At 33.4% G+C, this 144,179-nt stretch overlaps 3 protein-coding genes across 6 annotated transcripts; 2 read left to right on the plus strand and 1 right to left on the minus strand.

Annotated features, from left to right (window-relative positions):
* The first annotated feature begins 3,717 nt into the window (after positions 1-3,717).
* LOC145266579 (splicing factor 1-like) lies at positions 3,718-78,449 on the plus strand. Its single transcript, XM_080122419.1, has 13 exons — positions 3,718-4,034; positions 27,093-27,227; positions 35,273-35,348; positions 57,351-57,503; positions 60,359-60,479; positions 64,703-64,855; positions 66,115-66,233; positions 67,999-68,103; positions 70,445-70,508; positions 72,710-72,856; positions 74,064-74,289; positions 77,037-77,132; positions 77,964-78,449. Exons 1-13 carry the CDS (start codon positions 3,995-3,997, stop codon positions 78,224-78,226), a joined length of 1,698 nt encoding a protein of 565 aa, XP_079978545.1. The 5' UTR covers positions 3,718-3,994; the 3' UTR covers positions 78,227-78,449.
* Positions 78,450-83,835: 5,386 nt separating this feature from the next.
* Positions 83,836-110,220, minus strand: LOC145266580 (uncharacterized). Of its 4 annotated transcripts, none has more exons than XM_080122420.1 (7): positions 109,689-110,220; positions 107,075-107,122; positions 104,669-104,753; positions 101,039-101,064; positions 98,108-98,134; positions 89,950-90,174; positions 83,836-83,959 (listed from the first exon to the last, which is right to left on the minus strand). In XM_080122420.1, exons 1-6 carry the CDS (start codon positions 109,773-109,775, stop codon positions 89,965-89,967), a joined length of 483 nt encoding a protein of 160 aa, XP_079978546.1. In that variant the 5' UTR covers positions 109,776-110,220; the 3' UTR covers positions 83,836-83,959; positions 89,950-89,964. The 4 variants fall into 4 exon arrangements, with proteins under 4 accessions (XP_079978546.1, XP_079978548.1, XP_079978549.1 ...); XM_080122422.1 differs by having other exon boundaries at positions 90,040-90,174; positions 109,689-110,206; XM_080122423.1 differs by lacking the exon at positions 98,108-98,134 and having other exon boundaries at positions 90,040-90,174; positions 109,689-110,136.
* Positions 110,221-121,855: 11,635 nt separating this feature from the next.
* LOC145266582 (thymidylate kinase-like) lies at positions 121,856-144,054 on the plus strand. The gene is made up of 5 exons (XM_080122424.1): positions 121,856-122,196; positions 131,342-131,450; positions 136,635-136,725; positions 139,717-139,902; positions 143,867-144,054. The coding sequence occupies exons 1-5, from the start codon at positions 121,932-121,934 to the stop codon at positions 143,963-143,965; spliced, it is 750 nt and encodes a 249-aa protein (XP_079978550.1). The 5' UTR covers positions 121,856-121,931; the 3' UTR covers positions 143,966-144,054.
* Positions 144,055-144,179: the final 125 nt, after the last annotated feature.

The following is a 144,179-nucleotide window of genomic DNA, read 5'->3' on the forward strand; positions in this document are numbered from 1 at the left end:
ATTAGACTTGAAGACATCCAAGTTGTAGTCCGGAGGGAAGCAGGCAGACGGAACAGAGTTCCACAGGCGTGCAGTTCTAAGAAAGAAGCTTTGCTCATGAAATCCGCGTTTTGATTTAGGCACAGATAGAGAGAGAGGGAGGGAGGGAGAGAGAGAGAGAGAGAGAGAGAGGGAGGGAGGGAGGGAGAGAGAGAGCAGGATTCACTTACTGAAGGCAGTTCAAAGTTTGTATGAATCCTTTATAGAAGATGTATTATTTTCTTTGGATTTGTATTACTATACACATAGATTCGAAAAAGTTGTCAAAAAAACAAATATATAACAAATATATATTATCAAAGGCAAAATAAGTTACTTTTCTACCAAACTGGATAATTTCTTAGTGTTTTTATTTAATGTAAAATGTTTATTTGGCTCAAAAAACGCAGTGTTTACTGATGTATTTGAAAAATACAAATGGCGGCAGACTTTGTGTTGAACACGTTACGTTTGGGAAAATGAGTTAAAACTAAAAAAAAACATACAAAATACTGTTAGGAACTCACTCAATATATGTTACTGTGACATAGGCTCATTGTAAGCGGTGTCCGTTCTCCATTAGATTCTGTGAGCTTCATTAGTCATACTCCTTTACAGGTAGTATTTTCATGTGCGTGACCAGACGATTAAGAATCCTTTTGTAATTTTTCCTCATTCACAATTCAGAGTTGAAATCCAAAAACTGCAGGTTCAAGTAACTAGAAACTTCCGCAAAATGGGTATATTTGCTGATAACACCACTCTCTATAACAGACACGAGAGGAAAACAAATCAACACATATCTAAGGAAATGGCAGAAACACTAGAGGATGACCTCCAATCTGTAGTGGAATGGAGACAAAAATGGATGGTCACATTCAATGCTGCCAAGACTAAGCTTGTCTCCTTCAATAATTACAAGACACCTTCACTACCACCAATAGCAATGGCACATTACCCAAAAGTACTTCCTTTAAACTCCTCAGCCTAACCTTTACAGGGAACATGAACTGGAATAGATACATTGAGAGCATTGCCAAGGCTGCTGCAAAGAAGGTGGACTCTCTCTACTGTGCTAGAAAGCTACTTACACCTGAAAGTATCCTGTACCTGTATAAGGCCACCATTCGCCCATGCATGGAGTACTGTTGTCACTGCATCTGATACTTGTCTCTCACTCCTTGACAGGGTTCAAAAGAGAGTGACCAACTTGATAGATCCTGAACTGTCATCTAAGCTCCAGCCTCTGTCCCATCGACGAAATGTTGCATCCCTCTACCTGTTCCATAAGTACTTTAATGGTGAACGCTCTGACAAACTACAAGCACTTGTACCCCCCTCGATGTGAATACCCCCGACAAACTCGACAAGCAACTGTCCCATCCCTTCACAGTAGAGATCCCTAGGTGTAAGAAAACCTTCTACTCCAATAGTATCTTCCCCAGAACTGCTAGACTTTGGAACTCTCTTCCGGGATTCTGCTTTCCCAACTGTACCGACATGCAGAAGTTCAAGTGTAATGTGAACAGACATCTTGTTACTCATCTCCCTTCATAATACCCCTGCAACTTATGTCCCCAATAGTAGCCCCTTACTTCAAAGTGGCACTGTGCCTTGTTTGGGGTGAAAATTGAATAAAAAAAAAAACCCAAAATTTATCCTGCATATTCCTTTTTATCCAGGGATAATTAATTCCTTCGAATACGTCACATATTTCAACTGTTTTAATGTCCAGTTAAGACAGAAAAGCTGGTTGTCTCTCAAATTTCCTTCGTCTCGAATTCTCCTGAGACTTATTCGCACATGTCAGGTAACTTGACTTAAAGGTCCTTTCATCTTCTGAAGGAATCAACAATTATTTTCCTTTCAACTATTTTAATGTCTAATGAAGACAGAGAAACTGTTCACAAAGTCATTTGGTTACTTTTCTTTGCCCGAGACCTCGATTAAACACGTCGGTAAACCTTGACACATTTAACCCTTTCTTCTTGAAGTCTGAACAACATCTGAATTTTCCTTTTCAAAAATGCACCACGAGGAAGACTTGGTGCGCAAAGAGAGGCTCGTTACGTAGAGGAGGAGGAAGACGAACTAAATATAGAGAAGGGGAACGAAGAAGAAAAGAGAGAAAGAAAAGGATAAAATAGTGGAAATAATTTTCCACACAGGCAACAGAAATAGAATTCCAAAGTCTAGCTGTTCGAAGGAAAAAAACTATTAGATTAGAAAGCTTCCTGGCATTTGGGGAACTCAACAGTGAAGAGGTGTGATTTTGTTGTTAAGTAGGTTTGTTGGGGGTAGTTACGTCGAAAGGCAAAAACGCAATGAGTTCATCAGGGCACATGCCATTAAAATACTTGTAAAAAAGGCACAGAGATGCAACATTGCGGAGATTAATACATTTATTAATGCTTGTGCAAAATAGGGAAATAAATACAGAAACGTTTAAAATAGCTGGTGCATTTTCGGAATAAGAACAAAGTTCGAGTTGCAAACTTGAATTTCCATTAAAAACTAATGCTATCTATTTAATTTTTATCCCCAGTTCAACTACGACCAACGTTATCTACTTAATTGCCCAGTCGCAATTAGTAAAATTAAAATATTACTGCATTATTATACAAAGCATGCACTTTCACGATCCATTGATTTGCCATTACTATTTTTAAATATAACTTAAACAAGGGAAGTAACTCAGTTTGGAATCTGTTTATTATTCAAGTATAACTTGTATTTTTTTGTTTCGAATACTATTTTCATTAATAATTAATTTTCGTATTTACAAAAAGGAAAATGTTACAAATTTAGGCGTGACAATTAAGTATATAATGTTGCTTTTTAACTGAAATTCAAATTTTGGGTTTGTATTACTGTACACATAGATTCGAAAAAGTTGTCAAAAAACAAATATAGAACAAATAAATGTTTTCAAAGGCAAGATAAGTTACTTTTCTACCTAACTGGATATATTTTTTGTGTGTTTATTCAGTGTAACATGTTTATTCAGCTCGAAAAACATGCAGTGTTTACCGATGTATTGGAAAATTCAAAATGGCAGCCGACTCTCTCTCGGAGAGGGTACGTTTGGGAAAAGGTATTATAAATAATAAATTAGACAAAATACTGTTAGAAAACAACCGAATACATGTCAACTTATGTCACGGTAACATATATTGAGCGAATTTCTAACAGTATTTTGTCTAGTTTATTATTTATAATACCTTTTCCCAAACGTACCCTCTCCGAGAGAGAGTCGGCTGCCATTTTGAATTTTCCAATACATCGGTAAACACTGTTTTTCGAGCTGAATAAACATGTTACACTGAATAAAACCACAAAAAATATATCTAGTTAGGTAGAAAAGTAACTTATCTTGCCTTTGATAACATTTATTTGTTCTATATTTGTTTTTTGACAACTTTTTCGAATCTATGTGTACAGTAATACAAACCCCAAATTTTCGATCTCAGTTACGAGAAAAAGAAGCGGTCAAACAGTATTGTAAATATACTTTATATTAATTACTATTAGTTTTATTAATGTGCTTATTAATGCTTTATTTGTGTGAAATAGGACAAAATAAATCGGGAAATTATTAAAATACATCATAATATTAAAAGCAAAGCCCTCCCCCCGAAAAATTGATAGCAAATTTCGTCCGAAAATGTGTGGGCGACATTTTTGTTTTCCCCCTTTTTCAAAACGAGGCTCGTTTTAGGTGTACGCCATTTTCAAAGCGTCGTCCACGCGAAATCCATCGCTCTTTTATTTATCTTCTGTTATATGTCGATTGGATTTACTTTGATGCTAGTTAATATAAACAAAACAAACCACGGAGACATATTGGCGTTATTGATGCAAAAAAAGAAAATAATATTGGATTTTGAGAAAGAGAAAAAACAAATAAACAAACAATCTTATTAAACCCCTGAAAGTACACCATTTTTCTTTTTAACTGTTAAATGCTTGCTCAAAAATGCTCTCCGCGACTGGAAACAAGAGACAGTTGGAATTCGGTAAGTATTTCTTTTCCTTTGATAAACAAATGAAATAATAATAATAAAAAAGATGTAACCTTTTTTTAATTATTATTATCGAATTTCGGTTTATTTTTGCTTCCATGTTTTAAAACCACGAAGATGTCATTAAAAACGTGATATAGTCTCACGTACGGAAGTCCAATGGCGCAATAACAACACAGAAAATTATGTGGTCAACGTGCACTGTCCAACCTGCAAAGGGTGTTTATTTCGAAAGCTGTTCTTAACATGGGAAAATTTGTGTTGTTTAAGGCATTTGGTACTAGTGCACTTATTGATCCGTGCTGTAATGTTATTATTTAAAAGGACATTCTTAACATGGGGAGGGGAGGATGTTTTGTACCTGTTCTGTACTTTAACCTTACACTTGAATAAAAAAAATCTTTAATTAAACTTGGAAATACGATTAAAAAAAATAGCGCGGATCAGTAAGTGCATTAGCACCAAACATTTTCTTATTTTTAACCCTCCTATGTTAAGAACGGCTTTCGGATATAAACCGTTGGTTGAACAGTGAGTGCACATTTGCACATTGACCATTTTTTTTTTTTTAAATCAGAAAGTTAAGTTTGTAATCGATGAGATTAACGTGAAAAAAAGGAAAAGTGTAAATTTTGGAATTTAGATGGAGTGGAGGTGGGGGGGGGCAATTTCTGAAACGTCCACCAAACGCTTTCAAATAAGTTAAGGCACTAGCAGGTAGAAGAATAACTTATCTTGCCTTTGGTAACATTTATTTATTTATTTTTCAATTCACCCTTTTGTTTCGTTGACTATTGCAAAAAAAAAAAAAAATGCCTCAAAAGTAACATTACAACTGCTAAATTATAACCCGTTTGTACATGTAAAATGCTGAAACAAAAATTAAACAAGAAAATATAGTCGCTATCTTTATAAACAAGTCGAGAAAGACTGAGGGGGGGGGAGACAACGATAACTCGATTTCATAATTTTCTAGCTTATCTCTTGATTTGTGTATGCACTTATTGAACTGCGCTATTTTAAAATAGTAATTTCAAGTTAAAGTTTTACAATATCTTTTCAGTTATTTTAGTCGGGCGCCATTTGTAATTTTACTCATTTTCGGATACTCATGCAGTAGTGCACTTATTGATTCGTGCTGAAATAATTAGGTTATTTTGAAAGCCATTCTTAACATGGAAACGGGAGGGTGTTGTGTACTTATTCTGTACTTTCACCTAACAATTTAATCGTAAAACTATAATTAAACTTCAAAATACTATTTTAAAAATTAGCGCAGACGCGGATTAACCAGTGGCACCGTTTTTCAAGCTGAATAAACATGTTTACATTAAATAAAAACAATAAAAAAGTATCCAGTTAGGTAGAAAAGTAACTTATCTTGCCTTTGCAAAATACTGTTAGAAAGAAACTCGCTCAATATGTTACCGTGACATGATCTGACATATATCCGGTGGGTTTTTAACAGTATTTTGTATAGTTTTTTTTATTTTTAACTCCTTTCCCCAAACTTACTGTGTCAAAGACAGAGCCCGGCGCCATTTTTAATTTTCCAATACATTGGTAAACACTGTTTTTCGAGCTGAATAAACATGTTACATTAAATAAAAAAACAAACACTAAAAGCATATCCAGTTAGGTAGAAAAGTAACTTATCTTGTTTTTGATAACATTTTGTTATATTTGTTTTTTTTTTTGTTTTTTTTTTGACAACTTTTTCGGATCTGTGTACAGTAATACAAACCCAAATGGGGTTTAGGTAAAGTTGTTTGAAAATAGTACCGCAATCCATTATTCAATTTTTTGATTGGATTGCCAACCCAAACTTAGGGTCAGTCTAAAGGGTATGATTATTTATTTATTCAGGTACTTAAATTCAATTTTTACAGTGTGTTTCATGGGTTTCTAAACAATAACATTATTTCAGCACGGCCCGTATTGAATAAGAACCGTATTCTGCAATAAGTATCCATCTCTTCCTGTACCGCTGTATATTAATAAAGCTTATTAAGTTAAATATTACCCTTTTGGGTTTCCATAGAATACAAATAACGAGCGTTTTCTTTCTTGCATGTAATTTTTCCTTAATTTTTTTTTTTTTTTACGAGAAAACACGTGTTTACTTTATTCATTTATGTCGATTTTTTTTAAAAAACCGAATCTTCAATCTCATGCAAAATACGGACCGTGCTGAAATAATGTTATTAGGTTGGTGCAAAATAGTCATTATTTCAACATTTGAAAGGGGTGCTCATTTTTTCGTTACAACATTATAGTAAATCAATCCCCCTATTTGTAAACACGGAAAGGAATTATTGACTTTTGTATTTTCGGTACGGTAAATATCCAGATACGCTACAACAGAACACCGACCACTCTAATTTGTTTTTTTTTTTTATATAGTTAATTGAGGTCGCTGACAACGAATCTGATAGTCAAACTTGGGGCAAATTTACCGTTTGCATGGTATTAACCCCTGAACCCACGAACTACTTTCCACCATTTTGCAGCTTCCGTTTACGCTACGCGCGTGCGCTGCAACATAAACGGCGGCTTGCTTTGCTTCACCTTGCAAACTGCCTTCTCACATGGCGTACCAATCAAAAAATTACGGACTGACATTTTTTAATGACTTATAATTAAAAAGTACAACAAATTGGGAACTTTTTTTTTTTTGTCTCACGTAGTTTTTAATGCGGTTTACAAAAACATAAGCACCAAACATTTGTTTTTCGTTCCTTTTTTTTTTTTTTGCGGGAGGAGGATTCAATTATAGAACTTTTAATAGGTGCTTTTTGCTTCTGCTTCAGTGAAGCTGCTTCTGCAGTTTAGCTAACCGTTTTTCCGTAAATGCACCGACATTTACCAATTAGAACACCATTTAACAGTTTTAGAAGATTTTACTGTTTACATTGGAGGCGCGAGCGGGATGGTGTTCTAATTGGTAAATGTCAGTGCGTTTGCGTTACTTTTTGGAAATTTGAAAATCCTATATTCCAGGGGGGAAAAAAACAATTAAATTACCCCCCCCCCCTCTCCCCAACTTGGAGTGCTTTCTTTTTCTTGTTTTATTTCTTTTAAAGCTAATTTTAAATTTTCCACCCAAAAAGTGCTATAATGTATTTTTGAAAATTAGAAAATTCTATGTCCTGGAAAAAAAAAAAAAAAAAAAAAAAAAAATACCCCCTCCTCCCCACACACACAATTTGGTGTGCTTCTTTTCTTTTCTTGCTTTATTTTTTTTTTTATCTAATTTCAAATTTTCCGCGGAAGATTTGTGCGCCATGTGAGAATGCAGTTTGCTTGGTGAAGCCCGGTATCAGAATTTTTGACACCCCTAACACGAAACTGCGAATAAAATATAAAAAACTCGTAATTTCTCTTTTAAAAGTGGGTTGTTTATTTTATGGATTATACTTCCAAAATAAACTATTAAAGTTGTTTTAAAAGTAAAAGTGATGAAATTAATTGAATTTTACGAGCTCAGTATTTTTCAATTTTTAAATTTTAAAAATCTATCAATTTTTCTATTGATTCTATTTTTACGATATTTTCAGGGTCAATGTGAAATTTTATGCCCTTTCCAATAGACCGAATATAATATTTTAGACAAACGTTTTTTTTTTTTTTTAATTCACCCCCCCCCCAATTTCAAGTGTCTATTAAAAAGTAAATTAATTTACTCACCAAAATTTTATATATCACAAATTGAAGATAAAAGATCAATCTATCTATATATCTATAAAAGTGAACGTGTCTGTCTGTCTGTGTGTCTGTCTACATTTCCCTACGCAATAACTGTCAATTTTTAGTCTATAGACTCGAAATTTGAAATACCGGGTACTGAGATTTGGGAAAATCGATGTGACGGGTGTCAGCCAGAAATTTGGCTGTTAAGGGGTCAAAGTTCAACGATTTGACCTTTAAGAACTCTACCAAACTCCTCCGACAATTTTGAGTCTAGACACTTGAAATTTTAGATATAGGTTCCTTGAACCTGGATCTAACTTAATAAAGTTATTTGAGCCCGAAACTATAAATTTTAAGGGTCATAATAGGGGTCAAAGTTTTAAAAAATTAACCATTTTTTTGTTTTTTTGCTTTTTTTGCACAGCATACACCTCCAAACACCCGAGCAACGCCGGGCACCCCTGCTAGTAAATAATATATTCAAATTTAAAACAAAAAAGTGTTTTTTAGAAATTTACCTGTAAAGTCCGAAGTTTAAAAGATTTTTTTTAAAAAAACACTTTTTTTAAAATGAAACCTTGGTCCTTGTTCCTTTAATTGAAAAAAAAATTAGGGTTTGAATTACATTTTTTTCGAGTAGTTATAAGCTTGGAAAGACAAGGGGTCGAATTCACGCCTCCAATTTTGAAATGTCTATTAAAAAGTAAATAATTAATTTACTCACCAAAGTGTTATATCACAAATTGAAGATAAAAGATCAATAAATAATATATTCAAATTTAAAACAAAAAAAAAAGTAGTGTTTTTTTAGAAATTTACCTGTAAATCCGAAGTTTAAAACCTTTTTTTAAAAAAACATTTTTTTTTTTTTTTTTTAATGAAACCTTGGTCCTTGTTCCTTTAATTGAAAAAAAAATTAGGGCTTGAATTACATTTTTCGAGTAGTTATAAGCTTGAAAAGACGGGGTGGAATTATTCAATATTTTTCACGAAATTTCTGACACACCTTCAGGCTGAAGCCGTCGTTTATGCTACAGCGCGCACGCGCGTAAATGGAAGTTGCAACATGGTGGAAAGTAGTTCGTGGGTTCAGGGGTTAATACCATGCAAACGGTAAACTTGCCACAAGTTTGACTATCAGATTTGTTGTCAGCGACTTCAATTACCTATAAAAAAAAAAAAAAAAAAAAATTATAGTGGTCGGTGTTCTGTTGTAGCGTATCTGGATATTTACATTTGGTACTTGTGCAGTGTGCACTTTTGTTACCGTGCTGAAATAACGTTATTCCAAAAAGCATTCGGTGCTAATGCACTTACTGCCGCAATGCCGCGCTACTTTTTAAATTGTATTTCCAAGTTTAAGATTTTATAGTATGTCTTTTTTTTTTTTTATTATTTTTATTATTCAATTGTAAGGTTAAAGTACAGAATAGGTACAAAACACCCTCCCCATGTAAAGAATGGCTTTTTAAATAACGTTATTTCAGCACGGATCAATAAAGTGCACTAGTACCGAAAAAAAAAAAAATATCGTGGAACCTGGATTTAATCTAAAAAAAAAAAAAAAAAAACAAGTGCATAAGCACTTTTTTCTCTTTTCCTATTTGTAAACATGGAAGTAGACTTTGGGGGGGTGGTGCTGAAAACGAATGTCACATTTAAATTTTTCTTACGCAAATAGTTTAACGGATATCAAGCAATATAATCCTTTGTTATAAGTGGTGGCCATTGTTGTACGCGCAAGCGCGCATATTTAAGATTAAATTCAAGTTTCACAATATCTTTTTTATTGTTAGGTGGAAGGTAACCAAAGTGCCCAACTACAAAAAAAAAAAAAAAAAAAAATGTACAATAATTCATTTCCGGGTAACGGTCAATATTACCTTACGCTACTAGAACACCAACTACTCTCCTTGGCCTTGTTATTTATTTGCTTCCCCACTGAGCAAATTAGGCAGGAGGCCGTTTTTTAATGTGGGGATAGGGGGAGGGGGAGGGAAATGGGGATCCAGCTCCCGAGAGGAGGGAAGTGGGAGCTGGATTAGAAACTGTTGGTATGAAGGGTTGGCCCTTCAGTGACCAAGGTCAGATATGTGGGGTTACCCCCACATATGGTCTTTGTGCTAGTCATAGCTTTGCAGTATCTGCCGGAACAGATGGTATTTATTTGCTCCCCCACTGAGCAAATTAGGCACAAGGCCGTTTTTAATGTGAGGTAAAAACCAGCTCCCCTAAAACTAGGCAAAAAGGGGGCACTCTGGTTACCAAAAATAATAATTGTCCCAGTATAGAGGGTTTCCCCTCCATTGACTGGTACAAATTATCTTAAGTGCAGTATCTGTCGGAACAGATACTACACTTTGATCTTGACGCCCGGACCCCGTAGTAGTATAGTATCTGTTCTTCAGATGCTGCAGTGCTGCACTTCATTTTCTTGTTCTCTTTCGGTGGAGGAGAAATCCTTCACGACTGAGACAATTTTTATTTTTGTACCTTGTCTAACTCTGTCCCGTGGGGAGGCATAGTAAATAGGTACTCTAATTTGTTTTTTTTTTGGGGGGGGGGGGTATTCGAGGTCGCTGACAACGAATCTGATAAACCCGTCATAAATTTACTGCTGGCATGGTTAACCCCTGAGCCATGGGACTATTTTGCGCCAATTTACCGTTTTCGGCAGTGTTTTTCTTACATAATGCGTTCGCTTACGAACGATCTTAGTAAAGTAACCTATCACATCGCGTAGGAATTTTTAAGCGCCCATTTGAAATGTTTTTCAAAAAACAAAATATGTGATTTTTTACGGAGTTTTTTTTATGCATTTTAATTGATCTAAAAAATAGTTTTCACGGGCGGTTTACAAAAACATTAGCACCAATAAGGGACTGCCAAAATTCACCACAGAATTACCCCACCCTATATGTAACACGATGTAACTTTATTATAAATTAATATTATCAGTATAACTTTTGTACCATTTAAAAGAAGAACGGCGAAATAAACCAGTAATAATTAAAAAAATTTTTCATCGAACGAAAATAATGAAATTGCGAGACAAAACTCGTGTTTGCATAATCGGCGCTTTAAAATAACGTTCCCATGTAGTAGACATTCCGAACGTGAAAACATACCCGTGTTTAATAAATGTAGCAAAAATCAACTAATGGCCAGATTTTCGTGAAATTTTCGATACTTATCCATTTTAGAATGAAATTACATAAAATGCAGTTTTTGTAAAATATACGAGGGGAAATATTTTTTTAGTGTGTGCCCCCCCCATTTATTTTTCGAAATTCGAACAAAATATATTTAAATCTAAATTTCTATTTATTATGAAACATAAGAGTTCAAATAAGTAAAAAATATTTATTTTAAAAAATTTAAATACATATTGAACAAAAATTTACCTTGAAATTGCAATTACAAAATTGATATAAACTTACTATTATGTTTTTGTTTTTTTAAAATAGCGTTTTTTCGAATTAATATATACTATAGTCAGTTGAATTGCCAAGAAAAAGAAACTTCGTAAACATTAATTTTTTCTTGCTTTCCGAGCTGTTGGAAAACTGCTTCTGTGGTACCAGTATTCAAGAATTCTGGCGAAAGAACTGACCCATTAAATTATCGCCCTATTAGCCTCCTCCCACTTTTTGCCAAAATATTTGAGACCTTAATTAACCATGCTCTAGTCCAGCACCTTACAGATGCTAAACTTCTGACCGACCATCAATATGGATTTAGACAAGCCCGTTCCACGGCAGACATCCTAACTGTAATCTCTGAACGCATATACCATTCACTGGACAAAGCGGGAGTGGGCAGAGCGGTAGCTCTAGATATATCTAAGGCTTTTGACAGGGTATGGCATGAGGGTCTCCTCAGGAAGATTAGATCTTACGGTATCACTGGTAGAATACTTAACATAATTAAATCCTTCTTAGATAAGAGAAAAATCCAGGTTGTCCTCGACGGTCGTACGTCTAAACAATATAATATAAATGCGGGAGTGCCCCAGGGATCTATCCTTGAACCTCTGCTGTTCCTGATATTCATAAATGACCTCCCCGACAAAATTGCCTCTGAGATGGGTATATATGCTGATGACACCACACTCTATAGCAGGCACGACAGGAAAACAAATGAACATATATCTAAAGTAATGGCAGAAACACTAGAGGATGACCTCAAATCAGTAGTGGAATGGGGACAAAAATGGATGGTAACGTTCAATGCCACCAAGACAAAACTGGTTTCATTCAATAATTACAAGAAACCTTCTCTACCACCTATAGCAATGGCCAACAACTCTTTAGCTGAGAGTACGTCTTTCAAGCTCCTTGGCCTAACGTTCACAGGAAACATGAGCTGGAACAATTACATCGAGGGCATTGCCAGGGCCGCTGCAAGGAAGGTGGGCTCTCTCTACCGTGCTAGAAAACTTCTAACACCCGAAAGTATCCTGTACCTCTATAAGGCCACTATTCGCCCATGTATGGAGTATTGCTGTCACATTTGGGCCGGTGCATCGGCTACTAGTCTCTCGCTCCTTGACAGGGTTCAAAAGAAAGTCGCAAATCTGATAGGCCCTAAACTGGCATCAAAACTTCAGCCTCTGTCCCATCGTCGAAACGTTGCATCCCTCTGCCTGTTCTACAAGTATTATAATGGTGAATGCTCTGAAGAACTGCAAGCACTTGTGCCCCCACGACGTGAACACCCTCGACAGACCCGACAAGCTACAAAATCCCACCCCCACACTGTAGAGATCCCTAGATGTAAAAGATCTTTCTACTCCAGTAGTTTCTTCCCCAGAACTGCTAGACTTTGGAATTCCATTCCAGGTCACTGCTTCCCCAACTGTACTGACATGCATAAGTTCAAGTGCAACGTGAACCAACATCTCGCTGCCCTAATCCCTACATAGTACCCCAGTAGATGTTTCCCCTGATAGTAGCCCCCTACATTAAAGTGGCAATGTGCCTTGTTTGGGGTGAAAATGTAATAAAAAAAAAAAAAAAAAAAAAAAAAAGATTAAAACTTCATTATTTCAAAATGTTCCGTTACAGTATAGATTTTTAATTGTTTAAATTTTTTTTTAAATATTAAGTTTTAATATAAACATGGCTCTTGTCAGCTATTTTATCGCCAGATTAAAACCAATTTGAAAATATTATTGCACAAATATTAAGCATTTTGTAGCCCCTCTCTCATATTTTGTTTCTCTTTTTACCGAACAAAATATGGAACCCCGTAGGTAACCAAATGAACATTCAGTAAAACCGTAATTCATATTTAATATACAAATGTTTATAATATTATTAATCGTTGAACTGTGTAAATCTTAAAACCTAACAAAATTATAACAAAGATTAATTATTAATTGCAGTTTGAAGGAGATAAACAAAGGTTTTAAAAAACCATTAATTCGCTTCTGCTTTTCCATAGTTCGTATAGTACACACAAATCTGACGCCACAGAAACATGCGATCCAATCTTCACAATCGTTTGGCAGTCACTAAGCGCAAAACACATTGTTTATTGTTATTTATTTATTTATTTGTTTATTATTTATTATTTTTTTTTGAATTCAGTTAAAGAACTTGCGTAGTTTAACAGCTGATGTTTTTCGTTTTTTGGGAGGGGGAGTCAATTATAGAACTTGTGTAGCTTAGGAGGTGCTTCTGCAGTTTAATTAACCTTTTTTTCCGTAAGTAACGTGCTGACATTTACCGATTAGAATACTATTTAACATTTTTAGGTGATTTTACTATTTTCTGTTTACATTGGAGACGAGGTGGGGGGGGCTGGTGTTGTTTGGGCGTAATTTTTAACATGGCGAACATGGGGAGGGGGGCTTAATATGGTTTTCTTTAGCTATTCTGTATTTTTATCCAATTTAATAAAAAAGATCCCGAATTTAACTTGAAAATTCGGATTCGTTTTACAATACATATATATATATATAACAAGTCAATGTGCGATGTCCTAGCTGGAAAAGTTTTTTTTAGTGTTTTTACTCCTTTAAGCGTTTATTTGGTTCGAAAAACAAATGTAGTCGAGCGTTAGGCGAGAACAAGAAAAATGGCCGCGAATTAACACCTGAATATTTGAAGAATTTTAAAGCTATGACTTTTTATTCGATAGTTTAAAGGCTTTACCTATTCCATTTATTTATTATTAAAGTAATTTTAATCGTTTGTTAATAATTACTTCGTGACTCTCCAAAAGCCTTTGTTGAATAAAATGCCATGGGTTAAACATTCTTATCAAATTCTCATTTAATGAAAAGATTGAAAGTTTTGGGAGCTATTTTTTTTATTCCTTGGCCTTTAGTTCTTGTTTATTACTTATTTGTTTTGGTATTATTTGACCAAGAAAAAATCGGAGTTTAAAATTTATTTTTTTTTTAATTTCGTTATTTATTTCATTTTCAGTGAATTTTATTAAGTACGCATGGAAAAACAAAAAAAATTGTTTCATTTTAGTAACGAAATAATTCGTTCTTACTAAAATAAGTGGAAATACATCTTTTCTGGTAAAAATAAAAATAAAGTTCGTTTCATTTTGTTCTCGAGTTTCCGATTCGATGTTTAAGTTTGAACGCGGACGATTTTTTTTAACGGTGATTTTTGGCCAGGGTATTCCGATATCGACATTTACCGGTTAATAAATATAAGGTGGTAGTTAAGTAATCGCTAATGGTGTAAATTGGGTAGAATTAGATTGGTTATGGGGACAGCTCAACCAGAATTTGTTTACATGGGATTTGGAAGCTCCATGTTGTATTCAACCGGGACTTTCGTTTTAAAATAAATGCTTTAAAATAAGTTAAGACACTAAAAAAAAAAAAAACTTATTCCGGTAAGGAAAAGAGTAACTATAATCTTTCATTTGGTAACATTTTTTTCTCATCCACCAATGTTACTAAAAAGGCAACTGGGTTGTTGATTTTTCGAGATTGTTGATTTTTCATGACTAACGTTGAGCAAAACTTTTCTGGTTCATCGAAGCACAAAATGTATTTTTGTAAGTATAAAAACATTCTTGGTGCTTGTACAGATCAACCCACATCCCCTACCCATACCAGCTCAATAAAATTTGGAAGTGAAAAACGTAGTCATCATACAAAGGTGAAACTGGAGTTCCTGAAATGGAAAATGAAAACGAAAAAATTTCTAATTTTGTTGAATATCTACGTTAACCCATTTTTAACTCAACGCTAACAACAAAATGTTGGTGTTTTTATAAAATTTTTAGTCACATATTTATTTTTATATTTTTATTTTTATTCACATATAAAAAATAAATATGACTAAAAAAATAAAATATAAAAATAAATGTGAGTAAAAAATAAATATAAAAATATTTTTATTCACATTTTTATATTTTATTTTTAGTCACATATTTTTATTTTATTTATTTTTTTAGTCACATATTTTTATTTTTATTTTTTTAGTCACATATTTTTATTTTATTTATTTTTTTAGTCACATATTTTTATTTTATTTATTTTTTTAGTCACATATTTTTATTTTTTTTTTTTTTTAGTCACTTATTTTTATATATATATTTTTTTTTTAGTCATTTATTTTTATATTTTATTTTTTTTTACTAATCGTCATTTACACCGATTTTAGATTCTACATGGGGTGGGGGCAATTACATTATAAACAGTTTGTAAAAAACAAAAAAAAAAAAAAAAAAAAAGGCGCTTCTACAGAGTTGATGATATGAGAACAGGCAACCTAGAACTCGTACTCTACATGAATCCTTGATGTAGCTTTCACAGTACCAGGATACCAAGAATCCTAGTAAGCAACTATATATTCACCACTTGCTGGTAATTTTCGTAATTTCTATTTTGTTGTTTTACTGAAAATTCAAGTATATAAACAAAAATAAAACGGTAATTTTTTACCTTGTTTCCACCTTAACATTCAAAATGATTACTTTTATAGATTTTAGGGTATGCTGAAAACGAATATCGCATTTAAATTTTCTGCAAATAAGTTTTCCGAATATTAAGCAATGTCATTTGTTATCGCTGGTGGCCATCTTGGTACACGCAAACGCAACCCCGAGAAACTATGCGCAAATGTGTGTACCAAGATGACCACCAGCAATAACATAAGAAATGAGATTGCTTGATATCCGGAAAGCTACTTATTTGCAGAAAATTTAAATGCGATATTCGTTTTCGGCATACCTGAAAACCCCTAAGAGGTAGTCATTTTAAAGAAAAATGTTAAGGTGGAAACAAGGTAAAAATTTACAAAATGTGCCACAATGAAATTCTTTATCGAACCGCCTAATTATTATTATTATTTTAGAAACTCCCCCCCAATAAATGTCAGGACATTTATTGGTGGGGTTTCTAACGGTATTTTATATAATTTTAAGTCATTGTCGAAATTTCCAAGACATGAGATACCACATGGCTATTTTTCTTGTGCTTGTGTAACGCTCGACACTAATCTTCGAAATAAACATTTTACATTAAATAAATACACTAAACACTTATCCGACTAAGTAGAAGAGTAACTTATCTTGCCTTTGGTAATATTTATTTGCGTGCTTATGCATTTATATTACCGTCCTATTTTTCAAATAGTATTTTCAAGTTAAATTCCAGTTTCACAATATCTTTTTTTTTTTATTTTTATTTTTTTTTTATTTTTATTTTTTTTTATTTGTTAGGTGAAAGTACAGAATAGTTAACAAAACACCCTTCCCTCCCCATGTTGAGAATGGGTTTCTAAACGTTGTTTCAGCATAAGTGCATGAGTACCTTTATTTATATTATATTTTTATATACATGAGTACTTTATTTATATATATATATATATATATATAGTCATCCACATACAGTACTGTTTCGCTGTTTCACAGCTCATCAGTGCGGCTAGACAGGATTATTCCATTATAACACTATATATATATATATATATATATATATATATATAGTGTTATAATGGAATAATTCCAGGAGTATGAGAGCTCAATGTAGTAAACAGAGCAATAACATAAAAATATAACACGGAAATGACATAATTGTCGATGCAATAATTTATTTCAACCTTATGGTATTTTCAAGCATCTAAACTAGACAATTACATTTTTGATACTCAAAAATGTAATTGTCTAGTTTAGATGCTTGAAAATACCATATGGTTGAAATAAATTATTGCATCGACAATTATGTAATTTCCGTGTTATATTTTATTTTTATTTTATTTATTTTTTTTTTTTTTTGTTTTTTGGACCCCTAAAAAAACGTTAAGTACAAGTAAGAAGTTATGTCATGATAACAGAAACGCATGTACTTAGTACATTTTGTTGTTTTTAACGCTTTTAGTACTTTGTACTAAAAGCGTTAAAAACAATAGTTTTGGCTTGGTATTGTTTGGAAATAAAAGTTGAAAAACTTGAAAATAATTTTTTTACATTGACACTCAGAACAAAAAAAATAACTAGTCTACTAAAACGAAAGCAGAAAAACAGTTTTCTATTTTTAAGAGAATACTTTAGTCGGCTTAGCAGCACTGGTCAGCGATGGTCAGCGATGGGAGCTTGTAATGCTAATAAAAAGCAAATTGTAGATTTGAAGAACTATTTTTTTTTTTTTTTTCATGAATAATTTTGAGTTACTCTTGACACAGAGTTCAACGAGGTCATTGAGGAAGGTCATTATCTCTAGGCACTAACAGCCTGCATTGTTGTAGATGACTGGACACTCTTGCTTGTTGTAGATTGTTCAGATTCATTGACAAGAACGATTGGAAGACTTGGTGACATTCACCCAGGATATGTTGAGCTCGCTCTTCCCATAGAACAGTGTCCTGGCTGAATGCCGACCATGCAAAACAGTCTGCAATGATCAAGATAGTTATGAACAACCAGTCCCGGAACCAGTGGCGAACAGCATAGACCAGAAGTAGGTTCAATGTCAGTTTTAGTGTATAACTATATTTTCAGCTAGCCTCCTGGATGTCTTCACCAACCCTAGAGTGGTTCTGGAGCTATTAATGAATTTTTATATGCTGAGAAGATCAAAGGCAGCTGGATTCCAGCATAGACACCTTTGTATTTCATTTCATTAGAGCTCCTTTAGCTAAGTTGCAGCTCTAATACTGTTGAGGAGGCTATGGGTGCTGGTGGTGGGTTGTCTGGGAAAGGGTTAGGTTTTGAAATCCTCTCATTCACATCTGTTCTGCTATGCACTTAAATATTGGCATGTTATACAAAGAGTTTAGTTATATGGAATCCAAGTTTTTAGCAGAGGTGGGAAATCAATTGAAAAAAATCTGGCTACTGACTGTTAAATAAGAAAAACATAGAAATTGGTTCATGTGAAAATTGTTAGCCTCCCCTCCCACCACCCATACCAGTGGGCAGAAGGACTGGAAATTTTCACACAAATTGTTTTTTCTTTTTTTTTTTTTTCTTTTGAAAAAAAAAAAAAATGCCACAATTCTGAGAAAACTGTCTACATCTATTGATACCAAAGTTAAGTCATGAGTAGTTGACAGAAAAATTCAGACCCTGGTGTCAGTTAGAAAAAAAAAAATACTTCTGGCCTAGATTTAAAATCTGCCCTTAAATCTGTGACTCTGCACGCCTCTTCAAGATAGGAAGGTAATAGTCATTTTAAAATGAAAAACTTTGGTAAACGGCATTTCCTTGAAGCATATTGCAAAACTTAGAATTTAATTCCGTATTTCCTTTGGAGAAAGGAAATAAACACTTGTAAATGCTGCAACTGTTGATATATAATTACCCTTTTGGGAATGTTTGGGCTGTTTCAATAACTCTACCACATCATAGTTCTTGGCCTTTGGGCCAAGATTAGAGTGTAGTATCTGTTCTAATGCTGCATTTCACTTTTTTGTCCTTGGTTAGTCGAGAAGAAATCCGAGACAATTTTTATTTTTGTTTTTTCCCCCCACATTAAAAACTAACCTTGGTGTCTAACTCTGCCCTCGTGGGAAGGCAAGTAAAAAGGAACTCTACCACGTTATGAATTACTTCATTTCAACCCAGATTGTGTCTAGTAATAAAAATAATTGTAATGTCAGCATCAACTGGCACCATGTTAAATAGTCGAAGGATCAAGGAGGATAGAAAGACCAAAGAGAGGAAGCACCAACGAAACAATCCTCTGATTGCAAAACTACTCTGCAAAGTAAACTGTCAAAAAGAAATCATTTTCTGCTGGATACCAAGTCATACCGTTATCAAAGAAAATGGCTGACTCAGCAGCAACAATTGCCTTAAACATTCCAATTGATTTAAATTTTAAAATCCTACTCTGATGTCAAAAAATATATTGCATACATAATGGAAAAATAACAAACTTACTGGGATGAATTTCCCAACAACAAACTATGAAATAATGCCAAAAACAATCAAAACGTAGGAACAAAATGTGAAGCTAAACAGAAAAGAAGTCACGAGCAAAAATAAAAGTAGACCATACACGTTTAACCCAATCATATCTCTTGAGAAAAGAAAATCAATCCATTTGTATACCATGTTAAACATTTTCTAATTGATTGCACCAATTTTTTAACAATGAGGGATTTTTTTTTTTACATGGGGGTCACCACTTATCAAGGCCCGAAGGCCACTTAGGGATAAGGGTTATTGCGTGTGCAATAATCAATGAGATAGTATTGTAGTAATCATTAGTATTGGGGGTTTTGATAGTGTCTTTACTTAAGGGGGCGGTTTGTCAGGAGTTTGTTTATGTTGGACTTGAAGACGTCCAAGTTGTAGTCAGGTGGGAAACAGGCAAACGGAAGAGAGTTCCACTGGCGTGCAGTTCTAAGAAAGAAACTTTGCTCATGGAATCTACGTTTGGATTTAGGCACAGATAGAGAGTGGGGAAAATTATTGACAGTAGTTTCAGCCAGACGGGTGTTTCTCGTGAAAGATTGGCGAGGGGGGACGAGGGATTGGAGCTCAGGCGAGCACCTGCCATGGAAGTAACGATAAAACAAAGACGGGCTCACAACGTCTCTTCTGTGGGAGAGAGGTTGCAGGGAAGAGAAAAGGGCATCCCCCACTAAACCACAAAGTCTATTTTGTACTCTGTCAAGGCAGGATAGGCTGTTTTTAGCAGCTCCTGCCCAGATGTGGCAGCAGTACTCCATCCTTGGACGTACTTGGCTTTTATACAGATAGAGAATCAATCCAACATACTTTCATTCCTTAAAAAAAAATTGGCCTTTTCATAAAAAAAAAAATTAAAAAGAACATATCACTCATATGTCATCTAGAGCAGGGAGTCAAAGGCTTAAACCCATAGATAATCCGCAGCACACGACCCAAACGGTTGACCAGTAAAATCCCACAAAACAAACTTCTCTGCTGTGCATGATGTGTGGTCCAATGAAGCAATCATTTCAATTAGGATGAAAAGACAACCATCCTAGATTTCAAACCAAAAATTATTTTTTATTGCAAGCAAAACTTTATTTGTGATAGGTGTGCCATGAAGAGCCGTAAAGTGTGACGCCATGTGAGAAAGATTGGGAACAACTGCTGTGGAATATTCGTTCTTTTGCAGACTGTTATCCTCATCTTCATAGTTGTTGTTTCACCATGTTCCGTGGCACAGTGGATAGAAGCATTGAGTCTCTACAGTTACAAGTGAGCTTTGTCCGTAGAAGAAAGCAGTTTCAATCCTACACAAGCAGGCTAAAGGATTAGTTGGCCAAAATGTGGTTTGATGACAACTATGGAAGGCAGTAATTACTGAGGATACAGTTACAAGACTCGGCATTCCTATCCCGTCGTAGTTAATCACCTGAAGGAGGACAGTGAATGAGTTAGCCAAAACGTGATGAAACAACTACTGTGAAGTTGAGGATAAGTTAGCAACAGAACGAAGACACAAATTATGACGCCGCCTTCATCTCAAAAGCTTTCCAAATAATATCAAATTTAAAAAAAAAATTTTTTTTATTAAAAAAATATAAAGCTGTTGTAGAGGTTTGTTGAACATTTTAACTCTGGTTAGCCAGATTTTCATCTCTTCGCTGTGCCCTTTTTTTTCTTAAAAGGGTTATCATATCAGCACTGTCCTTTAGAGGAGCGATGTGATGTGCCCAAATCTTTAGAGACATCTGTCTCTTCAATAGGCCTTTTTAGGCATTTTGCAATATAGACAACACTAAAGTGGTGAAAAAACAAATATATAAAAAATAAAATGTTACCAAAAGCAAGATAAGTTACTCTTCTACCTGCCCGAATAAATACTGGGAGAAACCCACCTAATAAATGACATTTATATGGTGGGCTTCTATCAGTATCTGGTTAAATTTTTATTAAGTGATTATCAATACTTCCCTCGTTTCAGTCATTTTCGTCTCCTAATTTAAGCATTTGACAGTACTCATGTTTCAAATTAAAAAAAATAACTTTAAAATAAGTTAAACCACAAAACTTATCCAGGCAGGTAGAAGAGTAACTTGCCTTTGGTAACATTTATTTGTATTTTTACTACTTTTCTGTTTTGTCTATATTACAAAAAATGCTTATATCTTTCAATGTTAACAGAGCTCATAAAAATTTTCACATAATTAGATGGCTGGTGTGATAATTATAGTTTTGCTATGAAAAAAGAAAATACAGCTTCAAAGTCAAAAATGATGAATGTTAGATAGATTCCAACTCACAAAACGGTAATTCTTCCCCCTTTGTCAGAAACATTGCTCATGGAATGAGAGGACTAAATGACACAAAATCAGAGAAGCAAAAGTAAACCAAAGATCCACTTTCTGCTCTCCTTTAATCTTTTTTAATAATAGAATAGTTAAAATGTTATCAAGACCAAAGATGCATTAAACACGATGAAGAAAGCTGGAGCAAGTTGGAAAAAAAAATTGCATTAAAGCCATTTAAATCCTACCTACTGAAAACCAAATATTTTCTCATTAAAAAATGTAAAAGAAATTTAAGTCATTAATTCTTATGTAGGTTTTTTTAAAAATGTGTTTAATGCAGGTATTTAAGAATATAGTTCCTAAGAAAAATCATTTGTCAGACAGTATGCTTTGGTTTGCAATCAGCGAAGTTCTGCAATTGAAATTTTGTTTGAAAACCAAGGAATATCTGGCTCGAATTTTTTTGTTACATAATCCAAATTGTTCCAGTTTAGAGATATTTATAAACTAAGGTTTGACTATGCAAGGTGGAACAATAAAATGCCGTCCTAAAGAAAACACTACAGCTTTATATTAAAACTTTTGTTGAAAAAATCAATTCACATAACTTGATTATGTAGTTGGCTAGGAACAAAGTGTAGTATCTGTTCTGATACTACTGTCCTCGGTTAGTAAAGAACTCTTTCATGATTTTATTTTGTTCCTATCCAGAGTGCCCCTTTTTGGGAGCTGGATTTTCCCCACATTAAAGACCAACTTTGTGTATAACTCTGCCCTTGTAGAGAGGCAAGTAAATAGGAACTTGATTATGTAGTGCAGCTGACATCTATTCAATGTAGCCGCCTTCAGCCTCAATCACCACCTCTATACGGGCCCCAGAACTGGGAGCATGCCTTTTTCACAAGCGCCGGCTGAAACTTGGCAGATGGCGGTGATCAGGCTAGCTTTACTGTTGTGGGAGGTCATGTTGTCGACGTATGAACAAATAAAGTAGTTTAGCAGGTTCAGTTTGAGGGAGGAGGGGCGAGTGAGAGAAGAGTACAAAGTTGTAACACTCCTTTTGAAGCCGAGCCCGACGGTCTCTTTAGGCATGGACTGGCGCAGAGTCTTGTTGCCACACCCTAGGTTTGCCAGTGGCCACCTGATTGCACCAAAGGATCACCCCATTCTTCAGCACATCCAGGTACGCTTTGGTGTTGATTTTCAAGCCGACTTCAAAGATGTGAGGTGGCCTTCACTTGAAGCCACACCAAAGACCATAACCGTAGTCGGAAACTTTTTCATTGCCCTGGGCACGTCCCTGTTATTCGAGGCAATCTAGTGATGGTCCTGGCAGAAGTTCTTTTCGTCTAGGGAAAAAAAAAAAAAAAAAAAAAATATGAGCATGTTTGGCTTCTTGGCATGCTTCAGTTTGTTGAGCAACCTGACGGACAATTAGCCTGAGGTTCTTTGTTTTCTCAATCAAGATCTAGCTTGTCTGCCGCCTGTAGAACCTACACTTCAAGTCCTCCTTCACACATGCATACACATTTGTGTGTAGGGCACCTAAATCTCTGGCAATCTGCTGAATAGGTTGTAGGGAAGTTTAATCAATGATTGCCTGGACCTTTCCAATGAACTTCTTAGTCCGGGTATTTCTCGGCCTTGGATTTTTGCTCCACCACTTCCAAAGAGTCGTATGATGTGTTGAGCTGTGCCCTTAAGCATTGCATTTTGAGGGTGCTGGCAATGATCCTGTTGTCATAACTTGGATTGGTAGAGACCATGAGATTTTAAAATTAAAAAATTTTTTTTTATTGCATTTTCACCCCAAACACGGCACAGTGTCACTTTGATCTGGGGTGGGGGGCATTATCTGTGACCTAATTTGTAGGGGTACTATGTAGGGAGTTGAGCAGTAAGATGTCTGTTTACATTACACTTAAACTTCTGCATGTCAGTACAGTTAGGAACCTGAAAGGGAATTCCAAAGTCTAGCAGTCCTAGGGAAGAAACTATTAGCATAGGATTTCTGTGTAAGGGTGGAATTTTGCTGCTTGTTAGGTTTGTCAGGTGTGGTTCGTCAGAGCATTCACCATTAAAATATTTGTAAAACATGCAGAGAGATGCAACATTTCATTGATGGGATAGTGACTGAAGCCTAGCTGATAGTGCGGGACCTATTAGATTGGTAACTCTCTTTTGGACCCTGTCTAAGAGGGAGACTAGTAGCAGATGCACCAGCCCAAATGTGGCATCAATACTCCATACATGGGCGAATGGTGGCCTTGTTGAGGTACATTATACTCTCAGGCATAAGTAACTTTCTTGCATGTTAAAGAGAGCCCACCTTCTTTGCAGCAGCCTTAGCAATACCCTCAATATATCCATTCCAGTCATGTTCCCTTTATATACGATCCTCAAGAACTGTGGTCAGAAATATGTCCAGAAGTGAAACTTGTTGGTCCTGGCAATCTGAGAGACGGGTTGGGAACGTTACTGTCTTGTGTCAAGGAATGGAATTATGTGATGCTACCATCTGTGTTGATGTAGTCAGAAGCCAAGCCAATTACTGTGATGGACATTAAAGCCGCCAAATACATGTATTTGGGTGCTAGCGTCTAGGGAGAGTGCTACATCTATCCTGTCAGAGACATAACCATCAGCTGACTCCTCATCTTCATGAGTGTTGCCTTGGAGATGCCCACCAGAGATGAGTGCAGGGTTCTTTTCCATGTACAACATGGCACCAAAATCATCCTGATATTATACAACTGATGATAGAGCAGCTACTCTAAGCGCTACCAAAGAGTTAGGGCCCCTGTAATGTCAGTCGGAATACAGCAGCCAGACAAACTGGTACCCTCAAACCTGTCAGACAAGAGTGGCCCAGTCCAATCATGTTGGTATACATGATATACAAGCATCTCCAAGATGTCCAGTTAAGAGGAAGGGAATTAGGCAGGTGTGGGGGATGGCGTTCATTGGAAACAAAGGCAAGCATTGAGCATCTCTAACAAGTCCCTGCGATCACACCTTTGATTCTTACTAATAGGCAAAGGAGTATGGAAGCCAGGTGGTAGGCAGAGCCTACCTACTCCTTAAGCAGTTTAAGTTTGCAAACTAGTGATTTGCTTAAGTCACCAGCTCTAGGGAGGTTGTTGACTAGGACTGAGGAGGCCTCGCTCCTCCGTTTGAGATGTATGAGATCTGTGGCACATGTTTGACATCAGAGTTTTCCTTCTTCTAGATTGTACAGTGGCACATCTCTGATCTCATTCATTAAATATTGTGTCTCGTTCAGGCATGATAGAAGGCTCATATCTTTCTTGTGATTTGTACGCAACTGGCTAACTAGTAGATTGTCTACAACAAAAAAAAAGAAGAAAACTGGTTTTCGTCAAACAAAAATGGAGTTTTGTCTTTTCTAGGGCAACAATTTTATTGTTCCAACCTGTATTTCTTTTTTTAAGGAAGCCGTTAAGTGATTAGTTATTTCGTATCGGGTTAAATTGTACAATTATTTCAATAAGGATCGGAAAATCAAAAGATTGCCATGTTTCAGTATCTTAAATGAATACTGGTCACGTTTTGTCATAAACGCCTAACACAATCTGAGTCTCTCCCCCCCCACCTTGTCAAACTTGAAAAAAAAAAACACTTGCCTAGCTACAACCACTATCAACAATTTCCTAAATCTAAATGCAGATTTCATGAACAAAGCTTCTTTTCTTGAACTGTCCACTTGTGGAACTCTGTTCCACTGGTCTGCTTTCCAGCTGACTACAATATAGTTGTCTTCAAGTTCAATGTAAACAAGTTAATAATCAAATTCTACTGATTTCCATTAACAATTATTACACTGTTGTCCTGGTGATCGCTGTATACAATTAATTCCTATCCTGTTGTTTTTACTTATGGAATATATACGTCATGCTCACCTTGACGCACTGGTTCTCATTAGATCACTAAAGTTAAGCAATATTGAGCCTGATCATTACCAGATGGATGACCATTTAGGAATAACAGCTGCTGTATGTAGGACGTTAACACCTCCCTGCAAGAATTGCAAAAACCTAATGTCATCATCTCCCTTGATGAGTATATGCAAGCAACTGATGACCACTTGTGAATTTGATATTCCCACAAAATTTCCTCCTTCAGAGGAAGCTGGTTCAACCCACCTAGGGTAAATGCCACCTCGAATACAGATCAGAACTTTTGACTTGATCCTTTTTTATTTAAGGAGCTAACTGTTCAAATCAACATTACTGAGAGGTTTTGGCAGGAGTCTGTTGAATTTGTAAGAATTCTAGGAGTCCCAATTCAGATTTATACAGTCTGAATGTTGGATGACTTTAAACCAAGGAAATGGTCAGCATTTTGGACTCCTTGAATCCAGTGTTGGACCTTATGTTCCAACTCCCACAGCTCTTATTGAAATACGTTTTATGATTTTGTCACTAACAATTACTACGGTGTTGTTCGAGGGACCACCATCATAACAATACAATTTGCAATCCCATCTAGTCCATTCCGGTAAATAAAAAATAGGAAACATTACTTTTGGAACGTCTCTTGGATATACCCAACTGACTGAAGCATATTCACCCTAGACAGGTTAAACTAACTTCCTCCAAAGAAGGAAGTTTCATGGAAATATCAAATTCACAAGCAGTCCTGTCATTTGTATATTCCAGTTGGAAGAAATGACATTAGATTTTTGCAGTTCTGCATGGAGGTGTTGATGTCCTCCTACATACAGCATCTGGTATTCTCAAATGGTCATCCATCTCGTACTGACCAGGTTCAATTTTGCTTAACTTCAATGATTTGACAACAACTGGTGTGTCAACATGATTATGCTGTATATAAGTGATAGTAAAATAACCATCTCAGGGCAATAAATATAACATATCCAAAAAATGTCATATTCCAAAAAAAAAAGTGACAAATTGATCAAGTAGTTTTTTTGTTTTTTTTTTAACTAAGAAAGCCAAACTTTATGAGGAAAAGAAAACGCTGTGTTTTTATCTGCCATATTTAATAAAGAGACAACTCAATTCAAATTACCGATTTTTAAAATATCAGTGTTGTAATAGTTATTTATACATTATTAGTTGCTAAAAAACTACTTGCTCCATTTACATGATTTTTGGAATATGGTATTTTCATTCTGTGACTGGTATATACATCATAAAGATTTTTAATTTTTTAAATTTTTATTGGTCCCCCGACAAAGGAATTGGACCTAGTAAATCGCTCCTGTTCGTCTCTTTGTTTGTTTGTACTTTTCTCAATAACCACGCCTTGGATTTTAAAAAAAAATTGTGCACAAACATTAGTCATAGTGAAAGTAAAGTTTTGCCAGAATGGATTTTCCAGAATAACTCTGATTGCTCCTCTAGGGGAATCATTCGTTCGTTTGTACTTTTCTCAATAACTTTTCTTGCACTCCTTGAATTAAAAAAAAAAAAAAAAAAATTTGCACAAACATTAGTCATGGTGAAGGTAAATTTTTTACATGTGGAGGGGGACCCTGCATGCTCGGATTTTTTTTTTTTTTTTTTAAATTGGGTTGGGTTTTCTTTGTTTATATATATATATATATATATATATATATATATATATATATATATATTTTTTTTTTTTTTTTTTTTTTGTCTATTGTTCTGGTTTCATTTATGTTAATGACAAAATTTCTGTTTATTTTCAGATTGGATTGCTGACAAGAAGCAACAAAAGAAACGTAGTCGTTGGGGTAATGAAGAGACAGACAAAACCATCATTCCGGGCATGCCAACGGTGATTCCAGCTAATCTGTCAGGTGACCAGGAAAAACAATACTTAGGTAAGTTAATTTCAAACGTTTTTGGGGAGTAAACCATTTAACAAAACTTTTTCTTTTTTTTTTTTCCTTTTAAAATACATTTTTCTTTTCAACATGCTATAATTATTATTGCAAATATGTTTCTATTCAACAATAATCAATTTATAAACAAATTAGTAATATTTTTTCACTTGATGGTATTCCCATTATCAAATAATTGTTTATTTTTTTTGTTCCTCTGAATATTTTTTTTCTTCTTGCCCCTTCCCCTCTTTTCAGGTTTTTTGGTAAGTAAATCCATTTATTTATTTCTCCTACTTTGATGATTGTCATGTTATTAATGTCTTTATTTAATGTTTTACCTTGTATTTGATTACCATGTATAATAACTACATATTTTTAACAATTTTTTCAAACTGATATTATACATATATTGGTGATTGCTGTATTTTCAAATGTATTCTAAAATGTTTAATTGTTGCTTTTAATAATTTAGCGTTTTTTTAGTTCTACCAAAAAAAAAAAAAAAAATAACTGCTTCATTTATCCAAGTTATAACAAAACGTGTCATTATCACAAAAAGATTATAAAAGTGGAATTAATTTTCAGGTTGTCTTTTTATATATATATAATTTGGGTGCTTATTTAAAATAACCCTGTCATGAAAAAAAAAAAAATGCATAATATATTAGGTTCTTGTCCAGAATTCCCCCCTATATTAAAAAACAAAAGTAAAGAAAAATCTCTGATTATGTATGTACTTGACTAATTGAAAATAGCATATTCCAAAAATTACATAAATTGATCAAGTTGTTTGCTTTTTAATAAAGAAAATCGTTTTTAAGTGATTAATGGCTATTTGTAGTTAATACAACATAAATCTTGCAAGTTTGAATTATTGTTGAGTCCCCCCCCCTTTATCTTTGTAGACTGTTTTCAAAATGGTGGACAAGAGAGACACTCTTCAATTACTCATAAAATTTGATTTTTATTTAAAAATAAAACTACTTTATCAATTTACATGATTTTTGAAATGTATTTTTTTTTTTGTTGCGGGTACATACATCATACAGATTTTTCTTTTGTTTTTAATATAGGGGCAATTCTGAACAAGAACATCTTTTTAATAGTTCAATTTTTGGTGTGGGTATTTCGATAGATATGAACTCTAAGAATCCCTGTGCATTTTAATAACAAAGTAGCTTTTGTATTTAAAACTTTTATTATTTTACTATTTTTCACCCATGTCGCGTCTCATCTTCAGAGTTTGCTGGCAAGTAGTTCATCTTACATGCTGCGATCTGTACACTGTACTGAATATCCTCCCTTCATTACGCTCTTCTCATGAGTATTATATTTTAATAACAAAAATCTTGATCTATTATATAAAGGTAATTGTCTGTATATTTGTTTGTATGTCCAGCTAAAACTTGAATAATTCAAAATAAACACGTATAAAGTTTATATTTTCTGGATAGGTATTGCCCAGGATGCACAATATCTAAAATTTAGAAAAGTTTTTACCCTAAATTGGAGCTGAATGTACCCGGAGGAGTTGGATTTCGGGACATTTCATATACTAACTAAAGGGAAGTTGTTGAGTTTTTTTTTTAATCTAGGAGTTACATCAACTAATATAAAGGAGAATTGTGTATGTGTGTTCAGAGAAAGGCATGAACTGGGTGGAAGAGAAAAGGAGATGGAAAATTGGGGGGGAGGGTACATGAATAAAGAGATAGAAGGTATGTTACAGTTGTGCCCCTGCTAATACCAGGTAGATCTGCTAGTTATATATACGGGATATTTTTTATTTATTTTTTTTTTTATGCACTTTACATTTCTTTTGGTTCTTCAAGAACACAAGGAGACCTTCGCTGAAAATTTTCTTCAAGGTTTTATCTTGAAAAAAAAATTGACTCTTGAGAGAGAGAAATGTTCTCTTAGCTAATTTGATTATTTGGTTAACTTATCTGAAATGAGTGACGCATGGACAGAAACATTGGGATAATATTTCACGCTTAGATTGCAAAGATTTCTACATTATTTGTTAACTGGCGCACTCGACCCACAGCAGAGTCACATTAATTGATGCCTCCCAATCGGCTCCCACAAACTGATTTCTTTCTTTCATTTGTCATCTCTACTTGTAGCTCTGTTTTGTCTACCGTCTGAACTGTTGTTTCTTGCCTCAACTTTACATCACCCTAATCCCTTGTTGTTTCTTGCCTCAACTTTACATCACCCTAATCCCTGGAAATGATTCTGTTTTGCAGATTTGAGTTATGATGACATGTACTAAGTGTAACCCTCGTAAAAATCTATGCCAGCTGATTTAATCGCTATTGACATAGGATTCCTAATATGTAACCCGAGTTATGTTACTGTTTCTGTCATCTTCTATGACATTAATGTGTCAGAATCCTGTGTGAATCCATTAATCCAGCTTCACTTCACGACTATGAAAAGTGGTGTTAGTTGTGGCCAACTTAAAATGTAGCTCAGAATGCAACATCACTCCACGTGTGTGTGTGTGTTTGCTGATGGAATTGAAACTGTCACAATTTCCACGTTGGCAATGGATTGATATGCTTGTCCAGGATTCAGCAAATTCATTGTTACGAGCTAGTACAAAACCCAAGTCTGGTTTTATCCCCGGTACAGAATCTTCGACTCTGCTTATTAACAGTTTCTCCCTATGTTGCTTGCAACACATGAATAAAATGAGATGTCAGCCATGGGATTTATGACATTTTTGACACATCTGATTCGAGATAAACTTTTCATTATATCCCCAAACGATGTATAGAGATGGCAAGAACAACTAAGTGGCGTGGTTAAACACACACACACACACACACACACACACACACACACACACACACACACACACACACACACACACACACATTGTATATAAATTAATTTTATTATGCTAAGAGATTCAATCTTTATGGAATTTCCACAAAACAGCTCAATGGACCAAGGCAGGGATGAAAAAAAAGAAATACAATTAACGATATCATAAGAGATGAACAAATGGCTAAAAAAAAAAAAAAATGTGCATCAGTGTTATTACAAAGTCTGATTGGCTGTCAGCCAGATTGAGGAATTGGGATCGGATAAAAGGAAATGCTATGTGTTAGCTGTGTGAAGCAACCAACAAGAAAATATCAAACGAAAAAAATACATCCAGTCTTGGAAATCTCCGAATGATCAGAAGATGTTATGGTGTTCAATCCTTTCTCCATTTTATTTCTCTTTTCTTTTTGTTTTCGTTTCGTTTTATATTTACTGTTTCATTTAGCTTTCTTAGTTCTCTCCTTCAGGCAAATTAGTCTCGGGTTTTAGGCTGCATGTTAGCAATTGGTTATAGCCTTTTTGTGAATCCTTCAGTCGCTTGATCTAAGCTCAGTTGATTTAATCTTGTCCTTATAAGGTCAGGCAAATGTATCGCATTGTGACAATTTCATCATCTTTTGCCATGTACTGGACTGAAACAAAACGTTTCATATTGTCCATTTTGGTTCCTTTGCAGCACAGGAAAATTCTGGAATCATAGTCACCCCTTTTTGGTCATAAGGGGCCAATACATATGCCACTAGATACTCCTACACTCGACTATATCCTTTACTTAAGTTAGATAGACAAATGGAAAGGCCTGATTCAAGCAACTGACTAGTCAGCCCTATATCCAATGGGAAACTATTCCTTACAGCACTTTTTTTTTTTTCCAAATGTTACACTTTTACATGTCAAGTATGTATAAATCATTTTATACATCTGTATTGTGGTTGAGCCGAGATTGTTGGTTATCTGTAGACACAAAACTACTCTGATGTCAATGTTTAATTTTTAATAAAAGTTTATTTGAAACTGAGGTATAATCACAGACACAGATGAAGAAGACAGATGAACAGCCTCATCTTTTCCCCATTGGGGAAAGTAGACAGATGCATACATCCTTCCTCCTTGAAATCTCGCCAGTTAAAATACAAAAAAAGAGTGATTTCATCAGCTTCCACTGTGAATGATTTCTAACCATCAAACTTTTCTACTCAAACATGACCTTCATCATGTAGCACTAAAGAGATAGCTTATGAATATCAAACTTTATGCCTCAACATTCTAAATATGATGAATAGTGTGTACCCACGCCCATAATTGGATTATTTAAAAAAGCAAAAATTATATACCTCACCCCCATTTTTATTTTTTTTTATTTTTCATGACAGGGTGATTGTAAAAACGTGCCATAATTTGTTTTATTTTCTAAACACTAAATATGAAACGGATTTTTCAGCCTTATTCTTTATGGTAAGATGTAATAAGTGGTGTTTGCAGTCGACTGAAGCTGTTTACTAGGACTAGGTAACTCGTGTGTATAAAAATTGTTGTTATGGCCAGTTTGAGGAGAGGTAGATAATTGTTGGGGGTCAGTTGTGTGAATGGCTAAACCAGGGTCTTCGGGATGCTTAATCAGTCCTTATTGACTACATGAATTCAAACCCTGGTTAAATTTTACAATGGGGGTGCAGTCATGAAGCGCTTTAATTTATGAATAAAAACAAGCCATAATATTTGATGTAGTATGTGAAGCTTTAATTCTAGCCAGAAATTACTTTGGTTGATAGTTTAAAGGCTTCAAAATGGCTTTTGAATTTTATTGCCATAAAGAAATCATTGTTCTATGTACTTTATAATTTAAAAAATTTTTATTATTATTATTCCAAGCAAGGTGTATAGCCACTTAGTCTACTATTTGGGATCATAACTAACAAGGAGTAGTGGAGAGTTAAGTATTGAGATGTTTGTTCACATTACATTTAAATTTCTGAATGTCAGGGAAGCAGGAAACAAGAAATAAATCTCTAAATCTAGCAGTCTGATGGAAGAAACTATTAGAGAGCTTTCCAGCATCTAAGAGCCTCTACAGTGAAGGGGTGAGATTTTGCTGCTTGGCAAGTTAATCAGGGGTATGCTTAGAGGGTACAAGTGCTATGGGTTCATCAGAGCACATTCCATTAAAGTACTTGTAAAACAGGCACAAGCATGCAACATTGCAGGGATGGAACAGAGGTTGGTTGTTGGCCAATAGTACATAACCTTGGAGACTCTTTTTGGACCCTGTCTAAAAGAGAGACACTAGTGGTAGATGCACCAGTCCAGATGTGGCAACAATACTCCATGCATGGGTGAATGGTGGTTTTTGAAGCCTTTAACTTGACGGATAGAAAGTAATTTCTGACTAGAATTAAAATTCCATCTAATACTATTTTCCTAAATTGAAAAAATAATCAAACAAAACGGTATATATGTGTGTGACAGGCAAAATGGAAAAAGCAAATTAAGCACAGAAAAAAGCCAACAGATTGACTGATTTCATTTGGATCTATGAAGACGTTTATAGATCTGAATCAAATACGTCAATCTTTTTTTTTTTTTTTTTCTAAGAAAAAATCTTTAATTTTACTACATTTTATCTCCACAATATTGTTTGATGACGTAATATATCCATATATATTTCTCGCCCATGTTCCTATTGTAAAATTGCATGCAATCTCTCTGAATGAAAATCATTTTTGTGGCTTGTAAATTTTTTTACACTTTTCTAGAAGGTAATGTTTAAGATGAACTTTGAAAATTGTTTCACTCTGTATTATTCTTCAACGTTATGAATCTTATTTCACAATCATAATTATTTACATACTTTGGAATTATTTTCGTAATCTTCACGTTGCAGTCATTGTACTATCTCATCTATGAAATTCCAAACAAAAGGCATCCAAAGAAGGTCAGAGAGTACAATGATGGGAAAAAATCCCAGCAACTAAGATTAAAAATGTCCACCATGTGTAAATTAAATTAGGATCATTATCCTTAAACATCTTTTTACTTTGATTAGTAAAAATTAAAAAAAAAAAAAAAATAGAAATGTAGAAATCTTTTTCACAATGATAAAATTTTCAAAATGAAGAATAAAAAATACTGATAAATAATCCAGTGCTAAAAATTTTTTTTATATTTTTCACTCCAGACAAGACATGAAGCCACTTTATGTAAGGAACTTAAAATAAATAAATAAAATAATTTTTTTTAAATACCACTTAAGTAAGTCACTTAGCCAATGATCAGTGTTAGAGGGATAGGTTCCAACCCAGAAAACAACAATTCTTTCCCCTTTGTCAGTTAATATTAATCTAGAGAGTAATTGTATTTCTCTGCCCCAAGACTTTATAAAAATTTGAAGTCTATTTTATGATCACGTTAATAATAAAACAAAAATCAGTGAAAATGAAATGATCAAGCAATTAGAACAATTAGTTCTTTGATACGACAGAGGTGCAGTCAAAAAATGAGTATTCTCTTTTTGAATATACCTTTTGCCATTAACTTTTCTATTCATCACTTTCCGAAGGCTTTAAAATCACTTTCAAATTTTCAGAGATTAAAGCAGTATATATTGGAATTGGCCATTTTTAATCCATAAAAAATGGCCAATATGTGACATTTAAAAGGTAATTTTAAAATCTTTAAATTGAGAAAGAGAAAGAATTTATGGCTGCTACAAAGGTGGGTTCCATCTACCGTGCTAGAAAATTACTGGCACCTGAAAGTATCCTGCATCTTTACAAAGCTACTATTCACCTGCGCATGGAGTATTGTTGCGATACCCAGGCTGATGCGTCTCCCTCTTAGACCAGGTCCAAAAATAAAACCTAATAGGTCCCGCACTATTAACCAAGCTCAAACTCCTGTCCCATTCCCAAAATGTTGCATCCCTGTCGGTTTTGCAAGAACTGTAATGGAATGCGCTCTAATCTCCTTGGCATACATGCACAGAACAAACCTTTTTAGCAACAAAATCCTACCTTTTCACTGTAGAGGTCCCTGTTTCGGACTGCTAGACTTTAGAATACACTCCTTGTTTTCTGCTTTCCCAACTGTACTACTATGCAGAAGTTTAAATGTCATGCCAACAGACATGTGAATCTTGCTCATTTCCTTGCATAATGCCTCTGTAATAGGTTTAGTTTGAGGGGGGGGGGGGCTGAACAAGGGAAAAAAATTTTTTTTTTTTTTTTGTCTGTATCCTGCTCGTATCAAAGAACTTAACAATTTCATTTTCTGTGCAAAACCTGTAGTCTTCCTTTTATTTTCATTCTTTAATAAGTGAAAATTTCTATGTGATCAGGTTTTCTTTATGCTTTGTTTCATTTAGTTGGCAAAAAGAAATATCCATAAATGCATTTTCAATTTTGCTTAAATGCTAACATCATCCCTCTGATGAATGTTCATTTAACAAAGATTTTCTTTCTTTTGGTACTTATGCAGTATAAGGACCGTACCATTGTCAAAATTGTTTGGGCGGTTTATGGAAAACGCAGAAAAGTGCCAAAACATTGAACGCCTTTTACAAAAAAACTATAAATAAAACAAGATTTGAACAAAAAAAACAAAAACTGATGGCAAATAAATTAAAATTTATTTGCCATCAGTTTTCTTTTATTTATTCCAAAAATAAATATTTCTGAAACTTGTCTTACAATGAGGATTTGAATTTTCTAAAAAAAAAAAAAAAAAAAATGTCTAATTATCCAAGAATATTGCTTCCATATTCCAATTAATTTTTCATTGAATTAGCTTTGTACTGGCAGGAATAATATATTTTTAATTGAAAAGATTGGCAAGCATTTGTGACAAAAATATTAACACAAATTTTGTTTGGCATCTTTCAGTGTTTTCCGTAGAGTATTTTGACTATAACACGATCCTCATCTTATACAGCATAAGTAACTTTTCTTTTTAATAGACAATTTACTTAAATAGCTCTGCCTGCCTGCATAGTGTGATCTGATCGAGCTCCTAAGGAAGTTTTTAGGAAATATTAACTTCACAAGATATGACCAAGTTTTTCGATTAAAAAAATTTTTTTTTTTAAAATTAAATGTTTCATTTGTTCTGTTTGTGTGTGATGGGTGGCAGTTATGAACCTCAAACTGGCCTCTGTTGATTGCTTGTTTTTTCGATTGATAATATTTGCTGCTATTATAACCACTTCATTCCAGTTCACCTGCAGATCGAGGAGATAAGTCGTAGACTGCGAACAGGAGACCTGGGCATCCCACCTAATCCCGAAGACAGGTTTGCTTGCGGCCTGCTGCTTAGACAAGCAGTAGTAACCTTACAATTGTTTTAACTTCTTTTTCAACAGCCAGGCATGCAAAGAGTCAGTGCAAGTAAAAAAAAAAAAAAAATTTGATATATCTCTATATATGTGTATATATTTATTTATATATACAATTTCAAACCGAAAGTTGGATGCAACTTTTATATTGCTATAATCTTGACCAACTTTTATAAAACTCTAATTTATGTATCTCTTTATTATAATTTTTTTTATTTGCAGTTGTAGGCGTACAGTATTTGACTTGTGCCCCCTCCCATTCCTAATTACGGAATGATATAATAAAAAAAAAAAAAATTTCCTGCAATTCCCTTAGACAGAAAAAAAAAAATTGCCATCCAACTTTTTCCGAATTTAAATAATATTCATTCTCTTTTTTAAAAAAAAATATTCATTTTCAGCTTGATTTTAGATGTTCTAAGGTTTTTAAACATTTCTCTAACACAAAATAGTCGTTTCTAATCTGTTTTGCTCCTCTTTTATCATCGTTCGTTATCTGCATCCTTTTGAGATATGAAGATTGCCTCCCGTCGTCCTCGGAACGATGAGGCATATCTAACATAGCTGTGTAATGTTTTCAAGAATAAAAAGTTCTTTTTATCATACTTGTCTGACACCGCCGCTCATCTTCATTCGTCTAGTGGTTGCTATGCAAATAAAACTTCTTTTCATGCACGAAAGACACAAGGAAACATTCGCTAAGAGTTCTTAAAGGTTTTACTCTTGGCAAGAATTAATTCTGGAGAGAGATTAAGACTCTCTTATCTATTCTAATTATTTAGTTAAATGAGTGACACGTGGACAGATATCAAGGTAAAATTTCACACTAAGTGATTATCAATGTTTCTTTGCAGTGTCTTGTACGTGCTTCTCACTTAGACTTGCAATATTGGTGGTCTCTGTCATATGTTATCTTGATTCTTACCTCTGTTTTATCTATGCCGTTTACCTTTGACCTTAAATGTTGGCCATCCTTGATTTAACCCTGGGAATTACCCTGTTTTTCAGATTTATGCACTCAGTATGATCCTTGTCGAAATCCATACTAGTTAACTTAGTTGTTATTGTCATAGGGTTCCTAATATGTAACTGCTGGGATGTTCAATCCCCACGATGCATCTTCGTTGTCGGAAATAGTTTGTCGTATTTTTGTAGCCGCAGTGGTGGTTAGCTTCCATCTACTTTTCTGTCTGTTCTTGTAGATGTCTTTTGATTTTTTTTTTTTTTTTTTTTTTTTATATATAACATCTTGTAAAAATTATTTAAAAAAAAAAAAAAATGGCAAAAATTCCTTGAAATTTGAAAAATCTCTGGGATTTATTTTTTTCGTTAGAGCATAAATGTATACATATAATCCTCTCTTCGCCCAGGGGGGGGGGATTTCAGGGCAGATATCCAAATCTAATCACTCTCTGATAATTCAATGATAAATGATCTTTCGTGCCCATTCGCCACATAAGATTAGTGACTTCCTGTTTCTCTGACGTCACTGCCATGACACGTAGCTCTTACTCAAATTCTAATTGGAAAATTCCACGTTACTTAAGTTTCAATGCAAGGTTAAAACTTATCATACTACTATCTTTACACATCTGCATCTAAATATTATGAAACCCACTAGCAGGCAAATAGTTCTGGCCTTTAAGTACTACTACAACTGTCGGGTTAGCGTTAGCGTATGTACTTGATTTCCTGTTTCTCAAACTAGGGCTTGTTAGTTCAAGAGACGCTACCTTGCTGCAGACCTAACTGTTGGTTTGAAAAGGACCTTTGCTAACCTTTCATAGGCTTTAAAATTAGTTTGGCATCCTTCTCACAAAGTAAGCCTAATCAAGGGGGAGGGGTTTGAAATGGCTTGTATCGGTAGCAAGGCATTATTTGTTGAATCGAGCGTATTTGTGTTAGAGGTCATTGAAAAGATCACATTAAAATTCAAACTGGCGGCCAAATAACTTGACAAATAGTTTTGTGTGTGCATGACAATTCTTTTTATGAATAATGAAGTTATTAGAATTATTTCTAGTTCTAGGAGTATATTGAGTATTTATGGAAGGGACCACGTAAAGGTTGCCAACATCCTTAAGTGGAAGTTTTTCTCTGGAATGAACTAGATTCAAACTTGGTACACCCAGTTGCCAGTCTGTGTCATTAACCACTTAGCTACCATCACCTTCCTGTACATGTTGCTTCTGTGCTGGTGGTTGATGTACTTTAACAAGTGATTGCTTTGTGTGCAATATATGGGATCAAGGGTATCTATCTAGTTGGTTGTCATCTCCTTAGTCGCATCCAGATAAGTAGATATTCTTGTAAGTCTTCATTCTTTGGTTTCATGTTTTGGCTGCAATTATGTTGGCATAATCCTCCTAATCAACGCCCTTAATGACTAGGTGAGTAAGCTATCCAAAAGTCTCAGACTATTTTACAGCTTGAAACCTTCAGACTCGCAACCAAACAGAGGAAAGAGGAAACTTTGTTGCTGGTTCAGCCACACTGTGCTGCAACCCAGGAGAGTTCATCCACAAAACAATATCACCAGAACCACTCCAAGGTTTGAATTGCAAGCCTTGTTTTAGTTTCAGAAATGTTTCGAATGGGCAGTTATTCTGTACAAGTCTTGGAGATGACGAATTCTCAGTGGACAGCTGTTTTGTACAGGTTTCGGACTTTATAATTGTGCAGCTAAAGAGCAGAAGATCCTTCTTGTGTTGACACAAAAAAAACCTATGCAAGGTTGCTAAAAAAGAAGGTTTAATTTTTATAGAGCAATTCTGGTTTTTGATTGGTTCGAAGCAGAATGTGAATTTGATTCATCAGTTCCTATAAATAGAATCTCCCAACTCTAAGGGACCCTTTTTATGAGTCAAAAATATTGCATGCCTGGGAGGCTAACTAAAGCCAACATTAAGCCTAGCTCCAGTTCACAGATCTATGGTATTTGCTGCTGGTACCAGAACTGGCTGCTCGTTGTTATCTTTGCCATTGCAGACCATTGCGTGTGATCTAAGATATTCAAAAAAAGAAAAAAAAAAGAAAAATATTAATATTTTTAATACACTCCCTTAATGTTCAAGTTTTTGTCAATCCCAAAACAGTGCTGTGTATTCTATAAGAAGAGCCAACTCTACCCATCCTGAATGAACGCCGCATCAACTTGCGATGACACAAGCAAATATAGAATCATTAAGCTTCAAATCACAAGCATATATTTCACCAGAAGCTATATGTAACTTTTCAAATAACTTTTTTTTTTTAACTTGAAACAAAAAGTGTTAACATGCCGTAAAAATAACAAGTCACTTATAGGAGGTTTAAATATTCTATTCCCTATACGAAATGCTCGTTTTGGGATCAACAAAAGCTTGACCATTAAATGTATTAAGAATATTAACATTTTTCTTTTTAGAATATTTCGTATTATGTGGAATTCCATGAAAAAAAAATCTGCTAAAATACTAATTCAAACCTTTATGAACCTATAATTTCCTGCCAGTTTTTAATAAAATAACAATTTTACAACTTGTGTTTAATTAAATGTATGTCATCTTCCAATAGATTGTGATTCGGTGTTAAGTAAGATCAAAAAGATTGATGCTCTGTAGAACAAACCAAATTAATAGACTTTTTCCAATATGTATTGTCATTAAATAATCTTGAAATGGTTGGCGTGTTATAAAACAGATCTTCAAATGTATGATGGAATCATAGCAACAAATATGTTGGGTTGTTGTAGGAAGATATCTTTTTTTTCTCAAAGACATTGACATCTATAACCTTGAAAAATTACACAAGTATGGAAAACTTCTGTCTTTAATTTTTGTTTCTTAGAAAATTTTAACATTTTTTTTTTAATTTTGTTTTTATTCTATTTTAATTATCTTTTCTTCAGAATTTCATTCTCTTTTTGGCTTTGGTCTGTTATTTAATAAAAATTTAATTTTGGAATTCTCTGATTTTATGACGTGTCGATTTAATCGGTATTAGCAATGGAAATTCTATTTTGAGTTTAAGCATGGAAGGGCGACTTGCAGATGGAACTACTTCTAGAGGTGTTTGGGCGTATCTAACATAATTGTTTGTGTTAAAAAAAGACAAAATAAAAACCCATCTAGATGGTCTTGCGTAAAAGGAAAAATATTTCTTTGCTATTTGGAGTCAAATGACATGTAGTTTTTAATGTTATACATTTTTCGTAGTAATTTGAAAAGGAGGACTTGTTACTTGATGTGCCGGCAAACTGATTCCACATCTGTGATGCATTATGGGAAGGCAAAAAAAATGTTTTTTCAACATGTTTTTATTGCTTTTTTACCATAACTGAAGGTTTTTATTTTTGTTGTGGTAAGGTGGCCTAGTTTTCTTTTGATAATTTTTCAAAGTAGTTTTGCCTGTTGATTTTTGTATCTGATATCATGCAACCTCCTCACCCACTCCTTCTTCTGCACCCTGCTTCCTGACATAATAGTAAAAAGGCTAGACTTGTTGCTAGGCAACAATTTAAAAGGCATTCTCATGATGCGGTAAAACATATTGCCAAATCTAACATCCTCCTTGTAAACTTGATCGTCAGTTTTATGTTTGTTGCTATCTTTTCTATAGAATTATTATTTAAAATCATTTTTGGTTTCATAGTCGGCTTTTCTCAGAAACTAAAACCTATTTTGAGTTTTTTTTTTTTTCTTCAATTATTAGACGTTATCATTGGATGATCTTGTCCGTTAGTAAAACCAGAAAAAAAAAATCGGAAAATTTGTCATTACCTCTTTCTCGTGCTTACATTTATTGGCTGTGAGTCGGCTAATTTCTTGTCCAAACCCCATCCCCCCCTTTTCTGACCGTTGTTACATTGTCCTTAACGTCTTTAATCTCTATTTTTCTTTTTATAATCAGTCAAAATTCTTTTCAGCAGCACTTGAAGAATTTTATGAGAATTCTATTTGTTTTTGTCATTCTCTATTATAATAATTATAATAATAAAACATTTCTTTTTTTCTAACCAAAATCTTGCACTGGCTCTTCAGCACCTTGAAAATAATTAATAAGCATTATTAATAATAATCATAATAATAATGACATCATATTTTTTTTTTTTTTTTTATCTTTCACCTTTTTTTCTTTTTATTGGGCATTTTTTCTCTTCTTCCTTTTCCCATTTAAAAAAAATTCTTAAATCCAATCTTTTTTTTTTTCTTTTCCTTTCCTTTTTTCCCACATGCTAGTTTTTGTTTGGAGTAGGGGCTTGGGGGTGTCTGTGTTAGCTTCCTGTAGTTTTTTTTTTTTTTTTTTTTTTTTTTTTTTCATGGCTTTTTTTGATTTGTGAAACACCCAGTCCATAAAACTTGTATTTAAATGACACTTGCTCCTGGAATTTATAAGAGGATAAGCTTCTTTTGAAGTCATATATATATATATATATATATATATATATATGAACAAGCTGTACATGCCCGGCATTGTTTGGGATGCAGTGAAGTTATTATTTATTTTTGTATTTTTTTACGTGTCTTGGATCATTTTTTTAAAAATTTTTACAAAAAAAAGAAATAAAATTTTAGGTGTAAGGGAGACTATTTTTTTGTCCCCAGTTCAAAATAAGTAATTTCCCTTGTAGAATGTGATTATAGTCTAGACTGAACTCAGTAAGTTTTTATATTTTTTTTAAAATTACAGTGAAGTAAGTTATATTGCAAATAAACGTGGTATAGCAATAAAAAAAAAAATGGCTAGTCAAAAACAAATTTTGATTTGTTAGAACCAAATAGCATTTAATGCTATTTGAGTCTAACTTGGAAAATTCAACAAGATAACTTCGTACATGTAGAAGATAGTTCAAGAGCCATAAAAACAGGATTCAATTATGTTTATTTATAGGCGATAAGAATTCAGTGATGAACCATAGGATGTTATAAGTTTCAGATCAGGCAGTAAATTCAGCCGGTGGGAAGGGGGTAAGAAAAAGCACTGCATTCCTGCCAATCAAACCAGTTGACGTAGTACCCCCCCCCCCATCTGTTGCATTCTCTGTTTGATCTATAGTATCAGATGATAGTATCATCTGTATGTATCTTTATTATGTACATGTTGGTAGGTGGCTGAAGACCTGGGCAATGACAATTAAGGACAACCTGGTAATACTATCGGACTCACAAGTAGTTGATCTCTCTGGCAATGGAATCTGGGATAGGTAGCCATATCCTGTAATTCAGCCCAAGATTGATGAAACTGGACTGCGATGGTTTGAAATGCAATTTATGCTCAGGAAGAAGCCGGCTCAATCTGATCGGATGATGGCCACCACAAGAATTATAATATCTACTAGCATTTAACTAATTTGATGATAAACTGTTGTCTTGCTCTATTCAATCTGTGTTATTTATGATTGAAACCCTGAGTTTCAGCTTAAAACTTTTCACTGAAAGAGAGACATAGACGAAAACTGATTATAATCGAATAAAAAAAACTAAAAAAAATATGCACTTCTTTTCAAAGTTCAATAACAGCCATACTAGAATCACTAAATAAGACAATCTTACCTCAAGTAATTGAGAATAAGAGCATCCATTTAACTTCCTTCAACAAAGGTCATATCTTGTAGCAATAATTGTATATACACAAAATGAAACTCCTTAAGTGATGACCTGAATAAATATATATATGATGCCTGTGGCGTTGTCTTAGATTCAATAAAGGCATTTTAGTTAACTTTTTATTTGCTTGCACATTTTTTAAAACTTATACAGAAAAAGAAAAAAAATTTTATTATAAGGGAAACAACTCTTTTTTTTTTTTTATACTCCGATTAAAAAAAATAAATTATTACCCTGGTTGATGTGCTCTTTTTTTTTTTTTTTTTTTTTTTTTTTTTTTTAATGTTTCCATATTACCAATTGTCCAAGCTGCACCATGTAATTTTTTAAAATAAACTGTAGCAAAATACATTATAGTGTCTGCTAACATGGAACGACAATAACAAATAAAAATTGGCTAGTCAGAATCAAAGTTGGATATGTCAGCTTATATGCTATTCAGGTCCAACTTCTAAACTCTCAGAAAATATAGATTTGTTAAAAGGAATAACCACTTTCTCAAAGAACTAAGGATGTCTTAGCCCGTTTTGCAAGTATTAATTGGCACATTTTACTGCATAAACGATCCGCAAGTAGACCCACCAGATTATTACCTTCCCAAAAATATTAGTATGTAAGCAAACATGAAATTTTACCCTCCCCTTCCTAACTAGTTTAAATATTGCTTTATCAACAATCAATTATTAGTGTATTTTGGTATGCAATAATATAAATGCATGTTGATATACGGTAAAACAAAACTCAGCCATCTTGTTTGGATGACTGAAATTCTTTTAAGTCTGAACATTCATGTGTTTTTCTGCAGTATAAGCTTGACAGGATGCTAGTCTGTCACCAGTTTTCCTCCAATTGAACAATAATTCCAATATTTTCCCCGGATCATATACAATTACTGATTCCAATTCTTTTTAAGTTTCTAAATAGTTATAAAGTCACTGTGTAAACCATAAATATGTACATATATTTTTGCGAATATAAAAAATATGCTTGTCGTGGGGTCGGGGTGGTGGGTATAGATTTTAGTTTTACTGGTAAATTTAAAAATCTATAAATATCTATCATTAGTCCTAACAATAGAAAATTAGGTCTCCAATAAAAGCAAACAAAACAAAAGAATCGTTTTTGGCATTGGGGGAATATGCAGATTTTTCTGATTCTGATTAATCGTCCCAACACTAGTAACCATATTTTGAGTGCGGTGTTTGCTTACAGCCTCGAGTATTTCCAAATGGTCACCTATCTAAGTATTGACCAATCTCAACATCACTTAATCATCCAACAAGAACTGGTGTATTAATTTGTGCAGAATAATTTTAAATTGATTTATAAGTCCGTAGTATTTGCTAAAATAAAAAACCTTTTTTCGTGTCTGTAAACAAAATAAAAGTTAAATCTGTTGATTCTGTCATTTCTTAGCCAGATTAGTTGTCGTCAATCATGTATTTCTTTAAAAAATAAACTTTTCTTTTAAAATCCCAATGTAACTGCATCAGCTTTGTGCATTTAAAAAAAAAAAAAAAAAAAAAAAAAAAAAAAAAATGCTTCTTTCTGCTTAGTTGGTTGTTGCCTTTTCTCACTTATGAGTGTCTGGTGTTTCACCCTATCACCCTCCTCCTCCTCGCTCAAATTACAGTGTTCATTTCAGAAGTTGTATGTCCAACACATGCGTGCATATAAAACGGACATCAAACCAAATATGATGATGATGATGATAATTTATCCTTAGTTTTGCAAGACAATTGGTAACTCCCATATTGAGGTGGTGGGGTTAATACAACTGTACTTATGATAAACAAGAACTAGAAAGTCGCATTGCCTTCTGTAAATTATTTTTATAATCTCATTAGGTATTGGAAAGTGCCAACTAAATTCGTTTGAATCTTTGAACTGAAAAGCCGTTTAAACTTGAACCTAAAATTATAAAGAATTAGATGTACCTGCCCAGCATGTCCAGAGATCTATTATGCTCAAATGTACACACTCTCTATCATATATATATATATATAACCAACCTGGGATTTCCTGGCATTCAAATTTGTTTTGTAAATATTGTAAACCCACGCCGTTTTTATGTTGAATATCTAAGTCAAAAGTGAACCTTGTTATTTCATATAAACAAAGTAAAACTGGGCCCGTAGCTGATTTTTCATTCAAGATAATTATCTAAGAATATTTACATATGCAAATATTTCTCTTTGGTAAAGCACGTCTTTTTTATATTCGATATCTAAGCTAGGTTTTGAAAAAAAAAATGTTTTAGAACAAAGCACATAAAAAAAAATGAATAGATCACTAATCAATCGGTGTTTGAATTATCAATAAACTTTTGCTTTTTTTTTTTTATAAAGAATGTGAAAAAATGTAAGTGTTAGTAAACCTTCTGTGAAAGGAGGGAGGGGGCAATAAAAGAGGGCACAATAACTCTTACTAAAAGAATTAAATCAGCTATAGATGAATTATTTTTTCTTTTAAGAGGACTATTTAAGAATTTCTACATATTAAAAAAAAACTGCAAGATCAGATTAAGTATTTAAAAAAATTTTTTTTTTAAATAACTTGTCCAAATATGTTAGTTTATTGTAAATAACGTGGGACAACAATAACAGATGAAAGTTGACGAGTCAGAATCAAATTTTGTCAGCTTAAATGCTATTTAGGGCCAACTTTGAAAATCCAACCAATATTTTATATATTCGATTAGATAAAACACAAAATGAAGGAGGTGGGCTAAATTCTATACCCAGATAACTTTTAAAGGACTCGATTCCTGATCACATGGTCTAATGTAATTTATCGAATTGGTCTATCCAAGAATTCATTTTGTAGAAAAGTGGTTTTGACATTGGGGTGGGAATATTTTTAAAATGTTTCCATTTTTTTAAATTTTATTTTCAATTTAAACTTATTTTCTTATAAATCGTTATCTTAATTTTTTAACTTGATCTCTTTAGTTTGGGACCTAAATTATTAAATTTTCTAAGCTGAAATAAACACTGTATCCTTTCTTAATTGTTGTTTTAGTTTTTCAGTTAGAAGAATCTGTTGATCAAATTAATTTATTTTTGACATTTTGAATCGATCTTTATTTTGGCCTTTTTTTTTTTTTTTTTTTTTAATACAACCGTGATAATTTATTTTTTTATTTTAAGGTTTTTATAAATTACATTAAGAAACAAAAATCTTTTTTTTAAAAGCTTTTAATTGCTTGCATCTTTGCCTTTTCTATCCCTTACACTTTTATTTTGATTATAAAAAAAAATATGGTTCTGATTTAGAATTTGACTCTATCAAAAATACAGAAAATACAGACAAATCTATATGATGTATGTACCCATCATGGAACGAAGATGTCATATTCCAAAAGTCACATAAATTTTTTTTTTTTATCTAAGAAAACCAAATTTTATGATGCAAGCTAGGAGCTGCCATATTATTTTAGAATATACTAAAATTCAAGGGCGATAACTCAGTTTGACCTCCATAATTTTCTTTGTAGTCAAAATAACCAAAAATTATTAATTGCTAAAAATTGTAAATTTGGATTTTCTTAGTTAAAAAAAAAAAAAGCAAAAAAACTACTTGACCAATTTATGATTTTTGGAATATGATATCTTCATTCTTTAACGAGTATATAACAGTTATAAAAATTTGTTTGTATTCTTTTGTGATTCTAAATAAGAACCAAATATATATATAATCCAATACGCATGTGTTTTTTCCTTTTTTCTTCCTAGAAGAGCTCCACTTCATCTATCTTTAAAAGCATGATCAAATTTATACGATATCCCATTGAGCAGCAAATTAGGACACAGGTTTTTTTTTTTTTTTTTTTTTAAGGCAAATTGGTTATTGGTTTAAAATTTTAATTGTTTATATTGTAACTGCCTAATTTTTATTTCTTTTTCTTTTTTTAAATGTCTTAAAGCAAAAATGTTTTTTCTTTTTCTCTTATATTCTTTATATTTATAGATTAAGTTTTTTTTAACTAACCCTTTAAAAAAAAAAAAAATTCTTATGGATATTACCATTTTCTTTTTTAAAAAAAATATTTTGTCCGATTTCATCTACTTCTGTTTGACAATTATTGAAACTGATAGTTTGAAGACTTTTACATGAGAAAATATCTACAAAGAAATTAGTCAAGAAAATGCATTCAAAACTACGAAAGAAACATCTACAAAGAAATATATATAGTCTTAAAAAAAAAAAAACACGCACACGTTTAAAACCGCTATAAAAATATCTACAAAGAGATATATAATCAAGAAAAAATATTTAAAACCTGTATAAAAACATCTACAAAAAATATAGTCTTCAAAAAAACAAAAAACAACACGTTTAAAACCACTATAAAAATATCTACAAAGAGATATATAATTAAGAAAAAACATTTAAAACCTGTATAAAAATATCTACAAAGAAAAAGAAGAAACGTATTTAAAACTGCTTTGTATCAGAAATAAGTTTCTTTATTTGTTATCAGACAAGTTTCCAACTAAAAAATTTTCTCAGTTCGTGATCTTTGTGATAAGTTCTTAATTGGAAAGATTTTTTTAATGCATCTCTGGCTGGTTGAGAGTTAACTTCAGGGGAGTTTTTGTTGCACACATTCATCTCTTACCATTCATCTTTCTTGTTCAGTCGTTACAAATCACTACCAAATTGCATTTTTTTTTTGTATGCAGTTGCGTGTTCATCATCGACTTTCTGTCTGAACTCGGTACCTTGACTCTCCGTAAACTCCAATTTATCACAGCCATGTATTTGCTTTGCCCTTAAATTTCTCCAATGAAATCTAATATATTACAAAAGGAAAAATAAAAATTGTTTACAACTAGTTAGCGTATCCGACAATAAATAACGAATCACAACTAAATACAGAACTTGAGAATAAAATAAAATGCAAAAAAATAGAAATTATTAAAAGAAACAAAAAAAAAAATATATATATTAAGATTTGTTCATTCAATCTGTATGTTTAGCTATAAAACTTGTATTCAAAATTTATATCTGACAAGCTGTTATGGAGATTCTTGGAGGCATATAAAAACTTTAAACTATGTCTGACTGAATATTTTTCGGCTTTCATTTTTTTTTTTTTTTTATGAACAAAATAAAGACCATTCAAAATCATTTATTTTACTGACACATTTTGCATACATTTCATCTTTTTAAGTCTCACCCTATTCATGGTATATTCGTTTATTTTATTTTAACATTACGTTTTTCCTCATCTTGCTTTGTGCCATTTTCAGTTTTTTTTTTTTTTTTGTCTGTTCTACTCTTCAGCCTTCTTTTACATTCCATTTGTCACGATTAAAAATGACGAAAACCATCTTTAAGGCCGCAGAGTACAATCGGCAAAAAGAAAACTTGTGAAAGTGGATGCAACCTTGATGAGAAAAAAAAAAAAAAACTAAAACCCATAAATCTAAATGTGGTCAGATCTAAAAATCTTTTTTTAAAGATAATTTAATTATTATTTTCTCTTAAATTCCATTTTTTTTTTTTTTTTAGTGTAAAGAAATTATTAGTCCAAATTAAATCGCAGTTTGTCAGATCTATTATTTACGTCTAACATGGAAAATCTGATAAGCTAATTTTTATATATTAGGTTTGTGAATTCTAATGGTATGGCTGACAGGCCTTTTATAAATATCTTACTAATGGTATGGCTGACAGGCCTTTTTATATCATCTTAGATTCCATTTTTGGATAGTGACTTCAGCTGCACTCATTGACATTTAAAGAATAATCGCTCTGACTCCATTCAAGAAAAATATTTCGGTCATTTTCTTTTTTCAGTGCTATTTTTGGTGGCATAATTATTTGCCTCTTTTCTAAATTTCTGGGGTTCTTTTTCTTTCTTTCTTTTTTTTTTTTATAGTTTGTTTAGGTTTTAACCCCCCTTCATCACGGCAAAGTAAAAATTATTTTAGTAATTGAAAACTTTCCCCTTCCTTCTTGTAAGACATTCAGATTCAGTGATATGACAGGAGCATCGTTGAAAAAAATGTTGGTTTTTCTTTGGTTTAAGGGAAAAAATAAAACACTTGATTTTGGCTTTTCAGCTTTCAAGTGGAAATTACTCCCTAATCCCCAGCTTGATAACTTCAGAATCAATTTCAAAGATCATGTTATAATCTCAAGTCAAGCATTTTTTTTTTCTAATAACTAAAACTTTGTATTTGTCAAGTGTTCATGTATGAAAAATGATGTACAGATCTGATTTGTTCAAAATTAATTTTCTGTTAATTGTACCTTTTGCTGTAGAAGTTATTACTATCATTTTCTAACATAAATTATATAAAGAAATTATGTAAAAAAAAAAATATTTTTATTCAATGGTTTCTCATTTAGTTTTAAAAAAAAGAAAGAAAAGTACTGTGTTTTAATTTTTTTTCTTAGCAATTCTTATGAATTGTATTTGAATTATTTGAAAATTAGTGTTTTCGTACTGGGTGTGATTCTCACATTCTCGTCTATGCAATTTCCAAACTTTACCTGCTCGGCATTGACCAAGAGTCTCTTTCCTTTGATTTTTTTAATTGCTGCACTTTTATAATAGGATTTTGAAAGTTACATTTAATCATCGAATTGAATTTAATCATTGAACCAAAGTGTAACAAAACTATAATTTTGAAGTTTAGTCTGTTATCTGATTAGTTTCAACCTAAAAACTGAATCAATTTGCTAAACTAATTTGTCATCCTCAAATTTTAGGATTTAACATCAAAAATTTTTGTTGGAAATTTTCAGTTTTAATTAGCGTCTTTTTTTTTTTTTTTTTTTTTTCCCCCCCAATCATTTTCTAAGAATCTGAATTGACTTCTAGATTTTTCTGATATGTTTTTAAATTTTCTGTTAAGTTTTCTACAGTTTGGTATTTTTCCTGTGTGCGTGTGTGAAAAATGAAATTGACTTCCAAATCTGATCTGTTGCAAGCTGTTAATCATACCTTTTGTTGTGGTCCTGGATATGACCTTAAACTATATCCAATGGTGAGACCCCCAGTTTTTGGGGTTTGGGGAGTGTGGAGCCACCTCTTAATGACCATTGCTCCCAGGTCCACTCTGACCCGGAGTGTTTAGTACCAGTTAGGGTCCGACTTGAAAAAAAAAAAAATTCTATTAAAATAAATTGTCTTCAAAATTACAAGATTCGGCATTAAATAACCTGAAAAGGGTTGATATGCTGTAAAACAAAAGCAACCAAACTTTTGGTGTAAAAATTATGACCAACATTTTCCACCATAAATCAGATGATAAAGTAACTGAGCAAAAAATAAATATTCAAATTTTTTTTATTTTATTTAGTAAAAAAATAAGTGTCTTTTTTTTCTTTTGATAATTCTTATAAATTTGTATTTGAAAATTACTGTTCTCCATATAGGGTTTGATTCTCACAACCTTTTCGTTAATGTAACCACCAAATTTCTTTACATATGTTTTACCTAACTCGGGAACAGACAGGGATCCGAAGCATAAATTCTTGTAAATTCCAAATTTGTTTAAAAAAAAAAAAAAAAAAAAATTTTATTTTTCAACCCTAAATCCTTTCACATGGTTTCAGTAAATTTGGATAAAATTTTAATCAAAGGAATTTTTTATTTATTTATTTATTTTTTTTAATAATTGGAACCGTGCAAAATGCTTCTTAGCTACTAAATCTTTCCTTCTTTTGAAAGAAGTGTGTTTTGTATATCATACTTGGAATATAGGATACATATACAGTATAAGGACTGTTCTATCATCGGAATCATCCAGGTGGTTTACAGAAAGTGCTGAAATGCTGACCACCTTAACCCTAATACAAAAACTCAAAAACATTTATTTGCTACATTGGTTTATTATATATATATATATATATATATATATATATATATATTGGGTGAAACGATAAAGTTGTTGCCCTAAAGAAAACAACATTACAGCTTTATTTTAAAACTTATTGAAAAAAAAAATCAACTCCGGTAACTTGATTATGTAGTTGAACTAACATCTATTCAATGTAGCTGCCTTTAGCCTCAATTACTGCCTTTAGAACTCGGAGCATTCTTTTCTACAAATGCTGGCGGGAGCTCAGTGAATGGTGGCAATCAGGCTGGTTTTGGTGTTGTGGGAGCTCCTGTTGGTATGACCAAATGAAGTAGTCCAGCGGGTTCAGGTCGAAAGAGGAGGGCAGCCAGTGAGAGAAGGATACAAAGTCATAGCACTCCTTTTGAAGTTGAGCCTGGGTCTCTTTGGACTAGTAGGCCGGTGCTGAGTTCTACTGTCACACCCATGGTCTGCCAGCTACCTTATTGCAGCAGGGGATCATCACACTCTTCAGCACATCCAGGTACACTTTGGTGCAAACGATGATCAACTATTATATAAGTTATCGAGTGTTAACTATTCTGTACTTTTACCTACCAAGTTTTCTGTTAGTGTAATTGGTTGGACAATTTTTAAATTCCAACCAGTTTCTCTCTGTGTGTTCCCCCCCCCTTGAGACCCTCTTTGTATTCAAAGTTTGACTATCTTTGCTCTCTCTCTCTCTTATAATTCTGTGAATGCTTCCTCTTTTGGATAACTAACCAATGTGCATCAAAGACGTCTTGTATTTGTTTAATTTTATATTGAATTTTTTTTTTTTTTTATCAAAAGTTTATTCGTTCATCCGGTGACTCTTCTCCATCTTGTTTAGGTGATCTTTGTAAATTCACAATCTATTCATTCGTTCACCTGGTTCTTTGTTACGACAGAGACACATTTGAAAATTCAGGTTTTCCCAGAGTTTAGAAGCAAAAATCAACCATAATACTTGACTTTTTTCTTTTTAAAATCCGCAAGTGTGTAATTAATTTGAATTTGTTAATTAGTTTCTACCAATTTAAAAGATATCAAGATCTGGAGACTATGTTGGTTTGGCCACATAGAAAGAATCAATAAAAATGTGTAGGTTAGTAGATGTAGAACAGTTGAGGTGGTAGAGAAAATCCATGGAAAATAGAAGAGGACGTGATAAGGATGGATTTGGGGTAGCGATAAAGACCAGGTCAGAGATAGGTTAGTTTGGGAGTCACTTTTCAAGTTTCACATGGTCACCAGACAAACACTGCCTTTCATTTCTTTTACCAATATGAATAAAATTATGACAACTTTATGTATTTCTCGTGATAACATAATTTGGTGGACCTGAAAACTTTCCCCCACCCCCCATTTTTTATGTTCATCTTTCTTTCCAATTTTTTTCAACGGATTATTATTGAATGGACATAACTCTACAAGATTATCAAAAAGAAAAAGAAAGTCAATATTTGTAGGGGTGCTCAGTGTCTAATGCAACATTCTAGTAAATAGAGCACCCATTTTTTTAAACCAAATTTCGCAAATTTAGCTTTTTTTTTTTTAGGTTAAATTCACAAAATTTCGCCTAAAATTGTCAAATTGTTCTAAAATGGGTGGTCGATTTACTAAAAAAATGCATTAATTTTTTTTTCTCTTTAGATATTCTGGTAGGCTAGCATACCTTCAATGATAATAATCCTTTGAAAAAAAAAATGAAAATAAAAAAGGGGGGTAATATTCTTCAGTTCCGCTGATAATTTTAACAAATCCACATTTAATCATGTTACTGTACTATTAATCGAATATTGAAATAAAAAATGCAATCACATGATGGAAACAATGAGTTTTCTAAGGTTAAGTTATTATTTAGCCTGTCATTTTATAAATAGACTAGCGGGGGGGGGTACCCAGCATTGCCAAGGTGTTTGGAGGTGTTTGTGGTTTTGAGTAAATTAAAACACCTGGGTGTTCGTGTCGAGGGGGGGGGGGTTTAAAATTAAAAAAAAAGTTTTGTTAGGTAAGTATGAGGATTGAACACGAACCCTTGAGGCAAAGTTGGAAATTAAAGTGTGAAAAAAAATGTGCGACGTTAACCACTGGGCCACCACGAAATAGTAACGGAAATATGTTTGAATTTATTTAATTATTTAGAATTGACAGGTGCACGTTTTAATGACTTAATGAGGTCAACTTTGACTACGGAGTAGTATTTTATTTACTGCATGAACGCTTTTTTAAAATTTTTTATTTTCCCAAGATATTGGGGGGAAACCAGCTCCCAATAAAAAGGGGATTGTCCAAATTGAATAGCAATTGTCTGATATAAGGAAAATTTCCATATTGATCAAAACTGATTGCTTTTGGACATTTCCGGCGATCACGACCGGAAAAATACCGCCAGAATTGGTGTCGCTTTTATTATACGAAAAAACCTAATCCACATGCGGCAAGCAAAAAATGTTGGATATTTATCTTTTCAAAGTTGAGCAAATTAAATAGACAGGCGACCTCCGTTGTTAACTTGTAGATATTATGATTTATATGTGATATAAAAAGTTTTAAGAAGTTTTGAGCTGACCAACCGCTTCTCGGAAAAAAGCCATTCTTGGACATACACAAAAAGCGAACATACATACACACATTTTCGCTTTTATATATATAGATTAAAGCAGTGTTGTACTGTAACAGAACATTCGTTTCTAGTTTCATAACAATTTAGTCCAATTAATAATTTGATTACAAAATGATACAATGATTCAAGTTAACTTTTAAAACCCTGTTAAATAAAAAAGAATAACAAAAAAAAAATAATAAAGTGATTATTGAATTTAAAAACCTGATTATTTATTACAAGAATTAAATTTTTCAAAATTGTACATATTTTTTGAAATTAAGGGAAATCTAAAGAGTGAACAAAACAAAAATGTATAAAGACTCCCAAGCAATACCGAATCGGTACAATTAGTGATCTTCCATTGATGGCAATAATACAATTGTTCTGTGGGTCTAGTGAGGGTTTGTCGGTCCAATTAGATCTCTGAAGTATTTCCCTCATGCGGGATGATTTTGTAGCAGAGATGCTGACTGCACTGTCATTTTTAATATCACATTTCCTCTTGAGTTCTTCAGTGCATACAGATGCAGCAATTGTAGCCCTTTTGTGAATTGTAATATGTCAGGAACATCTGTCTTGGGTTGGTTTCTCACAAGCAGGAATACAAACTAAACTGTTAGAGTGAGACCTTCAGACTAAATGTTCTTGGATCATTTCTGTTGTCCTTCTGCAGTTTTTTTTTTTTTTTTTTTTTTTTTTTTTTTTAGATAGTTGACCATAAAAGAAGTTTTGGAAGTCTTGGGTCTGACATGCAGCATATGACCTGCCAAACAAACCTGACACTACTGTACAGTTAGTATATTAATAATGAATTCAAATAGCGGTTGGAAATTTATTTCAGTATTTTAAAAAAAAAAGCATTAAATTGGCAGATCCAAACTTTAAAGGCACAAATCAAGGTCTTGTGATGTGTCATGTACTCTATTAAATTAAAAGTCAAAACATTAATTTTCAAATGTAACTCTGTCTGATCAAAGAATCGTTCATCTGATTCTTTTAATCTTGGCTTTAATCGAAATCATTAAAATTTCTTTTAGTCTCTGCCATTCTATTGCAATTAGAGCCTCTGTCTCTTTCTATCTCCTTTGTTTTCTTTGCAATTAGTTGACTTTTTTTGGCCTTTTGTCCATTTGTTATTTTGGTGCAAATTCAGTCTAATTAAAAAAAAAAAAAAAGCAAAAATACAAAAATCTTCATGATCTATGTACCTGTCACTAAAAAATATTTCAAAAATCATGTAAATTGAGTAGTTTATGTACGTATGTATGTACACATACAAATCTCTCTCTCTCTCTCTCTCTCTCTGTCTCTCTCTCTCTCTCTCTCTCTATATATATATATATATATATATATATAGAGAGAGAGAGAGAGAATTGAATTTTATGACTAAGTGAGGCATGTTTCCATCTGTCATATTAATAAAAGGAGACAGCTCAAACTATAGAGATTTAAAAATCAGTCCTGTAATGGTTCAAATATACTATTAACCGTTAAAAAAAAAAGAAAAAACTACCCGATTAATTTACATAATTTTTCGAATATGACATTTTCATTCTTTGAGGTTCATAAATTTTTTTCTGTATTTTTGTTTTGTAAGGAGGTTGAATTCTGGCTAAGAACCATTGTTTATTGTTGTTGTCACGTAACATTTTGTCACGTTTTCTAAGAATTCTGGCTTGGTTTACAACTCGTGTTGGTTATTCTTTCTCCATATAATAATGCATCCGCAATCATTCTAACATGTTTAAATCATAACAATGTTTGACTCTGTTGTTGGCATAAAAATGCCTCGTTGGTTAACGTTGTAAAGAAAAATCAATTTTCACATAAGTTCTGTTCTCACACAGCAGATAATTTTTAACATGAATGAATATTAACATATGTCCGTTTAATCTGCGTTTTGCAATGGAAATTCAGCTCTTGTCCATAATTCACCCATATATGCTTTAATTTATATTTTTAGCGAGCCAATAACTATTCTCTATAACGCTATAAAAATAATTGTCAGCTAAATATTTTCTTTTGAATGAATTTAACTAAAAGTATAAATATAACTAAAGTTTTTAACTTTTTTAATTCAAATTGTCACAATTTAAACCATTTTAAAATAAATTCTCTCCTTACTCTACAAATTGTCAGCTAAATATTCTTTAAATAAAATGTCACTTTTGTAAATGTTTTTTAAATTATGACATATATAAACTGACCAGAGTTAGGAAATCAATTTCTTAAAGTCATCCGACATCTACCAGTGTCTCTGATTTTTAAATGGATTATAATAATGACGATGAAATATAAGTTAAAAAAACAAAAATTGTCATCTTAGTTTACAAAATAATTTGCATCGGCTAAAGCAAAGCAAGATTATATTTTAGTTTATCATTTTGTTGCAACTTTCGTATCAAAGAACTGGACATATTATAAAAGATTTTTTTTTTTTTTTTTTTTTTAATCGTTTATGAACATTATTATAAGGAGTTTATTCGATAAAACATCTTTTTTTATTTTTTATTTTCTTTTTTTTTTTTCTTTTTTCTTTCTGGGACGTTCACTTTTATTCTGAATCTAAGTAAGTTTACCAAATGAGTCAACAGATATTCTTGGAAGAGGAAACATGAAAGGGAGATAATTGGGGGTATTTTATTGAAAGCAGACGAGTGCCATACATTGTTATTACATATGTGTATGTTATGTTTATAGCGGCAAAAAAATAAGACTGAAATTAAACGAAGAACAAGCGAATTTATTGGAAGCCTGGAAAAATCATGGATTACAATAGAAAAATGCGAGCATGAAAAGTAATATGGTTAAGCTTAAACATGGAAAAGTAAAGGACTAGTTGTTAAAACTGGAAAAGAAAAGGACAAGATATTCTAGTAAAAAATATAATAATTTATAACTTAAAATATTGCAGCATTAAGAATTGATTATATGATGTTATAAATTGAATAAAAAAAATTCTTAATGCTGAAATATTTCAAGTTATAAATATATCATATTTTTTACTAGAATATCTTGTCCTTTTCTTTTCCAGTTTTAACAAGTCCTTTACTTTTCCATGTTTAATCTTAACCATATTACTTTTCATGCTCGCATTTTTCTATTGTAATATATATGATAAATGATAGTAGATATTTGCATAAATGACGTTGGCTGCTATAGTTTCATTTCGGCACATTTCTGCAGTTTTACGTAAACTTCCTTGAAAATTCCAATGATAACTCTTATTCTGTGTAAGTGCCAGTTTTTTTTTTTTTTTTTTTTTTTTTTTTTTTTTTTTTTTTGCACCAAAGGAAAAATAAATTTTTACATGTGTCCCTGTCATATCAAAGAACTAATTCCTTCCAGCGTCTCATAAAAGTAACTTAAAACTGTTATTCATAATTTTTTTTCTTTTTTTTTTTATACTGCGTGTGTGTTCTGTCAAGTTTTATCCTTATTCATCCTTTGTGTGTGTATATATATATATATATATATATATATATATATATATATATATATATATATATATATATATATATGCACGTGTATGTATCTGGATTATTCAGAATATTTTGGCTGATGTAACCGGCAACCTCTTCAAGTGCCTTTTTTATTTTTTTCTAACTTGGGAAACCTCAAAACACCCATACAAAATTTCATACTGAACACTTTATTAAATCTGCAGGGGTATATTGTTCTTATTCTGTCAGTCATAAAGGGTTCAGTTCGAAACTTTCTACAGGAACACTGAAGAATTTCTGTAGAAGATTCCCTAGTTCAAAAAGAATGCACTTGAGAAAGGTATGGATTTACTTCACCTGAAACATTCAAATGATAATGGTAGTCTGAATAATGTAAATTATATATATATATATATATATATATATATATATATATGACATTTCTTAGATTCCTGGATTTAGTTTTCACTTCTCTCCTTTTCACAATTTTTTTTTTAAATCCTCTTCCCGTTTTGCTTGCTCAAGTACGAATCCAAACAATCCACATTTGATTTAATTTAATGCCTCGTAACCATTAACTCGTAACCAATTAGACATCAGATATACATATTTTTAAAATTTTGAATTTCTTTTGATTTCCTAACAAGTTTCCATGAGACATTATTTAATGACAAAAACAATCTTTATTCGAGAGGAGTGTGTGAGAAAATTTGTTTATCTTTGGTTTAAGAGTTCAAATGAATAAAAACTTTAGTTTCTGAATTTTTTTTTAGATAAGGCGTGATTATTTGTAGTTGGATTCTTCGAACTACTGTTCTCATTTTGAGTTATTTTCGCAATGTCAGTTGATGTAACCTCTGACCTTCTTCAGGTGTATCTTGTTGAACTCGGCAGTCTTGCTGTTAACCTTTGGAATCTGCACAGAATTTCAAACAGACCATGAAGATAGCAATGTTCGTGTTCTGTGCAGATTCTCAGAGTTTGACAAGGTACACCTGAAGGACAGGTTACGTTAATTGAATTCTGAAAATACTCAAAAAGAATCCAATACAAATGAAACGTTAGATTTGCCGTTCAACTTCAATTCAAGCCAAAATTACTTTCCTCAGTTTAAAGGCTTCAAAATCACTCTTATGGGAAGCTTTGGTCACCCTTAACTGGCCAACTACCTTGACTTTAAATTGCCGATGAGAAAGTATTTAATTTTTTAAAAATCAGAAATCAAGTTCATTTGTGCTGCTGAAGAAAAACATTTTCTTGCAACTGCCCTTCCCCCTCCTCGTATCAAACAAACAACTATCACATCGAAGCAATGATTTTCTTACAAATGCACATAAACTTAACAAAATTAGAATGCGTAGCAAAGGCGTTCTCTGCTCTTGTACCCCTCCCCCACTTGCTCACCTTTGGTTAAATAAGATCCCCCTTAAGCCTGTATGCAAATCGTTGCAAGCTCGTCCTGACCGACTGCTTCCTTCCACAGATCACCGTCACCAGAACCGATCTATAACCATGAGGGAAAACGGTTAAACACTCGAGATTATCGAACGAGAAAAAAATTAGAGGAAGATCGACATCGGTTGATTCAACAAGCGTTTGATTTGAATACGGATTACAAACCGCCGTCAGATTACAAGTGAGTTTTTTAATTTTATTTTTACTTTATTTTTTATTTTATTTATTTTTTTTTTTTACTTATTTGATTGAGTATTTGCATATTACTGTTGTGTTGGCAGTCAAGTTGTATCCCTAAGAAAAAATGCATGTGATACTATGGACGTACCCCCACCCAAAGCCAAGATTCTGTGGAATATTAAGAAGTCATGAAAATAAACGAAGAGTTGTAAAAAAAATATAATAAACAAAAAACAAACTAAACACTTTCACATTCTTCACCTGCCCCGTAGCGATTGCCACTGGGGCACTACAGATGACCTGTCACCCAGTCCTCTCCATCCTTCCCTGTCCTCTGCATGTTTGACCACCTTGCTCAATCTTGTCCATTCTGTGATGTTGTCTTGCTATCTTTTCTTCTGTCTTCCTCTCTTTCTTCTTCCTCTGACTGTTCCCTGGAGCAATGTCTTGGCAAGCTTTGCTTCTCTTGTTACATGGCGAAACCATTTTAGTTTGCGCATCCTAATTCTGGTGAGAAGATCTACATAAGGACCAATGGCTTGCCTTATTCTGTTTTTGACTTTCTCGTTGGTTATGTGGTCTTTGTAAGAGATGCCACGCAGTCTTCTGAAGCATCCCATTTCTGGAGCCTGAATCCTCTTCTCTAATTCTGCTGAAAATGTCCATGTTTTACAAAAATACAAGAAAACTGAGTGAACAAGGGGAAACGCAGGAGTCTTATATTTGAGCTGAGCTTGATTGCCTAGTCTTTCCAAATGATGTTCAACTTAGCTAGTGTAAATTGAACACACCATAAATAAATATTTAAACATATAAAGAACTAGCATGGGTGCCCGACATTGCCCGGGTATTTGGAGGTGTATGTTGAGCAAAAAAAAAAAAAGTCAGTTTTTTTCAATTTGGACCCTATTATGACTCCTTAACATTTATTGTTTTGGGCTCAACTCAAATTATTAAGTTAGATCCATGTCCAACGAACCTATATCTAAAATTAGAAGTGCACATCTGTGGGACTCTCTTCCGTTTGCTGGGAGTCCTTCCCCTTTTGAATAAAAAAAAAAAATGTATATAATAATATTCGATATATTTGTAAAGCATGAATCATTGAATGTGAGTTCATTTCTAAATTCCCTGCAGATGACAAATGAGTACAATAGTTTAAGGATGTAATCTCTTCTATTCAATAATTTTCAACTTGACTACAACTAGGATGTCTTCAAGTCCAACATAAACAAGTTCCTGTTGAACCGCCCCCTTAAGTAAGGCACTTTATCAGATATCCATTACTAACGATTACTGCGATATTATCCCATTGATTACTGTACACGCAATAATCCTTATCCCCGAGTGGCATCCGGGCCTTGATAAGTGGTGACTTCCTTGTAAAAAAAAAAAAAAAAAAAATGTCCATGTTTCACAAACATACAAGAAAACTGAGTGAACAAGGGGGAACGCATGAGTCTTATATTTGAGCTGAGCTTGATTGCCTCGTCTTTCCAAATGATGTTCAACTTAGCCAGTGTAAATTGAACACACTATAAATAAATATTTAAATATATAAAGAACTCGAAGCATAAAAGCTTTTCCAAAATTATTGAATTCCTAAAAAGGGTTGATATGCCATTAAAAATGAGAATAAGAGACTGAATAATCCTCATCTAAATAAATTAAATTCTCTGCAATCCCCACTGTGCATGATGAACGCAGAATAAAATCTTAAGATATTGGTAACTCAAAGCTTAATGATATTTACCAAATTGACTGGATTCAGCATTAAATAACTTGAAAAGGGTTTATCTCTTCTCTATATAAATAAAATGAACTCATTTTTTCCCGTCTGATTTTGACATTAATAGGATTAAAAATCAAGATATTTCATGCAAATATAATATGCACAAACGACAGAACAATATCTGAGGTGTGTTATAGGCTTATTATTTCTCAAATTCCGCGATAATCTTAGATTTCTATACTTTTTCTGCTGAGAAGTCACGGCCAAAATCGGTTAAGATCAATGGAAGTGGTAAAATATTTTCTCTCTAATAAATTCCTCCTCCCCCTGCCACCACTTAACACCGTTTGGGGATCGTTCACAAGGAACAGTTGAGAAGAGAACACCGGTTTGGCTTCGTAGTTCTTTCATGTGAAGTTATTTAAAATCACTAAACTAAGCTGCAGTGCTCTGTGGCGTAGTGGTTAGCGTGCTAGACAATTCACATTATATTTTCACGTTCGCGCCGACCTACCGTAGTCGTTTTTTTTTTTTTTTTTTTTTTTTTTTCCCTAAACAACTGGAATGGACTTTTCTTGGTGGCCGAACTGTTAACGTTGCAGATGTTTTTTTTTTTGTTTTTTTTTTCACACTTTATTTTCCTACTTTTACTCATGACTCCGGGTTTGATCCTTCCTACTTACCTACCATAACATTTTTTTAAACTCCCCCCCCCCCCCGGCCCGGAAACAAACACTCGGGCAACACCGGGTACCCCCGCTAGTATACCATAAAAAACAAAGAAAGCAAATCTTTCCTAACTTCCAGCTATATGTCAAAGAGAAAATTATCTAGATCACGATATCAACCCCAGTGCTGGGAGTCCTTCCCCTTTTGAATAAAAAAAAATGTATATAATAATATTAGATATATTTGTAAAGCATGAATCATTGAATGTGAGTTCATTTCTAAATTCCCTGCTGATGACAAATGAGTACAATAGTCGAAGGATGTAATCTCTTCTATTCAATAATCTTCAAATGCTGACGTCTCAATAAATTTGTTACATATTTGTTTTATATGTGAAATTTAAGAAGAAAAAAAATTTTCTTATTTGTTATTGCTTGTTTTGTTGTTGTTTCTAGGCCTCCGATTGTACGAGTAAGTGACAAGGTAATGATACCACAGGAGCAACATCCGGATATCAATTTTGTTGGCCTCTTAATTGGACCACGTGGAAATACTTTAAAAAATTTGGAAAAGGAGGTATGGATTTCTTTTGTTTATTACAGTGAAATACTTTCTCTCTCTTTTCGTATATCTGCCATATATATAATACAGATCACCTAAAGTAAAAATAAAAATAAAATAATGGCCATAGTAATTAAAACGAGCAAGTAATATGAAATTACATGTAATCAAGCTTAAATGTTAAGTTTGTATAGAATAAAAAATAAATATACAGTGCTGCCAAAAAGAAAATCCGTACTTGTCATTTTTTTTTTTTTTTTTTTTTTTCAAAAATCACAAATTTAAGCTAAATTGATTGTAACTGTTTAAACAACATATACCTCATTTGATTTGCTTTTTATTCCTCTATAATTTTACCTGTTCATATTTGACTTTTAATTGAAGTATCTTAGTGTTCGCGTCAATTTGAAAAATTAGCTTCAAATTGAGAAGGCAAAAAGAAACTCTGCAGCAACAAATGAGCTTAAAAATATACACCTCTTAGCATCTCTAATGGTAAAATTGTTGTTGTTCCTAGGTTATACAACATAACATTTAGTCCATATACTCCATATAGTCTCTCTTAGTGATCGTCGGGAGCTCATTAATCTTCACCTTTCTGGGTTATCCAATCGAGAAATCAGCTGCAGATTGAAATGAGGTGAGAAAATGGTATGAATGATTGTGCTAAAGCACCAAAACACTGGCAGTGTTCATGATGCCCCTAAATCTGGTCGTCCTAGAGTTACTTCTTACAGGGAAGACAATGTTATCAAGATCCGCAGCCTCCACCAAATCCAGCAACAGTGTAATCTTGTTAAAAAGTGCTTCCTTTCTAAAATTTAGAACAGGTTGAAGGAATTTAATTTGCAAGGCTGCATTGCAAGATGCAAGCCAATGATTTCTGTAACGAACAGAAAGCACCGTCTGGACTTCGTGAGATGCGATAAAGATCATGACTCTTCATATTAGTCGAAAGTGATTAACGAAAGCAAATTCAATAGGCTAGGCAGTGATGGTAGGCAGTACATCCGTCAAAGGAAGAACAAAGAATTTAATCATAGGTGCACAGTTTCAACACTGCAAGGTGGGAGAGGTTAGGGCCTATAAGTTGCTTGCAAGGTCGAATTAATTCGACTAAGTACATTCTGGAATTTGGATGATAATTCTATCTTCATGCAGGATAATGCTCCCATATCCACAGCTGGCAATATGAAGAGGTTCCTTAAAGAGCATGATATTCTGTGCCTGGGTTGGCCTGCACAATCTCCAGACCTCAATCCTATTGAAAATGTATGGCATTACATCAAGCAACAGCTACGCAATGATATAATTTCAAATCTGACTTGACTTTGGCCAAAAATTAAAGTGAAGTAGGATGTCATTTCACTGGAGTATTGCCGCAAACTAATTCAATGCCTCAAAATTTACAGGCAATAAAATTGCAGAAGGGCTATAGTATTAAATATTAACTAGTTCATTGTGTCTATGTTGTATTTGTTTTGCATTAATGTTCCGAATTACATTTAAATAATTTTCAATTGTGCAGAGTTTTTTTCTCAATTTAAAGTTAATTTTTTAAATTAACGTGAACACTAGGATACTTCAATTAAGTCAAATATGAACTTGTAAAATTATAGAGGAATAAACGGGGAATCAAATGGGGTATGGTTTGTCTAAATTTAGCTTAAATTTGTGGTTTTTGAAAAAAATGACAAATGCGGACTTTCTTTTTTGGCGGCACTGTATATTACTGATTAAATGATAGCAAAATTAAAGAACTAATTTTTTATCAGGCTATAACTCATTTTTATTTCTTACCAATATAAGAGAATTTGGTGCTTCTATATCAACGAAAAAATATTGAATTTAAAGTAAAACAAATGGTACCTACATAATTGTCATTTTTTTCAAATAGTAACATATCCAAAAATGATGGCAAACGATAGGGTAGAAAAATTAGGTACTTGTACAATTTAATCAAGACATTAAAAATGAAAATATCGAAAAAAGATTATATTGTATGTATTCATTTTAGACTGAAGATCTCCGAAAACAAATTTCATTTAATTTCATTGAGTAGTTTTTTTTTTTTGTTTTTTTTACAGTGAAATAACATGTTATGAGCGCGTTGAAGTCGGCCATTATCCAGTTAAAACACTGGCACTCCCTCCCCATCTTTATTACTAGCTTTTCCTAAAAATCGAACCTTTTGCTTGGTATCATAACAAATTGTTTTTTCGCTGTAAAAAAAAAAAAAAAGACTACTTTATGAAATTAAGTGAAATTTTTTTTTTGGAGAACTTCGTTCCATAACTGATATGTGCAATATAACCTTTTCTTTTTTTTTTTTTTTTTTTTTTTTTTTTTCTTGATATTTTCATTTTTTTAATGACTTGATTACACTACAAGTATCAAAAATTATGCATGAAAAGACATTTGTAAAATCTAGCGATTTGAGTTGGAAAGTTAACAGGGGAAGTAATTAAGTTTTCAATTTCTCACAAATTCAATCAGTTTTTTTTTATATATACAAAAATAAAAAAAAATTCAAGCACTTAATAAAAACAAGGTTAGTTTTAAACAATTCACAAATTATGTATACATGTTGTGCTTATTTTTGTTGACTAAATTGTCTGCTTTCAACTGAGTTACTTCTCTTTTTGCTTATGTCGTGTGACACAATGTCTGACCCAGCATGTAACCTTATCAAACTCTTACCTTTTTCAGAACTGTTTTTTTGAATAATTATGTTTCTACCTTATTGTTTTCCATAATTTTTGGATATCTTACTATTTGCGACACGACAATTATGGATGTGCCATTTGTTTTACTTAGAATTAAATTTTTTTTTTTTTTTTTTTGTTATAATTTAGAAACACTGATAATTTTTAGGTATTTTGTTTAAACAACTTATCATGGATGTTATTTTCATAATGTTCTTGTACATGTGACTACCAATATTCTTCAGGTACACGTTTGTCGAAACTGAGAATCCTAAAGATTCCTGAGTTTGAAATGATGCGGCAGAATGAGATTGGGGTTACTTCGGCCAAAAATTAAAATAGTCTCAAAAAATTGAATACAAATTCTCAATCTTCATCTCCCAAAACAAAAGAAAATTCCTTCCGAATGTGTAATAGTATAGCGTGTTCTATTGTTTTTTTTAATTTTTTATTCTCTTTACTTGCCTCCCAACGAGGGCAAAGTTAAATATAGGTAAAATCCAGTCCCCCAAAAGGAGGACACTCTGGAGTGGAACAAAAATCAAAATTGCCTCAGTCTAGGTGTTCTCATTGGTTGAGACAGAATACCGTAACATTAGAAGAGATACTACTGTAAAAGAGTGCAAAAGAAAAGGGTGCTTGTTAAAATATAGTCGACAAATCGATTTTTTTTTTTTAATGTCGTTTTAAACAAAAAACATTATTACAGACTTGATTGTCGTACCGAAAATAGTAATATCTAAAAATTACAAAAACTCAAGTAAAAAGTTGTTTATAGTTAAAAGTAATTTTTACATAAAATCGAGTAAGATCGCATTAGATGTTATAAAGTAGCCGATAGAAATCTGAATGCAGGGGACATAACTCTGAAAGGAATATTTTTAGATTACTTGTCATGGTTGCAATATTTGTTGTGTATTAGTTATAGACTTTTTTTTTTTTTTACTAAAAAATACAATAGCAGTTGTTCTACTCAATGAATTTTCGTAATTTTTGGATATATTACTATTTTCGACATAACAATTAAGTACGTAATGTTTTTTGCTTAAAACTATATACTTTAAAAATTGATTTGTCGACTATATCTTGATAAGCACCAAGAAAGGAAAGCCAGAGGTATGGAAAGCAGACTTATCAGCAGGAAGGTGAGAAAGACACATGGTGACACACAGAGCATCAAAAAATGCATGATGGCCGCAGAGGAGATCACGTGAGATGTGGAAATGTGTCAAAATAGGAAGTGTATAAAAAAGACTAATAACGTCGAATGCCAGGAGTAGTGTCACAGAGGCATGACTCCTGCACGTGGACTTTGATGCAGATTAGTTAGAAATAGGTGTATGGGTGGGATTTCTGTGCAGGCTACTGAAAGAATGTTTTTTATGAGACAGAACACCACAACTACACTTTTTTCAATCCAATCTGTGTTACGAATGTCTACAAGAAACAAAAAATTGTACCCATTGAGGTCTACTGTTTTTTTTCCTTAGATATTATATTAAGTAATTTAATGTTGCCTTTTTTGTTTTGCAGACTGGTGCCAAAATTATAATCCGTGGTAAAGGGTCCGTGAAAGAAGGTAAAATTGGTAGAAAAGATGGCCAGCCATTACCGGGAGAAGATGAACCTCTTCATGCTTACGTTACTGCAATCAATCCAGAAAACGTTAAAAAAGCCGTTGAAAAGGTTAGTAAAAGGGGTCTTCCACACTTTTTGTATTGCACGTCAAGTCAATTGAAACTGAATTCAGTGCTTTAAGATTTCACAACAATTAAAAAAAAAGTGCTCTTTTCCTCTTTTTTCCCCCCATTTTCCTTTTCTTTTTCCCCCATTTTCCTTTTCTTTTTTCCCCCATTTTCCTTTTCTTTTTTCCCCCATTTTCCTTTTCTTTTTTCCCCCAATTTTCCTTTTCTTTTTTCCCCCACTTTCCTTTTCTTTTTTCCCCCACTTTCCTTTTCTTTTTTCCCCCTTTTTCCTTTTCTTTTTTCCCCCCTTTTCCTTTTCTTTTTTCCCCCTTTTTTCCTTTTCTTTTCCCCCTTTTTTCCTTTTCTTTTCCCCCTTTTTTCCTTTTTCCTTTTCTTTTCCCTCTTTTTCCCTTTTTCCTTTTCTTTTTTCCCCTTTTTCCTTTTCTTTTTTCCCCTTTTTCCTTTTCTTTTCCCCCTTTTTTCCTTTTCTTTTCCCCCTTTTTTCCTTTTCCCCCTTTTTTCCTTTTATTTTCCCTCTTTTTCCCTTTTTCCTTTTCTTTTCCCTCTTTTTCCCTTTTTCCTTTTCTTTTTTCCCCTTTTTCCTTTTCTTTTTTCCCCTTTTTCCTTTTCTTTTTTCCCCTTTTTCCTTTCCTTTTTTTCCTTTCCTTTTTTTTTTTTTCCGTTTCCTTTTTTTCTGTTTCCCCTGCCTATTTCCCTTTTTTCTTTTCTTTTCTTTTCTTTTTTTTTTTTTTTGTTTTTGCTAAGGGAGCATTAATTCACTGGGAGAGATGTACCCCCAGCCTTCGTTAAAACATGCATCTAGGAGAAGGAAACTGATGTAAAAACCTGCAGTATACTCTTTACCTGTCCTGTAGCAGTCATCTGCACCGACAAAGATTAGCAGTAATACCTAAAAGTGTGGTTGGGTCTACACAAGCCCTTCACCAATATAAATAAATCATCTGTATGGATTTCTGAGCAACTTAGTTGTTATGGCGGAAACTCGTGTATCAAATCGATGGGAGAGTCCATCATATATATATATATTAACATAATTCTTTTAATGAATGTTTTTTTTGCATTTTACAGAAATAAACTTTAACTTTTATTCTCATGGCCTTTTTATTTTTAATACCCATTAAAAAAAATTTTTTAATACCCATTAAAAAATTTTTTAGGACAAAATTTCATTAAAAATGAACTTTTTTATCTTTTTAACTATTTTTAATTTATTCATTTTTCTTTTTCTTGGCCACCTAGATTAAAGAAATAATCCGTCAAGGTATTGAAGTTCCAGAGGGTCAAAATGATTTACGGAGGCAACAGCTACGAGAACTGGCTTTACTTAATGGAACGTTAAGAGAAAACGATGGTCTTGCGTAAGTGATAATCTCATGATCCAAACTCTAACCCCAACTTACTAACTTCTGCTTTTCTATTTGTGTTGCATCGAGAGAAATGATGTGAGAATGATATGATGGTTGTGCGATGGAAGTCTTAAAGACAAGCTGAGATCTGATGACCTCGGAGGAAGATTAAATTTGGTTAGTATAGAGATGTGTGCAGAATGGGAGACTTTGTTGGTTTGGTCACATTAAAAGAGTGGGTGAGAATTCTAGAGTTAGTAAAAGTAGCTGGGGAAGACCAGAAAAAATATGGAAGTCGTAATGATGGATTTGAGAGAAAGAGGTATAAATTACAACCTGGCCAGAGATAAGATAGTTTGGCAGGCAATTTTTTCAAAGACATCCAACATCTGCCAGTATGTAAAACAAATGTTAAACCAGAGCCATAAAATAACAAAACGTCTCTGCACATGTTTCTATATATTTTTCTTTTCCCTCCCTTGTTTTCCCCCTTACTCTTCCCAACCTCCTCTTTCTTCTTGGCAATATTGAACACTTTAAATTAACTTATTACCATTTACCAAATAAAATGCTGTTATGATTATCAAGTAATGCTGAGTCCCTTTTCTTTTATAACAAAACAGTTAAAATATTTCTCAAGGGTAACATAGTATTTACCAATACTTTTTCTATGTAGGATTCCTCTATCTAGGATATTGAGCACTTTCTTTTAACTTGCATATTATGGCTACCGAGTAAGACAGAATTAACAAAAACCAGAAGTTCTTTCTCTTGGACAATGCTGCATTTAAACACACCTGTCTAGGATGTTAAATACTTTTTTTTATTTTTTTTTTTTTATTTAAATATTATTCATTTAGAGCAACATTGATCAAGAATATACTAGTTTTGTGGATGTTTATTTTGTAGTTTTTTACTTTTAGCTAGGCATATGCATGGATATACAGACAACTACATTGGAAGATCTGTGGAGAGATGCAACTAGATAGGTTGTTGAACATCTGGGAACATGAACCACCACCGATAACATCAAATGGAAGAGTGACAGTGTTCTACGACAAAGACATACAGGCGGGCAGATACATAAAAGACAAGGCCATCAAGCTAGATATAGTAATATGGAACAAGCCTGAAAGGACTGCACTCATTATCGACGTCACAGTTCCAAACGACTTTGGCCTTAATAGAGCAGAACGGGAAAAGATAACTAGATATCAGGACCTAAAAATATGGTTTTTGAAAGAAATAAACATAATACCAGTTGTGACGGGAGCAACTAGCCTAATAAAAAAGAACCTTCAGAAATACTTAGAAGCAATCCCTGGAAAACCAACCTGTAAGGAAATAGATAGCAACCATAAAGGGAACAGGGTCTATTCTTAAAAAAGCCCTCAGATATAAATTTAAACTGTAATAGGATCAAGTGTTAGCCCCAGAAGGGAGCCCCTTGATCTCTTCAAACTAACGAAAGTAAAAAAAAAAAAAAAAAAATGCCTTTTATATAATAGAAGATGCATATGCGTATTTGTGTTGTATACTTAAAGCAAGTAAACTACACAGAAAAAGCATCCACTTGTAAAATATTCATAATCAGATGATTCATTTTCTTAAATCGAATTGTGCTTTCTCACGGTCATTTTGCATCTACCATTCATTACCATCTTTACAGTTCATTGGGATTTGAGATAGCAACTCCAAAATATCTTTTTATAAAATTTTCCATATGTTTAATCGAATATAATAATGACGATTCTAAATTGCTTTTGATTTCTTTCAGCAAACTGAAACAATTACAACAAGCTCAAAGTATTATTACGAATACAATAATTTGTACCTTGTGTGGTGGAACTGGGCATTTAACACAAGATTGTAAACAAAAAAGGTATGTGACCTTTTCTTCTTTTTTCAATTATAGTTTGCTTCTGTTGTTTATATATATAATATTTAAATTTCAACATTATTTCACGCGGTTAATGGTTACCGAATGGATACGGTCCTTGCTAATCAAGCCAGAGATGATTCGAACCCAAAACCTTTAGATAATGAGGCCGACCTCTAAGCAACTGAGCTAAGACAACGTCGACAAATTTGTGTCGCTTTTTCAAATATTTAAAGTAAATCAGGTTCTGATGACGCATGCGTAGAAGCGAACTCGTCATGAGAGGATTGTTTTTGCTGGACCCCCCCCCCCCTTCCCTGTAGAAAACTGCTGATTTCAGGGTGAAGGAATTAACGTTATTGGCCAATTTTTTTTATATTTGTCGGGCGAAGGTTGGAACTTTAAAATGATACCAATCTGGCAAAAATCCATGACCCGTGTCGAAAGTTTTTGTGAGACATACAAACACACACACATACATACATACATACAAACACATTTTCGCTTTTATATATATAGATAATTAGAAACGTTTTAAACTAAAGTAAATGGGGTGAACAGGAGAAGAAAAAAAGTGTGTGTGTGGGGGGGGGGGTCAACTGACCGGTTTCGCCCTCACTTTCTCAAAGCTATATAGAGGGATTTGAAAAGGGAATCTAAATTATGTACAATTTAAAATAAAAATGTGTTACGTTGTGTGTGTGGGGGGGGGGGAGATCCTAGAGAATAATCACACTCAGACCCAAGAGTTATTCCTTCTGTTTATTGAAACGATTCTATGTACAAAATAGAAAAGTCGAGCATAGTAATATAAAAATATACTGATGGCAAGTTAGCTGCTCAGTTTTTTACTTGTAATCACTCACAAGCTAAATTGCCACTGAAACAAAGGTCTATTGTGAATTAGGGACTCTGCCTACAGGGACCCTCTAAGTAGGGAGTTGAGCACAGCAAGATGCCTGTTCACATAACATTTAAATTTCTGCATGTTAGTAAAATCAGGGAATCAAAAAAAACAGGAAGGGAATTACAAAGTCTTGCAGTTTGAGTTTTTTTTTGTGAGTTTCTAATTTCTAAAACTTTATTTTCTGGTCATTTTGGTATATTTCCTCTTGACTGCTACTATTTCACTCTTACAATGATTTCCAACTGTAATAAGACTTGTCTATTTGTATCTTACTTATGGCAGCTGTATCTGCAGAAGACTTTCCTGTTTTTGCACAATAGCTGCTACACAGGTTGAAGTGAAACATTGAGGAGTGGGAGGAGGGGGTTGCTATAGAATTTCTGTGTAAGGACATATGCTTCAATGTCTGCTTTCACAGCGCAGATCCCCCTCCACATATTTCTCTCACACACGCTCATCAAAATCTAGTTAAGTAGGCCTTACTGCTTCTACCACATATAAACTAACTTCTCCAACCGATATATAGAATTAGTCAAATGACACTAATGTACATTCTAATACATCTGTCATTATTCAAAATAACTAGAGATAGATGATTACAATCCTGGCTCGACTGACTTTAAACTGCAAATTGGAAACTTTGCAATATTAAGCTGTATTATGTTGTGGCCTCGCAGGTCAGTAATAAGACAAATGCAGCATGTTAACAAAAGTATGTTATAGAAGTATGCGTCATGATTCTGAAGCCATAACTGCTACAAATCGTTATCCAATAACGTGTTAGATGTAACTATTTTTATAGTTTCTGGGTAAGTCCATTATTCCTCAAATAGGTATATCAGCTTACCTTATAACATAAAACAAATGATTACAAAATTCAGTTCATCTACCCAGAGATGTTACTAAGAACACAATTTTCTTTTTTTTTTTCTTTTTTTTTTTTCTTCCCCCCCCCCCTGATGATAGCCATCTGGCTGAAACTTGTCAAGTAAATTAACTAGAACAATAGTATTGATACACAACCCAGTGTTTTTTTTTTTTTCTTTTTGTTTTAAGGATTCTTATTGTAAAGATTATAAGAAATTCAAATAGCAATATATATATATATATATATATATATATATATATATATATATATATATATATATATTGATATGTCCTAAGGTGGCCTATTATACGGACAATCAAAGATAAAGTATTCTGTGGGAGGAATAAATAAATATACACTGTGGTTTGAATACTGAAAGAGACGTTTATTTACGTATTTACAAAGAGATAAATAAAGTGTGTTAACGTTCAGGGAGAAAGTCTCTGTTCAAAAGGTCCAGTGAATCTGTTGACTCGGTTCCTTATGTAGAATGTTCCGGGTTGATTACCTATCTCCACATATATATATATATATATATATATATATATATACATATTTTTTCTTTGTAGGCCTGGAGAGACGATTCGGATTCCACAAGGTTCACAAGCAGACAGGGCAAAAATGGACAGCGAGGTAAGCAACCCTGCATACATTTTGTCTAGCTTTTTCTCCACAATTTAGTTCGGCGTAACTATTATTGGTTTAACATTAAGATGAAATCCATGATCCCTTGAAAGATGTTGGTGCGAAAATTGCCATTTACATAAATAAGTATCGCTACGCTTCAAATTTTAAAAAATCAACCAATTTTAACAATCACTTGATAAAAGGGAAAATGTTTTGATCCGCAATGTTTTTATAAAAGGGAAAATGTTTTGATCCACAATGTTTTGATAAAAGGGAAAATGTTTTGATCCGCAATGTTTTGATAAAAGGGAAAATGTTTTGATCCGCAATGTTTTGATAAAAGGGAAAATGTTTTGATCCGCAATGTTTTGATAAAAGGGAAAATGTTTTGATCCGCAATGTTTTGATAAAAGGGAAAATGTTTTGATCCGCAATGTTTTGATAAAAGGGAAAATGTTTTGATCCGCAATGTTTTGATAAAAGGGAAAATGTTTTGATCCGCAATGTTTTGATAAAAGGGAAAATGTTTTTATCAAGTGACAACTTTGAACTTTTTCTAATATTAATCTGCAAATGTAATCCCGTTAGAATTTGGGGTCGTGACGTAAGCACGACATAAGACTCAAATGCATGTATGGAGATTAATATTGGAGGAGAGAGGAAAAGAAATTGATGCTTAGTAGTTGATCCATTATGTTTGGGAATGGTCATAGTGCCATTGAGATTTTTTTTGTCAAAGTTATCATTTTTCTTTGAGACTCTAAACACAGCATCAGGTCGACTTGAAAAGTAACTACATGCAGTGTTACAAGTGTTTGGAAAACGTTACAAACGTATTAAACTTAATAGAAGTATTAAATTAGTTTATGAGTAGGAAAACTAAATAGCACTAGTCTTTCTCTGCTTATGCCAAGGTTGTATCTAATCTTTTGGGACTTGTGCTTGTTAAAGCCTCTCAGTTTTTAACAACTTTCTCAATTGTAGCCAGTCTTTACATTTGATTCCTGATCACGGCACCAAATGTTTCTCTATCTTTTTGTTCTTGTGGGTTCCATAAATAAGCAGATCTTGTTAGACCTGATGATCTGCAGAAAACGTGGCTAATCCATCTCATATTAAAGCATGCTTATAACATTTTATTTCATGGCAATGATGGACCAGATAGAGATGACAGTTGTTGGTCTACTATCAAAAATTCCAATGTAGAACCAGTCTCTTTCCATCCATGCTAGTTTTGCTTTGGGTTTTAAGTTTTTACGTTGTTCAGACTTAAGTAATGCCAGTTTAAAAGAAATTCAATTGAAAATTATGCAACCCTTGCTTCACTATTAATAACAATTTGATAAAGTTTTAAAAACTTTTTCTCACATTTTAGAAAGATATAATCATCTTATTCATTTTCATTGCGTTCTACACATCCAATTTTGGTCATATGCCATGAACCATCCTTCTCCAAGCATCCTGTTACTGGTCAAACTTCTTAAACCATCCACATGTATGGGCAGTCCTCTTCACATCTGACTCCTGGTCACAGTACCAAATGTTTCTTGGTCTGTTTCTCTTTGTTCTTGTGTGTTTCATGGAGAACTTTTATGATAATGATGAACATTTACCAAATTCATTGTATCCACAGTTTTGCTTGTCAGACGGCTATTTACAATTTAGTATATGTAGACAGAAACCATTTTACAAGATAATTCGGCAGACAGGAAAAACATGATGGGTGTGACAAGATGAGGAAGATATTTGTGCAGTTGGAAGAAGTCTTTGTTAGTATTACTCAAGTGTTGTTTGAATAAAAGTTCCTCCCGAGTTTTAAACTGTCATTTAGACATTATTGTGCTAAAAAGAATTTTTCATTTCTGACGAGAAAAAATCTTGTTTGAACAGATGGGGCCTGTGAAGAGTGGGGACTATTCAGTTATATGTCCTGCAGCTGGAAGTCCACCGTTCCCAAATTTGTTAATTTTTCATGTTTCCATTTTTGTAACAGAATTTTTATATAGGAAGAGATTGTTAGACTTCAATTCTAACATAGGAGACAAAGTACTGTTTTTTTTTTACAAAGGAATCACCACTTATCAAGATCCAGAGACCATGCTATTATTAAATTTTAACAAATAACTTAAAAAAAAAAAAATTTATTTTTATTTTTTTTCAAATTTAAAAAAAAAAAAAATCTTTTCACAAATTCATTTATTTTTCAGTATATGTCATTAATGGCAGAACTGGGTGAAGGTCCACCCCCTCCTCAAAAGACCCCACCCCAGCAAACCACTCCTACCCCACAACCAGCTCCTGTTCAAACATTTACCAGACCTCCTTTCCATACACAGCCGCCACCCAATCCAATGGTAAGTGTCTTTTTTTTTTTTTTTTGCTTTTTTTTTTTTTTTAAAGCTATTTCTTTGGCTATATTGTAGTCAAATATATTTTCATTTACGTGGAACGCTACAACTATTTGAATAGGTTGCTGTAGAAGAGGCTTTAATTTGCAGAGATTTTTTTTTTTTTTTTAACTCCTGGAATAAACATGATGATGGCCATAAACAATGTTTCAAACTGACAGGAATGTGAGATTTTTATTAATTTGTGAAAATTCGATTGTTTGGAGAGAGGGAGTATGTTAAAGAACATTTATCAAGTTTTCTTTTTGTTTTTTTAATCAAGACCTTGGTATATCTTTTTTTTTTTTTATTTTATTTTTTTTTTTTTTTGCAAGACCTTTCTCACACCTATATCTCTCCTGTGCATGTACTCTTTTCTTTTTTTTTTTTTTTTTTTTTTTATTACGATTTCCAATCGTTCTTTTTTATTTAATAATCATTGAAAAGTTTTTTTTCGGTCCTATTTTAATTAAGAATTATTGAAATTATTTTTTTATTATATATTTTATTTATTTATTTTTTTTTTTTGTAAGAATTATTGAAAACATTTTTTAAAATCTTTTAAAAACTATTATTTCCATAAGTTTATTTTTATACTTTCATAAACATTTATTATATAACTTCAAATAAAAAACTTATTAAATAAAGAATTATTTTATAATTTCATAAACATTTCTTATAAAATTTCAAATAAAAGCTTATTTTTTAATTTTATTTCTTAAATGAGAAAATCAAGACTAATTGTGTTATTTTTTATCTGTATAATTTTTATTGTATACTTTTCAATAATGTCCTTTATTTTATTTCAATAAATTGCTTCACAATAGAAATACTGAAGAACATTAAGTGAAGGAACTGGTAGTGCTACACTGGAAGTTAGGAAGTACGTTAGCTGACAATAATTAATTTTCGGTATTTTTTTATTTTTTTATGCCTTGCCCCGGTGTAGTATAAACACCCTCAACCACCCCATGTTAAGAATGGCTTTTGGAATAAACACCTCCCCTCCCACCTCATGTTAAGAATTGCTTTCAAGGTTGGGGGTGTTTTTCGAAAGTTGTTCTTAACTTGGGGAGATTGGGGTGTTTATAATACGCTGGGGCACGTAAAAATTTAGCTCATTTTCTTTATCAAACTTGTCAGTTATCTTTTTCTTGTCTTTTCTTGTGTGCAGGCATTGAATCCGCCCTGGCAGTCCGTGCCAACAAGCAAACCTCCTCCAATTGTGTCACCATTCCAGAATCAGCCACCAACAAACAGTGCAGCACCTCCAGCAGCTGTGGGCGTGCCCATGCCACCACCCCCTCCACCACCACCGAACATGTTTGCCGCTGCCCAGCAACTGCCACCATGGCAGCAGACCATGCAAAATCCACAGCCTCCACAAACGGCAGCTTTAGGTAGGTTCCTCTCTCTCTCTCTTTTTTTTTCTTCCACTGTCTTTTTATCTACTTTCAATTTTGTCTGCATGGTGCTCAAGATCAAATTTCTTCCCAACATGCAAAGAAATGCTCAGATTGAAGGTCACTCTTTCAACTTTGTTATATTTTTGTATTAAATCTCTGCGTCTGTTTTACAAATATTTTTATGAAATGTGCTTTGATGAACTCCTTACACTTGTACCTAAGGCCCCCCCCCCACTCCACTTCTAAAGTTTTTTCTCAGACTGCTTGTCTTTGGAATTTGTTCCATGTTTCGGTGATCATGCAAAATTTTAAATGCAATATGAACAGATATCCCCCCCCCCTCCCAAAAAATATAAATAAATCTATTATAATTAAAGTTATATTCTTGTTTGTTCGCAATTTGATTAATACATGCAAATGGTACACGGTTTCAGAAATTAATTTTCATATTGAAAACTGGCATTTAGACACTTTCATTCCAGCATTCTATATATATATATATATATATACACACACACACGCTATTTATTCAAAGGGAATCTGCATTCAAGGAGTAACCTCATTTGCATATTATGTTGAAGAAAATTTATTTTACTATTTAGCTCTATGTAATTGTTCTGAGAAAATTGTTTTCATTGTTCTATTTAGAAATGATTTATCTTTTTTTTTTTTCTTAAGCTGTGAGTTATTTCCTGTTTAATTTTCATAAATGAAAATGGATGTGTTTTCTGCTTCCATAAATCCAACATGTGGTCCACTTTCAGGAAAATCGTAAGAAGTTAGGATATTCTTAAAAAGTATGTAACTAAACTCTTCAACCCACAGATGTTTCCACCTTGCAATGCCGGGTATATACAATTAATAAATAAATAAATCTGAACATTAACACAGCAGTTACTTATGCTTCACTGACAATGTCTTGTTTGGAGTAAATTCAAATAAAAATGTTTTATTGCTGCTGAAGTTGCTTTTAGAATTTTTTTTACTTGCAATATACTTTGATTTATTTTATTGGAAACACAAAGTTACCTTATTTTAATTGTAAAAAGTATCAGAGTTCAGAATTCCCTCTATATTAAAAAAAAATCTGTATGATGTACATACACGTGATGAAACATATTATATTCCAAAAATCACTTAAATTGATCAAGTAGTTTTAAGAAAATGAAATTTTATAAGTAAGAGAAGAGCGGCTGTCTTGTCCATTATTTTGAAAACTCTTTAAAAAATTATTTTGAGAACTCTTTAAAAAATTATTTTGAAAGAAGTATCTTTGGAAAATTATTTTGAAAGAAGTATCTTTGGAAAATTATTTTGGAAGAAGTATCTTTATCTTTTAAAAAAAAAAAGTAAAGGGACATAACTCATTAATAACTCATACTTGATTTGTTGTAATTTTTTTTTTTTACATAGGCATCGCCACTTATCAAGGCCAAGAGGCTACTCGAGGATAAGGTTAAAGATTGCACAGTAGAAATTAGACAATATAGTAACCTTTAGTAATGGAGATTCGGTAAATTTGTTAACTTATATGTAATGCCTACGAATTCCCATTAATCACTTAAAAATGTTTTCCTTATTCAAAAATAAAACTGCTTGATAATTTTACTTTATTTTTAAAAATATATTTTGCCGTTTTGTCATAATACATACAGATTATTTTTTTAAGGAGAATTTTGAACAAGAATCCAATTTTTTTTTTTTTTTTTTTTTTGTAAAACATTCAGCAAATGTTATTGAACAAATTTTTTAGAACATTTTATTTTCTTTCTAATCAGGAAATTCTGCGATCATATGAGCAAGAATATTTAGTTTTTTTTTTTGTTTTTTTTTAAGATTTAGTTTACTTTTCAGACTTATGTTTGCCAAAAACAAAAAAAAAAACAGGAATTTTCTTTGACGAGTATGTGTGGAAGCATCTGAGAATAGTATATACGTGCTTTCATCTGACATGCCTTGAAATAATAGAATGCAATTGGCAAAGAGCTATATAAAGATGATATTTGAGAGTAACTTTGCAAATTGCTCTCGTATCGTGTCAACGTTTGTAATTATCAACTTTATTGTTAGACTCCATGTTGGGTCTTATCAACATTATTGCTACAGTGTGTGTTGGGTTGTATTGGTGATGCAGTTGGGTTCATGGCTGCAAATGTTCTGGTCAGTCAAATGTTCTTTTGCTTTGATTGACACATTTTTTGTATGCACGTGTTGAATCAACCAAGTATTCTGCATATGGTACCTTCCTGTTGGCCACAAAGCCTAACATCTCATATTTGAGGTCGAAAGAGATGGTTTTGCAATATTGTTAACGAGTGCATATACAAGAATATTTAGAAATGCATCATTCCAGTAATCATAGGAGCATCGGACTCGTGAAAAGATATTTAAAAAAAAAACTACTTAGTAAATATACATTGTAAATCGGGTACAAGAGAGATGCAAACAATTGCAATCATAAATACGATTAGAATCTTTAAAAGATCTCTTGGTTGGAATGTGAGATGGTGAGTTTGGCATTTGGTAGGATGCCCCATCCCCAACTGAAACAAAATGATAATAAAATAAAATATAAATATATCTTTTTAAATAATTGGGAAGATGAACAGACATGTGCATTTTTCAAACCAACCATTAAAAATTTTATTATTTTTTATTAAGTTTTAATTTAGTTTTCTTGGTTGATGTTTATTTACTTAAAAGTAAAAAAAAAAAAAATTTATTCTTAATCTCATTTTCAGGTGTCCCTCCACCCCCTCCAGGCTTGTTGACAGCACCCCCTCCGCCTCCCCCACCTAACAGCCAACATGGGGTCATGCCTTGGATGGCTTCTCAGAGTAAGTATACTCTCGCTTTCTCCTAGTGATGTTTTAAAATTTTTTTTTTTTTTTTTAAATCAATCCTCAATGCCTCATTCTGTTTGAGGGGGGTGGGGACATATTTTGTTTTCTTTTACAGTTGAAAGGGGGGCATGTTGACCATCGTTCTTTTTAAATCACCTCAAGCTGTAGAATGTTGCATATTTACTGATCTAAACAACATACTATTTGAACACGTCCGCAGTAAAACAGTTTTCCTTAATCTGAAGAACCTGTCATATTGTCAGACACAAGTGACAGTGTGAAGACGTTGAAATGATTGGTTAGATATGACTTAATTGCCAATAGTTTTATGTGTAATCAATGTCTCCGATCACAGAAAATGATGTTTCCAAATGTACAAATGGATATTTTTAAGCGGGTTTCAACAACTCTTGGAGAGAAATTGATGAATATAGATGAATTTTATTCTATTATTATTAAAAAAAATTTTCTCTCTCCTTTTGTCTTGAACCCCCCCCCCCCTAAAAAAAAAAAAAAAAACAAGGATTTATGTTGAAAGAATATTATTTAGGATTTCAGCCTGAAAATGTTGCATTTCGAAAGAAATCTCAGTTGAAACATGTATGTACATATGCAACCAGTAATGTTCATATAAATTAAGAAATTTATACTAATACACACACACACACACAACTTGGAACCACCTAGTGTCTGTATTCTATTTTTTTTTTTTTACTGTAACTGCGACGCATGAAAAATATTTTTTATTTAACTTTCTACTGGGTACATTTTTTATTATTGCAACGTCTTTTACCGTCATACTTTTTTTTTTTTTTTTTTTTGTAGGTGCTGCTCTTCCTCCTCTTCCACCTGCTTCAGCTTCTGGACCTCCGTGGCAAAATGCAGGTGTTCCTCCACCACCTCCGACCAATTTACCTCCATGGCAGCAAGGACCTATACAATCAATGGCCGGTGGTGTTGCACCTCCACACCCAGGAAACCAGCAGGCATATGCGGGCATCCCTCCGCCTCCTCCTCCGGGGGGTTATGATATGAACCATAGCATGAATCCACTTCTTGTTGCTCCACCTCCACCACCCCCTTCCTAGGAATAGTGACTCTGCACATGTGCATCTTGGACACACCTGCACAAGTGTTCAACTTGAAAAGAAATTAGGAGGGAAGATTAGGGCAAAGGGGAAAAGTCTTTTGAGAATGCAGAAGAACAATGGATCAAATTGGAAAAACTTTCTTTTGTTTCTTACCATGCTTCATAAAAAACATTTTTTACATCAGAAATAAAAAAAAAAAGTAAAAACCTTTGAATAGAAACATTTCTTTTATTTATTTATTTATTTTTTTGTTTCTAATATAAACTTTATTCTAAATTCCATCCCATCTAGTCCATATCTACATCAGAGAGATATATATATATATAGAGAGAGAGAGAGAGAGAAATAGGGAAAATTGATGAAAAATTAAATTACAATATTTATTGATTCATCAAAAATTCAAACAAGGAATTTAAAATAATGAAAAATACATATCTTTGAAAATTTATGGGTTTTAAATTTTTCAGGTTTTAATTTTTGATGGATTGATGAATATTGCAACTAAATTTTATTTTTTATCATCAATTTTTCCTATTACTTTAATTTCTATATCTAGTATATTGAGCTTTTTATCATCTTAATTGGTTCGAATTTTAAGATATTTGTAAATAATATATATTTCCATGTAGGTAAGTTTGTATTAATATAAGTTGCACCCTTTTCGTCTCCAGCACCACCTCCTTAGGTTTCAATTTTTATTTTATTCTCAAAGATTTTTTACTTATATAAGAAATATTAATGCTCTAATAAAAACGAGCACTTCACCTCAAACTTCATACCCCCCCCCCCCCAATAATATTGGGGAGAGGAAATCACCATAAATAATCTTCTATAAAAGCCTCTATTGAGAAATATCTTTTCCTCCCGTCCTGGCACAATGTGACCAAACACACTTGTTGCTTGTTGGCCACCATATTTAATGACGGTTTTCTACTTTATTACAATTGGGCAGTTGAACTTCCTTTTTTTTTTTCTTTCTTTCTCAAAAAAAAAAAGAAGAAAATCTAGTTTTCCTCCTTCCCTCTTCTTGATAAATTTTTTTATTTAAAAAAAAAAAAAAAGTGTATACATAAAAATCTCGTTTAATCAATAACGAACAATCTTTAAAGACCAATTTTCATCTCAAGAACAAATTGCCGTTCCTCACACAAGATGTTTATGAAATGTGGAAGTTCAGATAATTGTATACCTCACTAACCCTGACTTACCCAGCATTTATATATGGTACTTGTTCAGTTTTATTAAGACATTAAAAAATGAAAATATTGACAAAAAATTATATTGTATGTACCCGTTATGAAATGAAGTTCTCCAAAAAAAAATTTCACTTAATTTGATCTAGTTTTTTTTTTTTTTTTGCGCACGAGGGGAGGGTGGGCCAAGAGAGATAATTCCATCACCACTTAGTTTGTCAAAATTTGATGAGATTAATGTGAAGCATGGGCAGAAAAAATGCCTATATAAATTTATTTTTATTTTTTTTTTCACTTATTTTACAGTGTTTCTCTGTCCATTTATTAATCCCTTTTTGCCCTCTTACGTGTCTGCGAAATGAGCCAGATGGTAGGATATGATCAATCTTGTAAAATTTTCTTTTCTTTAAAAAAAAAAAAAATTTAATGACATGGGGGGGGGGGCTTCAATCCATAATGGGTACGTACAATATAACTTTTTTTAATATCTTGATTAAACTTTTACAACTACAAGTAATAATTTATATATATATATTAAAAAAGAGGATAGGTGATAATCTACTACAAACATTAAATTAATATATAGATATTCTCGCGACTAGTGAATGTTTAAAAAGAAAAAAAAAAATCGCTTTTGGGCTGTATGTGAAATTAAAATATACCTTCTTGGTTTTCTGATCAGGATCTATGTCTAAAGATGATATCGTGGGGGTTCTGTTCGCCACACAGAGCATCCATACAATGGAAATGTCACACACTCCTATAAGGTTATTGGAGATAAACTGTAGTAGTCAGGTATATTCTGGTATATTAACCAGATTACTTATATAAATAATTTTAGTTTTAACCCAAACCCACAATAATATCGCCAGGTTTCCATTCACATTGAACGTCCAGCAGCAATATATTAACTATGAAAGATGGGCTGTGGAATTGCCACAAATCACGATAGTATATATTAAGTTAGAGTATATATATAGGCTATGCTGGGAAACAATCAAATCAAAGTTGTAAGATTATCGCTAGAAATAAGCTAAGTTTTTATATTTCCAAACCTAGCTTCCCTATTCAAGCTTTTCTTTCTTTTGCAAAGTCTCATCAACTCCGACCGAAACCTTTTTTTTCCACCTGACAGAAGTAATTTGAACCCATTGACCTTTCGCATGTTCCCTTTTATCTCTCTCGACATATCACTGTTATTTCTTCTTCCATGGCTAGAAATAAATAACTGAAGCCTTTCTTCCAACTTGAAAGGGCCGTGTAACTTCACAGGAGCTTATATAAAAAAAAAACAAAAAAAAACAATGAACAACCTCTGACTTGTTTGAATAAATCTTTTATATGTATATATAATTGTTTGACCTTTTTTTTTTTCTTTTATTATTTAAAATATATTTCTCTTGAGTTTTAGCAATTAAGTATTTGTTTGTTGCTGCGAGTCTTGAAATCGTTTTAGGGAATAAATTTTTATGGTGACGTGAAAAATTTATTTTTTTATTTTTGTAGAATTTCCCTTCAGAACAAGATGCCATTTACGTTGACATTTTCAAAATTAAAGCTTTTTTTTTTTTTTTTTGTGCATTGGCACTTGTTTGAAATAAGGACAAGAATCTAAATATTGAATTTCAATTGAAACCAATCATATTATAATTGTCATGTTCAAATTAGTAAAATAGTGTAAAATTATGAAAAAATAAAATCAATGAAAATAGTTTTCAAAATAAATTGCAATTTAGACTTAAATAAACTCATATGCTAACATGGGAGTAACTGCAGTCTGTCTTACATTTAAAAAAAAAAAAAAAATACTGGCAGATCAGTGGATTGTGAAATCATGAAAGTACATATCTATAAAAGTGAAATTGTCTGTACATTTCCCTACCTAATTACGTTGTCAATTTTCTACAGACGTGATAAAATCTTTTTAATTAGTTTTCCTCCAGAAATTTGGCTGTCAGTGGGTTAAAGTTAAACTCTACCAAACTCCTGCCAATTTTGGATCTAAACACTTAAATATGAATCAAACTTTTTAATTTGATTTGAGCCCAAAACAAATGTTATGGGGTCAAAGTCTTAAATTTGACCTCTGCAGTCTCTTCCAAATTACTCGATCAATTTTTGGTCTAAACATTTGAAATTTTACATAAAGGGTATTCAGACATGCAAGTTTTTTAATCAGTTTTTGGGAGAATATTTGGCTGCCAAGAGGTCAAAGTTGAAAGAGTTGACCATTGCAGACTCTACCAAACTCCTCTACCAATTTTGGGTCTAAACACTTGGAATTTTACATGGTTACCTTGACATGAGTCAAACTTTTTAATATATATAATGTATGCATATATGCATGCACATACTGTTATGAGCAGTACATAGGGCCCAAGCGAAGCCAGGCTGAACTGCTAGTCTTATATAATAATGTAATCTATATAATTATAAAACTCAAATGACCTTGTAACAGGTGTTGTAACCCAACATCCAGTTTACGATTTCCAGTTGCGCATGTGTACATAAACAAATAATCGGTGTAACAATAAAACATTGTTTTACTGTGTACGTTTTCAGCATCCCAATTTTTTTTGCGTTTAAATTATCCAAACAGTTGTTAATACTTTCTGTATTAAAAAAAATTTTTTTTTTTAGATCGTTCATTTCCATATTACGTTTAAGTTATTTTAACGCACTTTTCTTACAAATAAATCTACTTCAACCCGTTGAGAGCATTTTACGATGGTGATTTACCCACTGCCTTCAATTTTTTTTTTTTTAATTTATTCTCCATTTTTTTTTTTTTTAATTTTCTTAAAAAAAAAACAAAAAAAACATTCATACATTTTCTTCTACACTACCAACATAAATAACCCCAAAAAATGTTTTTTTTTTTTTTAATTTGCATTACAAATAAATAATCTGTGACAATAAAACGTTTTACTGTGTACGTTTTCAGCATCCCAATTTTTTTTTTTTTTTTTTTTTTTTGCATTTGAATTAAGATATATCAAAATTTGAATTTTAACTTTAAGTATTATGGTATCTGTTCAGTGCACATTTACCTATAAGTATGGCAAACCACTTATAATTCAATGGTTGTTTGTTTATTTTTGAAAAAAAAAAAAATTATAAACAGAACAACTCATAGAAATCTATCTATATTTTTTTTTTCATTTTAATATACTTTCATAGAAATGTTTCTGTTATGTCACAAAAAACTATTTTCTTTACGTCACAAGTATCATGCTCATACGTTAATTCCATAGCTAAAATAAAATACTGACGCAGCGGGTCACGGGTAGTCTAATATTTTGGGACGTGGTAATTAAATAGATAACATTGAATTTCCATTTAAAAAAAAAAAAATTGTAATTTTCATTCTGAAACTGGTCCAACATTTTTGGAATTGGGTCAGATTAAAAAAAAAAAAAAATTTTTTTTTTTTTTTTTTTTTTTTTTTTTTAAATAAAATTCTAAAGCTGTTCTTTCTAGAATTTGGAGACAGAACAAACTGCTTGTGCAAGAATATAAAGGAAATTGCACTAATGGTGAAAGGGATACTGCATCACACTGCATACACATTGCCTAATAGACTCTTGGTTAGCTCTTGTGTTGGAGGGCTTTAAGAAGACTTCCAAACTAACCTATCTCTGGCCAGGTCTTCATTTATCCTTTAGCTGAGCGTGTCTTTTAGGACTTGCAATGTTATCATTATTTCTATGCCTCAAACTGCTCTTTCCAAAGTTCAGTTTTATCACTTATTTTCCTTAGCCTTCCAATGTGGGCTGACCCTGCTACCCTAACTGGTCTACATCTTCTAATCCAGACTCCTCCATTCTGTTAACCATACCTTTAAAGTCTCCTGTTTTGCACACAACTCCTTATACTGTCCAGATTTAAATGTTTGACGCGTGTGTATGTTCCGTATGTAGTTTGAAATAGCTAGAATAAGTTTTTCATTTCACACAAATGTACTTTCTCTGGGGGTGTTCTTAGACAGGCTTTGTATTGAAATGCCTCTGATAAATATAAACAAAAAAAAAAAGTTCCTTCTTTAAAGTTAACTCTTATACAGCGTAACATTACAAGTGCATTTGAAAAGTTTTTAAGACAGACGCGTTCAAAATGAATGTTTCTTTAAAACAATTGAACCACTATACTTTTTGCATTTTAATTCAAACCATTATATAAAAATTTTAATAACAGGTTCTCTACAGTGCAATGTAGACTACAATGTATTGTGGACTGACACTTCCTTTCGATGCACCGTGATGGGGCCCCCAGCTAGAGCAGGCAATCAATCTGATTGAAAATGATCAATTTTCAGATTTCAATGACGAAAGTATTGGAAGTTTGAAACATTTGTTCATTATTCAATCCTGGGCAATGTCAGATCTCTCTCAATAAGACAATACAAGAAACTGATCAAATTTTACAATTTTATTTTAAATACAAAAATTGGATTTCTTAAATATGTATTTTATTTTTTTTTTTAAACTTTACAAAAATTGAAAACTGAGCCAGGTAACTTCTGGATTCTTTATTGGTTCTACAAAAGAAAAAAAAACTTTATATTTATGAGGAAGGAGAGTAGAAAGAAAAAGAAATGGATTAAGCTATAGTGCCATGTTTTATAGCCCTGCCCTCTCAGAATTATGCCATACCAAATGGGACACACACACACACATATATATATAAAACAAATTATGTATACCACTGCGTTCCTCAAACTTTCCTCTACCTGGAACAAATCCGAGGTACAGTATGCATCTGACAACAGTCAAAATGCAGTGTTCATGAAGACGACTTTCATCTCTACATCCCCAAAATAGCTGATGTGGAGACACCTTTGTACCTCCTGCACATGCCTCTTATTGGAAGAAGACCCGACCCCACAGGCAACTGCGGGTGTCAGTGAATTGCAATGCATGCATGGATTATGGTCAACATCAGCACAGAATGACTACGAAGCAATGTAAGTGCAGTAAAACTCTTGTTTCTTACTACATTAGCATGCTGCCCGGTACTGACTGGTCATAAGCTATGCTTTATATATATATGTATATATCTTTTTTTTTTTCATTTTTAGCCCAAACAAGGCACAGTGCCACTTTGATACAGAGGGCTACTATCTAGGGAGTCGAGCAGCAAGATATTCAAGTGTAATGTGAACAGATGTCTGCATGTCAGTACAGTTGGGAAAGCAGGAACCTGGAAGGGAGTTCCAAAATCTAGCCGTTCTGGGGGGGGGGACTATTAGCATAGAAGACTTTCTTACATCTAGGGATCTGTGTAGAAGTGAGATTTTGCTGTTTGTCGGGGGGGGGGTATTGACATCCACCATTTAAATACTTGCAGAACAGGCAGAAGCGGAAGCCTAGATAACAGCTCAGGACCTATAAGGTCTCTTGAACTTTGTCCAGGAGCAGATGCACCAGCCCAAATGTGACAGCAATACTCCATACATGGGTGAATAGGTGACCTTGTAGAAGTACAGGACACTGTCAGGCGTAAGCAACTTTCTAGCATGGAGAAAGATTAGATTTCCCTTCTGAGCACGTGGTGGTGGGGTAACATGTCCCATAAGGCACAACGAAATAAAATACATCACAAATCACAACAATTGAATCCTACTTTGTTGTCTACTCCTCATAGGATCAAGACATTTGAAATTTGTGTCACCACAACAGCAGCACAAAGATGAAGAGAGGTTTGAACTTTAATGAACACGGTTCGAGCCTAACGGTCACATTAAACATAAGGGGCTAACAGGAGTTGGGTAGAAAGATATTTGTTCACGTTACATGAAAATTTTTGTATACGATAATAAACTATTTGGGTCACAAAAAGAAAGAAAAACCAAGTCGGATTTATTTATTTTTGTTTGTTTATTCCTTTCGACAGTGCCAGACAGTGTGGGGGTCCTAGAGAGGTTTGAACTGTAACGACCATGGTTCAAGCATAACAGCCATATTACATTCTCTTCTGCCAGCGTACAACAGCATCACAAACAAATCAAATTTGAAAAAAAAAAAAAAAAACCTTGATTAGGTTTTCTCTTCTGTCAGTATCCAAGCTATAGATATTTGGGGCCTCTTAGTTTATCAATCTTAAACGGATTTTCACAAGATCGGTATCGTTTTGAAGCTCGACCCTTCAGACGACAAATATCTAAAATTGGCTAAAAACATTAATTCCTTCACGCTCACTTTTTTCGACAATATTTTCAAAAGTCATTGGCTCTTTTTGATTGACTAGCTTTAATCCTTCGCCACTTCTGGTTTGGCGGTGGACAACGGCAAAGACTTTTTTTTTTTTTTTTTTTTTTTTTTCTCTTTTCCACAATCTTTTCCTCCTTCAAAGTACAGGTTCGAGCTTGCCTGCTACAATATATTTTTTTCTCAACACGCTTATAAACACCTGGGCAAAGCTGGGCACCCAGACTAGTCTATAATATAAATCTCACCTGCCTGTTTAAAATGTAGGTTTGCATGTCTGCCTTAAAACTTTCGACAGAGACGATGGATTTTCACATGATCGATATCATCTTGAAGCTCGACCCTTCGGATGACACCTAACGAGAAATTGGGCAAAAAACATTCCTTCACTGGGCACTTTTTTTTTACAGGGAAGGGGGGGGGGCACTTTTTTTTCGTCGATATTTTTTGAAGTCATCCCCTCTTTTCTTTAACTGGCTTTAATTTAAACCTTCACCACTTCTGGTTTGGCAATGGCACAGACTTTTTTTTTTTTTGTTCAATACACACATCTCCAAACACTCGGGCAACGCCAGGCACCCAAGCTAGTAACAAACATATCTGGATAAGTTTTTTGTATTTTAACAGAATTTTAAGTGTTCATTCAGTTCGAAAGACGAGCAGTGTCGAGTAGGTAAATTAAACGAAAATGGAAAAATTTACAAAATACTGATAAAGAAATCCACCAAGTGTCACGGTAAAACTTACCGGGTGAATTTCTATCTGTATTTTGTTAACTTTATACTTTCAAACCATTATCGACGCTCTGAAGGCAGAATGCTTTCACAACCATCTTCGTTGCACGTTTAAATTACCTACTTGACACCAAAACGCTTAAAATTCCATTAAAAATGCACAAAACTTATCCAGGTATGTAGAAGAGTAATTTATCTTGCCTTTGGTAACATTTATTTGTTATGTATTTGAATTTTTGCCCCAAAATATTGCGTTGTAATTTGGTTTATAAACGCATATCATGTATTTGATTTTAAAGTTTAAACAACGCTTATATCACAAAGAACATAACCTTAAATTATACATATACATTATTTATATCCGGCACATTATTCACATGCAGGAGAGACGAATCCCCAGAGACATCCTGTATGGCGAGCTCTCAGCCAGCAGTAGACCAATCCGCAGACTTAAGGATATGTGCAAAAGGGACTTAAAATCTGGCAAGATCAACCCTGCTGACCTCAACGACTCCTAGAAAGTCAAAGTCATGAAGCATGTCTGACTGAACGAAAAGAGAAGAGGCAGGTGCAAGAGGGCAGCATCAGCAGAGCCTGACGGAGGGTACTCCTGCAGGAAGCGTATAAGAATCTGTCGCTCCCACATCAGTGTTCAACTAAACAACCTTTAGGTGCGACTTGTCTATTGGGATGGAAGAATGGCAACAAAAAAATATATTGTAGGTGGGTTTCCATTACGGATAAAAAACACGTCAGAAAAGTAGTTCAATTTGAAATAAAAAGATGAGAAAAATTTTCCTATTTCTTTCATTGATGAATAAAAAAAACAGCTTCAGAAAAAAAAAAAAAAAAATGTAAATTGTAATATTTCAAATGATCCTCTGCTACAAAAGGTATACCTTTTATGCACGTAAAATAATATTTAATAAAAATAAATAAGTCCCATCTTTTCACATACATATGAATAACAAAAAGAGCTTATAGCTCTTAAAAAAACTGCTAAGGTAGTGGAGAGAAAAAAAAAAAAAAAGAAAGAAAGCGTTTCGAAGTTGTTAACGCCAACAACAAATCCTCTCACTAATATATATAAAGCTACAGAATAAAAAAATGTCAGAATATTAGCTCAGTATAAAACAAAAAGATGAAAATTTGCATAAAAATTTCATACAGACTTTTTTTTTTTTTTTTTTTTTTTTTTTTTAACCCTCTAGGGCCGCCCCGTGCCATATATGCACAATCCTAATCAGGAAGATTAGAACCAAAGGGTGCAGATACGGCACATTCCATAACTTTCAAGTTTTTAAATGAATTCACTTTGTTCAGATTCATGATACAATAAAATCTATAATTTCAAATTTCAGAATTTTTTATTAATAAGTATTGATATGGTCAGGCCCTAGAGGGTTAATCTGGGGGAATTCTGGAAGAACTCTGCAATTTATTAAAGCTGAGTTAATCCATGTTTGCTTCCACCAAGGTAGCACCGTTGGTTGACAGAAAATCCAAAGCGCACATAGGAAGTAATAAGGAGAAAGAGGAATAAATAAAGACCTGGCCAGAAATAGGTTAATTTGAAAGTCAATTTCTAAAAGCAGTACAACACATGCCAGCATGTAAAATGAATGTTCGACCAAATATGATGATGAAAGGATGAATGAGCATGCCTGGTTTAGTTCACGTAAAACAGTTGAGGTAGCAGGGTTGGTTGGCAAAGGAAATCCAAAGCAAACATGGGAGGAAGTGACAAGAATGAACTTGAGGAGGAGGAGGATAGTGATGAGGATGAGGGTGATGGAAACAAAAGGCAAATTCAACAAATTGTTGATTTTTAAAGATAATAAAATAGTGTGAATTACCAAAGTTCATGTTTGTCTCTGTTCCACTGAAAGATTGGAAAAGTGGGGTTAAAAAGCCTGCGCTCTAGAAGAGCACTGGCTTGCAAAAAGAAAATTTTAGAAAAATGCCTGGGTAACCCTGTTAGCATTCTCTCAGTAAAGGTGCCTTAAGCAATTAACAAAGTAACTGTTACATGATAAGGGCTGTCCCCTTTTCATGTAAGTATAAAAATAGAGAGATTTAGTTAAAATGAAAATGAAATAGCATAGACGAAAGTCGAACCTCGTAATTTGGGTTTAGAAATAGATTACGAGAGAGAATTAGCAATGGAATGTAAAACAAACCATTGTTTAACTTAGAGATAAACTAGTTTCAAGAAAAGAATGTGCATTGTCAATCCTGTTATGAAAAATTCAATTGAGGAATGCAACTATACAAGAATAAACATGTTAACATATTGGAAAAATAGGTTACTGGGAATATAGGTTAAAATTCCTTTTGTAAACAAAGGAAAAAGTTTTAGACACGCATGTCCAGAACACGTGAAAGACACATGTTTTAACATGTGTATGACGTCATGGAAAATGGGAAGTTCTAGATATAGTTAGAAACTTGAGAGAAACTGGAGGAAAAACTGGGAGAGAGTCAGAGGACGACAGACGACAGTCCAGACATGGACATTCGAACGTCTAGAAGCGAGACTGTCACTTTTGAAACTTAATATGTGAAGCTTTGAATTCTTGACTCAGAAAACCACGACCGGTCTGGAGAAGAAATAAACCCATCATGTGTTTTTATAAACGTCTTTGTATTGTAATTCTACCAAAAGGTAAAGTGAAAATTGTTATTATATGTCTTGTATATCATGTGGTTTAAAATGTCTTTACATACACGTCTCGACATTACATATCAACAATGTGAACTCTACATCTCATCTACACTTCTAAGTATGAACATTTTAATATATATGAATCTCGTTATAACACAAACAATACATCTCTCAACAACATCTCTCTCGAAGACTCTCACTATTAAAAAGTCCTAACAACAAGAATAACAAGAACAATAATACTAATAATGTATATATAACATAACCCCTTCTCAAAAGAAGACGATAAAGCCTGGGTGAGTGGAACTACTAGAACTGAACAGGACCAGAGATATGCTTTAGTCAACAGCCTATCTCAGCAATGGCATCGACTCTGGTGGCTTTTAAGGATAAACAATTTTTTTTTTTTTTTTTTTTTTTTTTTTTTTTACACACATGGGAGTTTCCACTTATCAAGTCCCACCATAGATCAAAAAATTTGTCGAGTATATAGATTGTTCTTTGTGTATGTGTGTGTATATATATATAGTGTGTGTGTACGGATATATTCTCTCCATAAAAAGCATTGTTAAATGCAAATTCAAAATGTAAGTTTAGTAAGCTAAATTCAAAGCAGATTTTTTTTTTTTATATAACAAACGTTTATTTGTTTATATAAAAAGTACTTTTCGACGTAACCTTGTCTTCATCAGGATAGACAGATTTTCTTTTTTTTTCTAATCTCATGGTATGGTATCATATATATATATATATATATATATTACATGGTAAATCTTATTTTAAATCACATTGTATTTGCCTTTTGCTTCACGCACGATGAGGAAATTAATAAAATAATCATACTGCCCCAAAGTTGCGGACGTTAGTTGCACTACAGCGTAAGTGAAAACAAAAATAAGGGACATACGTAAAAGCTGTATACCTAATTTGCATGCAACTATACGTGCAAGAGTGGCGTGCTTGGAATTGTAGTGCCGTTAGTAATGTTAGCCATTGTGTAAGAAGACGTTACCACTGTCGTAGTTGGGGCTGGGGTTGGAGTTGGTAGAATATGGACCTGCTTGTGAAATACGTAGATGTCTGTCGTCAGGCACTGGAAGATCATCACGCAACCGACCAAGATGACAAACCAATATTTTTCAACACCCTGCATAGAAGAGCAATGGAGAGAAAAAAAACAGCATTAGACACTTTTTTTTTTGTCTATTTTCTTTTAAATAACTGCTAACACAGGACACTTTAACAAAGTTTTTTTTTGTTTTGTTTTTTTTTTAACTTTCTTTGATCAGCCTACATTTTAGATTTTATGAAAAATTTTTTAAAAAAATCCTACAAATTTTCAAATTAGGCACAAAAAAAAAAAAAAAAAAAAAAAGATTACTTAACCTATTCCTAGCCCTTTGTTTGAGTGGTACACCCTTCCCTTGCTCCCACAAAATACTTTCCTTAACTATACTCCTTCCTAAATGGCAAGGCAAACTCCTAAAAGACTTAACTTTACAACTAAGTTAGAGTGACACCCATCCCCGCCCCAAGAAGGAACTCTTTGATTATTTCTAATCATAAATTGAGTAAGAACCCCTGAAACAAAAGAGCATTCTAAAACCACAGGTCAATTTTTTTTTTTTTTTTTTTGACCCCAATTTTAACCCCTTAACATTTGTTTTGGGCTCAAATCAAATTAAAAAGTTTGATCCATGTCCAAGTAACCTACATCTAAAATTTCAAGTGTTTAGACCCAAAATTGGTAGAGGAGTTTGGTAGAGTTCTCAAAGGTCAAACTTGGACCCCTTGACAGCCAAATTTCTGGCCGAAAACCGATTAAAAAGATTTTCCCAAATCTCAATACTCCTTATGTCAAATCTCGAGTCTGTAGACCAAAAATTGACAGAGTTGTTTGGTAGGGAAATGTACACAGACACACACTTTCAGTTTTATAGATATATAGATTATATAGACATTATATTAATCTATATATCTGTAAAAGTGAACATGTGTGTGCCTGTATATTTCCCTACAAAACTGTCAATTTTCAGTCTACAGACTCAAGATTTGGGAAAATCTTTTTAATCGGTTTTCAGCCAGAAATTTGTGGCAAGGGGTCAAAGTTCAATGATTTGAACTTTGAAAACTCTACCAAACTCATCCGCTAATTTTGGGTCTAAACACTTGAAATTTTAGATGTAGGTTACTTGGACATCACTCAATTTTTTAAATTTGATTGGAGCCCAAAAACAAATATTAAGGGATCAAAATTGGCGTCAAAGTATGAAAAATAATTTGACCTCTGCGATCTACCAAATTACTCAGTCAATTTTTGGCCTAAATATTTGAAATTTTACATAAAGAGTATTCGGACATAGGGCAAGCTTTTTAATCAGTTTCTGGCCGAAAATGTAGTTGCCAAGAGGTCATTGTTGAAAGAGTTGACCGTTGCAGACTACCAAATTCCTGTACCAATTTGGGGTCTAAACACTTGAAAGTTTAGATGTAGGTTACTGGACAGGAGTCAAACTTTTTACACACAGAGTTATGAACAGTACATAGGGCCGAGCAAAACTGGGCTGAACTGCTAGCATTAGATATATATATATATATATATATTCGATATTATATTAATATTAGATTATATATATATATATATATATATATATATATATATATTCGATATTATATTAATATTAGATTATATATATATATATATTCGATATTATATTAATATATTCGATATTATATTAATATTAGATTATATATATATATTCGATATTATATTAATATTAGATTATATATATATATATATATATATTCGATATCATATTAATATTAGATTATATATATATATATATATATATATTCGATATCATATTAATATTAGATTATATATATATATATATATATATATTCGATATCATATTAATATTAGATTATATATATATATATATATATATTCGATATATTAATATTAGATTATATATATATATATATATATATATATTCGATATATTAATATTAGATTATATATATATATATATATATATATTCGATATTATATTAATATTAGATTATATATATATATATATATATTCGATATTATATTAATATTAGATTATATATATATATATATATTCGATATTATATTAATATTAGATTATATATATATATATATATTCGATATTATATTAATATTAGATTATATATATATATATATATTCGATATTATATTAATATTAGATTATATATATATATATATATTCGATATTATATTAATATTAGATTATATATATATATATATATATATATATTCGATATTATATTAATATTAGATTATATATATATATATATATATATATATTCGATATTATATTAATATTAGATTATATATATATATATATATATATATATATTCGATATTATATTAATATTAGATTATGTTTCTGAAATTTTGGAGATGAGGATTGATTATTCACATTATTTGGATTCATCCGACTACCGTTCCCATCTTACATGTTATTTCCACAATGTTTCGGTTGATGTAACGAAAACCTTCAGGTGTATCCTGTTGAACTCTGGAATTTTTCACTCTCCAGGAGAGGAAAATAATGTTCTCAACTTCTTTACAAACTTAACGTTTAAAAAAGGTAAAAGGAGAATTTTAATCGAATATTCAAATATCTGCACATCTCATATTTGAGAGGTTGAGGGTTGATCTCTCAGTGTGGGTGACACTCAAGATACAATTGCAAGTTACCTAGGACTTCTACCCAGTCATGGCTACCCCTTAGGATTAGATAACAGGTTCCGTTCAAATTTATGTGCAGATATCCCCCCACCTACCCCACTACCACAGAGACCGACAGAAAGATTTTGAAGTTCGACAAGATACACCTGAAGAAGGTTGGAGGTTACATCGACCAAAATATTGTAAAAATAACACTGAAGATAAGAACAGTAGCCTAGAAAAATATTTTTCTAAAATCCAATATGGCGACATGAGATATTACTGACCACGTTTTTCTGGAATCCTATTTTTTTTGGGGGGGGGGGGGGCGTCTATAAATATTACCATAAATAAATTGTATTAATTCGTATGTTTGCAGACTTTACAGGTTTTTTTTTTTTTTTTTTTTTTTAACTACAAATTTTCATTCCATTAATAAACTTTCTAACAGTTCATCTTGAATAACAATCCATTCGTCTTTGAAAAGACGTTTGTGATCTTTTGCTACCCAACGAAACATGAAGATATAAATGTCTACCTATGAAAAAATTATGTGCGTATTGATTTTTTTTTTTTTTTTTTTTTTTTTTTACAGTGGTCACCACTTATCAAGGCCCGGAAGCCATTCAGGGATAAGGGTTATTGCAAGTACATTACGTTAGTGTGGAGATTTGATGAAGTGTTTACTTAAGGGGGCAGTTCATTAGGAATTTGTTAACGTTGGACTTGAACACATCCAAGTTGTAGTCAGGTGGGAAGCAGGCAGACGAAACAGAGTTCCACAGGCATGCAGTTCTAAGAAAGAAGCTTTGTTCATGGAATCCAGGTTTTGATTTAGGCACAGATAAAGAGTGGGGGAAATTTTTCACAGTGGATTCAGCTAGACGTGTGCTTTTCGTGAAAGATTGGCGAGGGAGGGACCAGAGATTGGAGTTCAGACGAGCACTTGCTATGGAAATAATGATAAAACAAGGATAGGCTTGCAACGTCTCTTCTGTGGGAGAGAGGTTGCAGGGTAGAGAAAAGGGCATCCCCCACTAAGCCACAAAGTCTATTTTGTACTCTGTCAAGGCAGGATAGGCTGTTTTTAGCAGCTCCTGCCCAGATATTGCAGCAGTATTCCATCCTTGGACGTACTTGGCTTTTATATAGATAGAGAATTGCATCAGTAGTGAGATATCTTCTGGAGCGGTAGAAGGATCCCACCATCTTTCCAGCGACCTTGGCAACAGACTTGTTGTACGTGTTCCATTTCAGATCAGGAGTAAAGGTCAAACCCAGAAGCTTGTCAAAATACGGGGCCTTTCCCAGACGAGAGCCATCCATCCCAATTGATGCCAGATGGGGATCAGAGCGTTGATGATGTAAGGATAGGAGTTTGGTTTTAGATGCATTAAAAGTAACCAGCCACTCCTTTCCCCATTGTACCACATGCTCAAGATTAGAGGAGAGAGAATCAGAGAGAACTTTGTCGTTTACGGTCTTAGATGTGCTACCATAGATAGTAGTGTCATCAGCATAAATGTCTACAAATGATGTAAGGATGTGATTTAGAAAATCATTAATGTAGATCAGGAAGAGAGTTGGGCCCAGGATAGACTCCTGAGAGACTCCAGCATTAATACTGAGAGCTTCTGATTTCTGCCCATCAACCACTACTCTTATGAACCTATCAGAGAGAAATGATTTAATAATTGAGAAGACATTTCCAGCTATACTGTAGCTGGAGATCTTGTGAAGTAAACCTTTATGTCATACTCTATCAAAGACTTGATATGTCAAGAGCAATTGCCCTAGAAAGGAAGCCTCTGTCGAGAGATTCGCTAATCCTATGAGATAACTGTAAGCACATCTGCTGTAGATCTAGCAGAACCATATTGCGTGTCACTAAGAAGGTTATTTTTGTTGAGATGGTTGATTACTTCTGTATTTAACACAGATTCCAGCAACTTACTCATGACGTGCATGAGACTTGTTGGCCTGTACTGAGAGGGAGATGAGCGATCACTTGAATTCTTAAATACAAGGCATACTGATGAGATTTACCAGGGTGATGGGAAGCAATTCTCCTTAAGACAACGTTTAAACAGTTTTGTAAGGATGGGTGCTAGTTCTGGTTGAAGTCTTTGGAGTACTATAATTGGAATACAATCAGGGCCGGTTGCTTTACTGGAATCTAATATATTTTTCTTTAATTATTCCCAGACCGAATTTTCATACTAGTAAGAGTACAAGACCTACCCATAACATGTTGGGTCATAACCATTACCTCTATCCCATTCTGATTATATATATGTGTGTTATAAAAAGTATATGATAGCAAGAAAAACATGGGCGCATGTGAGAGAAAGAAAAAAAAAAAAAAAAAAAAAAAAAAAAAAAAATCAGCAGTCATTAAAGCACATATGCAAATTAACAAATGTGTGCGAGCTTGCGTCACAAAAGAGAAAAATACTCCATGTGGTTGAGGAGAGAAGCAAGTTGTGCGCCAGGGAAGACGGACATGTGAATACGAGAGTGAGAAAGCACTGGCTAGCTCCAGCATCAGGTGGCCAGGACAGAGACTTTTAAAAATGTAAACGTGCATACAAATAGACTTTTGCAATAAAAGGAAACGCATCGTTTTGGAAAAACCACAAATAAATGCGTTTTATTTGTACTAAAAAAAAAAAAAAAAAAAAAAAAAAAAAAGCGAAGTCGGATTTTTCTTTTTTCAGATTTATTCATTTTTTGTTTGTTCCTGCGGTGTTACACCAAGCAATTTAGATTTAAACAATGTATTAATTATGTGTTGGATGATCATTAGGGCTAGGACAACAGTATATTCTTTTTATTGTTTTCACTCTTGTGTGTATCCGTTGATATCTTATATGCTTTTATATAGAGTGGTGTGGTTCTCGGTTGATTAACTGTGTCGGATATAGACAAAATAATGATAAGAATATTCTGTTGTCATAGGTTTATTTATTAGTAAAGACAACAAAGAGTGGCTTCCGAGCCTTGATAAGTGGTGACCCTGTCTAAGAGAAAGAGACTAGTGGCAGATACACATTGTCAAGATGGACGAATGATGGCTTTATAGACCTATAGAATACTTTCAGATGCAAGTAATTTTCTAGCATGGTAGAGAGCCCACCTTTGCAGCAACCTTGGCATTATCCCCAATGTATTTGTTTCAATTCATGTTGCCTGTGAATATTAAGTTGAGAAAGGTAGATTACATGAACAAAGCTTCTTTCTTAGAACTGCGCGCCTATGGAGCTGTTCCGTTTTCCTGCTTTCCAACTTGACTACAATATGGTTATCTTCAAGCCCAATGTGAACAAATTCTTGATGAGCCATCCCCTTAAGCAATCCAATTTACCAAATTTCCACTACTAACGATTACCGACATGTTCCCCTTGACCACTGTACACTCATTAACCCTTATCCTCGAGTGGCTTCCGAGCCTTGATAAATGGTGACTCCTTTGTTTCAAGCAGTGTATTATTACTCAAGGCAATCCGTGCTGAGAAGGTTTCTTGTAATTGTTAAAGGAAAGAAATTTAGTCTTGAAGGTTTCTGACCATCAAACTTTTCACACATACTTGCCATGGAGACATACATAATATTACACACACACACACACACTGTAAAGGACATTTATTAGTAGGGCTATGACAACAGCATATTCTTTTCATTGTTTTCACTCTCTTGTGTGTATCCGTTGATATCTTATATGCTTTTATATAGAGTGATGTGGTTCTCGGTTGATTAACTGTGGCAGATATATACTCAAGAGTCAAAATAATGAAAAGAATATTCTCTTGTCATAGCCCTAGTGATTACATCTCTTTATATAAAAACCAAATCACCTAACAGGGACTGTTTTTACACAAGGAGAAGTAAATGTCAAAAATACTAAGAAATATTAGAATGGTTGAATCAACATAATGAAAAAAGGGGGTAAGAGAAAAAAAATAGTTCAGTGGTTAAAATTACGTATACTAAAAATAGGGTATAATCCCGTTGACACACGGATTCTCATTAGATCAAACTTAAGAGATAATAACCCTGGCCAATGCTCAAATGGGTGACCATTTTGTAATACCATGTGTTTAGAGCCTGAAGAACGATAGATGCCGTCAAGCTATTCTTGCCCAAGACACGCTGCATAATCACGTTGACACACCGGTTCCCATCAGATCACTGAAGTTAAGCAACATTGAGCCTGATCATTGCTAAAAATGGGTGACCAATTTGGGAATTCCAGATGCTGTATGTAGGAGGATGGCGACACCTCCCTGCAAAAACCTAACGTCATCATCTCCCCTAACGGGGATATACATGCAACTGGAGACCGCTTGTGAATTTCATACTCCCATGAAACTTCCTCCTTTGGAGAAAGTTGGTTAAACCCGAATTGGGTTGGTGCTGACTGCACACACGCTGCATGAAATAATGCAGTGCATCTATGACCCCGGAGGATTAAGGTACACATCATGTCTATACTAAAAAGGGTTTTTGTTTTTTTTTTAGTGCAAAATAGTAACTGGAGAATTTTAATGATGTGATTGTCGAGACACGACCGAACCACTGCTGATTGGGACTACATGGATTCTTCGTTATTTCCATGGCAGGTGCTCGTCTGAACTCCAATCTCTGGTCCCCCCCTCGCCAATATTTCACGAAAAACACCCGTCTAGCCGAATCCACTGTGAAAAGTTTCCCCCACTCTTTATCTGTGCCTAAATCAAAACGTGGATTCCATGAACAAAGCTTCTTTCTTAGAACTGCACACCTGTGGAACACTGTTCCGTCTGCCTGCTTCTCACCTAACTACAACTTGGATGTGTTCAAGTCCAACGTTAACAAATTCCTAATGAACCGCCCCCTTAATTAAACACTTCATCAAATCTCCACACTAACGTAATAATGTACTTGCAATAACCCTTATCCCTGAGTGGCTTCCGGGCCTTGATAAGTGGTGATCACTATGTAAAAAAAAAATCTAATGCCGGCATCTTTGTTCTACAGAATCACTCAACACTCGAGACCGTGACTGCATCGATTCTTCGCTGACTGGATTTACGATTGCCATTTTTGTTCTACAAAATGGCTCAACACTTAACAGACTTAAAAATATATACGTCTACACTCCAATAAATATACATCATGTATACAACCTAACCCAACCCAACCCCAAGTTATACAGAACCTTGCTATATATAGCAAAATAGCTTTCTTTAGAGAAAACAGCCATATAGACAAACTATATAATAAAAATTAAATGATCATCTCATTAAGGCTTACTTGAGTTTTTTTTTTTTTGAAACAAACGCTAGACACACAAACAAATAAAATGTTAAACATTTTCACTTACCAAAACTCCTGTTCGATACCACCATGACTAAAAGAAAAAAAAAAAAATTTTTTTTCAATTAGTTTTACTTTTTTTACTTTTTTTTTTTTATAAATACTGGTAAATCTATATATAAAAGTGAAAATTGTGTGTGTGTGTGTGTACACATTTCCCTACCAAATAACTCAATTTTCGGTCTAGAAACTCGAAATTCAACATAAGGAGTATTTTTATTTGGAAAAATCTTTTTAATTGGTTTTCGGTCAGAAATTTGGCTGTCAAGGGGGTCAAAGTTCAACGATTTTACTTTTGAAAACTCTACCAAACTGCCAATTTTGGGTCTAAACACTTGAAATTTTAAAAATATCGGTTACTTGGAAATGGATCCAATTTTTTTTTATTTAATTTGAGCCCCCCCCCCCCCAAAAAAATAAATGTTAAGAGGGTCAAAATTGGAGTCAAAGTTATAAAATTTTTACCTCTGCGGTGTACCAAATTACTCAGCCAATTTCTGGTCTAAACATTTGAAATTTTACATAAAGGGTATTCAGATATAGGAAAAGCTTTTTAACCGGTTTAGGTCGAAAATTTGAGCTGCTAAGGGGTCAAAGTTCAAATGATTTGACCTTTGCGGTGTCTAGCAAACTACTCAGCCAATTTTGGGTTTAAACATTTGAAATTTATACATAACAGGTATTCAGACATGCGGCAAGTATTTTAATCAGGTTTGGGGCGAAAATTTGGCTGCCAAAAGGTCAACATTGAAAGAGTTGACCTTTGCAGATTCTACCCAATTCCTCCTCAGTTTTGGATCTAAAGACTTGAAATTTTAGATGTAGGTAACTTGGGCATGGGCAAAACTTTGTATCTTGATTTGAGACCAAAATAAATGTTAAGGGGGGGGGGGTCAAAATTGGGGTCAAAGTTAAAAAAATTGACCTCTGCGGCTTTACGAAATTACTCAGATAAATTTGGGTCTAAACATTTGAAATCTTACATAAAGCGTATTCACACGTAGGGCAAGTTATGGAGAGTACATAGGGCCCAAGCAAAGCCGGGCTGAACTCCTAGTAAGGAATAAAATCAACTAAAGTCTCACCTTTCTTCATTTTGACTAACTTTGGCAAGTTCTCATAAAATTGCAGTCACCCAAACAGATATAAATATGCACGCGGACAGATTGTTTACAGAAAATATATCTGCCTCGGGTTTTGATTACCCAGAATTATATTTCTCCACTTAGATAAGTTATTTCATCTCAAAATCAAGGTTCATACTGAAAATTAAACCACTTCAAATCGTTAAAAAGTTAGTGTCCAACATGGAAGCCCCTGGACATTTTTATGTCCATAGATACATGAGCTATGATTTTCTAGTGGTTTTAATGACAGAAAATATCTCTCTCTCTCTCATATCATTTAAACACGGTAGTGCTTGAATATATGGTTAAATGGCAGTTTTAGGCATTTAGAATTGCTTTAACGTTTTACTGCTTACTGATTTTTCGATCAAATTTCAATTACAGTTTATAGATCACCTTCTCAGCTATATTGTGAAAAAAAAAAAAAAAAAAAAAAAAAAAAAAAAAAAAAAAAATTTAATTTTCGTTCAATAATAAAAAAGTTATGAATTTACTGGTGTTCAAAATCGTAAAAAAACGTCAGGAGGTGAGCGTTGTTTTTTTTTTCTATGACTGGTTTCCATAGCAACCACGTCGCTTCAGCAACTACTGTTGCTACCAATTTACCGCTCTCGCGAAAAGAAAAGTAACAAGTAAAACAGAATGAAAGGGAGATAATTGGGATTTTATTGAAAACAGACGAGTGCCATACATTGTTATTACATATGTGTATGTTATGTTTATGGGGGCAAAAAAAAAAATAAATAAATAAAAAAATAAGACTAAAATTAAACAAACAAGTGAATTTACTGGAAGCCTGAAAAAAAAAAAAAAAAAAAAAAAAAATCATGGATTACAATAGAAAAATATGACCATGAAAAGTAATATGGTTAAGCTTGAACATAGAAAAGTAAAGGATTAGTAGTTAAAACTGGAAAAGAAAAGGACAAGATATTCTAGTAAAAAATATAACTTAAAATATTGCAGCATTAAGAATTATTTTTTAATTCAATTTATAACATTATATAATCGATTCTTTATGTGCCTAAACCAAAACAGATTCCATGAACAAAGCTTCTTTTTTAGAACTACACACCTGTGGAACTCTTGTTTGCCTATTTTCCATCTGACTACAATTTGGTTGTCTTCAAGTCAAACAAACAAATTTTTGATGAACCCTCCCCTTAAGTAATCCAATTTGCCAGATTTCCACTAACAATTACTATATTATCCCATTGACTACTGTACACTCAGTAACCCTTATCCTCGAATGGTCACTAGGCCTTGATAAGCTGTGACCCATAAAAATGGCATGTCTTGATCCACCATTTTTAAAATTCATAACTGGTTAACTCCTTTAACAACCTCTCCAGAAAGCTCAAAATCAGCTTTATAATGGTTGATAAAAATCATAAAATCATCTATATAAAACCCACTTGACCCATTTATGATTTTTGGAATATATTTTTGTTCCATGATGGGTCCGCACATTAAAAAAAACTTTTTATTATATATATATATATATATATATATATGGCGATTAAGCTACACTGAATATTCCGCGTTTCATCCACTCTAGGATTCTTCAGGCTTATGCGCAAATTTTGTGGTTGTCTGTCGTTAATTTTGTGGTTGTCTGTCGTTTTTTTATATACGCACATTCTATTGAGATTTTAGTTAGCCAATCAGCTTTCTCGTATCCTGGCCAAAACAAAATGAAGGATCAGGTTTGAGTTCAAAGATCAAGGTTAGAGTTAGAACTAAGGTTGAGATCAGAGTTAGGATTAGGGATCAGGGTTAGATAAATTAAAAAAACTTAAACTGTTACTTACCACCATTCCTGCAACTAGACTGCTTACTGGAAAAGCAAAAATAAAAACTTTATAAAAACAAAACAAAAATTAAAGACAAAAGAAACACCCACTCAAATTAATTAAATTCTTAAACAAAAACAGTCCTGCCTTTCATTTTGCATGTGTATCCATCTATTATAGTATTTCTCATTGCCAATCTTCACGGATAGTTAACCTACATGTCGGTGATAGAGTTTTTTTTTTTTTTTGTTCACACGCCCCTATTTGGAATTTGTGGCTGTGGGCCATTATCGATAGACTGCCTCTCTCCAACCAAATGATCATAATTAAAACAAAACGTCACAAAATCTTTCAAGAAAAATCTAAAATTTATTTAAATTTGCTGGAATAATTTTTCAGATGAAAATGGGAATTTTTAATGGATACTGTGAAAACTATCAAATAATCTGAATAAGTTTTTTTTTTTTTTTAAATTTATTTTTAGCATTTTTTTGTTTTTATTTATATTGGCTTGAAAGTGTCTAAAACTTAAAATATTTACTAGCGGGGGTACCCAGCGTTGCCCGGTTGTTTGGAGGTGTGTGTGTGTAGGGGGGGGGTAAAGTAAAGAATAAGCGAAGTAATAACCGTGTTTAAATAAAAAAAATAAAAAAAAAAAAAAAAACAGCGAACAAGCATAAAACTTCTTTTAAAAAAAAATTGGAAAAACAAAGCATAAATCAGGGGGGGGAATAAAAAAAAAAGAAAAAAAAAGAAAAAAAAAAGACATAAATAACCGTTCGATTTGTTAAAATTCCATTCCAGTTTTTTTAAGCAACTATGAAGTAAAGAAAACCCAAACCGGTGTTCCTTCGTAACTGTCCCTTGTGAACGATCCTGCAACGGTGTTAAGTGGTGGCAGGGGAAGGAGGAATTTATTAGAGAGAAAAGATTTTACCACTTCCATTGATGTTACCCAATTTTGGCAGTGAACTCTCAGCAGAAAAAATATAGGAATCTACGATTTGAGGAAGTGGAGAGGTAATAGGCCTATAACACACCTCAGATATTATGCTGCAGTTTGTGCATATTACATTTGCATGAAATGTCTTGATTTTTAATCCTATTAAGGTCAAAATCAGAGGGAAGAAATGAGTTCATTTTATATATATATATATAGGGATGACCGTTTGGTACGAGAGAAATAGTCCACTGATCGCCATGAATTTGGAATGTGAGAGAAAATTCAATATCACCTACATGCTTTACTGGTCAGTTGTCATAGAAACTTTGTACAGTCGTCACGTTCTGTAAGAAAGTATTTACTAGTCAATTCCCATAGAAACTATGCCTAACCTTGCTGTAGCATGAGAAGGTAGGCCAGTGATATAATTATGTGTTGAATCAAGGAGGTTTGTTTTTAGTTATAAAATAATACAAACTAGCGGAACACGTGGAAATTCTATGGTAGTTGAAAATTTTCAAAACATGTAAACAAGTTCTTGATGAGCCGTTCCAAGTTAAGTTAACAAATTTACCGAATTTCCATTACTGACAATTACTACATTGTCCAATTGACTACTGTACACTCTTTAACCCTTATCCTCGAGTGGTATCTGGGCCTTGATAAGTGGTGATGCCTATGTAAAAAAAAAAAAAAAAAAAAAAAAAAAAAAAAAAAAAAAAAAAAAAAACTAAGAACTCAGTACAAAAAGTTATCTCTTTTGCTGAAAGACATTTTGATCAGGAGTTATCTGCCATTAAATTGACCAGCTGACAAAAAAATTCAATGAGGGCTGCTTAAAGACATCAGCTTAGTGACAGACAAAAGCTATTCAGTAATTCTCTTGGTTGCAAAATTATTAATATGATATTAATATTATTGATTTTCACAATTGTTTTTATCCATTTATTTCTTCATATTTGTCGTACCACTCACAAACCACTTTACAACAGCACAGAAAGGTGACAGTGGCTAATGACAGAATGGCAACCTGGGTGTGCCAAATTAAAATCCAGTTTGTTCCACAATAAACACTTTCACTTAGGGATGTTGGCAACCTTCACTTGGTCCATCCAGTAAGTACCTGATGCCTTACTAGTAAGATGTCATGAAAACGAATGCTGCAATTTTGTTTTAAAATTCAATTTGGCTATCAAGATTTTTTTTGTATTCAAAATAATTAAAACTTTAAAATCAAGAAAAAAAAAAAAAAAAAAAAAAAAAAAAGATACAGATAAAACAGGGAAGGGCAGCTTCCGGTAGCCGGGATGGGGGGGGGCGACCCCAGATACCAACGTAGAGGAGACAGTTAGTTGACAACTAGATGTCCGTCGCGGTGGATGGGAGTTGAACAGTTTTTAGAGTTGACTGTGAATCAGAAATAGAGACGAACGTAATATTGACAGAACGGGCAGAACACACACACAAGTCAAACCGTCAATTATATGTGAACATTGGCGTTTGTGTTTTTCCTTGGTTCCACGATTTATTTATTTCTACTTTTGAGAAACCACGTGTGTTCCTATCGACAGTTGCCAGCGAGAAAATGACGATCCGGCCATAAGAGGAATAGTCGAACGAAAAATCCACGATACACGACGTTGGGAGTCTGCAATCTATCGGGGCCCGCGCACGTCTGGTCACAACTGTATCTAGAATTAGTTTATTGACAGTTTGGGATAGTTGATAACAGGTTGTCGCTTAGAGTAAATGAGGAAATGAATTGATCAACTGACGGATGAACATAGTCTCGACGTTAGAGTTTAGAGCATTGTTTTCCATGATATCAAACACACACGAGTAGAACTAGTATCTACCAAATGTGCAATCAGAGTTTTGCTTGTTTCTCATGAATTTCATTAGTTTTTATACTTATGAACCAGTGCTCACCCAACAGTTATTAAGGTGTCAGATAACAGTCAGAATGAGAATGAAAGGGAAGAGAACGACAGCATGCAGTGTTGGATTGGCGATTGCCGAAAGGGAGTACATGGATTCATGGAACATGCTTATATACCTTTGAACCATAGAGAATTTGAATTTTTTTTTTTTTATAGCTGTTAATCTCCACTCTTCAACGTGTATGTGTTATTTGTGTTTTTATTACTAGAAATAATTTTCTTTTCAATTAAGTCTTTTTTCAACACTAATCAAGAATGTGACCATCAGCATCTTCCAGCAGTTTACAGTAAGCAGCCGAAAAAGTTGCCAGAAAAGCAAACACAAATACTGCCAGGCAATAAATTTCAAAATGCTGAAAATAAAACTAACACAAAAAACATTGCAAGTTTAATTATATACAAAATCATGTTGACACACTGAAGTTAAGCAACATTGAGTCTGGTCAGTACAAAACTGTGACCGTTTAAGAATACCAAGTGCTGTATGTGCTCTCTGCTTATCTTTGCATTACTTTCAGTCGTTCTGGATTTGTCTTCGCCACTGGAATCAAGCAATGCCGATTCAGGAGAGGTCTTGCTTCACAATTACACGCACGGCTACTACTCTTACGGGGGGGGGGTATCCATTGTATCAGAAGCGATCTAATTACAAGAAAGTTTTGTTTTGTTGGTATTAAATATGATGAAAAAATATTAAAATGGAAAAAAGTTTGTGCGTGGTGTGGCGAGGGAAGGAGTGTGTGAAATCAATGCAAGGTGACTTACTGATGATGTTGGTGGCGAGAATGTAATCTGGTGAAGAATCAATTTTATTGACTTGTCCACGGACCAAACAAATCAGGAATGACAACTGCAAGGAAAAGTAGAAAAAAAAAAAAAATCTGATAAGTAGGAAAATAGAGGAAAGGAGCAAAAATGGTGAAAGAGATAGCAATGAAAAAGGTGAGATAAGAAGGAGAAGTGAAAGAGATGGGGAGATAAAAGAAAACGAGGAGGAGAAAGGGATGGGAAAGACAAAGAGAAAGGGGTGGTAGGGCACAGAGAGAAATAAAGGGAAAAAGAGGGGAGAGTGGTATCAGTTGAAGACAGAAAATGGGAACAGGTGATGTCAAATGGGAAGAAATACAAAATGAAAAAATTTTTTCCTTTTTTTTTTTTTTTTTAAAAACAAATTTTCTATTATTTAATACAATAAAAGGAAAAGGGAAGTATGAAATTGAAAAAAATTTTTTTTTTTTTTTTAAACAAGTTTTCTATTATTAAAACTACTGTCCTCATCCTGAGTGTCATTCTCACGTTTCAGCCAATCTTCTTCAAGTGAATCATGTCAAATTCTGAAGAATCTACAGTGTTTTGAACAGAACTCTTCATTTAATCTTTGGAGTAGCATGCTATCATCCCATCAGCCATGACAGAGTAGAAATCTTTAAAAAAATTTACAATTGAATTTTCAATATTGCCCGTACAGAGTATTGAACCTTCAACTTTCAGGAGTTTCACTTGGAACTAAATTATACTAAGTACTTTATCTATTAAGCCACGAGCCCTTGTGGCTGGAATGAAAGCTTGATACCCTGTGAATTAAAGAATTTCAACAATTACAAGACGCTTCTCCAACAACTTATATTCCATAACAAATTACACCCTACCTGAGAATTCTTTCTTCAAACTCCTGGGCCCAACATTCATGGGCAATATGAACTGGAACAAACACATTGAGAACATTGCAAAGGTTGCTGCAAAGAAGGTGGGTTCCCTCTATCGAGCTATAAAAAAAAAAAATACTCACACCTGAGAGCATCTTGTATCACTACTAAGCCACCATTCGCCCATACATGAAGCATTGTTGCTACATCTGGGCTGGTGCATCTACCATTAGTCTCTCCCTCTTGGATAAGGTCAAAAAGTTTTCAATCTAATATATCCCACTTTATCAACTAAGCTCCAACCCCTGTCCCATCACTGCAATGTTGCATCTGTGCCTGTTTTACAGATGTAAGAAATTTCTTCCCTACACACCCAATTTCCCCCCTGCAGATAGCAAATGAAACTCCACAAACAAAAGCCATACGTTTAAAACTCAAATTTTATTCAAGATGTACCAGTAAAGGAAAGTTCTTTGGTTCACGGTAAGTCCCTTACAAAAACAGTGACTGAATTTGCTATCCATACGCAATGGAGCCTTTAGTTATGATTCCTCTGTGGGAATGTTAGTTAAGGTTTCCTTTTAGAAGGATCCATGTTGTACATGGCGGGAATGTGGTCGCCCAATATGGCATATTTTGGGACCTCGTGGTCTCTCGAAGAAATAGGAATAATTTCCCATAATCAAATATATCAAGCCGAACACTGTAGAATATGCTCATTGGGTAAAATAAGTTCAGCAATTATATTGTCTCTGTATTTAGAGAAATGTCCTTCGTCCACCCACTGCATGGTGTCCAATGAAGGTAAAATCCTGGCACTATGACAGAGCACCGCTGTGCAAGTCTGTACCGTTCAGTGTTCATGTCAGACTGAAAAATAACACACATGTAATACAAAATTGGCGCCAACTGGCACATTCAAATTGAACCAATCAAAGACCGTCTAGCAAATCATGTTAGGCGGGCAAACAAAATGGCGTTGGTTATGGAATTTCTCAGATATTTTAATGGAATATGTTCTGATGAACTTGTTGCACTTGTGCCCCCTCGATGTACATATCCCCGACAAACCAGTTTAGCAACAAAATCTCACCTCTTTACCATCAAGGTCTCTAAATACCAGAAAGTTTTTTTGTTCTAGTAGTTTCTTGCCTCGCCACCCTTCCAGCCACCTGCTTCCCTGGCTGTACTGATATGCAGAAGTTTAAATGTAATGTAAACCAACATCTTGTTAATCTTTCCTAGACATGGTCCCAAATAGTAGTCCCTTACGTGAAAGTGTCGATATGCCTTCTTGGGGGGGGGGGGATGAACGAAAAAAAAAAAAAAAAAATGAAATCCAAATTCTGTGCAGATTCCAGAGTTCAGAAAGATTTTTAAAAATTGACAAGACACACCTGAAGAAGGTTAGAAGTTATATTCTGTAAATAACGCTCAAGATGAGAACTATAGTCCAAATAATCCATTTTATTAATCCTCATCTCAAAAACTGACCAAACAATTTTTCCAAATCATTTTCACTCACCAGAATAAAAAACAGCACAAAACCATTGAAGATCCGGAGGCCCAAAATCTGTAAACAAGACAATAAAAACAATGAATAATATTTGGTTGTTTTCTTTTGTGGCATATCTAGTAATGGGACAATTCCAATACTTTATAAATCTTTAAATATTTAACTAGAAAATTGTTTATATATTAATTAATTAGAATTCATTATTGAGATGAGTATCATTTATTAATTTATTACGGACTATTATCCTCATCTTGTTGTTTCACGACATTTTCGGCCAACTATTCCTCTGGCCTTCGTCAGGTGTTAACCGCGACGGGATAGGAACTCCGAATCTCCTAACTGCATCCTTAGCAATTAGTCTTTCATAGTTGTCTCGCGTTTTTGGCCACCTGACGATGGCCAGAGGAATAATTGGCCGAAATTGAGAATTGTTTCAATCCTATCCAAAGCCGGCCAGAGGCTTACCTGGCCAAAACATGGTGAGACGACAACAACTATGGAAGACCATATGCGCGCGCTTGCGCGTACAAAATGGCCACCCGTGATAATATAGAATTACATGGTTTAATATTTGGAAAACTGTGTTTTTCATCTAATTTTAAATTTTTCGCCAATACTACACTGACAAGGCAGTTTGGTACACGAGTGCACATTTAACAGCCTTCCTTTATGCTCGCGCGTAGCGTAAACACAGGCGAGGCTGTGAAATGAAAATAGTCCTAGAGTTCAGGGGTTAATACCATGCAAAAGAAATCGGTGCTAACGCAGACAGTGATCCGCGCTATTTTTTTTTTTTAAATCGTATTTCCACGTTTAATTAAAGTTTTGTTTTTTTATTCAATTGTAAGGTTAAAGTACAGAATAGGTACAAAACACCCTCCCCATGTTAAGAATGGCTTTTAAAATAAATAATTTCAGCACGGATCACTCTCTGCATTAGTACCAAGAAAAAAAAAAAAAAAAAAAAAAAAAAAAAGCCCCTCTCTCAAGTGGCCAGAAAGTGGGTGCTCAGTTTAAGTTAAAAAAAAAAAAAAAAAAAAAAACATGGAAAAGTGATCACCCACTTTTGGAAAAAGTAAAGTCTTCATATCAATGAAGATTTTTTTTTTTTTTTTTTTTTTTGCGACGGGAATGTTTGCAGATTCGTTTTTAGCACACCGAAATCTACAAAAAAAAATATTTTGTTATATACGAACGGGAGACGGGCCTTAATGTAAAACCTTTTGTGCATGCGTTTTCAGGGAGTAGTTCTAAAAGAAAACGTTCACGCAAGGTCCAGTGGACCCTACGTAAACGCCCCCCATGAAGTACTAGCCATTCTGTACTTTCACCTAACAATTTAATAATAAAAATATCGTAAAACTTGAATTTAAAAAATACTATTTTCGGGTTTGTATTACTGTCTGTACACAGATTCGAAAAAGTTGTCAAAAAACAAATATATAACAAATAAATGTTATCAAAGGCAAGATAAGTTACTTAACTAAACTGGATATAATTTTCGTGTTTTTATTCAATATTCAGCTCGAAAACCATACAGTGTTTACCGATGTATTGGAACATTCAAGATGGCGTCTGATTCTCTCTTTAACACGGTAAGTTTGGGAAAAGGTGTTATAAATAAAAAAAACGGTTAAAATACTGTTCAAAACTCGCTCAATATATGTTACTGTGACATCGGTTGACATATTCAGCGGGGTTTTAATAGTATTTTGTATAGTTTTTTTTAATTATAACACCTTTTCTCAAACTTACGGTGTTAAAGAGGGTGTGAGACGCCATCTTGAATTTTCGAATACATCGGTAAACACTGTACGTTTTTCGAGCTGAATAAATATGTTAAATTGAATAAAAACACGAAATTGAATAAAAACACGAACGATATATCCAGTTTGGTAGAAAAGTAACTTATCTTGCCTTTGATAACATTTGTTTGTTATATATTTGTTTGACAACTTTTTCGAATCTATGTGTACAATACAAACCCGGCTTTTGACTATGCTGAATACGAAAATTGCATTGAAATGTTGCAGAAATAATTAGTTATCGAGATATAAACAGTTGTATTATGTATTGTATTCTTTGGCGGCCATCTTTTTTACACGCGTGCAATGTCAGTCATAGATGAGTAGATTTGTTTATGGCGCAGTGGCGCACGCGCGTAAAAAAATGGCCGCCAAAGAATACAATGCATAATACAACTTTTTATATCTCGATAACTACTTATTTCTGCAAAATTTCAATGCGGTTTTCGTATTCAGCATAGTCAAAAACCGGTAAAACTATACAAACACCGTGACAGCGAATTAACCCTACCCCTAAACCTAACCCTAATCCTAACCCTAACGCTGTCACGGTGTTTGTATAATAATACCCAAAAACCTAAATAAGTCGTCATTGAAAAGAAAATTGTTGAGGTGGACCTAATCTGAAAATTTACCAAACAAATTCGCAACAGCGAAACGTTTTTTATTTTATGCAAACGTATGTATAATGCGAACGTTTTAACTGACACCGTTTTCTGCGGACTTCGAGTCGCCTATTCCTTCGATTCACCCAATAAATTATAACTCCACCCTCTGAAAGAAAAAAAAAACAAAACAAAAAAAAAAAAACAACAAACCTTTCGAGGTGAAACTTCGTGGTATATGGCCGATTCGTTTGGGGTTGTAAAACCAGGTTGTTTTTGTTGTTGTTGTTGTTCTGCCATGTTTTTTTTTTTTAAGTTTAAATTTTACGGAGATTTTTTTTCTTTTTCAATACGTAACAAATATGGTTTTATGGTTTTAAAGTTTCGTAGTTGAAAAATGGACGGTTAGGAAATTTTTGAAAAGAAGAAAACAAACAAAAAAAAAAAAAAGCAAATCCTTTTGTAAGTTTGTATAAATAAACTAGAAACAAGGTGTTTCAGTTACGGGGCGGGGGTGAGGCCTGGGAATAAAGCTGCAAAAGCTTCCTTCTATTTGGGACGACACTGCAATAAAGGCCTTTTATTCTTTTTAATATCTTTTTAGAATTAATAATAGGCTTACAAGTCGCGTCACATGGTCAAACGAGGAGAGCTACCCACCAAGAGTTAGGGTGGGGTTGGATGGCGGATTTCAAGCAAATAATAAAAAAAAACAAAAAAACATCACGTGTACTTTTCCTCTCTCTTTTTTTTTTTTTCAATTGAAGCACATACACACACGCATGCACACACACACACACGCACACACATACGCACGCACAAAAACACGCCCACACCCACGTATGCATGCATGGATACACACGCGTATTCGCACATATACGCGCACACAAACACATGCATACGCGTGCACACACACGCATGCACGCACAGACACATACGCACACGCACACAAAACGGTGTTTGTTCAATGTTCAATAACTGACGTTATTTCAAGTAAAAACGCCATTTACGTATTTACGTGTCATGTCGAAAATACAATAAATTAAAAAGAAAAAAATAAATAAGTATAATTACAAAAAGAAATAGAATTTATCGAGTTTTGTCGTACGTTTTAATGTGGAAGAGTTGTGTGTGCGACCCATTCTGTATGACAAACCGACTTATCTCCCTTGGTTTCCTTGAAATCCGCCAATTGAATAAAATAGAAAATGCCCGACCGTTAGTGTCTACAATTATTGTTTTTTTTTTTTTTTTTTTTTTTTGTTTTGTTTTTTTTTCTCAAAAAATATATCTAGCTCAATCTCATCTTCGACTGGATCATTTTTTTTTTTTTTTTTGAGTTATTTTTTTTGGAATTTACACTGATTTCAACATGACACGTACGTACGTAATACTGTTTTCACCTGAAATGCGTTTGTTTAAAGTTAAACTGCACAAACACCCACAAAACTTATACGATTTAAGGGCATTTTCTACAATAGTCAACAACAAAAATTTAAAAGATAAAAATAAATATATAACAAATAAATGTTACCAAAGGCAAGATAAATTACTCTTCTACCTACCTGGATAAGTTTTTTATCTGTGTGTGTGTGTGTGTGTGTGTGTGAGTGTGTGAGTGTGTGTGTGTTCTGATTTATTTTAAAGTGTTTTTTTTTTTACTTTGAAACAAAAGTAGTGTGAGGTCTGTTAAGTTAGTACGAAAAAATTCATCGCCCAACTCGTTCCCTGCGTTCTTCAGATAATTAACCTCGATGTAATAGGAATGTTGAGTCTTCAGGGCCCATGGTGCAGTGGATAGAGATATTGAGTGTCTATTTTCCCCCAGTCTCTATCTGTGCCTAAATGAAAACGTAGATTCCATGAACAAAGCTTCTTTCTTAGAAGTGCACACCTGTGGAATTCTTTTCCGTTTACCTGTTTCCCACCTGACTACAACTTGGATGTCTTCAAGTCCAACATAAACAAATTCCTGATGAACCACCCCCTTAAGACACTTTATCAGATCTCCATTACTAACGATTACTACAATATTATCTCATTGATTACTGTACACGCAATAACCCTTATCACCGAGTGGCCTCCGGACCTTGATAAGTGGTGACTTCCATGTAAGAAAAAAAAAATGCTTCCAGATGAGCATTGCTTGGGATAGCAGTTTCAATCCTACCTGAAGTCGTCCAGAAGATTAGTTGGTCAAAACATGGTGAGACGACGACAACTATGGAAGGCAGTAATTACTAAGGATACAGTTACAAGACTCAGCATTCCTATCCTGTCGTGGTTAATCACCTGCAGAAGGCCGGAGGATGAGTTGGCTGAAACATGAAGATGAGGATAACAGTTCACAAAAAGAAATGAATGAACAAAATTCACCTTTTAATAACTTAATTTGATTGTAAACATTTTGTCTACAAACAGCCTTTCACAGGAAGAGTTCTTTTTTACTGACTAGCCAGTTTTGAGAAGAGAAAGAGAGTGCCATGCAAAGCTAGCAGTTTTAGTTTGAATACGAAAACATCTTTATGTTGCAATATTTTTGATATGATAATGGGGTAAATATTTATTTTCATTAAAAATTGTACAATTTTTAAAGAAAAATTTGGCACAAGGCCGAACATGGGGGAAAGGGGAGGCAGATACGCAAATTTGCAAGTTGAATGGTTGATGTGGGACCGAACGCTTTATAAAAATAGCCTCTTACGAAAATTTCGAAAGAGAACCCACATCTTTGGCAAATCAAGCGATCTGTCACCTGATTGGGAAGGTGAATGGAAAAAAAAAAAAAAGAAACAGGACAAATTAAGAACAGGGTCTAACAATCACTATCACATGCTAGCTAGGTTATTAACTTACGTGCCTGAGAACTGGTCCTTACTCTAAACTTAAACATGTTTTGCTCTTGATTAAGAAAAAGTATCCCTGAAGATGCAGACACAACTGTCAACCTGAAGGTTTCAAAATTCTTTTGCCTGAGGCACGTCCAGGTACCATTCAAGACTTGTGCCATTCACTCGACAAACACATGCAACAGACACCCACCTTTCAACAAAGTCAAGTGAAGAGAGTTTAACCCTCTTGGCCTTAATACGAATCTTCAAATGACAGAAGATTCGTATAAGGTTTAGAGGAGCAAAGTCCTCGGATCCAAAGACCACTTTCATACGAGTGTTCCAAAACACCTCTCATCACTGCTAGCAAGGTTAAAAGCAATTCTTTCCTAAGCGAATGTGTGCATATCCTTTAACGAAAGGTTTTTCTTGATCCACAGACTAGCTGGGGATCGTACCGCTTTCAAAATCTCCAACCAAGCCCATCAGTTGTCGGAGCCGAATTGCTACAAACATTTATGGATGCTAAAGCAAATAACATGTTTAGTATGCAAACTATGAGACCTGTAACAAACTCAATCAACGACACAATGATGCAACAATAGACGAAGATGTGACATAAAGTCTTGACTTCATCGCCACATCATTTATATATAGGCGAAATAGCCAAGCCAGCTGAGTGAAGTCTCTTTCCGACTAAGAAAGCATTATGAATCACTAGCCAGGTTAGAGATGCCTTATCGTTAGTGACACACCCCAACTCAGGTGCTCAAAAGCCAGATTGAGCAAAGCTGCCCTTTCGTCAAAGTGAGCCTCTTACTTACATTATCCTTAACGGACCCCCTTATTATATGCCTGATATAATGTCTAGAAGTATAAGCCATGTTTAGTTTTTCAGAACAGTTTCCGATGGTTCGTTGTTCTACACAAGTCCTGAGAGTTGACTGGTTTGCAATAGACAGAACAGTTTCCGATGGTTCGTTGTTCTACACAAGTCCTGAGAGGTGACTGGTTTGCAATAGACAGAACAGTTTCCGATGGTTCGTTGTTCTACACAAGTCCTGAGAGGTGACTGGTTTGCAATAGACAGAACAGTTTCCGATGGTTCGTTGTTCTACACAAGTCCTGAGAGGTGACTGGTTTGCAATAGACAGAACAGTTTCCGATGGTTCGTTGTTCTACACAAGTCCTGAGAGGTGACTGGTTTGCAATAGACAGAACAGTTTCCGATGGTTCGTTGTTCTACACAAGTCCTGAGAGGTGACTGGTTTGCAATAGACAGAACAGTTTCCGATGGTTCGTTGTTCTACACAAGTCCTGGGAGTTGACTGGTTTGCAGTAGACAGTTCTCAAGTTGGAATTCACAGAGCAAAAGATTCTTCCCGTGTTGACACGAAAAAAACATATGCGAAATTGCTACAGAAAGGTTTAATATTTATGGAGCAATTCTGGTTTCTGATTGGTTGGTAGCAGAACATGAATTAATTCGATTCGTCAGTTCCCAGCAGCATCGTTTATAAACAGAATCTCCTGACTGTGCAGGATCATACCCCATTATAGTGCAAAAATATTTTAACATAATGCCTTTCGGGACAACAGCAGAGTATCACAGAGGCTTTCTTTCACTCTTAGAAGGCACTTCAGTGTGCAATGACACTCGCAATAGATGGAGCACCTTGGAGCAACCCTTGTGCCTTCCCCTTCGGATGAGTGAACACTTTTGAGAGCCAGAAAGGGTTTCTTAGTATCCTCTTTCCAGAGGCCACTGTTTCTCTCAGTTTGCATACACATTCGATCTCGATAATAGAGCCGAAGCATGTGTAGACGAATCTCCATATTTGACATATGCAGATTTTCCTCAGAAGGACGGAGATAACAGATGGTGTGACAGATCATAGAGGCCTTTTCAACCTACAAGAACTGGAAAAGAACCTGCTGCAAGTATAGTAATTTATTTGATGTGGGACATGAATGGAAAGCCGCATATAAAGATTATATAGATGTGGGATATGCACACATTCGCTTTTCCCTTTTAACGAAAGGTTTTTCTTGATCCACAGACTAGCTGGGGATCGTACCGCTTTCAAAATCTCCAACCAATTTTTACTCCAGCTGAAGGTCAGGATCAAACCAAACGCTGAGTATTTTGCAAGGCCTGTTGCTCCAACCAAACGGCCTCCAAATAAAGACTCCTCTCCAGGCACTGATGCACAAACCCCAAAGACTTGTCGCAGTTAATTTTGGCCCCTGTTACCGTTTCATACAATCTGATTTCTACACCGACGACACTAATCTCAGCACTGCTCGTTACAAGCACTGTTGCATCGTCAGCAGAGGCGGAGTACTTTACTATGGAAGAAGTGCCGGACAAAGTGATACCACGTAGGACCGGATTCACCCTTAGCTTGCGAAGGAAAGGTTTCAATGCAAGCACATAGAGCATTGGTGATAAAGGATAATTGAAATGAATAGCTCTTGTCTTGGGGAGGCTCCATGTTTTGACAAGCTTCTGGGCTTGACCTTTACTCCTGACCTGAAATGGAACACGTACATCAAGTCAGTTGCCAAGGTCGCTGGAAAAATGGTAGGATCCTTCTACCGCTCCAGAAGATATCTCACCCCTGATACAATTCTCTATCTGTATAAAAGCCAAGTACGTCCAAGGATGGAATACTGCTGCCACACCTGGGCAGGAGCTGCTAAAAACAGCCTATCCTGCCTTGACAGAGTACAAAATAGGCTTCATGGCTTAGTGGGTGATGCCCTTTTCTCTTCCCTGCAACCTCTTTCGCACAGGAGAGACGTTGCGAGCCTGTCTTTGTTTTATCGTTACTTCCATGGCAGGTGCTCGTCTGAACTCCAATCTCTGGTCCCCCCTCGCCAATCTTTCATGAAAAACACCCGTCTAGCTGAAACCACTGTCAAAAATTTTCTCCACTCCTTATCTGTGCCAAAATCAAAACGTAGATTCCATGAACAAAGCTTCTTTCTTAGAAGTGCACGCTTGTGGAACTCTGTTCCGTCTGCCTGTTTCCCACCTGACTACAACCTGGATGTCTTCAAGTCCAATGTGAACAAATTCCTGATGAACCGCCTCCTTAAGTAAGACACCTTATCAGATCTCCAAAACTAACGTACTGTACACACAATAACCTTTATCCCCGAGTGGCTTCCGGGCCTTGATAAGTGGTGACTACCTTGTAAAAAAGAATGGAAATAAAAATAACCTTGACGAATGAATGAAGAGCCTCAATCTCTTTCCATTCACTTCTACCATCACTATGGGGTTTGCATAAAGGAGGTGAATCCACGAGTAAAATTGCAGGTCAAAACCGGCTGCCAACAAAACAGCCCCTTAGTAACAATGGTCCACTCTATAGAAAGCTTTGGACTGATCTAAATTGATCAGCGCAACCTCAGTATCAACTTTTTCTATCATAAAGCATATTGAGTGCAAGTTATCCTGGATTGTCCTGCCCTTCACAGCACAAATTTGGTCGGGGATAACTAGACTGGTCAGGACAAACTGCGGACGATTGGCAAGAATCTTGACCAAAATCTTTAATTCAGCGTCAAGTAACATTAAGGACGGATAATTATCTAACCCTAACCCTAACCCTAACCCATCCCCACCATGTTTGTTTTTGCATAACACCTTCACAATGCCCATCGTAAAGTACCTGGGGATTGAGCTGTTTCTAAACCATTGGTTAAATAAAACTGTCAGCAAGGGAACAAAGAAGTGTGACATTTTCAAATAAATGTACTTCATTGGGCAGACCATCAATCCCGGAGACATGTTAAGGCCAACCCACTTTAAGACAAGAAAAGTCAGCTAAATAGGTGTTGAACTGTTCTAATGACAGAGTTGGTTCCATGGAAAAAAGATGAAAATGAGACCTACCCCCCTCCAGAACGCCTTTGTTTGTGGTCACGGTACATCCATCCGCCAATGTGGCATGTGCGATGTGCCAGTTAGCAGCATGCTGAAGCTCTTCTGCATGCAGATCTGCAGCCATGTTTGTTGTTTCCTGAGGCATTCTTTTCAATCACTAGAGCTTGGTGCTCCTTTTCAGCCAACGAGGCAAGCTGAGCTTTAATTATATTAATGCTAGCACTTACCCCTCCTCTACTGTCTGATCTAATCTAGACTCTAGTGTCACTTTAACTGCTCTAGATTCTAGATCGAATCGTCTGCTAAAATTGGCAGAAAAGGACCTAATGGCTTCCTTAATTTTTACCCACTACTTATTCCCAATTACAGCTGCCATCAATTCCCATTGCAAGGTTAGTAGCAGCCCATCACGGTAGCCTTCCACGTTGAACAACGATGTGGTTGATATTCCAGTAACTGGCCAATCTCGGCTTAGATTTATCTAAGTTTGCCCGTACATGAACAAGTCAGCAATCTGAGTAAAACTATATTGTGAAAACTTGGACAATGCAATACTCCTAGATCAACTCATCTAAGAATCAGTCCATATAACTTGAAAGTTGTAGTATGTCACCTATGATACTTAATGTTGCAATATTGGGTTTGTATTACTGTACACATAGATTCAAAAACAGTTGTCAAAAAACAAATATATAACAAATAAATGTTATCAAAGGCAAGATAAGTTACTTTTCTACCTAACTGGATATGTTTTCAGTGTTTTTATTTAATGTAACATGTTTATTCAGCTCGAAAAACATACTGTGTTTACCGATGTATTGGAAAATTCAAAATGGCGCCCGACTCTCTCTTTAATACGGTAAGTTTGAGAAAAGGTGCTATAAATATAAAACTAAACAAAATACTGTTAGAAATTCGCTCAATATATATTACCGTGGCATAGGTTGATATATATTCGGTGTTTTTTTAATAGTATTTTTTCTAGTTTATTATTTGTAGCACCTTTTCCCGAACTTACCGTGTTAAAGAGAGAGTTGGGCGCCATTTTGAATTTTCCAATACATCGGTAAACAATGTATGTTTTTCGAGCTGAATAAACATGTTACATTGAATAAAAACACAAAAAATATATCCAGTTTGGTAGAAAAGTAACTTATCTTGCTTTTGATAACATTTATTTGTTATATATTTGTTTTTTGACAACTTTTTCGAATCTATGTGTACAGTAATACAAATCCGCAATATTTTTTATATAAGGGTATGATTAAAAAAAATTGGAAGGTTCTATTTATAGACAGTGGCAATAGGAACTGACCAATCAAATGGAACCATGTTATGCTTGCAACCAATCAGAGACCGGAATCGCTCCATAAAAATATTTAATTCTTTAGAATTCACACACATAATTTTTCATGTCCACATGAAAAAGATTTTTTCTCTTCGTCTGCAAACTTTTAAATTGCAAGACTTATACAGATCAGCTACCCACCAAAAACTTTTTTACATCGTAAAGTATATTCCATATTTTGGACTTTTGTAACTGTTACTGGTTCTTCCATGCAGATGAGGCTGGTGAAGTCTCCATTTTTCTAATTGTTGATTCTTTGTTTTATAGAAGTTTATAACTTTGTGTCAGCCTACTACATTCACATATAAGTGCTACTTTTTGAGGTTTGGAGTGATTTCCATTAATTGAAAATACTTTGAGTTAAAGCCTGCCTTTTGTGGAAAAGTATCTGTTTTGGAGAAAAAGAAAGCAAACTCCAATAAAGCAGAGAAAGAAAAATGTGTAAGCAATCATTAACAATTTGCTTTTTAGTATTCATAAGAATCACTTTATGATTAAATCACCACAGCATCATTCCTGCCATCAAACTGTTTCTTTTTTTTCAAATGTTAAAAACAGAAATTTTATTTAAATCTGCCACAGAATATTAGTTTTCAAGATATTTGCATTTCAAATTGCAACCTTTTTCGTGCCTATTGCCCCTCCCCGCAGATTGGAGAGGAGAATGGTTTTATAAAATTGCATTCTTATTCGTCTATCCAGATTTACTCAACTCCCTACGTGGGCAAAGTTTTTAATATGAGGAAAACCAAAAAGCCTTCCCCCCAATAATTATATAACCTTATCATTCCGTTGATATACCCTCAAATAAGGACACCTCAGGCAACAAGTAATACAAATCGCTTCTCCGCTGAAATATAAATGGAGGTAATGCCTAGAAGGATGGTTTCCTTTAGACTGAACAGATACTACACTTTTGTTATATAAAGCGTATGACAGCAAGGAAAACAAACACATGAAATTTAGATGTAAACTTAACCGTGAAATGATTCCTGCGAATGCTAAAACACAAATGTCTCTAATTGCTAACACTTTTTCTTTCCCCGCTTCATTGAATTTCATTTTTCTCCTCACTTCCCAAGGCAAGAAAGTTTTTACAGGAACGTGTGAGCTCAAAATATTTTTCAACTAATAAAAATCGTTTCAAACTCCAAAAAGTAACACTTACACATGAAAGTAATAAGCTAGCGTTAACTTAAACAAAATCAGCAAAGGCACCCAAGAATATCGCTTAACAACACCCCCTCATGCCCCTGGGACAGAGGGGGACAAGTTGCTAAAGAAAAGAAGTCAATGACTCACATACTAGCCTAATTCATCTTGGGCATACATGCCTACACACTGCCTACTACAAAGAACTTGAATGTCTACTACACACTATCCTCGAGTGTCTAAGGTCCAAGCCTAAATAAATGCTTTGAAATAAGATGCACAAAAACAAACTCATACAAGTAGGAAAATAACTTCTCTTGCCTTTGGTAACATTTATTTGTTTTATATTTGTTTCTTCATCAGTTTTTCGGTTTGTTGTCTATAATGCAAAATGCGGCACTTCTGCATGACAGTGACATATTAGCAACAGAGACGAATTATCTACCCCTCTTCTTCGAAAGAGGACTATCGACGATTAGGTGAACCTCAGATATAAGTGTTTACGATAACGCAAAAATATATAACGAAATAAATAACACAAAAAAAAATATGAAAATCGAAACATTTATTGAAGAAAAAAATGTTTCAAAATATAATTTTAATGTATTAAGATTTCTTTTCAATGAGTATTTTCTTTAATTTTCGGACATTTTTTTTTTGTTAAAAATTATTTACTAAGTAATGTCGAGTACGATATTACTTGTTATTTCTTTTTAATTAAATAAACTCTTTAAAATAAGTTTAAACACCAAAAACTTACAAAGCTAGGTAGAAAACGAAATCTTAGAAAAATCAATTTAATTTTTTTTTAAAACAATAAACATGTAAAATATTTTTTAAAATATTATGGGGTTTGCATTATTACCTAAAAATATACAATTTTTGTTTTCTTTTGGAGGTGGGGCTCGTTTTATAACTATACCTACCTTAATATTTTCTTTAATTTTCTATTTTTGAGCAATTATCCTCCTAAGACGTGATCCTCTTATGTCGGACATTTTTTGTTCATAAGTAACACTCGACGTTAATTTTTTTTTTTTTAACTAAATAAACTCTTTAAAATAAGTTGAAAGATCAAAAACTTTCAAAGCTAGATAGAAAACGAAAACTTAGAAAAATTAATTTAATTTTTTTAAAATAACAGTAAACAAGTAAAAATATTCTTAAAAAATATTATGGCATGTGTATTTTCTTTTAAAGACAATATCTTCTTCAAGAACGGTCATAAAATGTGTTTTCAATCGATATTTATTCAATAAGGGACCAGTTTTCCTACGTAGCAAAAGAAGACGAGTTTTCTGGAGACGAGTTTTCCCGAGACGAGTTTTCCGGGGACGAGTTTTCCTTAAATTATAGTGATTCAATGAATTTCAAAAACCCTTTTTGAAGTGAAATGTTTGAGTTTGATATCAAAGATTTTTATTATTCTAAGTAAGACAAATGGAGATAAAATTTCTAAAGTATTCTTTGTCTTATTTAGAATAATAAAAATCTTTGATATGAAACTCAAACATTTCACTTCAAAAAAGGTTTTTTGAAATTCATTGAATCACAATTTAATTTATTTGCTCTATCTTGCATATCGAGCAATTCTTATTTAGATGGGATGATACTTATAGAATATTACTGCCAGTAATATTTTGTAGATCTTACAATCACAGGTTTCCATACCAGCTTATTGTTAAATAACTTTATTCTGAAGTATATATATATATATATATATATATATTTTTTTCTCTTGTTGGAACTACACAACCATCACTTTAAATATATATATATATATATATATATATATATATATATATATATATATATATATATATATATATATATATATATATATATATATTAGATTGCACGGACTTTTAGAAAAGGAAGACCATCGACCCTTGTTCTTTGGCTGACAAGTGACATCTGTCGGAGGTTCTTGAAACTAAAATACACACATTCGCCTCATGTCACTGCCATGCAGAAGTGCCCAAAATGTCCGATGAACATATTCGATTAAGGCCATTTCGACTGCCATATATCTCATTAAGCAATGGTTTAAAAAGTACATAATTATGGCATCGTTGGTCTTCCATAGTTCGTAAGCGATTTTTTTTTTTCAATCGGTGTCGTTTGAACACCGGTTCGTTGAATAACAATTATTTTGTTTACAATCTCTACTTTTCGTCAGAAATAACGGGGGGAAACTTGTGCTTCGTCAGTGTTTGCAGTAGTTTTCATGTAAAATCATAGTTACGGTTGCCTACACTTCTGAATTGCCTTATTTTATATATTTATGGGCAAGACTGGAGTTTAGGTGGAAAAATAATCTCGAACCCTTTATCACATAAAAGGAAAAGGAACTAATTTCCCTAATCACCGGTACGTTTTGAGACAATCGACAGATCGGGTTTTAAAAACACTATTACGTAATTAATTGTTACGCCGAATATAGTAATATATCCAAAAATTACGAAAAATCATCAAGTAAAAAATTATTTATAGTTAAAGGTTATTTTTACGGGAGATTGGGTAAAATCGCATTTTCTTAGACGTTATAAAGTAGGAAGTAGGAGTCTACACGCAGGGGACATAACTCCGAAACGAGTATTTTAGATTACGTGTTCATGCCTTTAATATTTATTAGCGATATTTTTTTTTTTTTTTTACTAAAAACAGTAACAATTGTTTTACCCGATGAATTTTCATAATTTTTGGATATATTACTATATTCGACGTTACAATTAAGAACGTAATATTGTTTTTGCGTAAAATAATATATTAAAAAAATGGATTTGTCAACTACATTGTTAATAGGTGATTTTATATTTTTCGTACTTTTGCAGTTTATGAACCGTGTTGGAATGGAAGGTCGTTAGGTCGCCTAGAAGAAGGTTATTCTTAACATAAGGAAAGGTCTTTGGTAACACTATTTAATAGTGACTATTATTTACTTCTCCGTAACAATCTAATAAATAAATTTGTGAAACTGAAACTTGCCGGAAGTTATATTACGAAATAAGTTAAATAACGAAAGAGGATTATATCTGAGCGAACACCAAGTCGGTTCGTTTATGTTCCGGTTTGTCTTTTTTTTTTTTTTTTTTTTTTAATTTATAAAAACGGAAAAGATTTAATTTATTATTATTTTTTTTTATTGCATTCCTAAAAAATATTGAGGGAAAAAAAAAAAAAAAAAACCGGTGAAAAGTGAAAGTAACGACGAACTTCCAAACCACGTGATGTTTTGGTGGGAAATTAGACCTTTATCCTCATCTGTTTCTCGTCTTCGCTCTATTTCTCTTCAAATTCGATTTTCCCATTTTTCTTCGCAACTTCAACTAAATTTTCACAATCGAAGAAGAATTATGAATGTGACAACAATCGATCGTGGCCTGCTGATTATATTTGAAGGACTTGACAGATGTGGAAAATCCACGCAAAGTAGAAAACTTCATGAAGCCATTACAAAAGCTGGACAACCTGCGAAACTGTGGGCTTTCCCTGGTGAGTCGATACTTCATTTTGTTTTTTTGGTTTGGCATTCTGGCCAAGATCAAAGTGTAGCATCCGGCAGATGCTGCACTTAAGATAATTTGTACCAGTCAATGGAGGGGAAACCCTCTATACTGGGACAATTATTATTTTTGGTAACCAGAGTGCCCCCTTTTTGCCTACTTTTAGGGGAGCTGGTTTTTACCTCACATTAAAAACGGCCTTGTGCCTAATTTGCTCAGTGGGGGAGCAAATAAACACCATCTGTTCCGGCAGATGCTGCAAGCTATGACTAGCTATGACTAGCAAAGACCAGATGTGGGGGCAACCCCACATGCCTGACCATTAACCAGCTCCCATTTCCCACCTCTCGGGAGCTGGTCCCCTTTTTCCCTTCCCCCTCCCTTCACTCCTCACATTAAAAATCGGCCTTGTGCCTAATTTGCTCGGTGGGGGAGCAAATAAATACCATCTGTTCCGGCAGATACTGCAAGCAAAGACCATATGTGGGGGCAACCCCACATATAAGACCTTGGTCAATGTAGGGGCAACCCTTCATACCAATTGTCACTATCCAGCTCCCCTACTCCCCGGGGAGTTGGTCCCCATTTCCCTTTCACTCCTCACATTAAAAATCGGCCTTGTGCCTAATTTGCTCGGTGGGGGAGCAAATAAATACCATCTGTTCTGCAGATGCTGCACTTAAGATAATTTGTACCAGTCAATGGAGGGGAAACCCTCTATACTGGGACAATTATTATTTTTGGTAACCAGAGAGTGCCCCCTTTTTGCCTACTTTTAGGGGAGCTGGTTTTTACCCCACATTAAAAACGGTCTTGTGCCTAATTTGCTTTGGTGGGGAAGCAAATAAACACATTAATTAAATGCAGGATGCTTCTACACTTTATTGCCGAAATTGGAGACGCCATTTTATTTCACGCACCTGCTGTCCAAATTTAGGAGAGAAAATTATATTAAACTATGGCTGAAGCATGAAATAAATAAAAAAAAAAATTAAACTTTCCTAAAGAAATAAAAAAAATAAAGAAAGTGAAAGAGAACATATATCCGTAATTGTTTAATTGGAAATTTTTCGATTTAATTAATAAGAACGGGAAAGTTGGGTTTGTATTACTGTACACATAGATTCGAAAAAGTTGTCAAAAAACAAATATATAACAAATAAATGTTATCAAAGGCAAGATAAGTTACTTTTCTACCTAACTGGATATAATTCACGTGTTTTTATTCAGTGTAACATGTTTATTCAGCTCGAAAAACATGCAATGTTTACCGATGTATTGGAAAATTCAAAATGGCAGCCGACTGTCTCTCGGAGAGGGTACGTTTGGGAAAAGGTATTATAAATAATAAACTAGACAAAATACTGTTAGAAATTCGCTCAATATATGTTACCGTGACATAAGTTGACATGTATTCGGTTGTTTTCTAACAGTATTTTGTCTAGTTTATTATTTATAATACCTTTTCCCAAACGTACCCTCTCTGAGAGACAGTCGGCTGCCATTTTGAATTTTCCAATACATCGGTAAACATTGCATGTTTTTCGAGCTGAATAAACATGTTACACTGAATAAAAACACGTGAATTATATCCAGTTAGGTAGAAAAGTAACTTATCTTGCTTTTGATAACATTTATTTGTTCTATATTTGTTTTTTGACAACTTTTTCGAATCTATGTGTACAGTAATACAAACCCGGAAAGTTTTACATGGAACATTTTTTTTAATTTTTTTTTTTAATTAAAAACAGAAAATGAAATGACATATACATACTGGTTTATGCGCCATTTGAAAACCAAAACAATCATTGTATAATAATTTATCAAAATGTAATTGGAAAAACATTGAAAAATTTGCGTAAAAAATATAATTTTACATGAACAATTTTTTAATGAAAGAAACATTGGATTTTTATAAAATAGATTTTTTTATTTTTTTTTTTTTCGAACAAATAAATAATTTTGGTGCTTCTGCACTTTATTGCCGAAATTGGAGACTCCATTTTATTTCACGCACCTGCTCTCCAAATTTAAGGGGAGAAAATTATATTAAACTGTCTGAAGCATGAAAGAACTATAAAAAAAAAATAAAGTGAAAGAACATATATCCGTAATTGTTTAATTGGAAATTTTTCGATTTAGTTAATGAAAACGGGAAAGTTTTTCATGGAACATTTTTTTTTTTTTTAACAGAAAATGAAATGACAGATAACGGTTTAAACTGGGCGAGCCCCATTTGAAAACAAAACCAAAACATTTATTGTATAAAAATTTATCAAAATATAATTGGAAAAACATTTATTGAAAAGTTTGCGTAAGAAAAAAAGTTGGTACTGGTCGCGGTAAGAGTTCCCTGCCGAACAGCCGAACACCCTAAAAAAACAATGATTTCTCCCACGCAGCCGCAAAGGACATGTTTTAGTTGCCATAGTAACAACACTTTTTATCGACATTGTTTTACTGTTTATGAATATTGAAGTAAAAGACATTACTACACATTTATTAATAATATTTCACTTTTAATCACTTTTATCGACTTTTTAAAACTTTTTTTTTTACTCTTTTTAAATGACAACGTTAATGTTTATGAATATTGAAATAAAACATTACTACACATTTATTAATATCTTTTTTTTTTCTTTACTGTTTATGTGTCAATTTTATCGACTTTTTCTTTTCTTATATTGAATATTGAAATAAAAGACATTACTACACATTTATTAATAATATCTTTTTTTTTTTACTGTTTTACTGTTTGTGTCACTTTTATCGACTTTTTCTTTTATGAAACTTATCGGCGGTTCTTGAAATTTACTTACCACAAAATGGTGATAGAATAATAAATTTACTTACGTTTAATCAATGTTATTTTCTTTTTTAAATAGCATTTTCTTTTTAAATGACGACGTTTTTACTGTTTATGAATATTAAAAGAAAAATAATTACTAAATATTTATTAATAAGAAAATGGGTGCTAGTGCACTTATGATCCGCGCTATATTTTAAATCGTATTTCTAAGCTTAAAGTTTAATGTTTTTTTATTCAATTGTAAGGTTAAAGTAAAGAATAGGTACAAAACACCCTCCCCGTGTTAAGAATGGCTTTTTAAATAATAACGTTATTTCAGCACGGATCAATAAAAAATAAATAAATTAACGTTATTATTTAAAAAGCCAAAGTAAATTTATTATTCTATCATCATTTTGTGGTAAGTAAATTTCAAGAACCGCCGACAAGTTTTGTGGTAAGTAAATTTCAAGAACCGCCGATAAGTTTCATAAAAGAAAAAGTCGATAAAAGTGACACAAACAGTAAAACAGTAAAAAAAAAAAAAAGATATTATTAATAAATGTGTTCAACGAACCTGATACTCAAACCGGGGGGCAAATTTACCGTTTGCATGGTATTAACCCCTGAAGCCACGAACTACTTTCCGCCATTTTACAGCTTCTGTTTACGCTACGTGCGCGCGGCAGCATAAACGACGGCTTGCTTCACCTAGCAAACTGCCTTTTCACATGGCGTACCAATCTTACGCGGAAATTTTAAAATTACATGAAAAACAAATAAAGCAAGAAAGAAAAGCACACCAAGTTGGGGCGGGGGGGGGTAATTTATTTTATTTATTGGGTTTGTATTACTGTACACATAGATTCGAAAAAGTTGTCAAAAAACAAATATATAACAAATAAATGTTATCAAAGGCAAGATAAGTTACTTTTCTACCAAACTGGATACATTTTTCGTGCTTTTATTCAATGTAACATGTTTATTCAGCTCGAAAACCATACAGTGTTTACCGATGTATTGGAACATTCAAGATGGCGTCTGATTCTCTCTTTAACACGGTAAGTTTGGGAAAAGGTGTTATAAATAAAAAACCGAATAAAATACTGTTAAAAACTCGCTCAATATATGTTACCGTGACATAGGTTGACATATATTCAGCGGGATTTTAATAGTATTTTGTATAGTTTTTTTTTTATTTATAACACCTTTTCCCAAACTTACGGTGTTAAAGAGGGTGTGAGACGCCATCTTGAATTTTCGAATACATCATCGGTAAATACTGTATGCTTTTCGAGCTGAATAAACATGTTACATTGAATAAAAATACAAAAAATATATCCAGTTTGGCAGAAAAGTAACTTATCTTGCCTTTGATAACATTTATTTGTTATATATTTGTTTTTTGACAACTTTTTCGAATCTATGTGTACAGTAGTAATACAAACCCGATTTATTTATTTTTTTTTTTTTTCAGAACATAGAATTTTCTAATTTTAAAAAATACATTATAGCACTTTTTGGGTGGAAAATTTAAAATTAGCTGAAAAAGAAATAAAACAAGAAAAGGAAAGCACTCCAAGTTGGGGAGGACGGGGAGGGGGTAATTTAATTGTTTTTTTTTTTTTCCTGGAACATAGAATTTTCAAATTTTCAAAAAGTAACGCACCTACATTTACCAATTAGAACACCATTTAACATTTTTCGAAGATTTTACTGTTTTCATTGGGGGCAAAACGGTTAACTAAACTGCAGAAGCACTATTAAGTCACATAAATTCTATAATTAAATCCCCCTTCCGCAAAAAAAAAAAAGAATGAAAAACATAAGGTTTGGTGCTTATGTTTTTGTAAACCGCATTAAAAACTACGTTAGACAAAAAAAAAAAAAAAGAAAAAAAAAGGGCGTCCCCCAGTCCCCCACCCAATTTGTTGTACTTTTCTTTAATTGTAAGTCATAAAAAAATGTCAGTCCGTAATTTTTTGATTGACACGCCATGTGAGAAGGCAGTTTGCTAGGTGAAGCAAGCTGTCGTTTATGCTGCCGCGCGCACGTAGTGTAAACAGAAGCTGTAAAATGGCATAGAGTAGTTCGTGGGTTCAGGGGTTAATACCATGCAAACGGTAAATTTGCCCCGTTTTTAGTATCAGATTCTTTGTCAGCGACCTTGATTACCCCTAGAAAAATAAATTAGTGGTCGGTGTGTTCCGTTGTAACATATTTGAATATTTATCAATATATATGTATTTATATGTGCGTGTGTATGTATATATATATATATATATATATATATATGCCAAAAAATCACTTACCTAAAAAAAAATACTATTAAATGGGTAGTTCCATTCTTCATTGTTAAGAATTTATCCATATTTATATTTTAAATTCCATGTAATTTTTAAATAAAAAGGAGGGTCCTAGAAAATCGCATTTTCGTAACGTGTTTTGCGCGAAGCTTTAAAGAGCTGCTGCTGCTAATATGAAATTTAAAAATATGGATTCGTCCAAGGGACATAAATAATGTCTCTTTTTTATTGCGTGTGTTAACCAAAATTAGTATTTTTCATCCTCCGTAACCGAGTGATTCTGGCGTTTGCAAAACGCTACAAACTAAAATTTTATAAATACGAAAATTACGAAGGCCCAAATTTTCAGGCAGTCGAAAGACTGAAAATGACGTCATGTAATTAAAAGGGAGGAAGTTCTTTTTTTTTTTTTTTTTTTTTTTTTTCCATTTGCGCATCCATACATTCCTTTTTTGAACGTTTGCATTAATTTTTGCATTTTTTAATTTAATTATTTTTCTATGATCCTAATTTTAAATTAATTTTTTTTCTTAGTTGTTGTTCAATATTATATAAAAAATGTTACGCCGAAAGTTTCACATTCTTGCGAGCAAGGAAATTATTAAAATCTTGCATATAAAAATTATGCAAAACCCGTAATTTAAAAAAAAAAAAAAAAAAAAAGTAGAAATATATTTTGCAGTTATAATTTTTTTGTGTGAAAATATTAAATAAGCAATGCTTGATTCAATGGTAATATCGGTAGTTCAAGAAATTAATTTTTCTTCGAGTTGTTATATCGATTTCATTAATACGGATTTAGGGGCTTTTTTCGTCATGTTCCTATAAAAATTATTTTATTTTATTTTTATTGTTACAAATTACGATGCTTTATTTATATAAAATATGCAAAAATAAATTCTTGCATTTTTTATTTACTACTGAAAACCATAGCTTTAGTAAAGGTATTTTTTGTGTAAACAAAATAATACATTTTCATTTGGATTTGAATAAAAATAATTAGTTCATTATATTCTGCGGTTATCATTTGATAAATAATGAAAATATCATTAAAATTGGTTAATTTCCTGATTTTTGGTGAGTTTTTTTTTTTTCTTTAAGTAAAGGGAGGTTTATGCATCTTGAGCATCGGCATTCATTTTGCCCATACTTACCCTTAACACAAAACTGCGAATAAAATATTCAACGTAATTTCTCTTTTTAAAGTGGGTTGTTTAATTTCTTTATGGAATATACTTCAAAAATAAACTATTAAAGTTTTTTGAAAAATAATAAAAATATTATTTAAAAAAAAAACAGTGTTTACAAAGTGCCTGTGCCTGTGCGCGCTCGTGCAGCCATTAAAATGAATTGAATTTTGCAAGTTGGATTTTTAAATTGAAAAACATTCATCAAAATTTTTCTATTGGTTCAAATTTTACAATATTTGCAGGTTTAATGTGAAATTTTATGCTCTTTCCAATAAACCGAATATAATATTCTAGATGAACGTTTCTTTTTTTGTTTTTTTTTTAAATACCTTCTCCCCCCCCCCCCCCGCCCGTAATAATTGATTTTCTCACCTCAGATTTAAATATCACAAATTTAAGATAAAAGATCAATAAATAAAATAATCTAATTTAAAACAAACAAAAAAAAAATAGTTTTGTGCAAATTTACCTGTAAAGTCAAAAGTTTAAAATCTTTTATTTAAAAAAAAAAAAACGTTGATTTTTTTTTTTTTTTTTTTTTTTTTGAAGTGAAACTTCACATTTTAAAAATTTTGTCTTGAAAAGATTGAATACCTACAACAATTTTATTTTTCTGCTTCATTCAATGTTTTTTAGATTAAAAAAAAAATCACTGCATAAAGAAGAAATAAAATATATTAAATCAAAAACTCATGTATTTCTTAAAGAGAATAAAAAAAAATGGAAAATTGGTCGAGTGGAATTTTCTTAAACGGCAAAAACTGATAAATGAAATGTGATCATTTTTCAAGTACGATGGCCCATATGACTAACTTTTGTTTACAGCCAGAAATAGAAAGGGAGATTAATTCTGGCGCTTAAGGCCACCAAAATTCTTAACTCAAAGAAAGGGAGACATTTGTCTCCCCTTTATTCCAGTTGTAAACATCTGATATCGCGGTATTTTTTTTTTAATCCTTGCTTAAAAAAGTATTTTATTTAAAAAGGACATGGAATATAACATATAAATATGGATAAATTCTTAACAACGAAAAATGGAAGTGCCCATTGATTAGTATTTTTTATAGGTAAGTGATTTTTTTTGAATTTATATATATTTATTATATTCAAAGTAAGTTAAAATTTGTTGCTTTTCTTGAAATCTTTTTTAAAGAAAACCGATTTAAAAATACAAACATTGCACTTTTTGCTATTAAACGTGTTATTTTAAAATTTGGTCTTTGCTCCTTTTATTGAAAAAAAATTAGGGTTTAAATTACATTTTTCAAGTAGTTATAAGCTTTGAAAGATTGTAAGTCTAATTATTCAAGTTTTTATCACGCATTTTTAATGGCGATTTCTGACAGGTCCTAGTGCACTTATTGATCCATACTGAAATAATTATGTTATTATGTAAAAAGCCATTCTTAACATGGGGAGGGGAGGGTGTTTTGTACCTATTCTATACTTTAACCTTACAATTGAATAAAAAAACATATCCTAAAACTTTAAACTTGGAAATACAATTTAAAAAATAGTGCGGATCAGTAAGTGCACTAGCACCTTCTGACACTGCTAGAAATACACTACCAAATAATGTAAAATAAACTCTTGTAAACTCTTTAAAAGAAATTGCGTTTTAGTGTGCGCCAAGATGGCACTCGGCATGAAAGAAGGAAGGGAAAAAGAAGGTGGAGACTATAGAGCGTGAGAGAAATAGTCCTATGGCAAAGTGAAAGAAAGAGTCAAGCAATGTTCTTTGAGGTGCAAGAAAAGCTGTCATTTCAGCTACTGAATTTCACTTGGCAAACGTTGCTGTAGGTGTGTCAGAATTTTTGACACCCTTAACACAAAATTATGAATAAACTATACAAAACTCGTAATTTCTCTTTTTAAAGTGGTTTGTTTAATTTCTTTATGGAATATACTTCCAAAATAAACTAAAGTTTTTTGAAAAATAATAGCAATATTATTTTTTTATTTTTTAAAAAACAGTGTTTACAAAGTGCCTGCGAGTGCTCATGCAGCCATTTTTTTTCTACGTAATGAAATGAATTGAATTTTACGGTTTAAATTTTTTTTCAATATTTTTTCAATTTAAAAAATCTATCCAAATTTTTCTATCGGTTCAATTTTTACAATATTTGCAGGTTTAATGTGAAATTTTATGCTCTTTCCAATAAACCGAATATAATATTCTAGATAAATGTTTTTGTTTTTTTTTAAATCCCTCCCCTCCATTTTGAAATGTCTATTAAAATGAAAATAATTAATTTTCTCATCTCAGATTTATATATCACAAATTGAAGATAAAAGATCAATAAATAAAATAATCTAATTTAAAACAAAAAAAAAAAAAAGAATAGTTTTGTGCAAATTTACCTGTAAAGTCAAAAGTTTAAAACCTTTTTTTTTAAAAACCATGTTGATTTTTTTTTTTTTTTTTTTTTTTTTTTAAGTGAAACCTCACATTTTTAAAATATTGTCCTGAAAAAAATTGAATACTTACAACAAGTTTTTGGTCCATTCAATGTTTTTTTTTATTTTTGTTTATTTAAAGAAAAAAATTTTTAATTTTTTTTTTTTTTTTTTTTTTTTTGTACTTTTGCTAAAAACAGTAATAATTATCCAAAAATGTGACACTGGTAGGAACGAAACTTGTTTATCATAATTCAAATATGTATGGAGGACAAATTAGATATAATTTATTTCTTTATTTAACGTTATGCCGGCATACCGAGCGACTTCTTTTTTTTTTTTCCGTATGTCACATCACTTCCTCATCTCGTTTCTTGCATTGCTATAGCCTTCTTGTAGTCTTACATGTTTGTTTTTTTTTTTTTTGTTTTTTTTTTCCCCCTCCTTTTCCAGATCGGACCACAAAACTTGGAGGCGTAATTAACGATTATTTGAGCGAAAAGCTTGATTGCGATGACCGAGCCATTCATCTCCTTTTTTCGGCCAACAGATGGGAAAAAGTGTACGTATAAACATTTTTTTTTTTTCATCCAAAGAAGCAAAAATGCTCGAAACTTTGGAAATAATTTTACCAAATGCAAATCTTAGAAATCCATGGAGTTAGCATGCCCTCATTCCATCGGTCATGGCACAGTGGATAAAGTACTTGGTAAAATTCAGTTCAATTCAGTCTTCTGGAGGTTGAAGGTTTAATCCTCGGTTCGAGTGACACTTAACCTACAATTGCAGAATTACTTGGAACTTCTACTCAGTCACGGCTGACAGAATGAGAGCATGCCACATTTACTGTAGAAGTTGTCTCAGACGCTACTGGGCTAATCTAGGTGAAATCTTGTATGGACCTTTGTTATGATAAGGTGAAACGAACTAAGTAATATGGTATGCGTTCGATGCACGGTTAGGGAATAAATAGGAATTAGTAGTTAATGCAAAAGTTTAGTCATAGTCAACCATTAATTTGGCATAAAACATTCATTCTAAGTCAACAGGCTATAACTTTTGCGAGTTTTTGATGATCAAAAAGTCTAGTAATCTATATATATAAAAGCGAAAATGTATGTGTGTGTACACTTTTTCTGGATATCAGCAAAAGGCTTTTTTCGCTGGGCTTCTCGGTCGGCTCGCTCCTCCTTCTTAAAACTTTTTATCATGTCTAAATGATAATATGTACGAGTTACGAATGGGGGGGGGTCGTGTGTATATTTAATTTGGCCGACTTTCACGCACTATTTTTTCCAGATTTTTTGATCAACGCGTGTTTCTTTCGGTTTTCAGTATAAAAAAGCGAATGATGGGCCGGGGGAAACAGAAACTGGCTTGCAGCGCAAATCGCGTCACGGTTAAACATCACGCGACTTAACTTTCGAGCACCTGTTAATTTCACTTTATAAACGATAAATTAACACAGCTTTCACTTCCTCTCCCCCTCATGCAGTGTTTTTTTTTTGTTTTTTTTTTCCCCCCCTTTCGTTTCCACCTTTGCGTCAAGGCTTCGAGTTCGAGCGTACTTTCTTTTTTTTTTTTTTTTTTTTTTTTTTTTTTACACCTCTAAACACCCGGCCAATTCCGGGTACGCCCCCCCCTCACTAGTCTATAATATAAATCTCACCTGTCTGTTTAAATGTATGTATGTTTGTATGTCTGCCTAAAACTTTCGACAGAGGTGATGGATTTCCATGAGATCAGTATCGTTTTGAAACTTTGCCCTTCGGACGACAAATGCCGAAAAATTAGCTAAAAACATTAATTCCTTTACTGGCCACTTTACTACAAGGAGGGGTCACTTTTTTTGCCGATATTTTCGAAAGTCATCCACTCTTTTCCATAGACTAGCCTTAATTTAAACCTTTGCCACTTTCGGTTTGGCGATGAACGCAACCGCAAAAATGTCACTTTTTTTTTATGTTCTTTTCCTCCTTCGCGGTATGGGTTTGAACCTGCCTGCCTACTACCACTTTTTTTTTTTATTGGCTCAACACACACCTTCAAACGCCCGGGCAACACCAGGCACTCAGGCTAGTATATAAATATAATAAGAAAAAGTAGAAGCTGAGAAAGAGAAAAAATATAAGAAGAATACCAGGAGAAGAAATAGAAAAAGTAAAATTTCTATCCAGTCATGGCTGATGGAACGAGAACATGCTACCCCCGTGGATTTACTAATTTTTGAACACAGATTTTATGAGAAAAAAAATGTACAAATGTATACTTAGATTAGTTTTCTATTATTTAATTATTGAAATTCTTTGAGATGAGTAATTTGTATATTTTGTTTATTTGGTTGTTTGTTTGATTGTTTTGTTTATTTGTTTATTTATCCAATTGTCGCATGCGTCAGATGACATCATGACCTGATTTAGTTTAAATAGTTGAAGAACTGACTAAATTTCATGTATGTCGCGTTAGCTCAGTTGGTTAGCGCGTTGGTTCATTATCTAAACGTTTTGGGTTCGAATCGTGGTGTGAGATGTCTTCTTTTTTTTTTTTTTTTTTTTTTTCTAAACTTAAATATTGAACCAATGTTATTTAAGCCATTTTTCACGTAACGTTCATTTTTCTGGGATTTTTTTTTTTTACTTCGCTTATCCACTTCCGACCACACACCCAAAAACACCCGGGTACCCACCGATTTTTTTTTAAATTTTAATATCGAAACAGGCTTATTTAAGCCATTTTTCGCGTGTTCTTTTTTTTTGGGGGGGGGGGGGTTAACGTTCGTTTTTCTGTTTTCTTTTTTTGCCTTACGTTATTTCTTTTTTGATGTTTGTCAATTTGGTTCTTACTTAAATAAATTCAAACATCTTTCAGTAACTCATTCTCGCTGGCCGAACGGTTCATGTTTTTTTCACATTTTATTTTCAAACTTCGCCTCAGGGCTTCGGGTTCGATCCTCCCCCCCCCCCCTCTCCCCCACCCAGTTACTTTCACTCGCTTTATAAGCCTTATTTTAACACTCTAATCAATTCCTCTTACTCTTGGCCCAGACGGTTAAGTGGTTGGAGTTTGTTTCACCTCCACGTCAAGGCTTCCGGGTTCAATCCCGCCTCCCGACCAAAACTATTTTTTTTTTTTTTTTTTTCTTTTACATCTTTAAACATCCGGGCAACGTTTTTTTTTTTTTTTTTTTTTTTTTTACTTCACTTATTCTTTAGTTTACCTCCCACCCCTTATACACACAGCATTGTTTTTTTTTGTAGTCTATATATATAAAAGGCAAAATGTGTGTGACCATTTCGTGTATGTCTCACAAAGGCTTTTCTCTCACACACTCCCGGGGGGGGGGTTACTTTTCTCACACACACTCCTGGGGGGGGGTTACTTTTCTCACACACACTCCCGGGGGAGTTACTATTGCTTAGAACTGTTTATATAGGCCGTAGATAATAATATGTAGGATTTGAGAACGCACGTAGCGTCTAGATTTATTTACATCGATTTTTACAAAATTATTGCTATTTTGGTTTCTCGCATGTTGATTGGGCTTTTTAGTATAAATAAAGTGAAACTAAACTCAAACGGACGTGTTCTCGGCATTGCGCCGGGAAAAACGTCCAGAAGCAATCAGCTTTGATCTGATCTTGTATATCAGACAGTTGCTATTCAATCTGGACATGCTTTCCCCTCCCCAACATCTGTTGGGGGATAAAACAGTCAAATTTCGGTAAACGCTGCGTGACTTCTATTTGACCTTCTTAATTAGGTCAAATGGAAGCAGCAGAGTTAACTTTTATTGCGCACGCCTGTTTTTATAGTTAAATAAATAAATTCAGACCTGTGTATGTTGTATGTCGTGGTGGCCTAATGGTTAACGCTGCTCGTTTTTTTTTTTTTTTTTTTTTTGCACACATTAATTTCCAATTCAAGGGTTCGATTCTCATACTTACCTACCAAAACATTTTTTTTTATTTAACCCCCCCCCCTCCGAGTTTTGATTTACCTCAAGACACCCGGGCATCGCCGGGTACCCCGCCGCTAGTCTATAAATATAAAAGCGAAAATGTATGTATGTATGTAGGTTCGCTTTTTCTGTTTGTTTACAAAAGGCTTTTTTCAGAGAAGCGGTCGCCCGCTTCACAACTTTTTATATCACATATAAATCGTAATATCTCACAGTTAACAACGAAGCTCGCCTGTCTATTTAATTTGCTCGATTTCGGGAAGATAAATATTCAACATTTGTCGCTTGCTGCATGTGGGTTAGTCTTTTTCCTATAACATCTTCCGCAGTTGAAGGTACTATCCCGCAGTCAAACTTGACCTCATTAACTAATTAAAACGGGCACCTGCCAAACCCAAGTAATTAAATAAATTCAAACGTGTTTCCGTTAGCATCTCGCGGTGGGGCAATGGTTAACGTCACACTTTTTTTTTTTCACACTTTAATTTACAACTTTGTCTCAACGGTTCGGGTTCAATCCTCATACTTACTTTTTTTTTTTAACCCCCCCACCCTCACCCACCCACACACCTCCAAACACCCGGGCAACGCCCGGTATCCCTCGCTAGTATATATATAAAAGGCAAAATGTGTGTGATCATTTTATGTATGTCTAGCAAAGGCTTTTTTTGCCACGATTCTCGAGGGGCTTACTATGTCTTAAAACTTTTTATATACCGTCTAAATCATAATATCGAGGATTTGCGAATGCACGTCGTGTCTAGATTTATTTACATCGACTTTTATAAAAATCGTGCTATTTCGCCTGTTTGTTTGACTTTTAAGTATAAATAAAGTGAAACTAATTGAAATGTTGCTGCTCTCGGCTTTCACGTCCGAACGTCCAGAAAGCAATCAGCTTTTGATCAATGTGGAGTTTCTCCTTATATCAGACAATTGCTATTCAATTTGGACAATCCCCTTTAAATGGGCAGCTGGTCCCCTCCCCACCACCACTATCATCTTGGGGAAGCGAAAACTGCCCCGCATTGAAACAAAGTAAACAAACCCCAAAAAGCTGCCTCACAATAAATAAAATACTGCCACGTCATCGTAACACTCCTGCGATGACCTCATTAAGCGGCTACCTTTCAATCAAACCTATTTGGCTCACTTTATAACCCTTAACTTAACACGCTCACCAATTTCTCTCACTTTGGCCGAGATGGTTAAGTGGTTGGCTTTTGTTTCCACCTCCGCGTCAAGACTTCGGGGTTCAATCCTACTAAAACTTTTTTTTTTTTTTTTTTTTAAACACACACCTCCAAACACCCGGACAACGCCGGGTACCCCCTGCTAGTATATATATAAAAATAAGATAAAACTACAAGCGATGGTTGACGTCATAATTATTTGAAAAAGAAAACCGAGAATTTATAAAATAATGTTAATCACCGTTTCGTCCCTATTTCAGGGGACATCAGGATTTTCAAGGTAAAAATGTAGAAGGAAATGATCATAAATTACACGTGTAGATTCTACCCAGAATGGGAAGGATTTTAGGACTTTTTTTTTTTTTTTTCTTTTCTTTTTCTGTTTTTTTTTTTCTTTTTTTCAATTTATTTGTTTTTTTTTCTTTTTTTTTTTTTTTTCAGGTTTACTCACATGTGATTTATGATACTTTTAATCCTTCATTTGTTTTTCTGTTCAATATGCTTTTGCGTTTCCACCAATTACCGAGAAATATGTCTTTCGGATCTTTACAGGACCACGACAAAAATTAAAAATCTCTTATTTATTTATTTTCAGTCCTGCGTTATTAAAACTCCTGAATTCAGGTACAACTGTGATAATCGACCGCTATGCCTTCTCTGGGGTTGCTTATTCTGCAGCCAAAGGGGTGAGTACAAATCAGCATGCAGGAGCATCCTTCTTGTCAACTTTACGACAAACATTGGGTGACGCGGTAAGGTTGTATTTTTTGTATATTTTTGTTGTGCTCATAAAAAAAAAAAACAAGAATTATTTTTCTTGACTACTGGAATCTTGAGTGCACCAAAAAACTGTCAATTTTACAACAAACATTAGGTGACCTGGTCAGGGTTTTTTTTTTTTTTTTTTTTTTTTTTTTTTCTTTTGTGCTCATAAAAACACTGACGTAATTAAAAGAATTATTTTTCTTGATTATTGAAATATTGAGCAAACTGTCAATTTTACAACAAACATTAGGTGGCCTGGTCAGATTCTATAAAGAAGTGTTTTTAAAAAAAATTTTTGGTGTGTCCATGTACAAAAAAACACTTATAAAAATAACAGAATTATTTCCTTGACCATTGGAATATTAAGCGCACCAACACTAAAAAAAACTGTTTCACTTCTTTTTCTCATGTTTCTCCTAATTAGTAGGAGAGAGAGAGAGAGCAGTACTTTTTCATGTGTAAAAATAAAAAAACAAAAAACATTTTGATTGTTGTAATTAGATTGTTGTAATATTAGAAGTGGATAGCAAAAATAGGGATACGTTGTTCTTCCCAAACACGACTGTCATTTTTCTACAATTTAGCTCAGAAGGATAAAATTTCAACAAATCCAAAATGAATTGTGAAAAGTAAGAACTACACTGACATTATTAGTAATTCTAGAAATCACATTTTTTTTTATTTTTATATATATATATATATATAAATATATACTTGTTTATTGTTATATAAACATGCTCACATCCTGCTGCTACAAACAGCCACTTGTTTCAATCAAACAACAGATATCATCAGGCAGCGACTTGACTATTCAAATGTTCAATGAATAATGGATTTTTATTTTAGGTAGGAACTCTTTAAAAGTTGGATTTAAAAAACCTTAAAACACAGAACTTTAATTATAAGATGTAAAGAGGGAGGGGCAATCTAAATAAATTTAAAAAATTATAATGGAGAGAGAATGATTAAGAGGAGAAAAAAGAAGTAGAGAAAGAAAATAAATCGAAAGAAAATAGAGAAAAAAAAATATAATATGGAGAAGAAAAAGAAAAAAAGATATAAAGGGTTACTATAAAGAAAACAAGGCTAGAAGAGAAAAAAAAGAATGATGAAATATAGTTAAAGAGAGAAAGTAAGAATTAATAGGAAGGGAAACTTAAAATGTAGAGAGGATATAGAAAAAGAAAAAGATCTGCGTGTCAACCAATTTATGAACAATTATACATTTCAGTAACGAGACACGTTATTACAACATAAACAGAAAATACAATTTTAGCGTTAGAAGTGTACATGTCAAAAATGACAGCGAATGTAACCAACCAACATATTTATCATCTCACATACGTCCACGAGTAATATCAACACAGTTCAAACATACGTCTACAATTAATTAAGCCCTTTATACTAAATGATATCAGTTTAAAGTTTTCGCGTTTTTATTAAATAAATATATAAAAAAATAATGATGAAACAATATTAAAATTATTATTAATAGTAATAATAATAATAGTAATAATAAAAATAATAGTAATATTAATAATAATGATAATAATAATAATAAAACAGAATAAAATTAATATTTATTATCTTTTCAATATAACATATTTAGCCATAAGAGGGGAATGAAGAAAGTAAATAGGACTAATAATTATAAAGAATAATCTACTAATATTTATCTATATAAAAAGAATACAATACATATACATATATATATATATATATATATATATATATATATATATATACATGCATATAAGTAAAGGTGTAACTCTATACTATTAAGTTGAAAGTTTAAGCTAGTTAAGTATAAATATAAAGTCATATTAAATCACAAATTAACACATTCAAGACAGTATTACTAAAAACATAAATACAAGTACACTTATATATAAATATATTCAGGAAAAAGAAGTAATTAAATCAATAAAATACTCAAAAGTAACAACATACAGGTAGATAGTAACAAAATTAAAAATAATAAAATACATATGTATATACCCATAGAGAACCAACAGACATACATATATATATATAATTTTATGTATACACATACATACAAAAAAATACACAAATATATGCACACAGTCATATACTAATATACAACAATGCACACACACACACATATATATATACGCACACATAAATATGTATAATTCACATAAACCATATATATAAAAATACATACGAATAAGAATTATTTGACAAGAGTACAGATAGATGCATGCACACATAAAAGCATACAAATGGATTGAGTAAACATTATTAGGGGAGTACACAATAAAGGAGGGTATACAAGATAACATAGATATATAAGTACACACGGTCATAAAATAAACACATAGACACATACATATACACATAGACACACAGGTATATAAGATAGGGGAAGTTAAGAATGAAATCAGGCGAGGAGAAAGTATATTAATAGTATTTTAATAAATTATAGAAATCAGTGACAATTTTAAATTTATTTAAATTTTATATCTAAACTAAATTACTTAAAAGATGGCTTTTATAATGTTTACAATTAATTGAATTTTCGTGCTTCTTATTTAATAATTTATCTCTTTCTCTAAACGTAAGTATAAACAATTTCTCATAAAGACATAGTTAGCAAGGTGAGTTTAAAGATGAACAGGTTTTATTTAAAATTTTCCAATTTACTATTGGGGAGTAACCTTGCTCTACTAGTTCATTGTAATATTTAGACAAGGAAGTTCTACCGGTCACAAGTGCTCTTTTGAAAATAATGAGTACAAAAATAGAACTTCCAGACATTACCACCTCCTTTAAGAGTGGATAGTAATTTTTCTTGTATTTTTATCTGTGAGTAGGAGAAAGCAGCACGCTGTTCTCATGTATAAAATAAAAATTCGACTGGTATCAATAATTTTTTTTTTGTTTTTTATCAGCTGCCGTTAAACTGGTGTAAACAACCCGATGTTGGTCTTCCCAAACCTGATTGTGTTATCTTTCTACAATTAAGCCCAGAAGTTGGAAAACAACGGTCTGGTTTTGGCGAAGAGCGCTATGAAAAGACTAAATTTCAAGATAAAGTCCGGGAACAGTTTCAACAAATCCAAGATGAAACATGGAAGGTAAGGGCTACATATCATTAGTAATTCTAGAAGTCACTTATATATCCTCCCTATATATATAAAATGAACTCATTTTTTCCCTTCTGATTTTGACCTTAATAGGATTAAAAATCAAAACATTTCATTCAAATGTAATACGCACAAACTGAAGCATAATATTTGAGGTGTGTTATAGGCCTATTACCTCTCCACTTCCTCGAAAATCGTAGATTCCTATATTTTTTCTGGTGAGAATTCACTGCCAAAATCGGTTAAAATCAACGGAAGTGGTAAAATCTTTTCTCTCTAATAAATTCCTCCTTCTCCCGCCACCACTTAACACCGTTGCAGGACAGTTACGAAGGAACACTGGTTTAGGTTTTCTATTAAATATACGATGGGTATTGTTCCAGAATTAAACAGAACGGATTCATAGTAACCGACAAAAATATCAGCTAAAGTTGGGGCCAATGGACTCCCCATTGAAACCCTGTCGACCTGACAGTACATAATGTCACCAAAGCTAAACTCCACTGATTTGGTGCATATTAAAACGAGTTCAGTAAATATCTCTTTGGAAAAGTGTAGAGCAGTCAGGCGATCGCCACAAAGTGCGTGGTACAAATATGTATTGTCTTATCTAACGGTATGTTAGTAAAGAAACTATTCTCCCGTAGTGCTTTTTAATTTTGCCAATATTGTTTTGTATGCTATTGATTTTTTTTCCTGAAGAGATGATGGCCAAAAGAGCTCTCGAGAAATTACCGCACATATTATTTAAATCTATTTATAAATTTTGTACCTCCCAAATGTTTATATATATATATATATGTGAGGACACTACTCAACCTATATACTCTATAAATTTTAGATCTACAGTCTTGAAATTCAGTATGTAGGATATTCAGATATGGAAAGCTTTTTAATCCATTTTCATCCGGAAAAACAGGGCTGCTAAGGGGTCAAAAATGAAACATTGGTATATGAGTGTTGTTGAATTTTGTTCTGTTTTCAACTGTTTAGTGATTGCGCATGTGTGAGTGATTCACAGGACGGATTCCTTATATTGCTTGTCTAGCCGCACTTATATTAATAATTTGGTTTAAAAACACATAGAGCGTGTCACGCTGGCCGAATGGTTATCATACTTCACTCACTAGGTATTGATTTCAATCTCACTGCAAGTATTTTTTTTTTCTTTTTCTTACAAGAAATAATTTTTATTTATTGCGGACTATTATCCTCATCTTTTCTTAATTGTTTCGCGACGTTTCGGCCAACTATTCCTCTGGCCTTCATCAGGTGGTAACCGCGACGGATAAGAATTCTGAATCTCCTTACTGCATTCACTGCTTTCCGTAGTTGTTGTCATCTTACTACGTTTTTGGCCAAATAAGCCTCTGGCCAGTAGGATTGAAACCGCTCTTCAGACAATTCTCACCTGGAACCGTAGAGATTCAACGTCTCTATCAACTGCGCCACAAACCCCGGAAGGCGATCAAGGTTGGATTTTTGGTCTTATAAATCCACGTTTATTCATTAACTGATCTTCTATGGTCTTGTCCATACCGAATGGTATATATTATTTAATTGGAATTCATTATTGAGATGAGTTTGATTTATTGATTTTATTTATTGCAAACTATTATCCTCATCTTTTTCTTTGTTGTTTCACGATGACGGCCAGCGGAGTAGTTGGCCGAAACGTCATGAAACAACTAAAAAAAAAAAGATGAGGATAATAGTCTGCAATAAATAAAGTTAATAAATAATATTCATATCAATAACGAAACCAAATCGCCCAAACGACAATCGGAGATTCTAACCGTTGAGCTATACGGCTGCTGCTATGCAGGTAGTGAATTAACAATGTTTTGAAATGTATCACAAATGTGAGTACACCCCTCACATTCATTCAAATATTCTGCTCTTTTAAAATGCTGGATGATCTTAGCCATTGTGCTTCAGCTCAGTTTCAAAGCGGCAGCAGTCCTCTTGTAGCCTTGGCCATCTTTATGTAGCGCAACAATACATTTTTTTAGATCCTCAGAGAGTTCTTTGCCATGTGGTGCCATGTCGGAACTTTCAATGACTGGTAAGAGTGTGAGAGCTGCACTACAAATTTGAATGCACCTGCTCCCTATGAACACAGGGCATAGTTACACTAACGAGTCACATGACATTTTGGAGGGGGGGAAGCAGTAATCAATTTATAAATTTAGGGGTGTAGTTGGTTTTTAGGATTGTATTTACTTTTGTTGCCAAGGATTTAGCTTTTAATGGCTATATTTTTAGGGGAAATAAATTAACTCTGTTGTATATGCTGCACACAGACTACTTTTCATTGTGTCAAAAAATTCATTTTATCAGTGTTGTCCCATGAAGTGAGGGGTGTATTCACTTTTGTTATACACTCTCTGTGTGTGTGTGTGTGTGTGTGCGCAAAGATCTTTGTGAATGAACAAAAGAAGCTCTGTGGGAGTAACGGTTAATGTTTGTATAAAACATTGATATCATTTCCGACAATGCTCGCCCCCAGTGGCTTGATAGATAGAGCTACTTACTACCAACTTGATGGTTTTTAGTTTGATCCTGGGCTTGAGTTGGGTGCTGGTTTAGCCACACTGAAGAGCTGTGATACAGCAAAACAGTCCAAATGAAGAATAAATGTGAAATTATTTCATTGTGACATAAAAGAGAAAGTGTCTTACACCAAAAACCATGTAAGTTGATCAAGTTTTTTGGGGTTTTTTTTTACATAGGCATCACCACATTATCAAGGCCAAGAGGCCACTCAAGGATAAGGGTTAAAGAGTGTACATTAGAAATTGGACAATATAGTAATCATTAGTAATGAAAATTTGGTAAATTTGATAACTTATATGGAACGGCTCATCAAGAACTTATTTACGTTAGACTTAAAGACAACCATATTGTAGTCAGCCGGAAAGCAGGAAAACGGAAGACAATTCCACAGGCGTGCAGTTCTAAGAAAGAAGCTCTGTTCATGGAATCTACGTTTAGGTTTAGGCACAGATAAAGAGTGGGGGGAATTATTGATAGTGTTTACAGCTAGACGAGTGTTTCTTGTGAAAGTTTTGCGAGGGGGGACCATAGATTGAAGCTCAGTCGAACACTTTCCATGAAAATAACGATACATCAGAGACAAACTCGCAACATCTCTTCTGTGAGATAGACGTTGCAAGGAAGAGAAAAGGACATCTCCTACGAGGCTACAAAGTCTATTTTGAACTCTATCAAGGCAGGACAAGTCCTTTCTAGCAGCTCCTGCCCAGATGTGGCAACAGTATTCCATCCTTGGACGTACCTGGCTCTTATATAGATAGAGAATAGCATCAGCAGTGAGATATCTACAGGATCGATAGAAAGATCCCACCATTTTTCCAGCGGCCTTGGCAACAGATTTGATGTACGTGTTCCATTTAAGATCAGGAGTAATGGTCAAGCCAAGAAGCTTGTCAAAACTTGAGGCCTCCTAAGTAATTCTATTTTTAAAAAAGAAAGCCACATTTTTTTTCGGACAAAATGACGATCATTTATCTGATTTATATTTTATATACGAGTTAACAGGGCTACCTCTGGCGTTGCCCGGAACAAAATTAACCTATTTCTATTAAAACTTCTCTCTCTCCCCAAACTCCTTTTTTTCTGATCAGCCTATTCCTCTCTAAGTGAACATTTTTCTCCTTTATATAATAAATCCTTGTGGAATGAGTCAGAATTTTCCTTTCAATAACACTGCCCCCCCCTTAAAATCTGGGACCCCCTCCTATCCTTCCCCAGAGAATGCATGATTTTTTCTAAATTTTAGATATAGCAACTTTGTAGGTGTTTGTTTAGTAGTTTTTTTTTACTTTTAGTTGGATATTCAAACATACTCTTATATACATATATACAGTCAACTAGCTTGTAGATAATAGACAATCATTTCATCTTTTTTTGTTTATTTGTTTTGTTTTTTTAGGTTATAGATGCGGATCAAACTATCGAAGATTTGCACGAAGAAATTTACAAACACATAAAATCCCTGAAGAAAGAACCTCTGCAGGGTTTGTGGAACTAACAAACATTTAATCACCTAACTCCATTTTGTCTTTCATAAATATTTACTCAAAGGAAATCTATAAAATAAAATTTAATTCTATCTTAAAATGATGATACTTTTTTCTTTTTTTAATGGAAATTGCTTCAGACAAGACGTGACGCCACTTGAGCTTATAAGAATGAAAAATCAATTATCACAAAGATGCCTAATGACCTTACTCTGGGGGGGGGGG

Source organism: Euprymna scolopes, chromosome 41 (assembly GCF_053919585.1).
Source record: "Euprymna scolopes isolate OS-2025 chromosome 41, ASM5391958v1, whole genome shotgun sequence".
In the NCBI taxonomy this organism is placed as follows: Eukaryota; Metazoa; Mollusca; class Cephalopoda; order Sepiida; family Sepiolidae; genus Euprymna; species Euprymna scolopes.

Excerpts from the sequence above, each read along its gene's own strand:
- LOC145266582 (XM_080122424.1), top strand. The coding sequence starts at position 121,932 with ATGTTTTGGTGGGAAATTAGACCTTTATCCTCATCTGTTTCTCGTCTT. Across the intron at positions 122,197-131,341 it reads GAAACTGTGGGCTTTCCCTG|ATCGGACCACAAAACTTGGA; the intron begins GTGAGTCGATAC and ends CTCCTTTTCCAG. Across the intron at positions 131,451-136,634 it reads GCCAACAGATGGGAAAAAGT|TCCTGCGTTATTAAAACTCC; the intron begins GTACGTATAAAC and ends ATTTATTTTCAG.
- LOC145266580 (XM_080122420.1), bottom strand. The coding sequence starts at position 109,775 with ATGGCAGAACAACAACAACAACAAAAACAACCTGGTTTTACAACCCCA. Across the intron at positions 107,123-109,688 it reads ACGAAGTTTCACCTCGAAAG|ATTTTGGGCCTCCGGATCTT; the intron begins GTTTGTTGTTTT and ends TCTTGTTTACAG. Across the intron at positions 101,065-104,668 it reads TCTCGCCACCAACATCATCA|TAAGCAGTCTAGTTGCAGGA; the intron begins GTAAGTCACCTT and ends TTGCTTTTCCAG.
- LOC145266579 (XM_080122419.1), top strand. The coding sequence starts at position 3,995 with ATGCTCTCCGCGACTGGAAACAAGAGACAGTTGGAATTCG. Across the intron at positions 60,480-64,702 it reads TAAAAAATTTGGAAAAGGAG|ACTGGTGCCAAAATTATAAT; the intron begins GTATGGATTTCT and ends TTTGTTTTGCAG. Across the intron at positions 68,104-70,444 it reads CAAGATTGTAAACAAAAAAG|GCCTGGAGAGACGATTCGGA; the intron begins GTATGTGACCTT and ends TTTTCTTTGTAG.